This window comes from Polypterus senegalus, chromosome 4 (genome assembly GCF_016835505.1).
Source record: "Polypterus senegalus isolate Bchr_013 chromosome 4, ASM1683550v1, whole genome shotgun sequence".
Classification (NCBI taxonomy): domain Eukaryota; kingdom Metazoa; phylum Chordata; class Cladistia; order Polypteriformes; family Polypteridae; genus Polypterus; species Polypterus senegalus.
In genome coordinates, this window is record NC_053157.1 from 63,616,588 (window position 1) to 63,760,766 (window position 144,179).

The 144,179-nt window shown below is 37.6% G+C and overlaps 2 protein-coding genes and 1 pseudogene across 4 annotated transcripts; all 3 read right to left on the minus strand.

Annotated features, from left to right (window-relative positions):
• Positions 1-1,582: 1,582 nt before the first annotated feature.
• On the minus strand, positions 1,583-43,257 carry LOC120527406 (N-acylethanolamine-hydrolyzing acid amidase-like). 2 transcript variants are annotated; one of them, XM_039750785.1, is made up of 11 exons: positions 42,902-43,257; positions 32,343-32,507; positions 23,782-23,908; positions 19,086-19,176; positions 13,854-13,930; positions 11,110-11,282; positions 10,307-10,369; positions 10,029-10,095; positions 8,607-8,635; positions 6,185-6,282; positions 1,583-1,622 (listed from the first exon to the last, which is right to left on the minus strand). In XM_039750785.1, exons 1-10 carry the CDS (start codon positions 43,081-43,083, stop codon positions 6,207-6,209), a joined length of 1,050 nt encoding a protein of 349 aa, XP_039606719.1. In that variant the 5' UTR covers positions 43,084-43,257; the 3' UTR covers positions 1,583-1,622; positions 6,185-6,206. The 2 variants fall into 2 exon arrangements, with proteins under 2 accessions (XP_039606719.1, XP_039606718.1); XM_039750784.1 differs by lacking the exon at positions 1,583-1,622 and adding an exon at positions 3,509-4,637.
• An 8,260-nt stretch (positions 43,258-51,517) lies between these two features.
• On the minus strand, positions 51,518-113,071 carry sdad1 (SDA1 domain containing 1). 2 transcript variants are annotated; one of them, XM_039750786.1, is made up of 22 exons: positions 112,884-113,071; positions 109,251-109,355; positions 107,646-107,744; positions 92,126-92,236; positions 91,972-92,043; positions 90,842-90,942; positions 88,402-88,459; positions 86,824-86,898; positions 86,631-86,732; positions 85,394-85,463; positions 84,834-84,937; positions 83,117-83,174; positions 82,697-82,755; positions 82,203-82,279; positions 75,049-75,146; positions 74,346-74,422; positions 69,295-69,415; positions 66,452-66,546; positions 58,102-58,286; positions 57,167-57,251; positions 56,897-57,058; positions 51,518-51,931 (listed from the first exon to the last, which is right to left on the minus strand). In XM_039750786.1, the coding sequence occupies exons 1-22, from the start codon at positions 112,971-112,973 to the stop codon at positions 51,881-51,883; spliced, it is 2,055 nt and encodes a 684-aa protein (XP_039606720.1). In that variant the 5' UTR covers positions 112,974-113,071; the 3' UTR covers positions 51,518-51,880. The 2 variants fall into 2 exon arrangements, with proteins under 2 accessions (XP_039606720.1, XP_039606722.1); XM_039750788.1 differs by lacking the exon at positions 112,884-113,071 and adding an exon at positions 112,798-112,877.
• Positions 113,072-114,276: 1,205 nt separating this feature from the next.
• On the minus strand, positions 114,277-117,995 carry LOC120528715 (annotated as a pseudogene).
• Positions 117,996-144,179: the final 26,184 nt, after the last annotated feature.

A 144,179-nucleotide genomic window follows, 5' to 3' on the forward strand; every position in this document is an offset into this window, starting at 1 on the left:
GATAAGTGTTCAGAAATACTTCTCACTCATGGCCTGTTTATAAATCACAAATCTTAAAAAGCTTAAAATTCTGCACACATGAACAAGTATGTTGTCTCCACACAATGAACAACTTTTATTTGGAAAGGCATAAAGCCAAACAAGTCTGTCATGTAGGTGGGACAACAGTGAGCAAGCAGTAGCCCACCAGTGTACATGCTCAAAGAGATTTTTGTACAGACAATTTTCAGTGGTACTTAAAAGAAATTTTTCATGTCAACTTCAGGTTTTATTAAGTCAATTTTGTCCAAAAGGTTTCACTTAATCTGAAGTATGCTTGTACAGTCATTTTAGAAGTGAGTCCACAGGTCTCTTATAGACCAAAGTGAATTTTCTACCAGTATTTTGCTGTCTGTCATCTTCATGTTGTTTATGGTCCAAGGCATATCCTAAGGTATGATCTCCGTAGCATTAATCCTTCAGTGCAGAGATGGTGTGCAGGTGTTGCACTAAACAGAACACTTACCTTTGAAGCACAATGGCCAACTTTGGGCTCATTGGATCACAGACTCTTCTTTTTTTGCCCATTTCTGGAATTGTAACCTCTGGCTACAGAGTCACTGCAAGTGAAAATAGCACAAGGCAGACCACTCCATTTGAATCAGTGAGTGTAAAGCCACCGATAAAACAGGAGGTCATTGGAGCTACAAGCAAACTGAAGCATTTTGTTATGATAATATTTTCTTTCTTTGCTAGATTTGACATATATCTATTGTTTTTACAGTGTTAGTTCAGTTTTTAATGTAAATTATGTTTAATATTTTCACCACCATTTTGTTTTAGAACCATGTATTACCAGAGTTACAGTATGTGTCATTTGTTATTGGTAATGGTGCTTCAGATGCCATTACTTGATTCATTAAAACAAAGCATGTGACACCACCCTGCTTTGGATGTAAAACACGGCACCAGTCAATAGTCCATGTACAAGTTGCTAGATTGTGGTAAAAAAAAAAAACACCAAGATATTTTTCTTTGATGCTGACTTGTTTAGCATACTGGGCTTCAGTAGTTCATTCTATGATCTCCTACTTTTGTCCACATTGCCAGTTAAGACTTTCAAGTTCTGTTTTTTTTTCTCTCATCTCCCAGTCCTTTGTTTTGTGTCCTGATGATTCAACTATGACACTAAGCACTTTGGAAACTTTAAGGTTATCACTGTGTTTTATCTTGGTAGAGTAATATATAAATTGCTCTACTTTCCCCTATTGTATTAGGTAGCCTTAGAATGCCTAATCTCACAGACTTACCACTGTATATAACTTATCCCCACCTTCCCTTCTATATCTATAACCTCAGGCAATTAGATGTAGTAAAAAGACAAGCAGGAGTTAAGTTACACATAAAATAATGTATTACTGATAATATTCATAAATAATAACAAAATGCAAAGTACATTTGAATATTGCCAACCATACAACCTGATAAAATGGTGATGTGTAATTCAGGTGGCACACAGACTTGTAGTTACTTAATGTCTCTAGTTAAGGCATCATTGGTGCTCAGCTTTTAGCCACATGTCTGTTCAAAATGGCTGAAACTGTGCTCCTCATTGTGTTGTCTTCAGTTCATGGTGTGATGGTCTTCATCAGTTGTTAAAAAGAGAAAGATACTTTACATCATCACAGGTTAGCAAGAGAAAGGTAGTTCTTCATCATATGTTGGTTAGTAAGAGAGAGAGAGAATGTGGTTGAGCAAGAAAATTTATAGGTTTTCTGTCCAACCCCTCCAGCCAATCCAGACAGCCATACCTCAGACCAATTGGGGAAATAGTACATCTTAACACCTGCAACCCCCCAAGACCATATGTTAAGCTAACCTGGCTTTGTGTGGGGGATGAGAGAAAGACTTTAGCAAAGAAACACTCGCCAAACTGTTAAGACACATCCCCAAATCCTGTCGTAAAATTACAAAGAGACAGTCGTAAAAGGGGGGGCAAATTACAAATGCCTCTCATCAAAGTAACACTAAATTACATTGCTTCACCTAAATTACAAATAAAGACATACAAAACATTTATCAAGTTATATGCAAATTCTTACATCACAACACACTGCCCTGTTGATGGAATTGCTGGTGTCCATCCTACCCAGATGCTCAATTTTGGAGGACACATTTTTCTGCACAGTTCCACATTGGTGCCATATTTTTTTCTACCTCTCTATAATAGCCATGGAAATATTCTTACACCCTTATATTTTTCGTTAGTACTTTTACACTAATTTGCTAGGAAAGCTAATAAACTGAGGGACTTCCCAGAGGTGGTGTGTGAAACAAGAACTCACTGCACAGGTGGATTCTATTTACCAACGTACATTACTTCTGATTGGTCACACCAGAGCTTACCTGTGTTAAAACAGCAAGCAGGTGGAGTGGAGGTGCAATAATTAGTGGTGTTGCCTTATAACTCTCTGATACTGGGCTTGAACCCTGCCCTGGTCACGGCCTGCTGTGATAAGTGGTCCATGGCTTTGGGAAAATTTTAAATAAATAATTTCACCCTGTAAAGTGCAGGCTCCAATCGGGCACGGGATTGTGCGAATGCCCTTTGTTTCGGGTACAGACTGATTGCATGTGTATGTGTGAATGCAAGCAACAGTAAAGTGCCACATTATTGCCTCAGAAGACATTACAGTACTATTGTGAATACATTAATATAACACAACTTTAACTGCTGTCATCTCCTTTTAAAATGAAGTAAATAAACAGAGATTTATCCAAGCTTTTTCCTTTACAGTGTCAGGGTATGCAAGAACCTATCCTGGTAGCTCTTGGCACATAGCCCACCCAGGGCAGGATGCAATAATGAAATCAGAGTTAGAGTCTACTCCAGTAGCATTAGACACAAGGTAGAGATGTGTGGATGAATGGGACCTTAGCAAGGCCCACTCGTGCACACACACCTATCCTTGAATGTGGCAATTTAGAATCACCAGTTAACCTAACAAACAAATTGGAAAGAACACTGGATAACCCAAAGAAGAGTTCAAACAGACAGAGGCAGAAGATACAAATTCCTTACTGTCTGCAGCCCAGCTTAGCATTTAAGCCCAGGACCCACTCTTCCTCCTAGTTCTGTATTTACCCAATCAAAAAGAAAAATTTTACAAAAAAATTTATTTGTCCCAAAAATACAAATTACAAAAGATATGTTATAATAAGACAATCAAAAACACGTTTTAGTTAAATGAAATTAAGAAATTTCAAGTCAGTTAAATCAGAAAAACAAATCCTATTTGTCACAGGACAAATTAAGATTTGTAATCATAAAACACACTAAATAAATTACCTAATTAGTAATAAAAAGAAGCCTATGGTGTTATACAACCTTATATTGGTTAAAATATTAGTTTAGAAGAGACAAAAGCAGAAGTCAAGCGACGTCTTTTAAAATAAAATGAAAAAATTCTTGCCAAATTCTAAAGAAGCTGTGCATAGTTCGGCGGTTCTGGTTTTATATAAAATACAATTTATCCATTGCGTTAAGGAGGTGCATTAGGATTCTTCCAATTAAGCATAATAAGTTGTAAACTGACAATGTAAAGTAGGAAATAAGGGTCAGTTTATCACCAGATAGTCAAAGCTCATCTAGAATAACTAAAAACTGCTGTAAGAGGATTTGCAGTGATCATAAATGCTGCCTTATCAGATGAATAAAAAAAAAATCTTGTCCAAAAAGGCTTTAATTTTGGATAGTCTCAAAACATATGCCTTAGCGAGGTCGAGATACCTGACATCAAACACAGTCCAATCTTGATGTATTTACATATTTCCAATTTGGAAAGGTGTATCAGGTGTACATTTTTCAGCTGAAATACAGCATGTTTTGCACAAATTGAAGAATGTTCTGAATTACCAAATTCTACTCTTTGCCTGAGATAAATGATAAAACCTGGAAATGCTGCCGCTATTCTTCACATTACTAGATTTTGTTTTTCTTTTAATAAGTTAGGAACTTTGTAAAAATGTATCTTAACTTTCATAATCATCCGCCAACGTTCAAATTAAAAAGATTATTTTAATTAATGTAAAATTATTATGTACTGTTACTATCTGCTAGTTAAAAATATTACACAGGAGCCTGCTGCATGACAGTGGTTAGGCTAGAACAATACGAAAATGACTTTGGTGTCAAATCTTGTGAGAATGCTAAGTGCTAAGTGGCCAGGACATTCTCCGAATGAAGTTATTCTGCAAATTAACAGCTGTCAGCCGAAAACTTTTTGCTGTTCTATGCATATTACCATGTTCACAGGAAATGGCAAGCCTAATATATGGAAAGAAAGCAGATTCTTTGTAATTCATAATAAATGTCAGAAATCTGACAGAAACGGACTACTGTGCGATCTAGAGCTGGCCTGTCCTCGCTAATGCTGTTGAGATGGCAGCTCTGATTTTCTGCTGTCCCGAAAAGGAAGAAAGACTGAAAAAGCAAATTGATAGAATGATAATAGGATGGGAAAAAAATCTAAATCATATGGTTTTATCATACAATACTAAAATCATCTGTGATACATTGAAAAACAGTTATTTAAAACTTTTTTCTTTTGTTCTTCGGCTCTTTTGAAAGTTCATTTGCCTTCACTTTTCAATTTTACCTGTAAAAAACAATTTAAGACTAGTCACTGTATCCTCTCTACCATTTTACAAAAAAAATGGTTATATTGCCAGATGTAGAAAACAGATATGATATTAACATGGATTCACATTGCAATATGGAACCAGAAGTAGCACTTAATATTAGTTTACATTGCAAAACAAAACTTACAATTTTCTGCTCCACATACTGTATCAAATGTCTGAGCCGTAATCCTCTCAATTTACCAGTCGATCTATGTTCCTATCCTCACCTATGGTCATGAGCTATGGGTAGTGACCGAAAGAACGAGATCGCGAATACAAGCGGCTGAAATGAGTTTCCTCCGCAGGGTGTCTGGGCTTTCCCTTAAAGATAGGGTGAGAAGCTCAGTCATCCGGGAGGGGCTCAGAGTAGAGCCGCTGCTCCTCCGCATCAAGAGGAGTCAGATGAGGTGGCTCAGGCATCTGATCAGGATGCCTCCTGGACACCTCCCTGGCGAAGTGTTCCGGGCACGTCCAACTGGGAGGAGGCCCAGGGGAAGACCCAGGACACGCTGGAGGGACTATGTCTCCCGGCTGGCCTGGGAACGCCTTGGGATTCCCCCGGAAGAGCTAGTAGAAATGGACGGGGAGATTGAAGTCTGGGCATCTCTGCTCAAGCTACATATGCTGCCCCCGTGACCCGACCTTGGATAAGCAGAAGAGGATGGATGGATGGACATATCAAATGATCCTCTTATTGGCAAACTGTAGGAATAGTAATATTATGCCTCATTATTGTGAACTAGAAATAATTTATTATCTAATATGTAACCTCACCCTATTACTGGCCAGAACACCATCAGGAATGAGTTATTCATAATGGGTTCTATAATGCTTACATTCCTAAATTATACCTGTAAACATAGGTACTGTTTACTAATTACTATAAATATCCAAATAAATGACCAAAAACATCAGATAACTAGATAAAATCCAGTACGTACTATGTCTGCATTGTTTACCACTATGAGGTCTACACTTTTTGAAGGTGCTCATATTTATCATATGGTATTTCAGTATTACATAGTCTCTTTCAGTTTATTTAAAAAAAAAAAAACCTTAGATAAGATCAAAAATGCACGTTGATTATTTTTGTTTCAGCAATTGAGTGAATTCTAAGCCTCATGTCTAGCACACATAAGAAAATCAGCTCTGATTAGTATACAGTAAGTGAATAACAGTCACAATTATAATTTATGTACCCATGACCTAATATTTTCACAACACATACACAATGGTATGTAATGCATATTAGACATGTTTCCAGTCATTTTTATGAAAAAAGTGAGGGTATAAATGCCATAAATTTGCCTGTTATGAAATTATTATGAGAAACATGTACTCACCTGTCCCATAACTCTATTCACACTTTAAAAACACACTAAACACAAAAGTGATGTGCTTATACTAGAGAGTAAATAATGTTTAAATCTAGTGACAATAGTGAGAACTGAGTATTTGTTCAGTGTTCCACAATAAAAAAGTAACCAAAACTATTGAAGTATTTAAATATTAAAAAACTTACCTTTGCACAACAATCCACCGTGTTATGTGACTTCTCTCACCTGGGTTTGGTACATGTCTGGCATTGCAGCGCTCATTGTCGTTGTGTAAACAGTGATACTAAAATGTAAAATATACACAAAGGCCTTCATCACGCATTACAAATTATTAGTGCAGCTCAGATTAGAATGCAATGACCCATGGGGACAGCAAGTTTTACAGTAATAACCAACAGGTTTGAATCTATGACAAATATTTGTTATTTTAAGTTTTATTAATAGCACATCCTTGAAAGAAGCAGATAATTTATTTAAAACTGCACCTACTGTATGTGCTCTTGAGTCAGAAAAATTAATTCTTGAACCTCACAAACACAAGCAGGATAAGAAGGGCAAAGAAAAAAGTCCACAGATTAACCAATATATGTATTGGTCTCCGTGCAATAAAATAGGTATGTTCTGCAGACACAGGATTTTTAAAAGACATGTAACAGGATTCCACTTGATAGATTACTAATTAACAGACACATCTGTGAAGAATTTACAAACATAGTCATTATTGGCTAAAAAGGCAGCGCATTGTGTCCTGTTCTGGGGAATATTTCCTTTTGACAAAGCATTTTTGGCATTATATTTTAACTTAACTGAATTAACTTCCTTTATTGTAGGAATACTGATCATAGCATACAATGGAATTAGATGTGAATGTGTTAAAATCTTGGGTACCCAAGAAAATATTTTACCAGTGGCTTTTATGCTGAACAGTGTCTATAAAGATTATACATACATTACACAATGCAACGTTCACCAACATAAAGATTATCAAAATGCTTCTTTGGATTGGACGAAGCCAAATATTTAGGCTACCTGGTTGGTCGAGGTACCATGAAGCCACAGTGCTCCAAAGTTGATGTCATATTAAAATGGCCCTATCTAAGAACCAAGTGGTAAGTCCAAGTGTTTCTCGGCTTAGTGTGTTACTACCATCAGTTTGTATCCTAAATTTCTGAGAGTAGCTCCCTTGACTGATTTGACAAAGAAGAGGGCCCCGAACACTGTGGTATGGACTGATAATGCAGACGCTGCATTTTGTGACTTCAAACAGGCCCTTAAGTCAGCACCAAGCTTTAAAGCTTCTAACTATTTATTAGCTCTCATTCTCCAGATGGACCCTTGGTCATAGGTCTTGGTGCTGTGCTGAGCCAGAGCATCTATGGTGTTGAACAACCTGGCACATTTCTGAGTCGGAAACTGCTGGAACGAGAAACTAGGTATGTGGCAGTGGAGTGAGAGGCTTTAGCGATCAAATGGGTGATTATGCAGCTGAGGTACTACCTCTTAGGCAGCAAGTTCACCCTTATTATGGATCATGCCCCTTTACAGTGGATGGCCCTATGCAAGGAATCAAATCCACGGGTCACCATGTGGTTTCTTGACCCACAGCCTTACAAGTTTTCACTTGTTCATTGACAAGGATCCCTCAACGCCAATGCCGATGCCCTTTCTCAGGTTCACAACCTCTCAGTCGGGAACAACCAACCTGATGGGTCTGGGCTGAGGGGGAGGCCTTGTCACATACATGTGCATGGGAGGCAGCTAAAGGGCTCAAATGAGGATAATTCCAGGCCACACCAGGGGGATGGCGGAGTGTGCTGATCCTTTCTCTCTTTCCATTGCAGTCTAGCTATGGGAAATTCAGCCTGGCCCTGATGACGCTATTTTTGGTCCCGGCCTCGATGACGCCACTTCCAGTCTCAGCCCCGATTACATCATTTCCACTACCTTGCTTTAAAACCACCATCTTTACCTCACCCAGTCAGTTCTGTTTTGGACTCCAATTTGTACGCAACTGTAAAATCAATTTATCAAATTTTGTATCTGGGGTCATGTATACAGGAGGCTGCCCCAAACCTTTTTATGGCTCTTTTGTCTTTCTTTGACACATTTAAAGCACCTAATGCTTCCTGCTGATCAGGGACAAACTAAAATCAATGAAAACCTGCAGGGTCCAAATGGTGTTCATCACCTTCATCTTTCTAATGTTCTATAAACAGTATTCTTACAGTATAATCTATTAAAATAGCCTTTTGTGAAATTAACAAAATACCACTGATTTTGATTTTTGATTTTGTTGGGAACACATCTCCCTTCTTCTTGTGAATATAATTATTGGTATGGTAAGAAATTACAGGAGGTTCAAAAGCCTTCAGAGTTCCTGACTGTCCCAACCAAAGTAATGATTGTGTGTATATTATGTCCACGTATGTCTTACATTTTAATACACATTTTAATGAGGCTCAAATATTAATTTATTTTAAGACCAAAAAAACTGACATTATGCTTCATGTGAACTACTTCTTTACCTACTAAAATAAACTGAAAAACAAACTTGGAGAAACAATATGTCAACAATGATCACTTCATGTACCATTTTCAAATTATTACCTGTTCAGAGTTGGTTTCACAGACAGCGCCTGTAGATACAAGGGGAAATAGACTGAGGCAAATTCCAACAAAAATATTACTAAAAAATAAATGAGGTTATTTAAAAATCACCAGATTTTAATGTTAGTGAGTTAGGAGTATCATCTATACATCAATCGTTCTTTTCATGTATGGTGTTGATGCTCTCTATTAACATTAATAAACCTTTTCACAGTAAAAAGAAATTGTGAACCCCAGTACAAGGTTCTATGATTCCAATAAGCAAGCACAGGGTCCTCTTAACTCTACTCCTAGACAGGTGCATGGATGGCACAGCAGTAGGACACACTAGTTCAAAAGCATCCATTTGCATGTTTCTGTGAAATGCCTTCACATACATTATTGTCAAATGGCTAAATAGCAGTGCAAAATGTTGGGCACTTGACATGAACAATACTTGGTCTAGCAATTAGTCACTTCTTTGTTAAGAACTAGCTGCAAGGTAAACTGGCACTACAGTTAATTTGGCCTTTTCACTATCAAATTCAAAATAATACTGAAGTAGGATTGCCCAGGCAATGACTGTTCAACTAGAGCAGACTGTGCGAGCTTCAAATTACCAAATGATGCATCACAGGGTTAAGGACATGTATTCCAAACAAGTGGTAGCATTAGTGCAGCAATTATCCCACTATAAGTTATTTCTCCTCCTGATCCCTAATATCAGTATTATTCTTCACATAATATAATATGAATAATGCAAAGACAACTCTTAGAAATAAAAATAAATGTGCTATAAACCACATCCATTTATTTGGCTCCCATTTGAAGAAAAAAAAGAAACAAAAAAATAAAATCATGGGGAGGGAAAAATGGCACTAACCTATATATCTGCATTATGTCTACATGTGGCCCTGTTTAAGTTACCTGCACACATTCACAACATAGTGATACACTCTAATACTGCTTGCCTATAGAGTCCACAAAAATAGACTCATGCACATACTACAAAACATCCATTTAGCAGTTGCATCAGCGTAACATCATAGTATTCAAATTTACATTTGGAAGTTTTATATTGGTTTCTTTCTCTGAAAGTGAAGTTCTTGATCAGTTTGTATACAGTAGAACTCCTATGTGACTAGCGCATATTTATGAAATTTAAAGCTGTTTGGCCTGTATAAAATAAACCCCTACACAGACGATGCCACATGATAGGAACTGAAGAAAAAATAAATAATCTTGTCAAAATAGTCCTGTGATATCTTCATATTTATGTCTGGATTGATGGACTATAGGGTCACAGGTAACATTAATGTTATTGGCAAAAGCAAGATAGCCTCAAGTCTAATTAAGGAAAAAGCTTCTCAACTTAAAAAGTAAATCAAGATTAAAATTCTGCCACCTTAGAGCACACAATAATAAAGAAAAAAAAATTGTTACCTGATAAAGTGTATCAAAATTAATGTTACTTTGTCCTGTGATGTTAAGCTGTTTCATGGCGGGTGTCCTAGGAAATATCACAAAATCATGTTAACATATTCTGTAAATTACCCCTTCAAATTTTCATTAGTTGCACCAAGATAATCTGTGACAAATAACCATAATAAAATAAATACAAAAACTGCAAAACTGTCAGGTTCGTCTTTTTATTATTTTGCATTTTCTATGATGCTTTCTCACCAAATCCATTTTAAATAATGCTTCATAAAAATAAATACCTTCTGTCATCATGTGGAGGAGGCTTTTTCCAGTGGTCATAATTTGTCTCAACTAAGTACCACCTACATCAAAATAAAATACACAAAATGTTAAAATATATTAATACATCTGCGTTGGGCTAGCGCCCGGCCCGAAGTTTGTTTCCTGCCTTGCGCCCTGTGTTGGCTGAGATTGGCTCCAGCAGACCCTGTAGTTAGGATATAGCGGGTTGGATAATGGATGGATATTAATACATCTGCATATTTGCTGTTAAGGAAAACATCAATTCTTTCAGTATTCAAAACTGATAGAAATCGAGAAACATGTTGCTTTAAATAGCTCTAATTAGACACTCAAAACTTCTATGGATTAGTTAATTTGTCCTGATGATTGGATTTTAGGTATGACTCATTTCATTTGGATATAACATATCTGATTACTTTCAATAAGGCTTTCTAGAGTATAGAGCATAAAACGTCTCCTAACTGAGCATCAAATGATCTGCTTAAATCAAAACGGACAGTCATAAGCAGACAAAGATATTGAGGAAGTGGACAAAATCATTGATAAGCCTGATGCTATGGTAGCAGAGGAGATCTGAGAAACACACATATCACATTCAATTCCTACCAAGATATCAATGTTCCTTAGCAAGTGAACTGAATTATTTAACTTTTCATGACTTGGTCGATATGCACTTCATATTTAAAGATTTACGTGAATCTAAACTAAGGAAGAAATAAACATATTAATGCTTTGGTTTCTGTGTGAGTTTTTTCTTCAGGGTTTCCAGTCTTGGGTAAACATTTTAATAAATACTTACACACCAGCTAAGGGATTCATAAACCAAATATCTGCAGCAGATTCCCGGTTTCTGGTCACAACGACCCCTTCTTTTGGATGGACTCCAGCCACAATGTAGTACACGTCAGCTATTATAGGGATTTTGGAAAGTTTAACCACAGCATCCTGAAAGTCCACAGCTTCTTCAAGAGTCTACAATAGAAATATAGTAAGTTTAGTTGGCTTCTAGACATAACTAGTTATGCTACCTATTCTTAGAAATCTAAGTAATCAACGTAGATCTCAGCATTAATGTTTTCAGTGCACCATGCAATGCATATGCCTCTATTATATGTGATTTGTAAAAGTAGTGTTAATGTCAAGGTTGCCAGATGTGCAGTTTTACACCAAATTGGGCTTTTTTTTAATGTTGTACAGAGAAAAAATTTGATTTAGCATTGTGCTGTTTTTTTGAGTGATTTTCAAAGTATACATGCAGCCACCCAAACCCCTAAACCTAAGGAGGCTGCCATTATCTGAACTCCAAGGGGGAACCCCATCCCCCTAGATGTCAACAATGCCAAAATTTCAAGTGGGACAAGTTGACAGCATCATTCATTTGGCTGGTCCACAGTGCCATTAGGTGTGTTTTCAGCTACTACTGGGCTGGAAATATTTCCAAGACCTGGAAACCCACATTGATGTTTGTGATGTGCCATCATTTTTATTGACAGAGACATAACAACCAGACTGACACTCAGACACTTATCCTTTAATTAAGATGCAATACGGCAAGAAAAATGATCCCCTTCTAAAGCACAGGGACCAAGGTCCAGGGTTACAGCAGCATAGTAAAGAAATGCAACAGTGACAGACACATGTATGACAAAGACTCTGATATGTTAGCATTTTTTGAACAATAGAATTTTTTCCTGATGATCTGCAAAATTTTGGAGAAATCAAATTTATTTTTGTTTTTGGATAATATATTTTTTTGAGCTTTGTTGATTTTACTATCATTATATTTTGAGTTCTATTTCAGCACCATTTTGTTTTTTAGCAGGTGCCACTATTTCATCAAAGCCATTGCTGTGATGCTGTGATGCATTGCTAGGGGGCAATAGAGAATGATCACTGGAGTCAAGAGTTCTGTCATTAGCATTATAATTTATATGTTGGTTTTATGTGGAGCCCATTGTTCAAAACTGTGGATTACACTTCCTCAATTTTTAGCAATTTAGTTTCTGCTTTTCAGATTAAGCTGGTGAGCATTTAGCTTTTCTGGAGATGATGTTGGAAGAGGTTAGATCTTCTGGCTTTTGACTGCTTCTTGCTCTTTGGCTTGTTTGAAATCCACCCGATGCCTTAAAAAACGTTTCTGAATTGTTTGGTTAGGAGTCTTTTGGATTTTTAAAATTTCACATTCCTTTCAATTGATTGGTTAAAGCAAGGGTATACTGACTTCTTGGGATAGGGAAGAAAGAGCTTTTCAATGCTTTGTCCAAAACTGAAACCATTAAAATTGAAGTATTAGTACATTTTGGGAATAAAGAAGAAAAAGCTTACAGCAGAATAGTTAACTCAAAAATATAATTAGTTTTAACCTGCTTCACAAATTCAAAGCTAAATACAGAGGTAATAACAGAGAAAAATAATAGGTAGTTGGTATAGTAGTAGGGAGGCAATCCCATATCTTACCTTTTATTCCAGGGTTTAAGCCTGGGATGGGGCGATTTGCTGTATTTGTAGAGTTTTTATTTTATGTATGGGTTTCTCCCACAGTAGTCGCCAATATTCTCTCTCTCAGACGTACTGTTAAACAGATTGTGTGAATTCTTATGCATTGGAATTGAGTCCATGCTGGAATAAAGCTTTAGCCATACTGTCACTGAAGCAAACTACTACTCTGACAAGGGCAAAACGTATGAAGATGGATGCAAGGACAGAGCATCAGTTGGCCCTAGCACTGAATAGTTAAAGTAAATGAAAATGTAGAAAATAAAAGCATACCAATTTACTTAAATTTGAACATTTAATTTGCAAGTTGTGTACAGTAAACTTTGACGATAATGGCAGAGTGATATCAAAATTGTGATTTGTTGAAAACTGAAAGTTTCAAAGAAAGAAGACTAGATAGTTTCAGTTTTTTTTTTTTAGAAATGTTTGTGTCTGGCTAACATTATCAGCAGTTATTTCAAAATCTAGAATGATATCAATTTGTAATATCTCTGTATATGGTCTCTTTTATAAATTGTACCTTCATTTCTGTGGAAACTGCTGGTGGTTTCTGCAACAGAGGGTTTAGGATTTTCCTTACAGCTCAGATAACTGCTTTGGTTTTCCTTAGCCAGTTTCCAAGGACAACAATAGTTTCTGTCTTTCTCAAGATATTTCCAAATTAATGATTTTACACTTTTTAACTTCCATGCTATGGCTATTATTTAGTTATTCTTTTCTTTCACTATTCAAAAACGTATACTCATCTGAAGAGGTAGCGGAAAACACAAGTTGCTTTGGTATTTGAAAAGTTTAAGGCATACAGCACAACACAGAAACAAACATGTAATAATATGTAGTTTTGCATCATGTTCATATTTTAATCTGTTCTGCCTTGCTTGTGTTCCACCAATTACAAAGCACAGTGAATGACAGCAAAACGATTGTGCTATAAAAAAGGATATCTCTTGTTATATCTAGTTATATTTTACTTTGTTTTGCATTCATCATTAGTGTACTACTGGATGCACCCAAAGCAATCATGTATTACTAAATATTGTTACTCACTTGCCTCAGGAGCCAACTGACAGGAAAATTTCTTAACAAAAAGGCAGCAATTGCATTCTCCCACCAATGGCCATGAGCTGCAAACAGAACAAAGACAAATAGTGCATTCAGAACTATCTACTCTTCAAAAACAAAGCCATCAGATGAAATATTCTGGAAATCAGTTTTTCTCTCCTAGACCATGCTAGACAGTTTGACAATTGACAATCAAGCCTCAGACTTTACTTCAATTTCTTTTTGTAAATTCTTTTATTCTTTTCTGTTGCCTTCCATCATTTCCTATAACCTTCTATGAAACTTTTGTACTTTAAGCTTTCAAATCCAAACTTATTTTTCTGGCATGTATTATCTCCCCACCCCCATTATCTGTCCAATGCTTCTTTTAACTACAGTAAAGATGACTTTATTTAATCTCTGTGTTATATGTTAATCAAGTTGATTTTTTTGAGTTAACATACTGTAATGATGTTTGATATGTAAAGGAATTTTAGATAGTACTCATTATGAAACCTATCAAAATCTAAATTTATTAAATATATTTTAAAAATGTAAAAATGTACAAATTTATATGGCAGGGTGTTTGAAAAAAAGCTAACCACTAGCTAACTTATAAAGTTTTTCTTTTATTGTATGTACTTTTTTATCCTTAGTGCTTTATGTTCCTCCTTTTGAGGTTTAGTCTATCACAATGTATGCCTGAGGTGAGATCCAATACAATCTGGCAATAACCTTAAATCAATAAGGAAAAAGATCACCAATTTAACAAAGAATTAAGTTAAACCCAAGAAATTAAGAAACAGGACAGAATAAAAAACAGCGATTAATAAAATCGAATAAGGCTAATGTTGAGAATCCTCGTGAGAACATAACGATTTTCAAACTCACTTATGCAGGGTGACACATAAGTTTTGTTCCCAATGCTGTCAGGAAAAGTTAGCCATTTATGGGAAAAGGAACAAAAGCCAAAGGCTTCTAAAAAGATTAGAAGATGTAAATCAGTGCAATGGCTGAGCCAAGAAACGTTGATCAAAAATCAAAGCAAAAAGTCAACAACCCATCACCAAAAATGGTTGCTCAAGCCACTTGCAAAGTGACCACAGAAATTAAAATGATCTTAGCAAAATGGAGTCAAAAACTATGGGAGTTTATTCCTGTCACTTTTGTTATTTCAAAAATGAATTGCATTATTTTGCAAAGATATTGCCCACTGCCAGCAGAATCATTGTGCATCCACAACCTTCAGTCATCTAGTGATGGTAGTGAGGGAGAGATTAAGCATATGTGTCACATGCAATCAAGTGATAAGAACTGAAAAAAGTTATAGGTATATATTTAATTTTAACCAGGTTAAAATTTAGCAAATTTAGTACAGATATTTTAACGTATAGGCAGAGAGGTAGCAAAGAGCTAAATTTCCTGCTTCAAAGTATAGACGTCTGCATGGAGTTTGCATATTTCCTCTCCACAGTTATGGATAGATTGGTATCAGTGAGTGTGGTCAATGCCAAATGATTACTGGTTTTAACACTGAATATTGGCAACCTGTCAGCAGTACTTCTCAATTATCATAAATCCTTCATGTGCTGTAAAATAAACAACATTTATCTCCTTTTTTCATCCCTAATCTGTACCTTCTACGTTTTGAGGTGTGTAATCTGGCTGCTGTATCACCAGATCAGCCTGTTTTACAACAGTATCTGTAAAAATAACTGGATATAACTAAAATGATACTTAATTAATTGTTTTCTGTTACTGAATTGTGTGCTGCACACTCTTTTCTGCTTGGGTGTGGGTCCGAGCCCTGCAAAGGATCAGTGTATCGTTGCCTTACACCCAATGCTGCTGGAATAATCACTGGCTCGAAGTGACCCTTAAAAGACAAATGAAATTTGCCATTCAGCTCATTTAGGATTAAATGTACAGTACATGCCTATAATGTCTGTTCTGGTCTAGCGAATTGCTTGTACGCCTATGCTTGTGCTTCAGCTCTCCATCACTAACTGTCACTAGATGACCAGAGACAACCCATTCATGATGACACTGACGACATAATATTTTTGAAAAATAATGCAATAATTACTTCCATTTAAATGGAAGTTTGATATTGGGGTAAAAAATTCAGAATCTGATTCAACGATGTTCAAAATCCATCCATTTTCCAACCCGGTGAATCCAAACACAGGGTCATGGGGAGCCAATCCCAGCCAACACAGGGCACAAGGCAGGAACCAATCCTGGGCAGGGTGCCAACCCACCGCATACGATGTTCAAAATGTCTATGGAAATCATTTTTCACATCTTTGTTTTGTTTTTCACATCTTAACATTATAGTTTTCACCAGACAATTATACATATTTTGTGTTGTGTAGAACTTCTAGATGACTATTTCCCAGGTAGGTTAGAACATTTTATAACAAGTGGTTTCCAAGAAGGGCGGCACGGTGGTGCAGTGGTAGCACTGCTGCCTCGCAGTTAGGAGACCTGGGTTCGCTTCCTGGGTCCTCGCTGCGTGGAGTTTGCATGTTCTCCCTGTGTCTACGTGGGTTTCCTCCCACAGTCCAAAGATATGCAGGTTAGGTGGATTGGTGATTCTAAATTGGCCTGGGTGTGTTTGTGTGTGTCCTGCGGTGGGTTGGCACCCTGCCCAGGATTGGTTCCTGCCTTGTGCCCTGTGTTGGCTGGGATTGGCTCCAGCAGACCCCCGTGACCCTGTGTTCGGATTCAGCGGGTTGGAAAATGGATGGATGGATGGATGGTTTCCAAGATATTCATCCTGAACAGTAAGGCATGCATACAATGATAACTTCCAAAAATCTTTACCTGTCTTCTTCAAACAAGATGTATTCTGCCTGCCTTATTACAGGCTCTAGGACTATTGTTTTTGGTCCAGTTTGACCTATGTCCAATGATAACTGCTGTAGGATTTTTTAAATTTAACCAGAATTTATAGCTGTGGGACCATGCACATTGATTTGCTATATTTTGCAGTAGTTTTTGAGATACATACTTTATTTAAATATACATGTGCACAGGCACAGAAGCACACACAAGCATGTGCACACATGCACATATATACACAATTAAAGAGATTTATGAGTTAAGATAACTGGCAGCTTGTTTGCTGTGGAGTCACCAGTTAAAAACCTTCACAATGTGTTTAGGGATGTAGAAAGAACACTGGAGTACTTAAAGGAACACACACCACTTTGACACAGTCGGCATATGTTGGAGCCATTAGCAGCATTTTGCTGACCCCTTGTGGTAGCATCCCAATATAATTTTCAGACTTCTTATTTTATCTAATGTAGTAAATAAATCTTGCAGTCCTTCTATGGTCAATTGTCTTAGTACACTGTTAACACATAAATCCACCTCATGTAATTTGCAAATGCTCCAAAACATTTTCACATTTTATTACAAAGAAATAATTCAATTTTGCATTTCCAGTATTTTACTTTTGTTTATGTACATGTGGAATGAAATAAGGAATGGGAAAATTGCTTAAAGTAATTTCAAAGATAATCCTATAGTCTTAAAATATATTACTTTATAAATGCATTTATATTATTAATAACACAATTTAATGTATTTAATTTTACAAGAAAATAAAAGGAACTGTGTAGTATAGACTGTGACTTTTGAAATTTCATTCTTAAGCCTCTGCATTGTAGTATTGGTTTTAAATAACCCTGTTGACATACTATGAAAAGCTATATTCCAAACATGTCAAGAAATGTGCCAAAGCAAGAATTTTAAAGCATCCAACTATGTATATTTGACCTCAATAATAAGACAATTGCCAATTATTCAAAATTAATGGAAACAGAGAGAGACAAATATTGTAATGAACACCATGTGCTACAGTGACGTTAGCTATACAGATTACAAACCTTCTTTTGATTTGCTATGGCACATTGGGAAATCACAAGTAATGAGTAATACTTGGATGATGGAGAACAGATTGATATAAGCAATATATGTCTAAATAATGTTAAACAGCCAGGAATGTGAACAGCTCAAAACTAAAGTCAAAACAAGGTAGGCTTGCAGACTATCCCTGACCTTTTTCCAAATATTACTGGATGGAGGCAGTGTCTAAGCTGGCATGTGAATCTCAAGCAACATGAGTACAATGTGCTGGGGAAAGACTGAATAAATTGACCTTTGCTTAAAAAGTGCAACTAAAAGTGAACAGTGCATACTAAATTTCAGATATACATTTAATAAGTAAAACCTAAAAACTGAATACAAATAACAATCATACTCAGGTTCTATTTAAGAGTAAGGAAGGAAAACAGGTAGACAGAGCAGCATTATATCAGTTAGATATTGGATATTGATTACAAGCAAAAGGAATCACCATCTCTCATCTGAGTACATTTTAGACAGTAGAGGAGACGCTAAAGTCTAATTCATCCCAAGAAGATATTAAAATATATAAAAATAAATAAGATAAAAAAATCATATCACATTACAGAAACTGGAAGAAAATACTAAAGTATAGATCCATAGCAATGAAGTCTGAAATGAAAACAACTATATATATATATATATATATATATATATATATATATATATATATATATATATATATATATATAAAGATTAATGGAGATAGAAAGATCTTAGCAGCAAATTAAATGCAAGGAACACGGGCATCCTAATAAAGAAAACTGTTATTGAAAAAACCTGAGGGAAAGTTTGATATGTTGTAGGTTCAAAACTAAGTAATCACAGAAGGAGAACAAAACTGAAGATGAAGAACTGCCATTTATTAACTAGTAACAGTTGTGTCCGCCACTGATCACAATAGATATTATATATAAAAGTCTGGTCTTGCTTCTTAGGATTGTGACCAAAAAGTTCATGTGCTCTTATAACGTTATTGATGCATACTATGTATGGTCTTGTAATCTATTCTTTTTATTGAAGGATTGTGAAGGATGCAGGAAAATGCATGAACATGAAGGTGATTTAGAACCACTGGAGGAATTAAGATTACTCTTTGAAGAGATCTTCAGGACCAGCCTCAAATATGTCTGAATAGCACACCTCTTCTTAAATAAACTGAAAAATTTCAGTCTCTTAAAAAGGAGACAGTAAAGCAACTAGACGGCTATACATGTGACAGGTGAAGTAGTTAGGATTCTTGTCATCTAGCAATACTATAAACCACTGCTTGCATTTTTTATTTGTAAGGAAAATAGATTTAAAAAATTGAAAAATACATACCACGTTCATTTCCAGAAACTGTAAATTTTTTAGCACTCTGCCCAGTCCAAAGGCCTATGAAGCCAGCAAATGTTGTTCCCTTATAGGCAACCTAGTCCAAAAAAAAAAAAAAAGTTTGATTGGGTGTTATGCATAACAAAGATCATAACAGTATAGGTCAAGAGCTTTAGACCATACATGTATTTAATGTATTTTAATTAAGATACTGTAGGCTTCAAATTCAGAAAATAGTTTGTGATTTTCATTAAAAAAAATCCTTTCAGATATATTAGGATTTCACTATCTTTGCGTTTTAAACAATCAACTTTAATAATAATGGCTAAAACTCCAGTGTTAGTGATCTCTATAACCAATAACACTAAATTCAATGAACACTTGATAAATATTGAGCAGTATTTTGAAACAAATTCAACAACATCTTTAAAGAGATTGAACCCATTTTATACAGTGGGATGCAAAAGTTTGGGCAACCTTGTTAATATTCATTATTTTCCTGTATAAATCGTTGGTTGTTACAATAAAAAATGTCAGTTAAATATATCATATAGGAGACACACACAGTGATATTTGAGAAGTGAAATGAAGTTTATTGGATTTACAGAAAGTGTGCAATAATTGTTCAAACAAAATCAGGCAGGTGCATAAATTTGGGCACCACGAAAAAGAAATTAAATCAATATTTAGTAGATCCGCCTTTTGCAGAAATTACAGCCTCTAAACGCTTCCTGTAGGTTCCAATGAGAGTCTGGATTGTGGTTGAAGGTATTTTGGACCATTCCTCTTTACAAAACATCTCTAGTTTATTCAGGTTTGATGGCTTCCGAGCATGGACAGCTCTCTTTAACTCACACCACAGATTTTCAATTATATTCAGGTCTGGGGACTGAGATGGCCATTCCAGAACGTTGTACTTGTTCCTCTGCATGAATGCCTTAGTGGATTTTGAGCAGTGTTTCGGGTCGTTGTCTTGTTGAAAGATCCAGCCCCAGCGCAGCTTCAGCTTTATCACTGATTCCTGGACATTGGTCTCCAAAATCTGCTGATACTGAGTGGAATCCATGCGTCCCTCAACGTTGACAAGATTCCCAGTCCCTGCACTGGCCACACAGCCCCACAGCATGATGGAACCACCACCATATTTTACTGTAGGTAGTAGGTGTTTTTCTTGGAATGCTGTGTTCTTTTTCCTCCATGCATAACGCCCTTGTTATGCCCAAATAACTCAATTTTAGTTTCATCAGTCCACAGCACCTTATTCCAAAATGAAGCTGGCTTGTCCAAATGTGCTTGAGCATACCTCAAGCGGCTCTTTTTGTGCTGTGGGCGGAGAAAAGGCTTCCTCTGCATCACTCTCGCATACAGCATCTCCTTGTGTAAAGTGCGCCAAATGGTTGAACGATGCACAGTGACTTCATCTGCTGCAAGATGATGTTGTAGGTCTTTGGTGCTGGTCTGTGGGTTGACTCTGACCGTTCTCACCATTCGTCACTTCTGTCTATCCGAAATCTTTCTTGGTCTGCCACTTCGAGCCTTAACTTGAACTGAGCCTGTGGTCTTCCATTTCCTCAATATGTTCCTAACTGTGGAAACAGACAGCTTAAATCTCTGGGACAGCTTTCTGTATCCTTCCCCTAAACCATGATGGTGAACAATCTTTGTCTTCAGGTAATTTGAGAGTTGTTTTGTGACCCCCATGTTGCTACTCTTCAGAGAACATTAAAGGAGGAGGGAAACTTACAATTGACCCCCTTAAATACTCTTTCTCATTATGGGATTCACCTGTGTATTTAGGTCAGGGGTCACTGAGCTTACCAAGCTAATTTGAGTTCCATAATTAGTTCTAAAAGTTTTGGAATCAATAAAATGACAACGGTGCCCAAATTTATGCACCTGCCTGATTTTGTCTGAACAATTATTGCACACTTTCTGTAAATCCAATAAACTTCATTTCACTTCTCAAATATCACTGTGTGTGTCTCCTATATGATATATTTAACTGACATTTTTTATCGTAACAACCAACGATTTATACAGGAAAATAATGACTATTAACAAGGTTGCCCAAACTTTTGCATCCCACTGTATTATAAGACTCCACGGAATAATAATTTGTAGTTTGCAATGCTCAATTGGGGAGTGGGAATTTAAATTTCATATGCTTTTGTTTTTCACTCAATTCAAATAAGCTCTAAACATAAGCATATCAGATATACAGTTTGGCCTGCTCAAAGCTAAATCACCTGATAATTATGATAAGGCCTTCATTTTGATATTACTATTGTGATGCACTTTACTTGTTCTGGTGGATTATTTGCCTATGTAATTATTTACATTATTTCTTTAAATGTTATTTTTTCATTGATCTTTCCAGTTCTGTTCACCCAATTTGATTCTGGATGTTGTCACTGTGGAAGAATTCACAGAGGAAGACTGGAGCTTCATCAATCAGTCAGTAATCTTTTATTAGCAACAGGTGAGTAGCTGTGAGTTCTCTGCTTGCAAGCCAGAGAGAAGCCCCCCTTACAGTATCTAAAAAGCTCCTTATATTGTGAGCTTGTTTACTTCTTAAAGAGTAGATCCTCTTTTATCTAGCATAAGTCATAAGTCACAAGTCATACGGCTATTTTAACACAAAAACAGAAGTTCTTAAAAAAGCAGTTTGCACTTTAAGCACAGAGTACGTTCTTACTTAACAGTCCAGCATATCACAGACCATATGTTAACCCTTAGATAGAAAGGGGGATATGTAATTTTTATTCCACATCATCTATATATATAGCATTTGTTATTTGATTCTCCTTAGTGGTAGTAAATGTAAGGTTTGATTTGTATTTTTTTTTAATTCCATGTGGTTTTCTTTAGTTGTTTGTCCTAGGATTTTAGATGTGAACTGTATGCAAAATTACATACATAAGAAAGATGAAAACCAATCCTGGATTTTAAGAACTAGAGTACCAAAAGAGCATCTGACAGGCAGAGAACATAAAAAATCTACTGAATTTGAATGGCATGGGTTTCAAACACAGATCCTTAGAGCTGTGAGATGGTAAAACTAACCACCATGCCACCATTCTGTACACATTTCAGATAAAAACAATTCTTTTTTTTATATATAAAAGTGTCAGAAATGCAGTGAAACCTTCCTGACATTTCTTGCTATGCGCCACTCAATTAACAAAATTTTTTTCTGAAATACTTTATAAATAATTTGATTTAAACTTTAAAAACAAATTTAGGTTTATTAAGGGTGAAAAAATAAGCAAAATTATATATTGATCTAATGACTAATTATGACTAATTATCACATATTAGATTGGTTTACATATTTGTTGTATTAATGCTGCATTGCAAATAACCTTATTTTTCAAAATGTTTTTGATATGGTGCCTCGTGAATGGCTATAAAAAGCAGGGATTAAGATCACGGTTGGCAGATGGGATTAGATTTGACTTTTTCAGAATATGAGTCATAGAATCTTATCAATTAATTTATATTTATGATTTAATTCAAAATGTAAAAAACAATGTGGAAGATTTGTAGTTGGCACCGTATTAATTAATAATATTCACACAAAAGATTCATATTCTCAAAATCCAGGGACACAGTATGGGTGATGAAAGATACAGCACTATACAAAGTTAATAAATGCAGATAACAAAACAACATTATCCCAAATTAGCTGGAAGAAGCACAGAACTGAAAAATTGCACAGACCTGCTAAACCGAACTTCCTGCCTAAATGTAATGTAACAAAAATTGGGTGCTCTTCTTTGAAGTCAGGAAACAAAATGTCCAACAGAGGGCACCAAAACACTTAATTATTAAAAGTCTTCATTGCCTGCACTACAACAAATGAGGAGCTACAAAGACAGACTGAAGGAGTAGAATGTCATGATCAATTCATATAAAAAGCATTTTATTTTCTGTGCTTACGTTATGAAACAAACATTTCTTCTTCTTAAATAATACAATAAATAATTGTACTGCAATTCTTGTAGTAGCTATTAACTAAATTAATTCATTGTTTGTTTCCTTTATGGTGAGAAGGTGGAAAGGTTTTTTTGAAAATGGAGAAGACCCCATACACACTACATACAGTTTAATGATGCTTATTTAAAACAGACTGTGACCTAAAAACACATCAATGGGTACAGCAAAAATCTCTCTCTTTGTCTCCCCCTTCAATTAATGGAAATACCTGACCTCTCTAAAACATGTAAAATTCTCCAATGAAGTAGTGAAAAGGTGTCAGTGATATATATATATGACATGCATTTCTAACCTAAGACGTGACACCTGGCTGTTAATCCATTTAACAGCTTGATTAGTTAATTGGTAATCCAAAATAGTTCATTCTTTTGTACTTTGTATTGTTATAATTTTTGATAAACCTTTCCCTTGAGCAGAGCTGTTAAGATACTCAAATCACAAGAAGAAATAAGGAGGTGGCAGAAACGCATCTGCTCCCTTGATGTTTTATTAATGTAATACTGGAACAGTGAGATTGTATTTAAATTGGGACTATCAGTAAAAACAAAAATCAAATAATCCTCAAATAATTGTCTGTATAACCCATATTTTACAAATATCCATCAATAAATTACATGATATAGCTTCAAAGGGAAATTGGTCAGTACAATATAATTAACAAAGAAACTACAAAAAAGGGACTCTGAAAATGATCCTATAGAAATACCTGTCCATTTTTTAAGAATTGCACGTCAACTGTGAAGTTTCTAAGAATATCAACATGTGGATAATCCAAGTTCCTGCCATGGTAAAGATTCCCTTTTGTGTCCTGTGCAACAATACTGGTACAAAACCTATAGTGAGAGAAAAAGTGCAAATAATATATAAAAAACAATATTTATAGTACTTTATTCAGAAATCCTTTCATTAGGTCAACTTTATCAGAATTAGTATAAAGGGTCAAATCTACAGCAACAATAATTGCAATAGTCCATCATTCCATATTATCTTCCAACTGCTACCAAATTGCTTATCTAAACCTGTAATACCCACAGGCAGCAAGTACAGTTAGTAAGGCATCACTATGATATATCTGACATGACTATTAACACCTTAAGTCATCTAAATACCATTATTAAATTGCATTTTAAAGATTATATTTCATTTGACAGCACTATCAGCTAAATGCTTGGGCTAGAAATGTATATGTTTTGACAGTGAAGATTAATATTATAAAAGCTTTGGTGTTTGTAACCAAGGTCTATATGAATTAAGGATGGACAGGGTTGGTTGGTTGGTTGGTTGGTTGGGGAGCGGTTAACTGTCTGTGCAAATAAAGATCAAACACAGTATTTTATTTTCACTGCTTCAGGATGTTTGAAGTCTGAATTTTAAGTATTATTAATATGCACTATATTGAAGTAAAACTGTTAAGTAATAACAGTTAATAAACCACATCTTTAAGAATACCAACTAAATCAATCTAAACTTAAAATACAAAATAAACAAAAAGTAGGTGCACACCAATATGCCCTTTCTCTCAGCAGGAACTTATTCTCAGCACTTCCAGCATGAGCACTTACAAAGGCTGTAGTTGTAATGGATTACAGTACCCAAAGGGAAGCAACATGGCACTTTGGTTAGCAAAGATGTCTCAAACATCCAGCAATCCATGTCTTTTTGTACAGCCTTTGTGGAGTTCACTTTTTTTTTTGCATGTCTGTAGAAGCCTTCATCCCCTGTCCCTAAAGATGTATGGGTTGAGTTGAATGGCAATTCCAAATTGGTCCCATGTGAATGTCTTTACATTAACTACCTCTCTGTCCATATGGTTTATAGAATACTGTCAAAAAATGTTTACCCATGTCCAATTTTCCATATTCCATGTTTTTAATAATAAATTGTGTCATACTTTTGTAACTGGTAGTATAATATAGGGAAAATGTTTAGAGAGGAAAAGACAAAATGAAGTACTGTATAAGTATACTGTATAGCAAGGAGCTTGTTTTGATTTGTTTCATTTGGAGAGAAATCAAACTTGAAATCTTCAGAGGTGGAAAAGATATTTATCCCTATTAAACTCAAAAATGTAAATGGATAATTAGAATGAAATATTTAACATATTAGCATTTCAGTCCTATTTAGAGCACCCTGATAAGTCTATTTTTGACCAATACAATCTGAGTGAAGCTGACATCATACATGTTCTTGAGATGTATTATTTAATTAAAAGGGAAATTTATTAGAATATCAGAGCAATTTTCTCCATTCAGCCAACAAGCCTACCAATCCTACACATCTACCTCAGATTCTTCAAAACACCAAGATTTGAAGGTTCCTAAAACCCTAATACCCAACACACTACTTAGTAATTTATCTATTTTGTCTGTGGTTATTTGTGGGAAGAAAATATTCTAACATTTACCTGAAATTTGCCTTTAACAAGTTTCCAGCTGTATACCTGTGTTCCTGTTTCTAAGAATTACTGTAAACTGAAATACTTTTAAATTCATGAACACATCTAGAAATAAAAATGCTACTGGTGATGTGTCAAAACCAGTAATTGTGTAATTGAGTCCAAGTGGGCAGCTATATTTTTACTTTGAGCAATAAGCACTGCACAGCTTTAATATGTTAATGACTGTATCAAAATAATATGCTATTTCTTCACTTTGGGTTCGTTTTATCTAAAAGTTGGTGCTGTATAAATACCTAAAAACATTTACTATTGTGAAGTACATGTGGAAAAATATATAAAGCAAAAGTAGTAAACATGGGAAAGTATCCATTTCAGGAAGATGAAAAAAGGAACTACTGGCTTAACTGCTTTTAGGATGACTAATTCACAGGGAAAATATTAATCAGTGCACTTTATGTGGTTCTGCAAACAACAGACCTAAAGGATCGTGGGAAGGTAAAGCCTGTCCCAGTGGCTGAAACCTACATGACAGAACACCAGTCGCTGTCTACTACTGTATTCCATCCAGTGCTATTTTACCTTACTGTTTAAATTTAATGATTGCATAAAGTTTTTTTTTTATTTAAATGTTCCAGGAGATTAAAAGGTATACATTAATTACTAAAGGGCTGCACTGTTTTGCTGTCCAAAATACTTTTTACATTTGTAACGTAGCCATCAATATGGTTCATTGAAATGTTAATAGGTCTACTATAAGAGACACAGACACTATTAGAATATCCATATGAGAATAAACTATTACAGTATATTACAAGATGTAATCATTATGCTTAAAAATGTGTATTTGTTATGTCACTGCCATAAAACATACATTATGGTTCAGCCAATTCAAAAGAACACAACACCTGAAATTCCCACGAAGACCCTGTCAAAGTAAAACTATCCTGATTTACAAGAAAAGTAGAAAACTCATGAAGGTGTAATGACATTGTCTTAACATGCGTAAGACGCCAGTCAAGAGGACTGATTGTATTAAATTTCATAGAGGAAAAGGCAGGTCTTTCATGAGGCCTACTCATCGACCAGATCAATCTGTCTATGCATTAGAAGACAAGGAGGAGAGATGGACAAGAGATCTAGACCACCCCACAGCATCATGCATACTTGGTGACTGAAAGGTTTAGGCCTTGTTCACACGGCCGTTAAAATCGAGTGTTTTTGCGTTCGTAGCGTCCGGTGAGCGCGGATCAAGCGCCGAGTGTTTTCTACACGTAGGAGTCAATGAGAGTGTTCACACGCGGAAGGAAGGAAACCGCTTCTAGTTCGTTTTCTGCGCGTTTATGTAACGCTTCGGAGGAGCGGGGGGTGGGGTGGGGGTGGGGGCATTTCAGTGCATAACACCGGTGTAAGCGCACACTCGACTACTGTTTCCTTACCTCAAAGTGACAAGTAGTCTCTCTTTGGGGCTAACACCAAGTCGCATATTGGTTGATCAGCGTACAATGTGGCATTGCACCAGCTGCAGCAGACAATCAAAAGTGGAAACCAACATCCGACAGTAATTAAAAAACTTGAGCGGAAATTTTCGCATTTCTTCATAAAGCACAAAAAAACTTCCTTTAACCCGACGTTGTGCAGTCAGAGGATGAACCAAGTAGCGGCGATTTTTTCTCCCTATGTCGCCGTATTACGAGTATTTTTAAAACAAGAAGATTAATATCTAACATAGCAAAATGGTCCATATTGAAAGGAGGCACCTCAAATAAAACGACAAGGGCTTTCATATCCAGTTCCCGACACTGCCTCCACAGGTTAACACACAAACTACAATTTGGGCTGCAGGCTGGCGTTAGACAGAGACAAACGAACGCCGGTGTAGAAGTCAATCGATCGCCACCACAAAATGCAACATAAACGTTTAGGACGTTCAGAGCAAGTTCGTTTATCCAAAAACTTAACGCCCGTGTGAACAAGGCCTGCCTGTAGTTTGTGAGTTTTATAATTGGAAAACTATAGCTGAAGCTAACTGTGCAATTTTTCGTAGCTAAAATCAAAATTGAGTATTTTTGTGATTTAAGTTCTCCAGTTATACACCAAACAGTTAGCACCAAGTATTTACTCTGAGGATGGGTTGTTAAAAATCATTAAACTATAAAATAATTATTCAGTTTGCCTGTTGTATTAATTTTACACTCACCTTTACATTATTACTAGCCAAGACAATAGCATGCATAAAGTGTGCTGATTCTAGAGCTTATTGCAAAAGTGTCAACTAGTTCCAAAGAATTACTAAATGCAGGGGACATGGTCCAAAAATAGTGGAGATATTATTTTGAGGGGGAAAAAAAACTATTGCTTCTTCCTAAATATACTGTTGGGTTGTAATTGTTACTGACAACTGATTGACTGTTGTGAACCATTTAACTCAAATGAATTTTTCTGCACTGATGTTCATTTATTGCACACACATGTATAATGCATCCCACTGTACAGAGCTTGCTCTATATGAATACATCCAATGAGGCAGGATGCAAGGTGCAATATCAGTAATGCACACAAAGCAGTAGAACTTATGTAGTATCTGATTGATACAGAGGTGTCTGACATACTTACTGATTTAGTAAAACTCTTGCATAAAGGAATTGAACGATTTTTCTTTTTGCTAGTTTTTTCCTCACAGATAATGTTGGAGTTGGGTTCAAAAGTACTCTCTAAACTCCATAACTGACATATGTAGTATCTAATTGATACGGAGATGTCGGACATACTTACTGAACTACCCAGTATGAGCTCACACTAGACTGATCTCAAAGAGGGAATTACAGACCAGTCTCTCTCTTCTTGTTTCTATTCAAAACACTTGAATGTGCTGTCTTTAACCAAGTCTCTTCCTTCCTTCTACAAAACAGACTGCTTGATCCTAATCAGTCAAAAGGGGCCATCACACAGAAATGGCTCTACTTACTGTTGCCAACATACAGTATTACGACTGGCTAGAACTACCAAGATGTCCTCTGTCCTCATTCTTGAAGAGTTTTCCCCTGGCCATCAACAAAGTCAAGCTATCACATCCTAATTGACAACCTCTCTCTGACCTTGGTATCAATAAGAATGCTCACAAGTGTTTTGAGGTCTACTTTTTAGGCAAATTCTACTGTGCATCCTGGTGAGAAGAGATGCCAAGGGGCACCACACAAGCATGGGGGTTCCCTATGGATCGGTGCTGGGTCATCTTCTCTCTATACACCTCCTTACTAGGCCCTATCATTCAGTCCCATGATTTATCATTATCAGTGTTAGGCCAGTGATACACAGTTTTACCTTTCGTTCGGTCCACGGTATCAGCTAGAATATCTGAATGTCTCACTGATATTGCAACCTGGGTAAAGAAGCACCTCCAACTTATCCTGGCATTGACTGACTTTCTCTTTACCCCAGCTCTTGTTATCCCTTGTCTCATTATTGCTAACACCGACCTAGTCTGTATATAACTTTCAGGTGAAGATCAATAACCAGCTGTCCTTCAAAGACCTTGTTACAACTTTCTCCTGGTCTTGCAGATTCACTCTGTACAACATCTGCAAGATGCAAATGTATCTGACGGGGTATGCTGTGCGGCCCAGCTCCAGGTAAAGCCTTTGGTCTTGTCATGTCTAGATTACTGCAACTCTCTGCTGGCAAGAGTACTGGTATTTGACACCAGGTCTCTGCAGATGATTAAAATGCAGGCATACATCTGGTGTCAACCAGCGAAGACGTGCACATGTCACTTTTCTTTCCCGCTGACTACACTGGCTTCCTGTAGCAGCATGTACTAAGTTCAAAACCTTGTTGCTTGTCTACAAAGCAGTTAGTAGATTAATATTTGTGTATATGGAGACACTTGTGAACTCCTTCTCACCTACTCAGGATTGCTGATGAACAGTGTCTGGCAATACCATCTCTGTGTGGCACCAATTCTCAATCCAGACCCTTTTCATGTGTAACTCATTGCTGATAGAATGAGCAGCCTCCTTAATTCGAGCTGCTGACTCCATCAGTGTGTTTAAGAAGTGTTTGAAGACTTTACTGCTCTGTGAATATCTGTTCAATTGATAATGCCTTTGATAGGTTCTTGTAACTAACTTATTGTAACTAGCTTGCATTTTGTTCTGAGATCTTCACTTGCAGTGATCAATATGGTGATCTTGTCCTGTAACAATTGGTCTTAAACAGTCCCTCAGACTGACGTTTACTTGATTATATTGACCTCTGTTGTAAATCGCTTTAGATTAAAGCATCTAAGCAAACAAATGAAAATGTAGCATAACTCTTGCGTAAATCAATGGATTTTTGTTTTAGAAATTTCGATAACGGTAACATTGATGGGTAAAGACTTGGGTTATTACATCTGCACATTGCATCCTTGGGTTTGCATCAAAAATGAACCATAGGATGACAAATTATAACAAACTAATTGTGGTAAGTGGGACCTCAGCCAGCAGGGAATTGCAACCGTGAAGAAGAGGTACAGGACAAGTACAGGACCAGACATTGCCCTTATCGAGAGACTAAAACATTCAGTTACATTGATATCACACATCTGTATTCTAATATAAGATGTGTACCACCAGAAGAAGACAGTATGTCCTCTGAATGTTCTGACCATTATTTAAGGAGAAGGGCAAGGTGTAGCAGGTTCTACAGGAGACATAAGCAGCAGGAAAGTAGCAAACAATGTTCCACCAGCGTGCTAGATGGCAGGTGACCCAGTTATTGTCAGAGTTACTGGACTTTCTATTAATAGAGAGATGAAAAGAAAAGCTGCCACTCCAACATACTCCCATACGGTACATGCAAAATGGAAGTTTGTTTTTTCATACTGTTTAAGTCTATAGTTGCTGCACAGTTTGCACAGGAGTGTTTCTGTTTGTTTGTATGTGTGGGGTGTTTGCAGTTAGTCAATGCAGACATCTGCAAGCACACACAAAAATATGTAAGTGGGCAGTGTAATTTTTCAACAAAAATTAAATATTAAAGTTCTCAATTAAAATCACTTCTACTTAAATATCAGTTTAATATAAACAGATTCATTCATATTTGAAAGCTGTCTAAACTTGGATATGGAGAATATACATTGATGAAGTTTTATTAATAAAATTACATTTTTATGTTTAAGGACACAGTTTTTTTAAATACCAAACAACTAGGTTTTAGAAAGCCTGCAGATGTAATACTACTCAAAGTAAGCCATAAAAGTACCTTGAGTAACTTCCGAGTCAGCTTAAATGATCTTACAAACCACTGGATGGTGGAAGATAAAGGCAGTTCCCATTACATATGTTGTCCCACATAAATCTGCCTACATTTCATTTTGTGCCTTTCTCACAGGAGATCCAGATTGGGCTCTAAAGCACTCATCATCAACCTAGCTGTAAATCCGTAAAGTGGGAATATGCCAAAGTTAAAAGGGTCAGCCAGGGTTCATGCTGTTTCATATCTGACTGTGCCTCAATCTGGTTAGACGATGGAAAGAACAGTCTATTCCGAACTCATGTCCTTTCAACTATTAGTTGTTTTTATTGTGTACTTCATAATATCAAATTCAACATGAAAACTGACTGCAACAAAATCACATTAGTTATACTATCAAAAAAATTAAAGTTAACACAAATACATTAAGAAGTACCATGTGGAAATAGGAAATTTCTTCCTACATTTCTGTCTGATTCTTCCAGTTAATCTTATATTCTTCCACAGTCTAAAACATATAGTTAGTTCCACTGGCAACTACATGGCATATTTATATACACTTGCTTGTGAAAAATGCTCTATGATAAATTGTTCTAAGGAGGGTTGGTTCCCAACTTGAGCCTTCTCTTCCACAAAGTAGCAATATACCAAATACAAAAAATAGACACATGGAAGAAAATTCCAAGTAATTATCATAACTGAAGTTCATTCTCTCCTTATTAACCTGGGTGCCACTTAAAACCAATATTCAAACAACTTAACCTGCATTTCAAACATTTGGGCAATTTTGATGAGCACAGGCCCTTTAGCCCATTAAAGCCCAGCAATCCTGTTACCCTAAGTTTTCCAAAATAACACTCAAGTTAAATTTTTAAAGTTCCTAATACGCCAGTCTCTACCACGTATGTGGTAATTTATTCTGTGTCTATGGTTCTCTGTGACAAGATAGACTTTGTAACACTTGTGTGGCGTGTCCCTGTGTTAGTAAAGAACTTAACTGTGATGCACTGTATGGATTTCTTTCATAATTTTAAAAACACAAATCAGGTCACCTTGTATTCCCCATTTGCTTACTGTAAAATGTTCAGCTTTTTAAATCTATCCTCATAGCTTACACTAGTTTGGTATTACCTTCAAACTTCAAGTATGTAAGCAACACACTAGTTATTATAATCATTTATATACTGTATATTAAAGAGAGCAGTGGACCCAGCAATGATCCATGAGGGACAACACTTAACATCTCCTAATGCTGAAAAGTTCCTCTGGACTGTGGATAGTGACCAATACAACATAAGCCTTGTTAAAATAATGCTCAGTGTTAAATCTTCTTGTCCAATAAATTATTGTTAGTTTAAGACACGTCTTCATCTTCAAAGGAGAGACTGAAACATGGGAGCAGACAAGCACAGTGATAACAACTATGACAGCCCAACAACTGGAGACTCTACTTTATGAAAACTACCTTTAAAACATACACAAATAATCAATGTTTTGCAAGGAACTAAAGCAGAACAACCTCACAGGCAAATTTAACTTCACAAATCTGCTATAACTGAGTCCAAGCAGGATCTGAGCTGTTTCAGATATCATAAAACAAAAGTAAAAAACAACATGCTTTCTTTGTGCATACGTACGCAGTTATTTCATAGGCGAGGTTCAGTAAGATGACATCCCCTATGTTAACCTCAAAAATTTTAGACAGTCCGAGTATTTCCCCAGCGTAGGGCTGTGGAATGTACTTTTCCAAAGCAGCTGCAATTGGGATCACTGCATGGTGAACAAACTTTGGTACTGTAGTACTGGAAAAAGAAAAAGAAAAAAAAAAAGATTTAGTAAAACAGGTAACAGTATATAATGTTAACTGACTCAATACTATATCTAGCTTAGCAAAAATATGCAGCATATAAAATTACACCATTAGAACCTAATTCAATTTGAATCACAATGAGGTTAAACAAGCAGGCAAATAATGGGAGACAGAAAATTTGAATTCTTAAAAATTTGAATTGCATATATTTAGTATGTGAAAAATGCATATTATAAAAGCACAGCTTCCGAATATTTTGTTCAGGAGTAGTTCAGTTTACATAATATTGATTTAGTGTATACTTTTATTCAAATATAATATATCAGATTTCAACAACTGGCAAATTCAGCCGTTCCTTTGGCAAACAGTAGTTGTGACTGAATGCGACACTTTGAGCTTTAAAGTTATCCTCTTCTCACAAGGTCTAAAGGTAATATTTTTCCATTAAACAGCAACTTGGAATATTTTGGATGTCTACATATTTCCTTTGTTGAACCTGAATTCTCTTCCTTAATACAAACTTAGAATTATTTGCACACAAGAAATTAAAATACTGTGGTGATGAAGTTTCCCTGTTGTTCTGTCCAACAGCATTTATTCAACAACTACTGTATAATTTTACTACCCGATATGAGAAAAGATTAAATTATTGCCTAAGAATCCTTCCATCTTTGAAACTGCTTAATGCAAATCAACACCAGGGTGTGCCAGAGCCTGCTTCAGGAAAACAACAGTAAAAGGTGTTTGTATATCATGACATATCAATATATTTTTCATATCCATGCTGGTACTTGTATAGTACTGTACATACATTTATCCTAAAATTTGCTGGAATGAGGGCAAATCATTTTTATTACCTCAGGAAGGTATAGAAATTGTGAGAAGAAACCCAGTTAAACTCAAAACATTCTAAAGGTTGTTCAACGATTTGTTGAACTACCTTTAGACTGGCCAGAATTGACCTCCTCATGAAGCACGGATGTACCATAGTTTTTGGCTACTGAAAGTAATGGTCCAAAAAAGTAAAAAATGGCTAAATCAGTATTTGGCTGACTTGAGTAAAATGCTGAACTTTTTTGACCGAATTTGTGATGCCATTTCCATTGCTATCCTGTGCTGGTTATGGATAGCACTTTCAAACAACCACCTGTTGTTCTTATAGAAGTAAATGATATAACACATCACATCACATTGTGGGATACGGACACCATTTTTAGAAAATTGTACTGGTTTATTTAAAACGAGAAATTACTAGTAGTAGTGACATACATGCAGCTACTGGGCTCTACGCATTTGCAAAGTGCCTCTGTGTGCTTTAATATCTTTCTGTCATTTAACTATTGCATTATTATATGGCATAACAACAGAAAACAGAATTTAGATAGGCATTGTGGTCTATGGATCATTAACATGTTAAAATGCCGAGCTATATTTACATTTTCAATTAGTTAGCAATGTTACATTTATTGAGTTATTCGTTTAGACGTGCACTCAGGAGGAGGATGTTGTGCAGCCTTGCTCCTATTTTATTGGTGTAATTGACAGACTTGTTGATTCAGGAGTTTTGATTCCTGAAATATGCATATCATGTTGCTCTTTGTTATCAGCTCTTAACGGCACTCCTTTTGACATAGTGTGGCAGAACTTTTCACTTTAAATGCATTTTTGCAGTTCCTATTGTCATGAAGATTGCTGACCAATAGAGAGCACACACTGCCTATGCGACTGTATTGTTTACGTTTACTGTTTGTCCATTGATGCCACTGAATGTCAATGTATAACCTGATGCTACAAAAAGGGTTTTCCATCGCATCAGATGTTTATTTTTAAAGCATGCAATGTGCTCTCTTACGTGACACATAGTTAAATTTCAGATAGTTTTTTTTTTTTAGGAAACCTTTCAACTGTAGTCAGTTCATTGTAAACAGAAGCTTGCTATCTGTTGGACTAGGTTAATAAGAGCACCTCTAATCTGTGCAGTTTAAAATCACTGCCTTACTTTGAGCACAGCCTTCATGAGGAGTTGGATTGGTTTAGAATTGTGAAACTCAGTAAACATTTAATTGTTCCCACCCAGTTTTAAGCAAAATCCACTAATGGTTGTCTCCAAATGTACTGTATATATTATGTTTGGCTTCAGCAAGACTACATGACTACAAACTACAGTAAGTCTCATTACATAAGGCAGCACTATATTTAGACATATTGATGTGTATATGTTAAGTGCCATAATGGATTATTCCAAATGTTATCGTAAACACTGTTGAGATACAGTAATTCTAAACAATTAATGATTTGTTTGGGAGGAACGGATCTATGAGTTCATTTTTTTACTAAAGTAGATCAACATAATGTCCATAAGGATATATCATTTCAACTTTAAATCAGTCAAATAAAAAGGAATTGAACTGAAATACGTAATATACAGTATATTGTAACAAGAAGAGACTCGAGGCAGGGCAAAGTTTGGGGCAGCCACCCGTTTAATGCGGTTTCCTGGCTGCAAAAGCAAATAATTCATGTAGTCAATTTTACATGACAGAGTCCAAAACAGAACTGCCTCCCAGAGCAAAGGCGGGAGGCTTTATAGGACGTTGGGCGCAAGTGACGTCGTCCTCGGGGCCGGGACCAGTAGTGATGTGTCCTGCTTCGAGGTGGTGGCTCTTGGTGGGATTTCCCGGGAAAGACCTGCAGGGAACTTAGAAAGAGCGTCAGTGTAACCCCCCGGGCAGATGTAAATTCAGTCCTTTCTAAGCCCTTCAGCTGCATCCTATGCACACGTGTGTGACAAGATCTAAAATTGCACAAGGTGAAATAAAGAACAAAAAAAAGAGAAAGACTTCTACAGCTATGAGTCAGCAGCAGTACTGTTAGTGTTTGTGATTTTACAAATTTAACTTTTACAATTTGGCATTTTAATGTTGCTGACCTGGATTTGACACACAATGTTTTTTTTTTTTATCATACATTCAGTATAATGACTGTGCTTTCTTTATGGACTTAAATGAAAATACAAATAAGGATGAAATTAAATAAACAATATACATAATCACTTCCATAAATAGTTCAAACGTATTTCCAGTACAATACTCTGCTTTTTATACTATTACTAAAAATGACCCAATTGATAATGTAACAAATTTAAAGTAATAGTCAGTTTCAGTTGCCATTGCCATCTTTGCAGTAGAGCAAGGGTGTCCAACTCTCATCCTGAAGGGCTATAAGTTTTCATTTTAGCCACTTTGTTAATTAGTAACCAACTGCCAGTTAACTGAGGGGCCTCATGTTGCACACACCCGTTTCCACGTTCATATCGAGATGTAAAAAAACTAAACTTGGTGTACCGCTACACACATTTTCATGGCAGCCTCAGACACAAATTTCTGTTTGGTTTCGTAAACAGGCAGCATCCAGCATCAAAGCAGTGCTACTGTTTCTGTGTGGTTTCCCTTTCTTTTTTAGATTTACATCCATGACACAGGCAAACAATTCCATCTACCACGGCTGCTTTACTGTTTTTAGAAAACATCGCAAATGGAAGAAATAGAAGAGTGCGTGCATTTCTTGTCCCATGAAGATGACAGGCTTCTAAGTTGGTTTAGATTTCCAGAAGCTGTCCTCTTGAACTGGGGCCAGATTTACAAAGGCAGACTTTGAGGAATTTTGCTCTACCTGTTCCTTTGAAAGTTCTGTCCACCTTTGGGTTTTTAGCCAAAGGAGCTTTTCAAAGTGAACAGGTTGATTAATCAGGTATTTCTCAGTCATCACCGAGTTATGCCATACCAGCTGTATGGGATGGCATTATTCGCTTGTCATCCAGATATATAAGTTTTCCCTACACTATGGTTGAACAGGCAAACTCTATTAATGTGAAAAATATCTGTGATGTGAAAATGCGTCTCATGTTGTCGTGAGACAGCCTGGCTCAACTCACGATTCATTCAGTCTGAGAAATAGTAGTGTTGGGAACTAACTTGAAAATGGTGTTGTGTGTGATGGCTGGTTTCTCAGTAAGATAAGACATTTGAAATTGCCCCTTCAGTCAAAATTGTAAGTTATCTGTAGGATGTACCCATATAACACAATTACTTAGGTGACAGCAGATACCTGCTGAAGACATGGCTTGTCACCCTGCTCGCCAACCCACGGACTGAACAAGAGCGACATTATAATGATTATAGTGGTAGAACATACTATGGGGCAGCTTATGGGCCATTGGCACGGCATGGATAAGACTGGTGGAGTGCTGCACTGAAGTCAACAGAAAGCGTGTCGTATTGTGCAAGCATGAAGCATGCTGCATAATCGTGTCTTACCCAAACCTGTAGAGATGCGGTATGATGAACTTGATCCTGGCCCACCAAATGATCAGCCAAATTGGACAGCATTTGTCTGAATGTAATTAGCAGAATATAAAATACTAGTGGTAAGTAAAATGGTGGTTATATATGTCTTGTCAACAATTGCAACAGCTTGCTGCTCAAATGTTGTGAGCCCTAGGGTTCTGCTACCTCCTCCAGTGGTGTTGACACTCAAGACGATGGGCAGCAACTTGCCTTTTCATGTCGACTATGATATCTGAACATTTCTTTTTTTATTTCAGGCACCATGAGCCATTTTGAACTTGAATTTTTGAGTGCCTCTGCCACGTAATGCCACTGCTTAATCCACCAAATGTTTTTCCCTGTCTCCACTTCACTGGGCAGAACTCCATTTAGCATTTGCTGAAGTTCTTCTTTTTTACATGTGCTTTTTCCACTGTCTTTTAACAAAACACTGAATGGAAGGGGCTATTTATATTGATTTGCATATTCAAACCGGGTGGAGCTGTAGGCTTGTGCATGTGCGTTAAAATTCCCTATAATTGGTATTTATAAAGAGAAAGTCCGTAGAACTTTACTTACTCAGATTTTTAGTTTCGTCAGTATACCATGTTTTAGTGCGAATTCTACACAAGGAGTTATAAATGAGGCCCCACAAAACCACCATTTTTGCTCCAAGCAATTTCTTAATTTGAAATCAATTTGGCATATTTTTGTGAAACCTACTGCATAATTTAAGACTTTTTTAGTGCTCTAATTCTGACAAACCTGTTGACTTTGTTTTAATTTTAATGTGCACCATCAAATGTATTCAAGAACTGAGCGGACTAACATTTCTTAAAACATCTTTTTCTTTTCAAATATTTAATTAAAACAGATAATGTATGATGAACACATACTGTAGATGCCAATAGAATCAACTTAGCTGGTCATCTTTTGGCTCAATTTGCACCTTCATTTTGCTTGGTTGAAATAGTTAAAGGTTCTGAATTTAAAAAAAACAAGTCAAGTCTGAATATGCCAAACATTAGAGATTTGACACAGAGAATGGACTCACAGGTGCCTCATTTATAAAGCTCACATACGCAAAAAAGAGGCTTGAAAAGTGTGTGTGCAAATTCCCACAGAAATGTTTGGATTTATAAAAGAAAACCTGATGTAAGAACTTGCGTATATTTACAGCAATTCTGAACCTAAGCATACACAACATTCCAGACAAACTAGGTAATGACGACACCCTTTATAAAGTAAGGAAATGCAGCCAAATCATCTAATAATTCATATCATTGAGTTGTTATTATAATGTGTGTTGACGTGACAAACTATTACATCTCAAAAACAACAAATATGATGCACAGACTGTATGTTAGTTCCCAGTCAAGTTTATACCATCATGCATGCTGTGCTGGAAGCCATTAACTGAATGGTGAGGTGCTACATCCAGTTTTAATATGGTGTGAGTGCATATACAGAAAACACAATGTTTTTCTCAACATTGAAAGTCAGTTTGCAGCAGTGTTTAATTCTCCTAAAATAATTGGATCACTTTACTGCACTCATACTGAAATAAGGGCACCTAACGAGTTGCACTTCATTAATGCACAAGTCATCCCTGATGGACAGGCAAACATATATCTCAGTGGTCTCGTTCAACCAGTGATTCATTTATTTTGAGGCAACGTAGCTTTGACAGATGTGATGGTGCTGTATGTGGTGGGTGGCACGTAGGTGAGGTAGCTGGCTGAACACTCAAGTGTTTCAGAAGGCCTTTACTATTCATTGTAACAGCAATCATACCATGACAGGAGTCTGGTGATAGTGACTACCAGCTCAGATGCTGGCACCTTATGCCTTTCTTGAAACCCCAGAGTTTAGAGGAGAGGTGCTATAATGCTACATAAGACCTTGTGCTGTCAGTTGCACAGCACAGCCAGAAACTCTTGAATGCAAGTCACAGGGCCTTGATGCATATGAAGGGACAGAGTGCTCTATCAGCCAATGAAGTTCCGCAACATCATAACTGCATATGTATGAAGTTGATTAGTATGCCCCATATATGGATGTTTCAGATTGCCATTTGAAGCAATCTGATCAGGTACACAAATTCACAAGGCAACCACAATTAACGGTAAATTGTGTGTACACCAGGTTTTATAAATCTGATATTTTTGGTGCGTGCACATATTTTCACTCTTGAATCCAGGCAAAGTTTTCAAAACATTCACAGGTTGGAAAGGCTGCTGCTAAGGAGCTTGACAGTGTGAAATGGGGTGAATGTTGCCTTCTTCAATGTACATAGGTTCTGACTTTTAATTACATTACACAAGAATTAGTCTCAATATTTGATGTAGGAGAACAGAATCACCAGCCTGGCCTCCTACCCATGATAACTGGTTTCAAGGATACTATTTCAGATGCTGCTCTGGGTGGCCACTTCTAGATTTTTTTTCAATCTCTTAATGCTTATTTCTTTTATTACCCATCCATCTACTTCTGAATCATTTTAATCCATTTAAGGCCGTGGGCATTCAGAGAATTTGAGCTCCCACATATATGCCCTCAGATCCAAACAGGGAAGGCACATGTACTGAAAGAAAAAAAAGATCAACATGTACGTTGATCCTGCTGCACTGAATAAGCTCATGCGCTCTAACTCAGCAGGATCAACGCACATGTTGATGTGTACATGTGCCTTCCCTGTTTACTTATATATCTAGTGACTTCTCTGCCTCTCTATTATGCAGTGCTCTGTCTGTCTGTGTGTTATAGATCCCAGAAATAACAGTTATAAGGACACTTGTTCATGTTAATTGCAGTCTCAACTGTTAAAAAATATTTTAAAAGGAGCATCCCACATGAAAGTATAACAATCTCATTAACTGACAGTGCATACCATTTTATAAATTTTATGTCTGTTTGAGGTCAAAAAGAAAAAACACTTTCTCCACAACTGGGAATCAAACTCAGATCTCTGAGACATGGCAAGCCCGCTAAGCTAAGGAAGCTATTGTATTGTTCTTAAACCTTTAGTAAAAGTGTTTATTTGATGTTTGGACTTCATGTTTCACACATTCTATAGTTTATGCCTACATTTTGTAACATTTATTACTAAAATATGAAAAAGTTTCTGTTTTAACAATGTGTTTACACAGATTACTGTAGAAACGGAACACACCTGAAATGCGTGTGTTCCAAATAACGATCTATCATTTCCACTCTAAAACTCCACTTCACTTCCAGATAATCAATCAAGGCATGAGCTTGGAGAAGTCTGTGCACGTTCTAAGTCAGTGGGGGGATGGAATAGCCGGCTGCTTGCAGCTTGTCAGCACATATACACAACAAAGTATGCTGGTGGAGAGGTGTGATGGTATTTAAGGTGGGCTGGATCTACTGTACGAGTTTTTTCATAGGCTCTGGTAATTCTAGTGTTAAAAGCCCAAACAGCTCTATTGATTTTTGATTGTTTGCTTTTCTCTCTCTCTCTCTCTCTGACATTCTCTGCTCCTGACACGCACTCCTTTAAAGAGGAAGATATGTTTGCATTCTTTTAATTGTGAGACGGAACTGTCATCTCTGTCTTGTCATGGAGCACAGTTTAAACTTTTGAAAAAGAGACAAATGTTTGTTTGCAGTGTTTTGAAGTCCCTGTCTCTACAACCTCCTGTGTTTCTGTGCAAATCTGTGACCCAAGCATGACAATACAAAAATAATATAAATATATGGTTTTTACTTCGCAGATTTTCACCTTTCGCGGGGAGTTCTGGAACGCAACCCCCACAATTGAAGAGGGATCACTGTAACCTAAAAATGCACAAAAGGAGGAAAACAAGGGTGCCCAAAAAACATGCAGACACAGGTAGAAAACGGGCACCTGACATATTCTGTTAGCTTGTGACCCTACACTGGATGCAAAAATATACTGGTAAGCCCTTATTTATACTTTATAATAAATAAGCATGACACCTAGTGCCATACTAAAGGACCAGGATTGCATGGAAGATTGCAAGATGACAATTACACACACATCCTGTTTACACTTTGACATAAGTTCCAATAAAGTAAATAATATTAGTTATGTGTGAGTCCAATTCAGCCAAAACAAAAATCTGAGGCCTTCCAAGACTGCTCAATATGCAAGATAAAAGAGCCCATTTTAAGTTAACTATAATTCCTAGAATCATCATAAATATGAAAGCAAGCTTGATTTTTAAAACAATATTTTTTTTACTTAAGGAATTGGCGGTTGAATGTATTTCATCCACTTGAATCTATCAAATTTGACAGGTGTGCTATACAAGCCTTATTCGGTAGCCCAGTGGTCCAACCAACTTTCATTTTTCATTGGACTCCTAGCCTAAATAAACGACTCATTATATCCCAGTTTCTATATTTTTGAGTCAATGTAGAAATTACAAAACTAAGTTTGGTAAATTTTAAAAAAAATCTACCAAGCAGCTGTTAACAGTACTTTCAACCTAATTTTCATTCTGCTTTTCCAGGTATTATTTAATTGATTATTTACTAATTAGTGGGTATGATTCCCCGTGTCTACGTGGGTTTCCTCCGGGTACTCCGTTTCCTCCCACAGTCCAAAAACATACAGGTTAGGAGGTTAGGTGCACTGGCGATTCTAAATTGTCCCTAGTGTGTGCTTGGTGTGTGTGCCCTGTGGTGGGCTGGCACTCTGCCCAGGGTTTGTTTCCTGCCTTGCACCTTGTGTTGGCTGGGATTGGCTCCAGCAGACCCCCCATGACCCTGTAGTTATGATATAGCGGGTTGGATAATGGATGGAAGGATGGACTCTGAAGTTGATGCAGTTTGTCACCCCAGGTGTCTTCTATGCGTGTTAATTGTCTCTATTAGGGTTAAATGAAGGAACCAAACTACAGAAGAAAAGGGCAAAATAAGTGGGAAACAACAACAAAATAAGTTATGCATTTATAGCTTTATAAAAACAGAATTGTTTCTAAATGTCTTACAAAAGTAAAAAACGGACTGTTGTGTTTTTCTGAATGCAGAATAAGAGAAAAAAGACCAGCCAATTAAAGGAGATTAGTTGTTATCGATTATTATCACCAATTGTAAATCTAGTTGGAACAAAAACCTACAGCCACAGGAGGTCCCCTGGACTGAGGTTGGGAACGACTGCGGTGGCCTGTACCTGGCCATCCGACACACCCAGGTGAAGAGACTGCTTTAACTTTCTAACTAATTCCGTAATTTAAAAAACGTCAGAGCATGTCAAATTAAATCGTTACTTAACCTAAACATAACATCGTCAAACCCAACGCATCAGATTTACGATCGTAACTTGACCGGGGTTTGACACTAGACTGTAATACGAGGTTCTGAAGAAATGCATTCGAGTTCCGTTTTGCCAAAGTATTGGAAAATTCGGTGAACTAAAATGCCGTGGCAAAGAAGTCGGCGCTCTGTCGTTTACTTAACGCCTTACGCACACCGGACGAGTTTACCGGCTCTCCGGGCTGTTGTTTACGCGGCCATCGACACGGAACCTGCACAAAAACATTCGATTGTCACTTAAGTGCTTTTACATCAAACCGTTAACCTTTCCATATTTTTTGTGCTTATTGAAATACGAACTGTTTTTTTTTTCCCTCTAAACGTACTAACGAAGTGAACACAGGACCGTACCGAACACGACCAACGCACTTGAATCATTGTTTTTGAATCCGGAATACGCACGTTGCTAGGCGGGGCTTGTTAAATTCCTGTCTAAACGAATCTGCTGATTGGACAGATGACATGAAATTTCTCCTGTCAGTCCACAAAACTTCTTAGTGGCCGGTCACGGGGTGTGCCCGTATGACAGATCACAAAACAGATTTGTTACTAGGTCACGAACTACTTAAAATTGTTTTAAATAGATCCAGAAATCAACCAGCGAGTTATACCGAACTTTGTAACCTTACGTTAGGGGTCGGTAAAAGCAAGTACTCTTGAATGGAAATTACTTCTAAAAAGTGTTAAATAGGTCAAACTAAACAACCCGTCATCCAAATGTTGCATTGTAAAATTTAAGTTTTCAGTCGAAACTTACTCGATGATGTTGGATATCAAAGACTGATAATCAGTGTCGTTAAAATGGTTTCGCAGCGGCAGCCACCTATCCTCTGGTGGTTCGTCCAATGAAATATTGATTAAAGGAGGCGCAAAGTCTGATCTGCCAAGGGTGAGCAGCGCCAGAGACACCGTGAGTTGCAGCGCCGTTGCAGTCCGCATCTTTGCCCAGCTGGTAAGAACAAAATGAGCCTTAATATCCACCTTCTGAAGCTCACGCCCTCATGTTGACCGCGGTTTCTTGAACTCGATTTACTGAGATGGTCTGCCTGAAGGAGCTCTACCACCCAGACCTTAAGTTATATGTGAACCATAACGCTTAAAGCAGAATGTTTCTATTGGATAATCAGGCAAGGCCCGTAAGACAGTGGGCGTTGTAAAAATGGCAGACCCTGCGGGTACCCAATCAAGAGTATTCGACTGATCAAAACAAACAAAACTCGCTTACGCTAACAAGTAATGAACTGCTAAATTAACATTAAATCAAATGTACTACTGCTCAGTTAGTAACTAAAGACGGCATTAATGCCGTAAATCAAGGCACGGATTCGTCAAAAAACTTGATTAGCAGTTTAGCATTTTTATAGATGTATGTTTTAAATACAAAACTAAATTCGTAATAGTAAAAACAAAGCTACATCGGCGCAGCAATTCTGCGACCTCAGAGCATCAGGACACAAAGTTTGAATTCTGTGTTCAGTCACACTGTGTGGACTTTGCATACTCCCTCCTGCCATATATTTGAGAGATGGATGGACTTTATTTGTCCTCAGGGAAAATTTTAGCTTTTTAAAAAAGCTCTTCAAATAAATAAATAAATAGGTAGATAAATATATATACACAAATTGTCATGTTATAATCTTTACTCCAAGTAATGGATGTTCACTAGTTTATTAACTATCCATTCATTTACCTAAGAGCCAAAGCCTGCAGCATATCAGTGAATACATGACAGTAATGACAGCACTAGTATGCTTCAGAGGTGTCAATCCACTTAATTGTGCCAAGCCCCTGATCTTAGTGTCCGTTATATTACTTAGACTCTGTTCAACTTTATCTCATTTTTTGAACGCATATGAAACCCCAAGGGTTGCGCCAACCAAACACTTTTGGTTGGATTTAAAATATTTTTAAGTCTATGCACAAAATCCTTGCTTCCCTTTTAGATTGTATATTATGTGCAACACCATGATATCTGCAAATCCTAGAAACACCCCTGAATGGAATAACAATATGTGCCAAGGGATAGTCAGGTGCACAATAGTTACCATGTAGTGACCATTTATTACTTGGATTGTGCAAAGCCATTAGTCTCTATAGCAGTGCCATTTACAGTATGATAATTTTACTGAGGCCACATATTTTCCTTTATGTGTGTAGTGTTCTCTAATGTAAACAATTACTTAAATAATATGTTCCTCTTTTGCTAATGACAAGTGAGACTTGGAGGTTCACGTACCTTTCATGAGATCAGCTTTCTCTATACAATATTCAGCAATTCAGCTGTATTTCTTTATTTTGGGACTCAAACATGGATGTCTATAGCCTTAAACAGCAATGCAAACCAAGTGCAACTGTGTAGACTACAAGTAAGATGGTGGTTTGATTTTTATGGTGACTTTTATTAAATGTACATATGGCTTTTAATTAAGTGGGGAGTATGTCTAGAGGGGTGAAAGATAATCGTATCCACTGCACCTCAGTGCACTTTACACATTAAACGCTGGCTTGATTTTATGGTGTGACTTTTGTGCTTTTCAGTGGCATCTGATATTCTCAGATTCCACTTTTTCTTGGGAACTCTTGGAACATAAACCTGCAAAGAACTAGGGATGACGTGATAACAAAAATAAAAAATTAATGGTTTATTCCTCCATACCACATAGCTAACATTGTTTTCAAAGAATGATATCGTCTTAGGAATTAACATATTCTAATATGCAATAGTCTGTTAAAATTATGTATTAAACAAAACTATCCCTTTGATAAAACAGGAATAAACTTTGTGTGTCTCATTAGAATATTGTATTGAAAGAATTGTTATACTTTTCTAAAAATAAATAAATCACTCAGTACTGAAACTAACATTTCATATCACGTCCACAATAATCTATTTCTTAAATATTAATGTTACAGCCAATTAAAGACCAAGGGATACATAAATAAGCCACACATATATGAGACAGAGAGAGACGCACGCACACACAAAAAACTAAACAGACACCATTTACTTAAGAAAAAAAACTAACAAGAAAGTAGGCAGTTGCACACAAAAACAGAAACAAGGTGGAAAGACAGCACTAACTTGGCTAGCTAGCTGAACAGAATTTACACGTTTAGATGCACTCCTCAATTCAAGTAATTTAAAGACTAATTATCACCAGAATGGCTAGCTTAAAAACAGTTATATTTCTTTACACGGCCAAAAGAAACTCCCAAAACCAGACCATCCAACCCATCTCTCCAAACTTAACATTTCGTACCATGTCCACAATAATCTATTCATTTCTAATATATTATAATGTGCTTTTCTCAACACATTATCTGAATATGTTTAGCCATCACATTACATGGCAGAAGTGTCAAAAAGCACTACTGGGGGTCATCCATACCTAAGGTGATGTGCTTTTATTATGCCTCTTTGTGACTAGTTATTTTTTATTGAGTAAACCCAGCTGTAGAATTTGCTTAAGAATTTTCATTCTATTGTGTGCCCCAGGGTGGTTGGTGTTTCTGGAGAAGTTACTCTTTTGTTGTAAAAACTTTGAGCTCCATCTCTTGGTATCTCTTCCATGCTCCACAGCAAACCTTCTTGTGACAACATGTATACAATAGATTACCATCCTGAAGGAGCTGAACTACCTGTGCAACCTGAATTGGCTGCAGGTACCTCCTCATGCTACTAGTATTGACAAGAACACTAGCAAAACACAAAACTAGGGAAGAATCAGTCAGGAAGGAAACAGAGAAACTGTCTGTGGGCACCACCTGCAAAACCATTACCTTTTTCAGGGTTGTCTTATTGTTGCCTATACACACACATATATAATGTACATATATAATGTACATATATAATCCCCTGAAAGAAAGGGATTGTGTTAAAAATGCTTTAGTTGCCTCACATTTTTATGCAATCGTTTTGTTCACCCCACTGAATTAAAGCTGAAAGTCTGCACTTCAACTGCATCTGAGTTGTTTCATTTAAAATTCATTGTGGTACAGAACCAAAATTAGAAAAAAGTTGTCTCTGTCCAAATATTTATGGGCCTAACTGTGTATATATAACAAACCTCAAGAAAAACTGATAGTCATTTCTCAATATAGTCTCCACCCTTCTCAATATACTTGCACCTGGATTCCAGCAGAATACAAGGTTGTGCCTTGTGGCAATACCTCAAACCAGTTTCTCCAGACGAGCCTTGGTGTTCTTAGCAGTGTGTTGGCAGGCACTGCCTTGCAGCAAAAGGACTCCTTGAGACAGCAGTCCTCACTACTTGGATCAAACAGCAGGCTTCACATTGGTCTCTAGCAAGTCACAGTTCTTTGCCCTAGTGACTGTAGTACCCCATAGCATGTAGTGTTTGAAAGTAACTTGGATGCTCGAGTGATCATGAGGACAAGACAATCCTTTTATTCTGCTGGAATACAGGCACTTCGAGGCAGGTGGTGCAAATGCATTGAGAGGGGTGGAGACTACATTGAGAAATGACATAATTTCTGTTAAGGTTCATTGCATTTTCTAACTTCAGCTTGACTCCCCCTCATGTATATATACACAGTGTGTGTATAGAGGTATGCTGTATATATATATATATATGTAGCCCATCCAAGCAAGCATAGAGTGCATTGCAGAAAGGGTGCCATTTCATCAAGATATATATATATATATATATATGTATATGGTTAAATACACTACTGCATACATTTGTTTATTGTATTTGAAATGAGGAGTTTAAATTAAAATGTTCCCAAGTGAAAGGAGAGGTACAGAGGGAGAGTAATACAGTATATTTATATTTTATACAAATGGTATTGTGCATAAACAATACTCTTTCTTTTCTGTGGAATAATGTCACATTTGGTTGTACAGTGATCCCTCGCTATATCGCGCTTCGACTTTCGCGGCTTCACTCCATCGCGGATTTTAAATGTAAGCATATCTAAATATATATCACAGATTTTTCGCTGGTTCGCGGATTTCTGCGGACAGTGGGTCTTTTAATTTATGGTACATGCTTCCTCAGTTTGTTTGCCCAGTTGATTTCATACAAGGAGCGCTATTGGCAGATGGCTGAGAAGCTACCCATTCAGAGCACATATTACGTATTAAATAAAACTCCTCAATGATATACGATATAGCTTCCCACGTGCTGCTTCAGCACACTTCAAAGCTCTAACAGCCCGTATTGATTTTTGATTGTTTGCTTTTCTCTGTCTCTATCACTCTCTCTGACATTCTCTGCTCCTGACGGAGGGGTGTGAGCAGAGAGGCTGTTTGTACAGTGGCTTTTGCTTAGAAGATACGGACGCTCCTCTAAAAATGATGAAAGACTACCTTCACATTGATCCCTTCATTGCCGCCGCTTTATCGCGGTGCTTCGATACTTAAAAGCCCAACAGCCCTATTGATTTTGATTGTTTACATTTCTCTCTCTCTGACATTCTCTGCTCCTGATGCGCACTTCTTTGAAGAGGAAGATATGTTTGCATTCTTTTAATTGTGAGAAAGAACTGTCATTTCTGTCTTGTCATGAAGCATGGTTTAAACTTTTGACTAAAGGGTGTTACTTAATGTCTAGAGGGCTCTAATAATGTTAAAAACGTATTTAGAAGGTCGTAAACAGGTTTTCTATGCTCTAACTACGAAAATATTAGATTTATAAATAAAGAATACTACTTCATTGAAATTCATTTATCTGTCTGGAGCGGATTAACCGCATAAACAAGGGTTTACTGTATAACTGTGCGGAGAATATTTATAAACAGTGTGGGAGAGTTTCTAATGGCTTAAAATATATAAAACTAGTAGAATACCAAGGCTTGCAGCGGAGAAGTAGTGTGTTAAAGAAGGTACAAAAAGAAAAGGAAAAATTTAAAAATAACGTAACATGGTTGTTAATGTAATTGTTTTGTCATTGATATGAGTGTTGTTCTCATATCTATCTATATATATATATATATATATATATATATATATATATATATATATATATATATATATCTATCTATCTATCTATATATATACCCGCGCTTGGCAGCGGAGAAGTAGTGTGTTAAAGAAGGAAAGAGAAAGAAAAGGAAACATTTTGAAAATAATGTAACATGATTATCAATGTAATTGTTTTGTCACTGTTATGAGTGTCGCTGTGATATATATATATATATAGAAAAATACCCGTGCTTCGCAGCGATGTCATGTGTTAAAGAAGTTATGAAAAGAAAAGAAACATTTTAAAAATAATGTAACATGATTGTCAAAGTAATTGTTTTGTGTATTTGGCGGCAGCATCACAAAGTTGTTTTCGTAGCTGCATCAGAAAATGTACCACAACGCCTGACACGCCTCCTTTTTACTGTTTTCTCACAGCTTGGATTGCTGCTGTCATATATACACACAGACACATATATATATATATATATATATATATATATATATATACATATCTTCATATCTATATACATATCTACATATACACATACATACATACACACACACAAATTATATATATGTGTGTATGTATGTATGTGTGTATATATATATATATATATATATATATATATATATATATATATATATATATATATACACATACATATACTTGTGTGTATGTTTGTATGTGTCTATATGTGTGTGTATAGGTTTGGTCACTGAGTGCAAGGGAAAAATAATAAATTATAGTCTATAAGTTATTAAACAGTAAAACATTAACGTTTTAAGAAGTACAGGTACATTGAAATTACATTTTCTATGTGAACGCTCAAATTTGTGCCTCTGGTAATGTGCCTTACCGCATTTAAAGAAAATTAGTTTTGTGTCCTCTGCAGTGTTAAGAGAGAAAGGCTTTGGTTTGGGATAAAAGGAAAAAGGTGTAAAGAAAGGAAAGTTGCCTTTTTCTTTTATATAGTATAGAGAGATGTGTTCGCTGACGCTATGATCGCCTTTTGGGACAGTCGCGTGGGTCTTGTGTAGACTGGTGAGACGCCCCGCCATTAATCGGCTGTGATGGCACTGTCAGTCCTCCACTCCTGTGCGTGTCTTCATAATCCGAGCTGAGGACCTCATAATCGATAATGCAAAAGAAAGTGTGAATCGCCTTAATATTATTTTGCCGTGGTGTAGAAAAGGGGTCCCGTGTTTGCACTTGTCTGGGCTATAGCGCAGGGGAGGATGAAAAATTAAAAGTGCTCACTTTGACTTAAGGCAGAAGCGCAGTCAGCGCCTCAAAGGCCGGCACAGCTATGCACGCGCGCTGGCTGCTCGACTTTTGCTGGGCAGGAGACCCCAGTTTTGCAGACACGCTCATGATATCAAAAGTCTCAGCGCTTTGGAGGTCATTCATATATATATATATATATATATATATATAGCAAAATACCCAGGAGAAGTAGTGTGTTAAAGAAGTAATGAAAAGAAAAGGAAACATTTTAATAATAACGTAACATGATTGACATTGTCATGAGTGTTGCTGTCATATATATGCCTGCCTAAATAAGTCACCCTCGCTTTGCTCTTACTTTTTACCGCTCATTTAATCATGGCTAGTGGGGAAAAATTATAAAATGGAAGGAGGATGGCTTTACCAAAACAATTATTGATGGCTTAATCGATTATTCATAAAGCTTGAATTGGTGATCTGTTTTTCTGTGTTAACCTCATATTTTTCATACTTCTTCTCAAACTAAGGTGGTGCGAGGGTAAAATGAATCGGGATGCGCTTGATCAATGTAATCGGTGTACCAGGAAATCATGCATTGACAAAAGCTCCCTTTGCTTGTAATGCAAAGTGTGATTAAATGCATTATTTTTAACGCTTATGGAGCACATGCATCAAGCTTCTCAGCTGTGCTTGTGCTAAGAAAAGGAAAGATTTTAAAAATAACGTAACACGATTGTCAATGTGACCTTTTGTAAGTAGTGCCTGGAGGATTCAGTGTGGAGAAACTCTAGAGACAGCGTGTATTAACTTGTGGATTTTTCTGTGAGTATTTGGTGGCAGTCTGACGGTTGCTTCGAAGACGGCGTAGCTGGAGCTCAGCTCAGAGTGAAATGAGGTGAATGGGAGGGAGATGATGACGGACTCCCCACCCGCCTTTAACTGTCAATCCCCACAAACACAGTCTCTCGAATTTGCATAAGCACACCCTTCACCTACAATTTTAACTTAGTTACAAAGTGATCAAAACTCTGCTTATATCCCGCGCCCTCTCATTAAACTTGTATCCCGCATTACCTGTGGGCATGTGAAACGCCAGCGTAGCCTGTCTATGAACTTAATTTAAAGTTTAGGTTTACACCTTGCTTTCTTTCCAGGTAGCAGCACTCATGAATATGGTAGTATATGTCACTCCGCTTCTTATTGTTTCGCTGCCTTCTCAATTATATAATGCATGTTTTCTTAAGCGCTTTTGGAGGTCTTCCTGGTTTTCTACGCACTGCGCTGACAGTCAGTTCACGGATTACGGGAGGCGTGATGATGTCACACGAAACTCCGCCCCCACGTCTTTCCAGCTCAACTCCATTACAGTTAATGGAGAAAAATACCTTCCAGTTATGACCATTAGGCGAGAATTTCAAATGAAACCTGCCCAACTTTTGTAAGTAAGCTGTAAGGAATGAGCCTGCCAAATTTCAGCCTTCTACCTACACGGAGGTTGGAGAATTAGTGATGAGTCAGTGAGTGAGTGAGTGAGTGAGTGAGTGAGGGCTTTGCCTTTTATTAGTATAGATAACCATACAATCATATGGTTTCTACTTCACGGATTTTCACCTATCGTGGGGGGTTCTGGAACGCAAACCCCTGCGATCAAGGAGGGATTACTGTATATTACTTTCATACCATGCATGGTACTATGTAAAGCTTAACTTACCAACAGAATTTGGTGATGAAGTGAAATCTATTATAGGAACAAGTAAATTAAGTAGCTTTTATTAGGACAAGTTAAATTAATTTACCTCTGAATAAGCAATTTGGATGTCTTCCTTAACAGAAAAGTCACCAAATTATTACAATAGTTACAGTAATTTTTATGCACAAACACCATTTCACCCATTTTTGGAAAATGCATTTCTTGGTAAACTGTCAGTAGCAATGCACGAAGAGGTGGAGGCAGCCCTCAATGATTGAGAAGTTCGCTACAGTGTAGACTCCTGCATAATAATCTATCGATTTTTTTGATGTTGACTCCTCAGCTGAAAGTTACATTAAGAAACACAAGATAACAAACCGGGGAGTAAACTGAGTTACTGGTGCTATAGAGAAGTAATGCTGCTTGCTGTGATATTAATGTTTCCCTACTGAGATTTTAAAATCAATCTGTAGATATAAGCACTTCAGTTAGCACAATTTGTTAAAACAAATAAAGCCAAACCTGGAAGAACTTGATAATAATACATTTTATTTTCTGACACTGATTTATAACTGATATACTGTTATTTAGCTAAACTGTATACTAAGCAAACCTTTATAGAATAGTATGTATAAATATGAATTAAGAAAATATTGCCTTTTCAATTTGAAAATATTACAGTAGTCTGAGATAATTTCCCAGCAAATATTGTACACAGTTGTACAGCATTAGGATCTCTTTATAATAATTACACACAACATATATGTTAGAAGTGTAAGCATACCCTGTTACCAGGGTAAGTATGAGGGCTCCTTAATTGAAAGTTTTAAAAATGACATTTTCCTCAATGTTTTGGAGTTGAAGAAGAAAGTTGTTCCTAAACATGTACACTTTATTTCATCATCATCTTTTTCTTTTTCAGAAGAGCATCACGGAGAGCAACCTAAGAGTGGGAAAAAAAAAGAAGAAGAATGAAATTAATAGAAAACCTTACTAAAACACTACAGGGACAGATGAGGGCTTAACTACAGTGCATCCAAAAAGTATTCACAGCGCATCACTTTTTCCACATTTTGTTATGTTACAGCCTTATTCCAAATTGGATTAAATTCATTTTACTCCTCAGAATTCTACACACAACACCCCATAATGAAAACGTGAAAAAAGTTTACTTGAGATTTTTGCAAATTTATTAAAATAAAAAATTGAGAAAGCACATGTACATAAGTATTCACAGCCTTTGCCATGAAGCTCAAAATTGAGCTCAGGTGCATCCTGTTTCACCTGATCATCCTTGAGATGTTTCTGCAGCTTAATTGAAGTCAACCTGTGGTAAATTTAGTTGATTGGACATGATTTGGAAAGGCAAACACCTGTATATATAAGGTCCCACAGTTGACAGTTCATGTCAGAGCACAAACCAAGCATGAAGTCAAAGGAATTGTCTGTAGACCTCTGAGACAGGATTGTCTCGAGGCACAAATCTGGGGAAGGTTACAGAAAAAGTTTGCTGCTTTGAAGGTCCCAATGAGCACAGTGGCCTCCATCATCCGTAAGTGGAAGAAGTTCGAAACCACCAGGACTTTCCTAGAGCCGCCATCTAAACTGAGCGATCGGGGTAGAAGGGCCTTAGTCAGGGAGGTGACCAAGAACCCAATGGTCACTCTGTCAGAGCTCCAGAGGTCCTCTGTGGAAAGAGGATAACCTTCCAGAAGGACAACCATCTCTGCAACAATCCACTAATCAGGCCTGTATGGTACAGTGGTCAGACAGAAGCCACTCCTTAGTAAATGGCACATGGCAGCCAACCTGGAGTTTGCCAAAAGGCACCTGAAGGACTCTCAGACCATGAGAAACAAAATGCTCTGGTCTAATGAGACAAAGATTGAACTCTTTGCTGTGAATGCCAGGCGTCACATTTGGACCAGGCCAATACCATTCCTACAGTGAAGCATGGTGGTGGCAGCATCATGCTGTGGGGATGTTTTTCAGCGGCAGGAACTGGGAGACTAGTCAGGATAAAGGGAAAAATGACTGCAGCAATGTACAGAGACATCCTGGATGAAAACCTGCTCCAGAGCGCTCTTGACCTCAGACTGGGGCAACAGTTCATCTTTCAGCAGGACAACAACCCTAAGCACACAGCCAAGATATCAAAGGAGTGGCTTCAGGACAACTCTGTGAATGTCCTTGAGTGGCCCAGCCAGAGCCCAGACTTAAATCCGATTGAATATCTCTGGAGAGATCTTAAAATGGCTGTGCACCGACGCTTCCCATCCGGCCTGATGGAGCTTGAGAGGTGCTGCAAAGAGGAATGGGCGAAACTGGCCAAGGATAGGTGTGTCAAGCTTGTGGCATCATATTCAAAAAGAATTGAGGCTGTAATTGCTGCCAAAGATGCATAGACAAACTGTTGAGCAAAGGCTGTGAATACTTATGTACATGTGATTTCTCAGTTTTTTTTTTTTAATAAATTTGTAAAACTCTCAAGTAAACCTTTTTCACATTGTCATTATGGGGTGATGAGTGTAGAATTCTGAGGAAAAAAATTAATTTAATCCATTTCGGAATAAGGCTGTAACATAACAAAATGTGGAAAAAGTGATGCGCTGTGAATACTTTCTGGATGCACTGTAAATTGACTTGGACTTGATGTAGCATTGGATGACTTACTGATTTGTAATTTACTCATTGTAATACAATACTAAAAATATAAAAATATTAAAAAGCAAACTTTAGCTCCTTTATATTTTGTGTTCTAAAAATATCACCTTAGTATTGTACAGAATGAAAGCTTTAAATCACATTTTTTTAAATATTTTATTCAGCTCAGCTTTTTAGTGTATCCTAAGGTCAGGTTAAGGGCAGGATAAGAAACCACAACATTTTGTCACAAGACACTAACGTGTGAAGTTTCAAGTGGCCTGTCACGTAATATGTATGTCTTTAAATTCTTTTAAGAAGTGAGAACAGGAAGCATTAGAGAAAAAACAAAAACACAGTAAAACCTGCAATCTCCAGAAAGATTTTACTACAGTTCAGAATTATCTTATGAAATATATAAAGGAAGCATTCAACAAGTCACATGGTTTAAAATGAAATGCAACTATCTCTAGGTATTGTTGTCCTAAGGGCGAACAGTCCAAAAAGAAACCACAAGGTTTTTGTGTCAGCTGGTTACCACTAACTGGCTGACTCCTGAGCAAATCACGTTATCTTTTCTTTCTTAATCAATAGACATATCAATTTATTCCAATTACTTCTTGTAGACTTTCTATTTTTCAAACATACCCCAAACTCAATTACTTTGTAACGACAATAGACAAATACTTACAACTGAAGCTTTAGTTTTGTGAGGTTTTGTTTTACAATTGCTTTTGTTTTTTTATGGAAAACTCGTATACTACAACAAGCTAGTCAAGGTAGACTGGGCACATTAAAAAGTAAAAACATTGAAAATGAGGAACTTTTAAAATATACTGTATATACCTGTGTATACTGAACAGTAGATTTTTGAACATTTTTATTCAAGAAAAATGCTATATTCTATAAAGACTGCTATAAAATTTTCCTGCTTCCCTCTAACTATACTGGGGGGACTTCATATTGGAAAAATAAATGCTACAAAATATGCAAAAGACAAAACATATCTTTTTTTCTATTGGCCAAAGAATGCATAGTAATAGTTAAGTTGAAATTCACTTCACTTTTGATCCTCTTGTCCTCATGACAATTATGGTGGCAAAATGCCAAGTTTGGCAGAGCAAACTAACCTGTCTTCAGCAACACTTTTCTGCTACAGTTGGGGAATAATTACTAACATGGCCAGGTCAGCCAAAAGATGTAATCTTTTCAATTTGGATGGGCTCATTTCCTGCCACTGTGCTGTACTTGCTACTAATAGTGGTGCCTAAGGGCATTGTAACTACATGTCCGAGCCACCAGTAGGGCTATTCGATATAACGATATATATCGGATGACAATATGAAAACGCCTATCGCTGCACATTACGCTATTGTTTGTTTCGTGGTGTCGCAAAATAATGAAAAAAATATTGCCGTAAACAGTTTGTTTTGATGGCCACCACGTGGATGCAGACACACTAGCATGGCTGATGAAGACGAGGCAACACCAGGTAGCTCCACACAGAAGGACCTTGTTCCTAAACGAGGGGCTACCTCTGTAGTATGGAGATGGTTTGGATTTGAAGAGTCTGACACGGACCAGAAAACAGTACTGTGCAAATTATGCTGCAAACCGATCGCTACCACAGACTCCAACACGACAAACCTTTTCTGCCACCTCAGCAAAAGCACGTGAGCGAGCATGCAGAGAGTTTACAACTGAGAGGCAGGCCACGTGGGATATTACAGTTGTAAAGGTACTATTTAAACGAGCATGTTAAAAGCTTGGAAGATTAATTGCTACCAAAACAATTTGCTTAAGGCAGAATTTTCCCTGCAGCGCTTGCTGTCAGCGTTAATCTTGTTAAAATTACGCTTACGCCACAACTGATATCGACGCAAATCTCCGTTAACGAGTTAGCGATCGCCCGCTTGGGGCTGGACGGCATCAACACGCTAGCGCCGCTCAGTCCCACGCACGGGCGATCAGCTGTAACTCATTAATGGAGATTTGCCACACTACGATGTGCAAGTTAACATTTTACTAGAATGTAGCCTAAAAATATTATATTTAATATTATATATTTAATATATTTTTGTCGTAAGCCTTATTGCTGCTACAGTTTGAAGTACAATGTTTACATTTGGTTTTGACAGTTAATGTTAGACTTGTATTTATTTTGTTTAAAGGGTTTATTGGCCTTATATATTTTAGTTGTTAGTGCTTTGATCCTTTTATATTTAATATATGTTGTGAGAGTTATTGCTGCTACAGTTCACATTTTGTTTATGTCAGGCATTTTATATAGCAGTATTTTATATTGGGCCTTTAGTAATTTGTTTTGAAAAGTCTTTTATATTTGATACATTAACATTTTATGTTTACATTCTAAGTCAAACATTTGCTCAAATGTTCTAAATAAAAGAACAGAAATAATTACAAGTTGAGTACTTCTCATTTTTGATTTTTTAATTTAAATGAAAAAAGGAGTGGTGATTATATAAGCTATTCACTGAATACAAAGAAAATGTACTATATCGTGATATCGGGATATGAAATGAAATATCGGGATATAAGATTTTGGTCATATCGCACAGCCCTAGCCACCAGGGAAGAATTCTCTCAATTCACTAAGCACCAGTTGTTCTTTAAGGTTGCTCTGTACTGCTGAGCTCCTCATCCCATCATGGACAGCGAGACCAAAAACCCTGAGCAAGAAGCTCTCTTATGATGTGCATATGATAGGTTTAACACTGTTACCTCCTGTTATCTTTGTATGTTTGCTACTACCTCTGTACTTTATTACTATTTGATTTTATTGTTCTCTTTGTTGTTATTTTATTAATTTTGTTTAATTTCATTGTAAGGTGACCTTGAGTATTAAGAAAGGCGCCTATTAAATAAAATGTATTATTATTATTATTATTAACCATAGTCAGATGACATGACCTGAGAAAATTCAAAAATCACTGGCAAATGCATGCAGGTTGGGTGATAACAGCGGCCTAACCAGATTCAGCCAGAAAAAGCTGCCTGGAACCACCATGTAGGATCAGCACATCAAATGACGAAAATGGTGACTGGGTGTAGTGCCAGTTTGATGACAAACAAGAGTGGATTAAAATGAATTAAAAACCAGAATAAAAATAGGCGAGGGTGTTTGTTAAATTTAAAAAGGTTTAATTAACTGTAATCTTTATATTTACTAATATAAAGTTATTCAAACACTCCATGCTTAATAGGATAAAAACATATAATAAGATACGATTAAAACTGAGTTTACCTGTTTTTCTCTAAATGACCTTTTGTTTTTACTTCTAATATTTTGGCTATATCTCATCATCATAAAATTCTTTTTCTTTTTCTTCTCTTTGTTGGTGGTGCTAGCAAATGGATTCAATCTATTGTGCTTTTTAGCAAACTCTTTCCGGTCACTTCTTCCAGACTAAACAAACAAACAAAGAGAATCAAATGTAGACATTAAAATTCTGGTATTTAATAATGGCACATTAACAGTAAAATTAAAAAACAATAGTTACAATAAAGCAGTTACCATGGCTGTCGCTAAGCGGGTTTCCTTGTCACTTTTAGGTTTCTTAGACAGATGCTCTATGTTTCTTAGACTAAGCAGTTCCCCCCTGGGGTTTAAATGGAAAAAAAAAACAAATAGTTAATATGTACAAACTTATGATTATAACAAGACACATTATTAAAGATGCACACAACTTTTATTTATACAAATGTCCTTATATAAAAAGTAAATGTATTACCCGCAGGGTTCCAAGGGAGATGGAGTTCTCCACAACCCTGTGGGGACCTGGGGAGGCCGCCAGGGGGCACGGCATGGATCGCTGAGCCCAGCTGGTCTAATCTTCGGCCCCACCTGGGAGTGCGATTGCAAACAGGTGAGCAAGCACCAGGAGCACTTCCGGGAGGGCCATAAAAGGAACCAGCAACCACCACTCAGGGCCAGAATTGGGAGGAAGAGGACGAGGTTGCCTGGGAGGAGTGGTGGTGCCAGAGGAAGGATTTATTTGTGCTGTGTTTAAGTGCTTTGGGACTGTGTATTGCCTGTGGAGTTCACGGGGAAGACGTGCCCCACAGGTGAAGAAAAGTAAAAAACCTTGTTATTTGCACACGTGCCTCAGTGTGAATCTGTGCCGGGTCCCCTGGCTGCCACCCCAGGTCCCCACAGGGTTGTGGAAAACTCCATCTCCCATGGAACCCCACAGGAAACTGAGGCACCATCGTCAAACAGGGAGGCTGCCACCAAGCATCCCGGGGGAGGTACTGAGAAGCCCATGGCTGCTCCCCCAAAACATAAGCAGAAAGGGCGTCCTGGCCGGGCATGGGACCCGGCCGCTCGCCACAACGGATTAATTTAAAATGCAGTACAAAAAAAATAAAAACATTTAAGTATTTAACAAAAATTGAAATATTTCTATAATATTTTCCAATATTTTAAATATTATTAAATGAGCAAATTACCTGCTCTCATCATCATTGTCCGCATTCTTGCGTTTCTGTGCTTTTCCTGGGGCAGAATTAAAGTCTTTGGCCATCTGGGCAAGGCGAATTTTCTTGAAATCCTCCTGGGTTAGTAGCCTGCTAGCACTGACCACAGCTGCTTTAGCTTTCTTCTCCTCTGCTGGCATTGAATTTAGGTTTTCACTCTGAAACATATAATTGGCTAAGACTGAAACAAATGAATATGGAAAATAAGCTAAGCATATATTTGATTATACATTTTAAAGATGAGAACTGATTAATAATGATAATGATGAGCACTGTAAGTAATGAATAAGACTGGAAAATGACACTGGAGAATAGGTAAAACTTAATTATCTGATTATGTAGTTACATGTATTTTTTATATTTATTACTGGAGCGGTTTTCCCCCTGCTCGCTTCCTTCTGCTCCTTAGGGACAAGCTGACAGAGATGGGCGTAGATTCATACCTGGTGGCACGGATCGTGGACTACTATCTTACAGACAGACCTCAGTATGTGCGTCTTGTGAATTGCAGGTCTGACATTGTGGTCAGCAACACAGGAGCGCCGCAGGGAACTGTACTTTCTCCGGTCCTGTTCAGCCTATATATATCGGACTTCCAATACAACTCGGAGTCCTGCCACGTGCAAAGGTTCGCTGTCGACACTGCTATCGTGGGCTGCATCGGGAGTGGGCAGGAGGAGGAGTATAGGAACCTAATCAAGGACTTTGTTAAATGGTGTGACTCAAACAACTTATACCTGAACACCAGCAAAACCAAGGAACTGGTGGTGGATTTTAGGAGACCCAGGCCCCTCATGGACCCTGTGATCATCGGGAGTGTGCAGAGGTTACAGACCTATAAATACCTGGGAGTGCAGCTGGATGATAAATTGGACTGGTCTGCCAATACTGATGTTCTGTGTAAGAAAGCACATAGCCGACTATTCTTCCTTAGAAGACTGGCGTCCTTCAATATCTGCAATAAGATGCTGCAGATGTTCTATCAGACGGTTGTGGCGAGTGCCCTCTTCTACGTGGTGGTGTGCTGGGGAGGCAACATAAAGAAGAGGGACACCTCGCGCCTGGACAAACTGGTGAGGAAGGCAGGCTCTATTGTAGGCATGGAGCTGGACAGTTTGACATACGTGGCAGAGCGACGGGCTCTCAGCAGGTTCCTATCAATTATGGAGAATCCACTGCATCCACTGAACAGGATCATCTCCAGACAGAGGAGCAGCTTCAGCGACAGACTGCTGTCACTGTCCTGCTACACTGACAGACTGAGGAAATCGTTCCTCCCCCACACTATACGATTCTTCAATTCCACCCCCGTGGGGGGGTAAACGTTAACATTATTCAAAGTTATTGTCTATTCATTTTATTACTCTTTAATTTAATATTGTTTTTGTATCAGTATGCTGCTACTGGAGTATGTGAATTCCCCTTTGGGATGAATAAAGTATCTATCTATTAATTTTAATATTATGCAGTTTAATGATGGTAATGTAGTTTAAAAAGTCACTTTCTTTAACGTGTCAGTGGACAGAGATTGTTAACATTACCAGAAAGTGTAGTTGGTTTACAAAAAATATTTACCATTTATTCCTTTTCTAAGACATGCAATACGACTTTTGAGAAGCACCTTTGGATATTTTACTGAGTCTAAATGCCTCTTTGGATGGTTGAAAATATGTTGTCAAAATTTTAGTTTGTTGTTTGCAAAATTTGTTCAATAAAAAAGTTCTATATTTTGACTGCAATTGTCATGCAATGTGATTCCTTCTCTTCATTAGTGCCACCCTCTTGAAAACTATCACTTTATGGGGCCATGCAAACTTGTATTAATACTTGTGTGCACATTAAAATGTTTTTTTGTACAATGTACAATTCTCATGACAGTGGAATAGGTTATTCTTAGCCAGTCTACTGCAGTAATTGCAGTGGAAAATGTGGTTAACATCCAATCATGCATGGGGAAAAAAATACTGTAGAATGCTGTGAAACCGGTATAATTTTGAAAAAAAACCGTGATATAGGATTTTGGTCATACCGCCCAGCACTAGCTCCAGCCACTTCGCATCTCTACCGCTCCTTGCTGAACGCACGCTGAGGAGATCAGTCTGATCAGCTGTTGTCTTTTTGCTGCTGCTGCCTTTTCTGTGTGTTCTGCTTGTCACGCTGCGCAATCAATCCTTTAAAAGCCTGTACAGCAGTTGTCCTTTTGTCTCACTACCTTGTCTCGTGTGCCGTTAAAGTGTCTTCCCGAGAAGATCACGCATCGTCTCCTTCCAAGCCTTCCAAGATTTTTTTTTACAATAGAGAGCTATATATTTTTATACTTATTACAAATATTTTTACACTTAAATGTATAATTTTGTATGATACTTTTGATGCACCTACGGAGCATTTAACTTTACACTCTTGAACACTTATGTTTTTTTAAAAAAAGGGAACCTACTGGGTTTACCCACCAATATAGCAAAGCCCATAGAATCTGGCAGCACTAGAGTTAACATTCTGAAATATCCCAGAGTACTGGGCAAAGGATTAACAATAAGGGGACATGATTGGAAAAGACAGGAAAACAAGAAGACAAAATGTCAAAAATGTTTTGTGCATTAGCAAAATGAATAATGGATGCAGATGGACATGAACTAATGTAAAGTGGTTTTGAATAAAACTTACCAAACAAAAAGGGGTGAAAAACTGTTGTCCATTAGCATAAGTAGGATTATCTAAGTATTTTATCTATGTTAAGTTTTGCATAAAGATGTCTCTGTGTCTAGGAACAGCAGCTTTCTTAGTGGACCAAGCACAACTTTATCTAAAAAAGTCTGAATGGGACCGGAATTCTTTGGACTCTGTGTGATTTCCCGTTTTGGGATTATGTTATGCAGCATGAACATCTACAGTTATCAATAGCTTACCTTCAAATACCTATTTATTTAATGAACAAAAATATCATAAAGTGTTTCATAAAAGGAAATAAGTAAATCACCCTTATCATTGATCTAATCTTAAAATGTCCTCAGGTCAAAGTTAAAACTTTTCTCATTTTAATAATTTAAATTAAGGCAAATGTTTGATCAATGACTCTCAATGCACAGTCATGTGAATTTTAGAATCATGAAGCATAGAAATCAAGATGTCTACTTATTCTTTTAAATGTACCTATGCATATAGTCTTGTGAAAAATAAAGTACACCTTTTTACAGTGCTACGGTTTTACATATCAGGACATAAAATTATATATATATATATATATATATATATATATATATATATATATATATATATATATATATATATATATATAAAAAAACACACAGCAAGCCCTTATCAGGTTTTAAAATTAATTAAATCTAACCTCAGGTGTAAAACAACACAGAACAGATTCCACTGTGTCATTATTTATTTAACAAAAAATGAAGTCAAAATGGAGAAATCATGTGTGAAAAATTAAGCACACTCCATGACTTAATAGCTTGTAGAACCACATTTACCAACAATAACTTGAAGTAATCGATTCCTGTATAACTTTATCAGTCTCTCACATCGTTGTGGAGGAATTTTGGCCCACTCTTCTTTACAATGTTGCATCAGTTTACAGAGGTTTGTAGGCATGCTTTTATGCACAGCTCTCTTAACGTCCTACCACAGACTTTCAGTTGGGTTGAGGTCTGGACTTTGACTAGGCCAATGCAACACCTTGATTCTTGTCTTTTTAAAATCTGTTGTAGATTTGCTGGTGTGCTGGGATCATATTCTGTTGCATGACCCAATTTCGCCAAGCTTTAGCTGTCGGACAGATGGCCTCACATTTGACTCTAGAATACTTTGGTATACAGAGGAGTTCATGGACAATTAGATGACCAGGTCCTATGGCTGCAAAATAACCCCAAATCATCACCCCTTCACCACAGTGCTTGACAGTTGTTATGAGGTGTTTGTGCTGATATGCTGTCTTTGGTTTTTGCCAAATGTAGCGCTGTACATTTTGGCCAAACATCTCCATTTTGGCCTCATCTGTTTAAAGGATGTTGTTCCAGAAATCTTGTAGTTAGTTCAGATGCAACTTTGCAAACCTACACCATGCTGCCATGTTCTTTTAAGAGAGAAGAGGCTTTCTCCTGGCAACCCTTCCAAACAATCCATACTTGTTGAGTCCGTTGCTAATTGTACTGTCATGAACATTAAAATTTAAAATGCTGAGGCATGTAGATTCTGAGATGTAGCTCTTGGGTTTTTTGTAATTTATCTTAGCACTGCACAGGCTGTCCTTGGCACTGCACAGGCTGTCCTTGGAGTCCTGGAAAGACTGGCAACTATCTTGAATATTTTCCACTTATGAATAATCTTGCTCACTGTAGAATGAAGGACTTCAAATTGTTTGGAAAAGGCCTTATAACCCTGCCCAAATTGATGGGCAGCAACAATTGCTTCTCTGAGATCACTGATGAGGTCTTTCATCCTTGTGTTAACACATGCCTGAATGATCCAGACCAGCAAACTGCCAGACTTTCTGCTTTTATAGAGGTGGTCATACTTCCTGATGATCAATTAATGAAGTGCATTTCGTTAGTAGCATCTGGCTGCTACTTACCTTATTAATTCCTATGGAAGCAGTTAAAGATGTGCTTAATTTTTCACACACTGCTTCTGCATTTTGGCTTAGTTTTTGTCAAATAAATAATGACATGGTGTAATTGTTGTTCATCTGAGATGGTATTTACCTAATTTTAAGACCTACTAAGGATCAGATGATTTTTATTATGTCCTAATATGTACATTTAAAACAGTAAGTAGACATCTTGATTTCTATGCTTAAGGATTATAAAATTTAGGTCTATCTTGTGATTGTTATTTCCTGATTGCCTCTGAGCTACCAGAATCCTATACTATAATAAGCCAGTAACAAAAATCGATGTTGTGTTTTTATTTATAACAATACAACAGTAATGTAATTATTATCTGTATTTTTTTCTATTAAACCAAAATGCTTAGTAAAGATATATGCTAGGATGAACTAATGGTTGCATCCATTCATGCCCAACGAAAACAACAAGAAGATCTGAAAATAATGAGAATACAAGAAAAGTGGGGGCCTCCTGTTTGAGCTACCATTAAGCAGGCATAAAATGAAAATTTGGACAAGGTCTTAAATTTTTGGTTTTGTCAAGAACAAGTGCAAGTGGTTCCTTTCTCAGGTCCAGTTCTTCAATCAAAGGCAGTTAGTCTTAATGAAAAGGTAGGAGGTGACCTGTCTTTTACTGGAAGTTTGAGGAGGTCATTAAGGTCAAAGAAGCGTCATGGAAAGAATGACATTGTTTTTGTGCAGTAATATGTCTGGAAATTTATAATTACTACTGTTAGTAATAGGGAAAACTGCTAAGCCCTGTTCTCTTCAAAATGTAAACTTAAACATCCTCCCAGCTAAGCGCACATCATAAAAATGAGCTTGGATGAGCTCAGAACGTTTTAAGGAATATTCTTTCAGCTCATTTGTTTGCATAGTTACAACATATTTAATGTTCAAGGACTATAAACAAAAGTGGTTTTATTCATTGCTAAATCTTCAAACTACCTAGTAGAAAAACAAATGAGATTAGGGAACATCTTTGAACATTTTTTGCCACCCAACATTGCTGCAGTACAACAGCCAATGGATCAAGGAGTTACAGTGACTGTGAAGCAATGGTACAGAAAGAGGTTGATACACACTATTTTAACAAAAGGGGCTTGAAGAAAAATCAAACTTTATAACCCTTCTTAAAATGTTAACACAAAGGCTTCTTTGTAACTTTCAAGCGTCTGCAAGATTGTGTTGCCCAGAAGCGAGTTTTATAATTAAAGAAAAAACTAACAAGGATTATTTGAAGTAAACTTCTACAAAGTAGTTACTTAGTTTGTGTTTCATTTTTCTGCTGCAGCTTACCCTTACTAAATGCTGGAAAAACTTTGGCCTGATGTTCCAATACAAAGATTTCAAGTGAAAATGGGCATTATTTTGGGTCCTGATGGTAACAAGTATGATTATGATTTTGTTCAGGTAGTTCAATATTTAGAGGTTTATTCAGATGTTAAAAATGAACACATTGCCTTATTGTTATAGGATAATGAAGACCACAGCTCTGATGAGGAAGTGTTTAAGGAAACATCTGGCCTGATTTACACGAATACTGAAAAAGGTACTAGTTTATTCTGAGAGACAGGATGACACATCAACTGGTGTGTTTCTGACTTTCAAACGCCTGCAAGATTGTTTGGCCCAGAAGCGAGTTTTAAAATTAAAGCACAAAATATTTAGGATTATTTGAAGTAAACTTCAACAAAGTAGTTATTTATTTTGTATTTTAATATTTTTGTGTTTAATTTTGTGTGATTTAGTTCTTTTTTATTAAGTAGTTTAATCTCCTTCACATAACCAAAATATACAGTGCATCCAGAAAGTATTCAAAGCGCATCACTTTTTCCACATTTTGTTATGTTATAGCCTTATTCCAAAATAGATTACATTTTTTTTCTCAAAATTCTACACACAACACCCCATAATGACAACGTTAAAAAAGTTTACTTTGAGGTTTTGCAAATTTATTAAAAATAAAAACTGACAAATCACATGTACATAAGTATTCACAGCCTTTGCTCAATACCTTTGGCAGCAATTACAGCCTCAAGTCTTTTGAATATGATGCCACAAGCTTGACACACCTATCCTTGGCCAGTTTCGCTCATTCCTCTTTGCAGCACCTCTCAAGCTCCATTAGGCTAGATAGGAAGCGTCGGTGCACAGCCATTTTAGAATCTCTCCAGAGATTTTCAATCGGATTCAAGTCTGGGCTCTGGCTGAGCCACTCAAAGACATTCACAGAGTTGTCCTGAAGCCAATCCTTTGATATCTTGGCTGTGTGCTTAGGGTCATTGTCCTGCTGAAAGATGAACCGTCGCCCCAGTCTGAGGTCAAGAGCGCTCTGGAGCAGGTTTTCATCCAGGATGTCTCTGTACTTTGCTGCAGTCATCCTTCCCTTTTTCCTGACTAGTCTCCCAGTTCCTGCCGCTGAAAAACATCCCCAACAGCATGATGCTGCCACCACCATGCTTCACTGTAGGGATGGTATTGGCCTGGCAATGAGCGGTGCCTGGTTTCCTCCAAATGTGACGCCTGGCATTCACACCAAAGAGTTCAATCTTTGTCTCATCAGACCAGAGAATTTTGTTTCTCATGGTCTGAGAGTCCTTCAGGTGCCTTTTGGCAAACTCCAGGCAGGCTGCCATGTGCTTTTACTAATGAGTGGCTTCCGTCTGGCCACTCTACCATACAGGCTTGATTGGTGGATTGCTGCAGAGATGGTTGTCCTTCTGGAAGGTTCTCCTCTCTCCACAGAGGACCTCTGGAACTTTGACAGAGTGACCATCTGGTCCTTGGTCACCTCCCTGACTAAGGCCCTTCTCCCCCGATCGCTCAGTTTAGATGGCTGGACAGCTCTAGGAAGATTCCTGGTGGTTTGAACTTCTTCCACTTACGGATGATGGAGGCCACTGTGCTCATTGGGACCTTCAAAGCAGCAGAAATTTTTCTGTAACCTTCCCCAGATGTGTGCTCCGAGACAATCCTGTCTCAGAGGTCTACAGACAATTCCTTTGACTTCATGCTTGGTTTGTGCTCTGACATGAACTGTCAACTGTGGGACCTTATATAGACAGGTTTGTGCCTTTCCAAATCATGTCCAATCAACTGAATTTACCACAGGTGGGCTCCAATTAAGCTGCAGAAACATCTCAAGGATGATCAGGGGAAACAGGATACACCTGAGCTCAATTTTGAGCTTCATGGCAAAGGCTGTGAATACTTATGTACATTTGCTTTCTCAATTTTTTTATTTTTAATAAATTTGCAAAAATCTCAAACTTTTTTCACGTTGTCATTATGGGGTGTTGTGTGTAGAATTCTGAGGAAAAAAACTGAATTTAATCAATTTTGGAATAGGCTGTAACATAACAAAATGTGGAAAAAGTGATGCGTTGTGAATACTTTCAGGATGCACTGTAACATTCTTCATTAAAACTGTATTGCTTTGTACAGTATATTATTTTGTTTACATACCATATTCTTTTATTTCTTATATTTTCACTTTAAAACTCTATTTCATTACTTTAATATAAAAACTATTTGGTTAAACGTTTGTTTTTGGTGACTTTAAATAAAAACTGTTAAGTTAAAAACAGCTACCGATTAATCTAGACTTTCACTGATTCTGACAGAATGCAGTCCCTTCAAATACAAAAAAATGGACTTCTACTATAAATTGTTCTACAGTATACAGAATATGAGATAGTCACTAACCACTTCCTGTTGCTCTTCATCTGATGAATGATGTACATCAATCCACTCTCCATCACTGTCTTCTTGTTCAGTAACACTGGCACTCTCCCATCCATCTACAAACAAAGTTTGAAGTAAATAAACGGGGAAGAAATGTAAAAAATATACTTAAATACATCATCATCCTACTACTTTATTAATATATTAGAGCAATAATCATTAACATGTACAATAAAAAATCAATGTGCTCTTGTTCAAATTTACATTTATATCACCCACCAAGAAAAGCTTAAGAAAAAAAACCTTCGATATTATTGCCATCCATCCTCTTCCGCTTATCCGAGGTTGGGTCGTGGGGACAGCAGTTTGAGCAGAGATGCCCAGACTTCCCTCTCCCCGGCTACTTCTTCTAGCTCTTCCAGGAGAATCCTGAGGTGTTCCCAGGCCAGCCGGGAGACATAGTCCCTCCAGCGTGTCCTGGGTCTTCCCTGGGGCCTCCTCCCGGTTGGACGTGCCGGAACACCTCACCAGGGAGGCATCCTGATCAGATGCCCGAGCCACCTCATCTGACTCCTCTCGATGTGGAGGAGCAGCGGCTCTACTCTGAGCCCCTCCCGGATGACTGAGCTTCTCGCCCTATCTTTAAGGGAAAGCCCAGACACCCTGCGGAGGAAACTCATTTCAGCCGCTTGTATTCACAATCTCGTTCTTTCGGTTACTACCCATAGCTCATGACCATAGGTGAGGGTAGGAACATAGATCGACTGGTAAGTTGAGAGCTTTGCCTTACGGCTCAGCTCCTTTTTCACCACGATAGACCGATGCATAGCCCAAATCACCGCGGCCGCTGCACCAATCTGCCTGTCGATCTCACACTCCATTCTTCCCTCATTTGTGAACAAGACCCTGAGATACTTGAACTCCTCCACTTGGGGCAGGATCTTGCCTCCAACCCTGAGAGGGCACTCCAACCTTTTCCGACTGAGGACCATGGTATCGGATTTGGAGTTGCCGATTCAGAGAGAGTTGAAGGTAAAGGCCTGATGAAGCAAACAGGACAACATCATCTGCAAAAAGCAGTGACCCAATCCTGAGTCCACCAAACCGGACCCCTTCAATGCCTTGGCTGCACCTAGAAATTCTGTCCATGAAAGTTATGAACAGAATCGGTGACAAAGGGCAGCCCTGGCGAAGTCCAACTCTCACTGGAAAAGGGTTTGACTTACTGCCGGCAATGCGGACCAAGCTCTGACACCGGTTGTACAGGGACCGAACAAGCCCTTATCAGGGGGTCCAGTACCCCATACTCCCGGAGCACCCCCCACAGGATTCCCTGAGGGACACAGTTGAACGCCTTTTCCAAGTCCACAAAACACATGTAGACTGGTTGGGCAAACTCCAATGCACCCTCCAGGACTCTGCTAAGGGTGTAGAGCTGGTCCACTGTTCCGCGACCAGGACTAAAACCACACTGTCCCTCCTGAATCTGAGGTTCGACTATCCACGGACCCTCCTTTCCAGAACCCCCGAATAGACTTTTCCAGGAAGGATGAGGAGTGTGATCCATCTGTAGTTGGAACACACTCTCCGGTCCCCCTTCTTAAAGAGGGGGACCACCACCCTGGTCTGCCAATCCAGAGGCAGTGTCCCTGATGTCCATGCGATGTTGCAGAGACGTGTCAAGCAAGACAGTCCTACCACATCCAGAGCCTTGAGGAACTCCGGGCGTATCTCATCCATCCCTGGGGCCCTGCCACCAAGGAGTTTTTTGACCACTTCGGTGACCTCAGTCCCATAGATGGGAGAGCCCACTTCCGAGTCCCCAGGCTCTGCTTCCTCATTGGAAGGCATGTTAGTGAGATTGAGGAGTTCTTCGAAGTACTCCCCCCACCGACCCACAACGTCCCGAGTCGAGGTCAGCAGCGCACCATCCCCACCATATACAGTGTTGACACTGCATTGCTTCCCCCTTCTGAGACGCCGGACAGTGGACCAGAATCTCCTCGAAGCCATCCAAGAGTCATTCTCCATGGCCTCCCCAAACTCCTCCCATGCCCAAGTTTTTGCCTCAGCAACCACCAAAGCCGCATTCTGCTTGGCCTGCCGGTACCTATTAGCTGCCTCCAGAGTCCCACAGGACAAAAAGGTCCAATAGGACTCCTTCTTCAGCTTGATGGCATCCCTTACTGCTGGTATCCACCAACAGGTTTGGGGATTGCCGCCACGACAGGTACCGACCACCTTACGGCCACAGCTCCAGTCAGCCGCCTGACTCAACCATTTGGACTCAATATCCCCCACCTCCCTCGGGATGTGGTCAAATTCTGCCGGAGGTGGGAGTTGAAGCTACTTCTGACAGGGGACTCTGCCAGATGTTCCAAGCAGACCCTCACAACACGTTTGGGCCTACCAGGCCTGACCGGCATCCTCCCCCACCATCAAAGTTAACTCACCACCAGGTGGTGATCAGTTGACAGCTCCGCCCCTCTCTTCACCCAAGTGTCCAAGACATGTGGCCGCAAGTCCGACAACACAACCACAAAGTCGATCATTGAACTGAGGCCTAGGGTGTTCTGGTGCCAAGTGCATATATGAACACCCCTATGCTTGAACACGGTATTCGTTATGGACAATCCGTGACAAGCACAGAAGTCCAATAACAAAACACCGCTCGTTTTTTCAATATCATTGCCTTACTGAAAACATTTATAGATATGTCTTTGCTATTTTGTATGTTTTAGTGGGTCAATGGCATTCCTGCTATCCTTTGAACCTTAGTAATATGAAACTTCAAAAACATATTGCTATTTAAACCTTCCTATTTAAAGTTATTTTTCCTTCCAACACAGTAAGTCAATATTTACCTTCATCCTCCATTTCTTCCTGATTAATCTCAAGAACTTCTGCTCCAGGAACATAGTCTTTGGCATCTACCTCCCCATAACCACGGATCCTGGCTTCTTTTGTAAATTCAGTGGGTTTGCCCTATATGGCGAGAATCATCAGAAAAAATAGATTTATGTAAATGGTAAACTATAGTCCTGTGCCTAATAAATTCCTCACATACAACAAAAACTTGTGTAAAGCAGAGTGCTGTACTTAATTCTTGCGAAAGAAATTTCATCTTCTAAATAAAAGATGCACTTTTTGATTCAATGGTGACATTAAACAAAAAATAATTTTCCACTGAAGGGTGATAATGTTGCAATTATGTTTCCTAGTGTACTCACAAGTAACTGATGGAAACACACTGAATTATATAATAAAGAAAACAAAATGCTCTGCTAATGCAGTGACAAAACAAACAGCATAAAATAAAGAAGAAATAATTTAAATCTTCATTTTTAAAACTAGTAGATCTAAACAATAGCACATCGTAATACAGAAATCTGCTATCTTATATAACCATAACACATAAACTACCCATTGGCTTTTGCTCTACTCTTTGTCAGACTCTGATTATTCTTCAAATAAAGATGATACTTGATAATTTCAGGGGCTTATACACAGTACTCTTAATGCCCCACCACAGCATTTCAGTGGTGGTCTGGACTTTGACTGGGCCATTGCGATACCTTGATTCTTGTCTTTTTCAGCCATTCTTTTGTAGATTTGCTGGTTTGTTTGAAATCACTGCCTTGCTGCATGACATGATTTCAGCCAAGCTTTAGCTGTCAGATAGATGGCCTCACATTTGATTCTAGAATACTTTAGTATTCATAGAAGAGTTCATGGTCGACTCAATGACAGCAAGGTGCCCAGGTCCTGTGGCTGCTAAACAAGTTCAAATCATCACATCACATAATTTTCACATACTGAAACTGTATTTTGGCTTAGTTTTTGTTAAATAAATAATGACATGGTGTAATATGTCATGTGTTGTTCACCTAAGGTTGTATTTACCTAAATTTTAGACCTGCTATGGACCAGATGATTTTTTATTATGTACTGATACTCAAAACCTTTAAATTGAAAGAGGGTGTACTTTCATTTACACATGACTGTACATAGTGCTTTTTGGGATTAATAAAGCATCTATCTACAGAGACTGAACCCTACACAGAATGCACAATGACAAGTTGCTATAATAAAATTATGAGAGGACACTCTGATTTAATTAAATGATCATAACACCCCCCCCCCCCAACATACACTCCACTCCATCCTCTCATTTATTAAAAACCTTAAGGTACCACTGATAAATTAAACAGTAACATTTAAAAAACAGCAGATAAATACCAAATGTACAGCACAACATACCAACGTAATATACATTTTAATTTAACACAGCTTCCACAGGTAGCACAAATATATTCAACTAGTAGTAAGCAGCTTATGTACAGTAAATGAAGATACACAACATAGCAACAATGTTGGTTGAGGGCCTGTAAACCAAGTGCTATAGTAAATGCAAAGCTCAGGATGACAACTTCTAGACTATTCACTATCTGCATGGAGTCTGTGGGGACTACCCTTCACTATGTGTTTTTCTCCGAGTTTGGATTTTTTCTGTATCCCAATTTCATATTATTATGAGTGGTAATTTAAACGCATTATAAATGAAACACAACTAAACACTAAAAAGAAACTATTATTATAGGTGTAGGTGCTTTTCAAATAAAGTTCTCTGAGATTCAAGTGCCACGAGTTTTAACCTCACACAGTAAACATTTCAGAATTACAAAAATGGCTCTTTACTCCCCCTATTGGATGTAAACAAAATTGCAATGCCTCAAGCAAGCATTCTTGAATGAATGGCAGGAGGCTTCTTGCATCTATGTGGATCATGCTGTTCCAAAAGCGCAGTAATTTATAAGCAATTTAAACTGCCCCCATATTCAACTGTAAACTAGTTTAAGGAATCCTAAACTTGACTAATACACAATCTTAATTGTGTCCTAATTAGAAGTCCAGACTGCATGTTTCACTAATTGAGAGCAAGTGTACAAAAATAACTGAAATAATAATGGTTGCAGTTGAAGTACCTTTGTGCCTTGTTAACACGTGAGGATAGAAATGATTCAGGGTATGGGAAATGAGAACAAACAACAAATTGATGTAGCCAATGCAATTTGTACTAGACTGTAGTGATGAAAGGAAACCTAAATCTTCAGGAAAAGTTTCTGATTAACCATTCAGTCTATATTTTTATTTACACCTGTATTCACAAGCTCTGGTTAGCAACTAAAAAAATAAGATTATGAGTACAATTCGGCAGGACTGCAGCACAGAACTGCCTCACCTGATATTTGATTCCGCTTGTTCTCTTTGTTCCGTCTGTTGGCACGTTGTGGCATAAAATGCTTCTTAATAAATCAGGAGATGTGTACATTTTCGAGAAAACAGTACAAAAACAGTTTCCAAAAACCACAGAATTATTATCAAAAACAAAATAGGCCAGGAGCTGTTATCAAAATTATAAAAATATTACAAAAACCAAAATGGTATGACTATTAACCCAAATGCAGAATTGATAAAACTATGAGTCGTTATCCAGAAAACCTAACACTATGTGCTCATGTGCTATGTGACACTGTTAGATTAAATCCATAATCTTGGACTGAGAGATAAAGCATTGAGCTGGGCTTTATAGGAGACATTCCTTAGGGAAATGCTTGCAACTGTACAAAATACTTGAACTGTAAACGTGTGTGAGTTGCTAGGACTCTAGAAATATAGTGTGGAGCATTTAAAATGTAATAAAAATAATAAATTTAGCATACTAAAGAATTCGTCCAACACACACATATGGTCATGTTCCTTGAAAAGAAAACTAAGAAACTTTACAATACATGAACAAAAAAAATTATCTTGGACAAAACACATTTTTAGTGAAATGCTGGAGGTTTACTCTGCAAGACCTGGCCTCTGCAAGAACTTTGCCTTTTGCACACTCAGAGAAAAGCCAGCTTATATGATCTAAGCATGCAGACAGCATTCTCTCCTGGATGCCTCCTGAAGGGAGTATAGTAAGCACAGGCCATGGAAGAATACATAAGGCAAACTTTAGGGATCACATCTCTTGGATACACTAGGAATGTGCCAGTGGGAGCAGGGAGATGGTGCAGAGAATAATAATATATTATCAACAGGAAAGATGCAACCCTTACAGAGAACTCAGTTTGGCAATTTAAGTCAATGCTGTGCTTCGGCACATTACAACCAGGTATATCAGATTGAATGTCACTATTCAAATATCATTTGAATGTTAAAAAAAAATCAAACAATTGAAAATGTTTTCAAAGGTAAAAACTGAAGTTTGAATGTAACTAATCTGTTGTTTGTGTTTACCTCACACTAATTTCAGCATCATTGAAGTACTGTGGAATATTGCTATATTTTATGTATGTATCACTTTTTACACATCGTTCCAAGGTCCATTCCGCCTATGCCTATTAGCAATTCTGAATGGACATCTTTTAATCATCATTGTTAAAAATGACAGGCTTCTGTTCCTTAAATACACCCTACAATAATGCATTTTTGGGAAATTGTTCTACCCCACTCTGTGCTCTTGGATATAAAGTTGTTCTAAGAGCAGATTTTTAAATATTTCACAGTCACTCTTAAACTAATGGTCAGATCGTGATCCAGTTTTGGGTTTACTCTTTACTTAAGATCTCTGACTTAATGCTGCCTTATGCTAGAGCAGTTAACCATCCTTTGCTGCAACTAGAAACTGAACTTCTCTCTAATTAAAGACAACGGAAAACAACTACCATATATCAGATTTTATTTTTGTTATGAATAAAGTCTTAAAATCAATTTCACATAAAGTATGTGTCTTAGGTTCTGCTGACGTCTGAACACAAGAACCAATACAATAAATACACAATAAAAAAACTTTTAACTGAAAAGAGGAAAGAAAACAAACTAGGGTTAGTTTAGCCTTGTATGCTATTCATTGATAGCTTGCTCCATTTGCACACAATCACTTATCATGTATCGCAAAATATTAAGCCAAGGTCTTGAACATCTAGTCTATAATTCACCAACTACACATTTTAGAGTACAAGTAAAAAAAAAAAAATCAAATAATGTGTTTAATAGGTTAAAGAAATCACAAGTGATTTTGTCTGGATTTTTATATGCTTTACATGAAGAAAGAGGCATTGTGCCCCATTGGACTTTCTCTTTGATTACATCACTTTGAACCTGCAGAAAATCCCATTAACCCAGTAACCTAATTTGTTCAGGTAACTGTGTTCTAGGCAAAGCAAATTCAAAGCAGTCTGACTTCACTGCCATGAATGTCATTTGCTTATCAAGTGAAAAGGTCTACTATTATGGGAATAATCTAGTAATACTTTACACATTACAACACATGGAGAAACTCAGCACCAATTTAATTCATCCTATCACAGATTTTAACTCAATACAATTTCTCAGGATATCAACTGGAATAGTTAACACAAGCAAACAAAAATGTCATTCTCTGGCAAGAAGTAATTGTAATTCACTGGGTTTTATACTGTAATAAGATTATTTGTTTTTACAAATCTACTCTTGCTCAAGAAAGCCATAAAGTTATGCATGCTGATCATACCACCATATATGGTTTAATTTTAGACAATAAAAAGATGCAATACTGCTTAGAAATGATTCTGGCACAAGTTACATGGTTTTGGGACAATGTCTGACACCTCAGAATTGTAAAATCAACACAAGACCTTTAGAAATGAACCAAATCCAAATGCTAATGAATGTTCACACAAATCAATGACGCATTCTCTATAGCCATCATTCAGTATACCAGCAAATTTCCTAACAGTATAGTATATCTGACCTCAATAATATTATAGATAAATCACATTATTTTAAAATGAATAATTACATTTTTTTTGGGAATCCCCATCAATAAATAACAGAACATTTATTGTTATTAAAGTTTTATAATGTAAAGTAGCATTCTTACCCTGTCTTTTCTATGCAACATTTGAGGATCCAAGTTTCTAAAAAGTTGTATCAAGCCTCTAGCAGACATCATTACATCTACAAAAATACAATTGAAGCAAACTTTGAGAATATCTCTTAAAAGAATGTTAGCTTAACAATGGCAGTTGGACAATATGGACAAAAAAGTCGAAGAACAATGTGAACCTACATCTAAAAATACATTCAAATGTAGCAGCAATGTACAGTATTTATCCTTCACTGCTGGCTAGAAACTAGCCATCATTGTTGTTATTTATACAATAATTTAAGTACTGACAGCTAAAATGAGTTAATACTGTATAAGACCAATATAATAAAGATGGAAAGGAACAGAAAAACATCACACTAAAATAAACTGAAATTAGGATTACTAGGAAACACACTCAGGGAAGTTAGTATAAACTTCACAGTAATAATTAACATAACCGAAACTGAGTAAAGTGCCACTTGCAGTACATGATAAAGGCTGAGTCAATTATGTTTTGAAGCCTGCATGTTACAGTATTTACAGTGAAAAACTAAGTACATAAGTACACTCTATACAGCCCTGTCATAAAGTATTCACTACTCAAAGGATCATAATAATATTGGAGTCATGTACATATAAAAAACTGTACATGGAATATGTTTTACTGCAAAGCATGAACTCAATATTGAAAGCAAGTAAGACATACTGTACTTACTTTTGTCTTTGTGTGTTTTGTACTGTGCAAGGTCATGAAGAAGGTCTTCGGTCATGGCAAGGGGACACCTGGCTGCTATCTCTCTAATAGCATTGATACTGTAAGCAAAAACACAAAAGAAATCCATAAAGTATGTACACTTTCATACTATGTCTAAATGTTCACTCTTCCTTTCCCATTTGACTGCTTTTCTAACATAAATATCCAGGTGGAAAAATGTCAGGAGAGTAAACCGGTTTGTCTTCCTTCAGCAAGAATCTACATCTAGGAAGAAATACCTCAAATAATGGGCAATTAAATTTATATTAACTTTTTTTTTTTTATTAATCAATGGTCTTAAAAATCATTACGTGCAAGTATGTCAAGCTAAAATGATGAAGGATGATAAATAATTCATAATAATGAATGCAGCATGTACATCTTCAATGTTAAAATTTTTGGAACTGTATAAAAATTATTTTTAATGTTCCTTTTTAATTCTATTTTTTTATTGATTCTGACTCAGAATATTTAATGAACAGTATTTTACATGAACACAAATGCCCATCAGAGGTTATGTATCTAATACAGTAAATACTCTTTTTTAAATTCCATATTTATTTTGTAGATAATAATTAAAGCAATCAATGTTAAATGCTGTATTAATCTTTAAAAGCTAATATATCTATAAACATGGCTGTCATGTCCGGGCCTCCTGTGTTCTATTTTACTGTATATTTAGGTGTACACAGTACAGTGTAGTTCTTACTTGCATCTGTTAATAAACATGAAACACGTATAAAGTGATACTTTAGGCTTGACTTAATACCATGTCATATTTTCAAGCAGAACTGTTCTGTTCTGCTATACTAATGGTCAAAGGTTTTAGAACACCCGAATTCAATTTTTTCTCCAAATTTAATCAGTTCAAAAGCAAGGAGTATGGGGTGAGGGTTGATTTGTTTTCAATCCTAGTTTTTGTAAAAGTTGAACTATTTGTATGGAATGATCACAATAAAATAAAAAATAGCAATGAGTGACCTGAAATGGTGAAAACATAAGCAGTAAACATCTAGAGGTTTAAATGTAAAGTTTAGGTTAGCAAAAACTGAAAAAAGAAATATTAGAATACTAGCAGAATACCAGCGCTTGAGCGGAGAAGTAGTGTGTTAAAGAAGGTACGAAAAGAAAAGGAAAAATTAAAAAATAACGTAACATGGTTGTTAATGTAATTGTTTTGTCATTGATATGAGTGTTGTTCTCATATCTATCTATATCTATATATATATATATATATATATATATATATATGTTGTTCTCATATCTATCTATATATATATATATATCTCTATCAATATATATATATATATATATATATATATATATATACCAGCTTGGCAGGAGAAGTAGTGTGTTAAAGAAGGAAAGAGAAAGAAAAGGAAACATTTTGAAAATAACGTAACATGATTGTCAATGTAATTGTTTTGTCACTGTTATGAGTGTCGCTGTGAGATATATATATATATATATATATATATATATATATATATATATATAGCAAAATACCAGCTTCACAGCGATGTCATGTGTTAAAGAAGTTATGAAAAGAAAAGGAAACATTTTAAAAATAATGTAACGTGATTGTCAAAGTAATTATTTTGTGTATTTGGCAGCTTGGATTGCTGCTGTCATATATACACACACACACACACACACACACACACACACACATACACATACATATCTTCATATCTACAAATCTATATACATATCTACATATACACATATATATATATATATATATATATATATATATATATATATATATATATATACATACATACTATCTACATCATATATACACACATACATACACACACACAAATTATATATATGTGTGTATGTATGTGTGTGTGTATATATATATACACATACATATACTTGTGTGTATGTTTGTATGTGTCTATATGTGTGTGTATAGGTTTGGTCACTGAGTGCAAGGGAAAAATAATAAATTATAGTCTATAAGTTATTAAACAGTAAAACATTAACGTTTTAAGAAGTACAGGTACATTGAAATTACATTTTCTATGTGAACGTTCAAATTTGTGCCTCTGGTAATGTGCCTTACCGCATTTAAAGAAAATTAGTTTTTCTTTTACATAGTATAGAGAGATGTGTTCGCTGGCGTTATGATCGCCTTTTGGAGACAGTCGCGGTGGGTCTTGTGTAGACTGGTGAGACGTCCGCCATTAATCGGCTGTGATAGCACTGTCAGTCCTCCACTCGTGTGCGTGTCTTCATAATTCGAGGTGAGGACCTGATAATCGATCGTGCAAAAGAAAGTGTGAATCGCCTTAATATTATTTTGCCGTGGTGTAGAAAAGGGGTCCCGTGTTTGCACTTGTCTGGGCTATAGCGCGGGGAGGATGGAAAACAATTAAAAGTGCTCACTTTGACTTAAGGCAGAAGCGCAGTCAGCGTCTCAAAGACCGGCACAGCTATGCACGCGTGCTGGCTGCTCGACTTTTGCTGGGCAGGAGACCCCAGTTTTTGCAGACACGTTCATGATATCAAAAGTCTCAGCTCTTTGGAGGTCATTCATATATATATATAGCAAAATACCGCGCCTACGCGGAGAAGTAGTGTGTTAAAGAAGTAATGAAAAGAAAAGGAAACATTTTAATAGTAGCGTAACATGATTGACATTGTCATGAGTGTTGCTGTCATATATATGCCTGCCTAAATAAGTCACCCTCGCTTTGCTCTTACTTTTTACCGTTCATTTAATCATGGCTAGTGGCGGAAAAATTATAAAATGGAAGGAGGATGGCTTTACCAAAACAATTATTGATGGCGAATCGATTATTCATAAAGCTTGAATTGGTGATCTGTTTTTCTGTGTTAACCTCATATTTTTCATACTTCTTCTCAAACTAAGGTGGTGCGAGGGTAAAATGAATCGTGATGCGCTGATCAATGTAATCCGTGTACCAGGAAATCATGCATTGACAAAGCTCCCTTTGCTTGTAATGCAATGCAATGGTGGGAGGGAGATGATGACGTGACTCCCCACCCGCCTTAACTGTCAATCCCACACAAACACAGTCTCTCAGAATTTGCATAAGCACACCCCTTCACCTACAATTTTAACTTAGTTACAAAGTGATCAAAACTCGTTTATATCCTGCGTCCTCTCATTAAACTTGTATCCCGCATTACCTGTGGGCATGTGAAACGCCAGCGGTAGCCTGTCTATGAACTTAATTTAAAGTTTAGGTTTACACCTTGCTTTCTTTCCGAGCTGGCAGCACTCATGAATATGGTAGTATATGTCACTCGCTCACTTCTTATTGTTTAGCTGCCTTCTCAATTATAAAATGCATGTTTTCTTAAAGCGCTTTTTGGAGGTCTTCCTGGTTTTCTACGCACGCGTTGACAGTCAGTTCACGTGATTACGTGGGAGGCGTGATGATGTCACACAAAACTCCGCCCGACGTCATTCCAGCTCAACTCAGGCTCAGTTAATGGAGAAAAATACCTTCCAGTTATGACCATTAGGCTTAGAATTTGAAATGAAACCTGCCCAACTTTTGTAAGTAAGCTGTAAGGAATGAGCCTGCCAAATTTCAGCCTTCTACCTACATGGGAAGTTGGAGAATTAGTGATGAGTCAGTGAGTGAGTGAGTGAGTGAGTGAGTGAATGAGTGAGTGAGTGAATGAGTGAGGGCTTTGCCTTTATTAGTATATATTACAAATGGGCCTTCTTCAGGGAACAACTAATATGTTATAAGGTATAGATGTTCTGAAGCAATTAAACAAAATTAAGCCTTGCAAGTTGAAGCAAACAATTTGCACAGGTGTCCCAACTTCTTTTGATCACTTAAAAAACCCCTGTTTGTCTTAAAGCACCATTGGAAAGACTGTGTTACTACACCCTCTGAGGTACCACTTGGACAATATTCTAGTGATAATGGCAAGAAAACGGCAATTAACAAATGAAATGAGACAGGGCACTATTACTCTTTGATGTGTATATCTTTCATTTAGAGAAATTGCAAAACAAAATCAAAGTGCAGCAAATTTGAAAGGGAATAAGAAAGTCATTCCTTAAAAGATAAAACAGGGCCTTGAAGTGCAAGCTGTGGACTATTGCAGACTATAAGAAAGGTTTATGGACCAATGAATCAAAATTTAAAAGCTTTGGTTCGTCATGCAGGGTGTTTGTGCGCAGTTAAGTTGGTGATAGGGTCGTTCCTCTAATGTGTGTGACACCAGCTGTTAAACATGAATTTGGAAGTGTGATAATCTGGGCTATTATTGTTTTTGCTGTAGGCAGAGATGGTGACTTGCACAGAGTGACTGGCATTCTGAATCACAAGGGTTACCACAGTATGTTACAGCACCACGCAATATCATCTACTCTGCGTCTAGTAGGTCGGGGGGTTCATCCTATAGCAAGACCATGACCCAAAACATACCTCCAGGCTATGTCAGAAGTAGACATTAAACTGCACGCATTTCCATAAAAAATTAAAAACTGAGGTGTTCTAAAACTTTTGACTGATAGTGTAAGTATACAATAAAAACTATTTTTAGAATGTGCTTTTCTCAACATTAAACACTAGGGTAGTATGTTGGAAGCAGATATATAAATACTTCAATCAAGCAATGTTTATGTACATCCTTCAATAACAAAATCACAAAGTGTTTAAGAAAGCCAACAATTTCCAGGAGCTCTCAATTTGTTAGAAAATAACAATTACTGAATGTGTTTCATAGCCTCAATATCATGGATTATTTTAAAAGTAGCATTTTTATATTTTATTATTAATCAATTACTAATAAAAAAGGAAACATGTTTGATAATTTGAGGACAAATCTCTATCCATATTCTTTTCCAGGTTTTATGGGGTTGCAAAAAGAATCTAACAGAAGGCAAAGTCAGTGTTTATCTGTATTTATCTTATCTTATTTTACAACTAAGCCTAAGTGTTATGATGTTTATCATTTTGTTAATTTACTCAAATACATTTTCTTTTATATACCTGAAGCCACTTTCCAACATATTTCTGTGACCTTAAATATTAATTAATACTGCATTATTTCATGCTACTGCAGAAACTTCATTATTTCTTGCTACTTCAAATATATTTTTGTTGTGTTTTAAATTAAACTGTCAAGGTATTTTTGTAAAACATGCTGTGTAAAAAAAATCCTGACTAATTAGATGGGAGGTTTTTTAGTTCAATGAACACTATTGTATAGACAACTGATGAAAAGCATGTTTTGCAAATTTCTTTATCCGCACAACACATTTATTTTCGTGTAGGTCCAAACATGATGAAATGCTTTGGTAAAATATTCCAGGTAATCACAGACACATTTTCTCTCTCTCTCTCTCTCTCACGCACACACACAGACACGCATACACACAATAATAAACAGCACCAGATAAATCTATCAATCTATACATTTTTTGAACTCACTTAAAGATATTAAGATGTCTTATTGGTTCTTAAAGTTTTTAATCTGAGGACTGGAACAAATGATGAGTATTATTATAATGACAGCAGAGTCGTAAAGAGAAAATAACAATATCCTTATAATTAAAAAAGAAAATGTTTTACTTTCCTTTCAAGCATATTTATCACATGAATATCACTAAAAGTGAGAAACAAACGTATTGTTAAAACAATGCTCCATTTATCCATTATCCAACCCTGTTCATCCTAAACAGGGGCGCTGGGGCCTATCCCAGCAAGAACTGGGTGTAAGTCAGGAACAATGCCTGGACATGGCAGCAGTCTATCACATAGCGAAAACACACACACACACACACACACACACACACACACACACTAGAGTAAATTTAACAAAGCTAATCCACCTAACCTGAATGTCTTTCGACTGTGGAAGGAAACTCATATGCACAGCGGGGTAACATGCAAACTCCACACAGGGAGCACCTTGGCCTTGAACTTAAAACAATTATTATTCAGAACAAGAATAGATTGCTATCGTATACCACGGCCAGCGACAATGCTACACATTAACAATACATTTTTCTAAATGAATTTATAAATAGTTTAACATACCCTGGTTTCAATTTAATAGTTAAAAAAAGAGAAAAGAAAAAGCTAAATTACTCCTAAAAATGTATGTACCATTTGAATTTTATATGGGCGAGAGGATAAATGCAGCTAAATAAATCTGCAAACTGTGCAGTTTGAAATGTTTAAATTTTACTGACTGGCATCACTAAATGTTTACTGCTTGCCTCATCCTTTTATAACACAATTTATGTTCTTGCAGTTCTCAGTGGGCTAATAAACCTGTCCTTCATACCTCCAGTAGTTGGACTTTAATCAAACCACTACAAAGAATGTTACAAGAGGGAAATCTTCCTTTCCAAGGCATGTATAACTTAACGCAAAATCTTCCTTGCACTTACAGAATAAAATTCAATAAATAAAGCCTAATTTAAATTCAATATATCTCATAAGGGCCTATAAACATTGTTCATCACCACTGGAAAGTGCAATTAGTATATAACACTGCCACGATACTATACTGTATACAGTATATTTTCAACTACAACACCCTGAACATCATTACACCCTTGCTTGTTATTTTCATTTTGACACTTCAGTCCAGTGCCAGCCATTTCAGTTTGACTGATTAAAAGGTTGTTAGTTGGAAGGTGAGGAATACTTACTATATATTCGTGCTAGAGGAACCAAAGCTCTTTGCGATATGTCAACAGCATTGTTTCATATACTGCCACAATAAATAATACACTAAATAGTGGGGGCATATCATACAACATAAAATTCGCACTTGTCATTACTTTACTGTGCAATCATGCAGTGACCCATCGCAGACAAGTCAGCGACCCAATTTGGTTCATGACCCATAGATACACTGGACTAAAGCCTATCTCAGCTGCACTGGATGAAAGGTTAGAACCAACCTTGAAGGTTGTGGTAGTCAACTTCTAGGCATAGTCAACCATTACTAGGAGTTGGAATTGTCAGGGACACAACAATACAAAGCAACTAAGCATGCAAGTTTGTAAGTCAGGTCAAATATTTTACTTATCTACTTTAATGTCAAAGTAAATAAAAAAAAACATTTTTTTTTGAAAAAGGAAACATCTTAAAAAATATACTTACCCCACTGTCATAACTTCACCAGAGTTTCGATCTGTTACAAAATTATTTGCTATTGTCATAACAAGTGGTTGTATAGTCTGGAAAGAAATGCAACTAGGTTTTACTTTACTGATTTTTTTCTAACATTTATACTTATCAGTTTTATATTTGACACATAACAGCTGGTCGGAGCTTAAATATCATACCTATTTTAGCATGCATTTGAAGAAATAAGTGTACAAGTAAGTTTTTGATATATAATTAAATTGTGGAAAAAGGAAATGTAATAGTTTTTATTCTCAATATACACTTACATATTTTTTTGTGATGAAAAATGCATATTTACATAGAAAGGAATGCTTTTGACCACTGAATATATGGCTATATGCTAGCTAAGTTATTTTGAAAATATACTATGCAATTTTTAAATTACTGTGCAAATATTATGTAAAATTTGTGATGAATCACAACTACAAAAAAACTAAAGTCTACAATATTTATCATAATATTCTTACCTCAGGAGGTACCAGCTGATGTGCAGCTTGAGCAGCACAAAGAAGGATTTTTGTAACCTCTAATAAGTACAAAAGAAAAAGTTAATTGATAGATTTTGTAACAAACCTTTAGAATATGCAACAATAAAACACACACACACACACACGCACGCACACACACACACACACACACACCAGTAGAACAGTTTGGAGCGAAGACCGCCTTTAATAATAGCAAGTTAGCTTCTGAACATAAGCAAGATGTTAATCTCTTTGTCACTTACATGCCTGCAATTAATCACATTGATGTCCATAGGACAGCAGCTACATTACATTGGTACATTTAATTATTTCTTCAGGAACTGCTAATATTAAAGGAATGGATTACAACAAAACGTCTACTTACTGTTGATGTGAATCTAAGCAAAAAAGGCACAATACCTCTTTGATGAGGTTGAAGAAATCTTTGCACAAATGGGTAAAAATTCAACAGGAAAAGCTGTCAAAAATAAAAGCAAATTTGTTGAAACATAAACCCTCACAATAAAAAAAAAGAAAAAGTTTAATGAATTACCCAAACCCACAATTTTGTTCTAATGTTCCTTAAATAAATTGGTGTTTCAAGAAAGTACTGTAATTTATAAATTGCAAATTAATTTTACTATGAGCTGTTAAAAATATTGAAACTTTACTTCAAAGCTCATATACAGATACAAAAATAATATCACACCAATTACATTGTTTTCTACAAATGCCTTTGTAAACTAACTGCAATACTTTACTATAAGTAGATTTATGTGACCTACAGTAGGCTCAAGATGTACTGACAACTTTGGTAAAAGATGAACAAAAAAAAATATATATAATAAAGCAACAAAAGTAATGGTTTAAATCTTATTTCCCCAAAATGCAAACTACACGTTTTGTTTTAATATGATTATCTCAGAAAAATAGTAATACTTCATGAACATATACATTAGAATTTCTGTACAGACATTTTTATATATGGAATGAAAAAAATCCCAAGATATGTTTTTGTTTCACCAAGGTTTAAAAATTTAAAATCAAAAATTAAAAGCCAACTTTCTGCTTTCCAGTCAGGTATTTGTTTACAATGGCACACAAACAAGGTTTCTTACTTATGACTTACTGCAAGCTAAAACTTTAGCATATGCCAGTAAATAAAACAGCATATGGTCCAAATATCAAAGAGCACTGACAATTACTGCCATATGCCGGATTTTACTTTTTATTTTAATGGACTTAAAATTGTAATTCTGTCAGTATTTGTAACATTATGAGAACTTTTTAGATGCCTTATGCAATTCACACTTCTCCCAAAATCAGGTAGGTACAGCTTGCAGCATGTCTAACTGACTTAATTCACAATGACTAAAGTGTTAGCAAAGTCTGACCCAAATAGTGAACTGTAATTTAAAAACAAAGTGTTCAATATTATGAGGAAAAAAAAATTGAATTACTTTAATCTGAAATTTATTCCTCAGGCATTTTGGCAGTGTTCAAAATACCATTAGAAACTTAAAACTAAGATCAGGAAATGTATATAAATATTAATAGTAATTATCAATATCAAATGAAATGTAATAAATAAATAACCTGCAAAAGACACAACCAGATAGCAGCCTTTTCTCTTATTTAAACAATACTTCATCCATCAACTTCTTCAGGGTGAATTCAATTTGTTAAACTTCTAATTTACTGCCTAATGTTGATGAATGAAAATCTTTTTTTGCACAAACTATACAATTGCAACGTGTTATTGAATTGTATTACTTTTCAAAAGCTCTGTTAATGGATTATAATGGCATATTGTGACTGTTTTAGGGAAGAAGACTGTATTTTTCCTAGTTTATGGACAAAAAAATAAATAATCTGTGTTGCTCCTTTCACACAGCTTTTTTGCTCATATTAATCACAAGTGCCAATACTTTGAGCCTGCTGGATTTACAGATATATAAGCAACAACAACAAAAAAAACAAAAACTAAGGGTTTTTTTGTTATTGTAGGTAATCATTTTTGTATATAGAAAAAGAAAACCACCATAGTCATACACTGTATAATGCTGTAAGATTAAAATAATTTTCACTTTCAGTAACATACTTTCTAAATTCAGCAAAAAAAAAACAAAAGTATAACCTCATGAATTCCAACTAATCTTGAAATGAGCTCCATCATCATTATTTTCACTTCAAACCGTTCTTTGGAATTTTCCAGCTGCTTTAAAAGTTTTTCTGCAAAATCTGAAAAATATTTATAGGAACAATTATACTTTGAGAAGTCATTATCATCCAAACATTTTTTTGGTTTTCAAATTGTAAAGAGAAATAGATTTTTATAAACTAATATTTGCAATTTCCTTATTTACAGTTGTTCAAATTAGTTTAAAGGGTAATTTCATGAAAACGTATTATAAATAATCCTATAAAAAATGGACATGAAAATTAATTTTAGAGTAAATGAAATACTTGAAGAGTTCATATGAAAACCAATCCCATACACAGGTTTGTCAGTATGACAAGTGAGTCTCTGTTATAGTTTAAGCGACACCTTTAAAATAAATCAAAATGTATTAAAAGGAAGTCGCCCATTTATGAAATTTCATGTATGCATACCAGTTTTATACAGAATAAATAAAAATAATTTACTAAAATAAACTCAGGTTTAGTAGATATGTAAAAAAATCAAAAGGATTATACCTTGTGGATCATGAACCAAATGAATTGCAGAAAAATTAAAAGTCTCTGGACGTTTCTTTTTTTTATGTTTCTGAAATTAAAATTTATAAGTATTAATTAATTTCATTAAGCAATAAAAAATTAATAGAAATTATTATTAAAACAGCTTGATCAATGAAAAAAAGAAGACACCTGCAGCTGTTTAACCTTCTCAGAGAAAATGTAAACATTAACTTATTTTCCAAAAGGGAACGTTTCATGCAGTTTCAGAGTGTGGCATTGCTACAGCATCACTAGTGTAAAATATGTGCTCAATTAGCATTATCATTAAGTGAAGGAGACATATTCTAGTTTAAAGGAAAACTCCACCCAAAATTACCTTTCTTAGTATGCTACTTACCCCATGCAGTTTGTAGAGATAGCCAATTTGTCAATTTCTTCATGTCAAATGGACACAACATTTACGGTTTAACAGGGTTCTACAGTGACCAATACTGGACAACAGCAAAACTGTCAGGTTACATAATCAACATCAAGTGTTCCAATTGTATGCTCACAATGCCCCAAAATCATGTATTTTTACTAAAATACTGTTAAATAAACCACCTCCCGATAACACTGTTGTAAGCAAAAATATGAACAAGGTAACATTTTTGGGTGGAGTAATACTTTAAGGCAATTCCTTTTTCAACAATGGGCTTAAGCTGCAGCACAGAACGGTTGTTTAGCTCTACCCCTAAAACTCATGTGTGGCTTTAAACTCAGAGTACTGATGATAGAAAAATATGATTTAAAAACAGTTTGGTCTTACTCCCAAAATAATCTACAGCATGCCTAAAAAACATTTAAATATCACTAACATCTCAGTTGATTTTAAGTTGGTAATAATAAATATATGCTAAAAGCCAAACAGAGCTACACTGGTATAACACAAAAGATTTAAAGTATTCAAAATTGTCTTTCTTGGGGCAAAAGGCACATTTTAATTGTTACAATTTTTCTTTCCATGAATTACCAACCTGAAAAATACAGTTTTTTGACTAAGCATTTAGAAAATTTCAAAATACAAAAAGCACGTTTTAAATTACCCAATACTTAAAAGTATTAAACCTCCACTAAGAAGCATTTTTAAAACAATCTTGCCAGTATTATTCTCTTCTGTTTTACATTACATTTAGAACAGCAATAATGTTCGGCCTAATGTACTGAAGGTAATGAGGCAAGCTTACAATGTCACAAAAACAGGTAAAAATCTTACTTTGAGAACTTTCATTGCTTTTTCCATTTTCTTTTTGTTTTTTGATGTTTTTTTCCCAGTATTGTATTTAATAAGTAGGTCTCTAGCAGATGGGCCATCATTCTGTAACAATAATAAAGTTGGTAGTAAAATAAAGATTATATAAACACTGAAACTGATGTACAGTATAGTCAGCCCACATGTCAATACATACCTCAGACTCAGAATCACTATCCTTTTTTTCATCTTCGTCTTTACCCAAGAAGAATTTCAAAGCAGCCACAAGAATCTTAAACAGAAAATGAAAAAAAAATACAGCAAACCTAATTTAAGCTAAATGCATCGACATAATTTCTATTATTGTACCTTAAATATTTAAAATAATTTTGAATTTCATTTATGCAAAATGTTCTCCTGTGCAGACTGTTAACACATAGTCCTCTCCTCCAACCTCTCAAGTTACTTTATAGCAAGCAAAGTCAAAATTGTTCTTTTCCCAAAGATTCTCTAGTTTAACACGTCAACTTGTAGAAAGCCTGAAGACAATTTTGTAATGATAAAGTGACTAGCATTGTTTACAATAGACAAAAAAAATAATTGGCTTACTAATCTAATTAACTATGTGAAATTTTTTTTTCTTTGTTTGTCCATTTCATATCCTTATTATAACCCAAGATAAGCACTTCACTCAAGTGCACCTTAGATCTCATAATGATGGTTCCATTATAGCAGAACTGATAAAATAAATTGGACAAATAAGTTTAGTAAGAGAGCTGTAACTGTATTGTATTCTGATACAGTAAGGCTTGAAATATCCATAGTCACTAAATTAAAAACCTGAACCTGTGTATTGTATACCCTCCCAGGCTGTGCAGCTAATTCAAAAGCTTTTGGTCTTGTTGCTACATGGTGGGCTTAAGAATTGTTGGTAAACTTAAAAGCAAGCGAATGAAAAATACATAAATAAACCCTGCAGTTTTGTCCATTTTGACCATAAAATGCAGCTCATTATAAGCATAAGAGATGTCACCCATTTATAATTATAAGCATTGCACTGTTGTGTTTAAAGATATGGGTGTGGGAATTTTAGGTTTATAGTTTGAAAAAATAAATTCAAAAAATATACAAAACCACCAAATTAACTGCATGCCAGGGAGAAAAATATTTAAAAAAACAATCAAAAATTGTTATTTATTAACCAAAACAAAAACAATAGTAATTAAAAGAAGAAAACAAAATATCAGACTTATGCCAGAGCACAGAAAAGGTCTTGTTGCCCAACTAGGCCTGATTGTAACAATTCTTCTGTACTTTACTTCAACTAATGAGAGTGACTTGGAGCTCGAGAATACATTTCACATTCCTTATCATGATGGGCTTTCCTTTATTCTGGCCACACTATCTTCATGCCAGCCAAGTTCCAAATCACAACCCAACTACATATTCAAAAGGCTTTAGTCAGGAAGTGAGCTTTATAAATCTCACATCAGTAAGTCTCCAATATCAAAAGATAACCCTTTGAAGTTCTGGCTCCTTAAAGGGGATTTTTTTTTTTATTTTTTTAATAGTAGAAAGTATTCTTTCATATGGGTGCCTTAAAATAAATAGCAGAATGAATAGTGCATGTGTAGTATAGTGCTGTTGAACAAACCGAAAATCTCAAAAAATCAATTCTTCTTCCTTATATAACAATATTGTACAAAATACATGTTGTAATACAATTATGTGACTAGAAAGCATACAAAAAAAGAAAACAGAAAATGCACTTTACTATAAGTGAAACAGGTCTTACCTTGGTAACTTTAGAAAAGCAAGCAGTTGTAATGACATTTACAGTTTTGGCATCATTCCTAAATAAAATATATTAATATATAATGAAAAATATATATTTTCACCTCAAGTCACATAATTTGAGATTTATATAGTATTTAATGTTGACTGGACAACCAAAATACGAACTGAAGGACATGCATCTTACAAAAGACTGAAGATCTCAATCTAACAAGCAGATTGACTTTCCACTTGTTTGCTCATTTTCCAAAATAACATGACATTATGGTACTATGATAAGAGATACTGCACAATGAGGAAGAGAAAACATTATTATTTAACTCACAGATATCAAGGACTGTGTTTTGAGTTGATCATGCTGCAGAGAGCTATATGATTTGTTCCTGATTTATGCAGAAAAGGAGTTGGGCTGTGTGCACAGCATTAAGGGACTAACTTTTATCATTTATAGGAAAGGCTGACCTCTGATACTATCAGAAGACCCCTGAAGAATGTAAGATCTTTATGGACTATAAGAATGTTTAAATTGATTCTAAGTGGGTGCAAATACAAGGGTGTATTCCTTAGGAATGCAAATGGCTGTTTATTTCATGTTTTAGGACATTCCAGTATGTCATAAATTAAGATTTATGTATAACCTCAGAATGAACTGCTAGGGGTTTTTTTCCTTTTCTAGGATATAAAAGAGAGAACGTTTTTACTTTAGGTATTCTGCTAAAACCCAAACCAGTCGACTGAGTTGGGAAGCGGCAGTCTCACATTCTCTCTACTCACCAAGAATTAAGAATAAAGAAATTATTTTTACTTTAATTGGGTTTAAGTTCTTCCGTTGTTTTTCGACTTCAGCGCTCACAACAATTAAACTTCTTAACATGCACGTAAACACACACGTTTTGGCATGTGGCAAAAAAGGGACTGTGTTCTCTTTATAAACTCTGCAAAACTACTAGCCAATTACAAAAAAACACATAAAATGTTGTTTTACAAGGTATGTTTCATAGATGGAATTTTCTTTAAAACCTTCATAGCCCATATTGGTTCCCACATATAATTAAATTTTTTTTGTTCCTTAAATATTATATCTGTGCTTTCCTTTTCTTGGAAACTGCTCTCTCTTTTTTAACTCAGAACATTCTTTGGCTTACTTAAATTCAGCTGCTGTATAACAGGGCAGCAAAAGACTCATGGCCGGAACTAACTCTGGATGAGGTGACAGTTCATTATTGGACCATTCATACGGGGTTAACTTACAATGTACAGTACATCTTACCTGGGGGTAAAAAAACATACAGACTAGCAAACATCTCCACAGAGATAGCAACCAGATGTGGAAACTGAGCCTGGGACAGTTGACCCATGAGGTAAAAGCAGTGATCACTGCCAACATACCGACCCTTTTTTTTTTTTTTTTAAAAGACTTAATCTATATTGTGATGAATTATGAACAAAATTAAATTCTTTTAGGGGCTGGATATTACCTAAATGAGTAAAAAAAATCAGTTATTTACAGGATCATATTGTGCATTTTTCCATTATTTGCCTCTTTACATCTCACAAGCCCTTTCCACTTCAAAAATATTCACTCATTCATTTGTTTTCCATTTTCACTTTCAAACGTAAGGCCATTTGAATTCTGCCATATTTAACTGACATTGAGAAAAAAGTGTGACTCAGCTTTGAAGAGTGTACCATTCCTTCATGGGAACACACAGGTATATGTGCATGTACACATGCATAATAGGATAATTTGCAGTTGTCACTCAATCCATTCAAACAAATCATGAACTAGTGTGCCAAATCCTCACATACAGTTGACTAAGTGGTGAATCAAAACAAGGCCCCTCAAGCTGTAAGGCAGCAACAATTTACTACTGTTACACCAAGTGTAAAACATTTTCCAACATAATTAAAAATAAATTTATTCTTTAAACATAGGTTTCTTGCTGTGGATATGTGCTGAATCTCTTGCTCATTGTCATTTGTAGACAAAATTGAATGCATGCAAGCAATTATTTGCTTTAAAACCTCCTGTAAATAACACAATATGTAAAATAAAATGACCATATATGCAAATTAAAACAACTTACAGTATACATCTAGAAAATATCAATATTTTTTGTGAAATGTAAACAAACGTTCTCAGAATTAATATTTAATGGAGAAAGCACCATGCATGCCAAAGAAGCAAAACTCCAAGTTACCTGTGAAGGTACTACTGATACAGACACACAGATGTCAAAAAAACAGGTAAACAGCTACAGTAAGTTACGCAAATTATACAAAGACAAGAATAAATACAAGAATACTGCAAAAACTGAAGCTGAGAATATGGAGTACTGCTGATGCAAACAAAATTATCCTTTCTTTTAATGATGACAAATTGTGGTTCATAAGAATGTTGCAAATATTTTGAAAGGGTGGCAAAATTCTACTTTACTTACCAAATGTTTCTTGTGTAAAGTTCAATCATTACATCAAGTGAAATCTTTGCTGCAACTGAATTGCTGTCTCTGAGCATTGAGTACATAAAGTTCTGCAAAGTCTAGAAGAAACAGTAATAAGAAATGTATTTTGTTCTTTACCACTATCCTTCAAGACACATTTGTCAAAAGTACACAATTACAAAAGACAGCAAAACCTATAGGGACTGTATATTTGACAATAATATAGAGTGCTAATAAAAAGATATAAATAAATGCCATTATACACACCAATGTATTGATGTTTCAAATCTAAAAGAGAATTGGAGCTATAAATTTTGAAATGGTGGATTCCAATCCATGCATATTTGGTGGAACACCCCTACCACAGAACAGCTATTGCTACACCAACATGAGGACTTCAATCTTTTTAAAAAGCCTTTAGCTGTGGCACATTGCTGTTATAAGTCACAACGTCTTTGTACTGTATGCTTTACCTCTTTTCTATCAGAACTACTGTATATAAACACGAAGATGGTAGAACAAAATAAACTTTACACTACTTAATTTGTTCAATGCCAATGATAAATGTGCATATACCAAATAATGTAAAAGTAATGTGCCATGCAGAAGACAACATACATTGTGTTTTCCATCACACTGCTCAAAAATCTTCATATCCCTTGAATGTTCACCCAATACTCATGATAGTTCCATAATTAGAAACATCTTTCAATTGCTCAGCATAACTCTTTCCTTGAACTGGCACATAATATTCTACAGGTTTCAAACCTGACTAAAAACAGAAACATGTAGACAGGGTATTAAGAAGAAAATTTCTTGGGTTCTAAATAAAAAGTAAAAAACTATAATATTTAGACTTATTTTTGTATTTACATTCTTCATTTTATTTATGACTCTTCTAAAAAACTTATCTTGTCTAATTATCACAGTTTAAGCTGACTTTAGGGCAGGCACAATAGGCCAGTAACTGATATAACCTATATCCTTAACCAGCTCAATATAACTATAATTGAAATACTTGAATAATTGATTTTTAAGTGAAAATCACTTTGGAGTGATAATTACATTTAGAATTGTAGTTTAAAATAAGCATTATTTGTTTAAGAATTATAAAATAATGCACTTACTGTGTTAAGTTTGTTGTTTTTGTGCTTTGCATTAATATTCTTGATGTCATTCACAATATGAGTATATAATGTCTGAAACAAAAGAACTGAGAAGTGAGTTTTATTGCAGAGCAATTAAACACCTTACTTAAAATTTAATACCAAGCCAGCTAACCTTTCTCAGAAGCTTGTCACGGCACCTTAGAAGTTCAAAGAAAAGTTCCAGCAAGGATGTGGGATTTATAAGGTCTTTGTTTCTTAGTAGAATTAGGGCTTTACAAAATGTCTACAGGTGGATGGAAAAAAAAATAAACAAAAACTGTTAAAATATATCATAAAGGCAAATAAAAAGTCATAAGGCAGACCATTAAAAAACAATTCCAACTGGAAAGTTGACTCCAGATGTCAGAAGAGAATGTGGGAAAGTACAAGTTTTTACAATGTAATTACTTTTTAAAACAAAAATGTGATATTGGGTGCAGAACACAACAAAACAATAACATACAATTTGATGAGACTTGAGCAGCAAACATATCCTCCTCCTCCCTGATTAGCACCCCCGACAGATCTCTACCAAGTATCTGCCTAGTCATTATTATATTAACTAAATAAAAACCGAATATGACCTTTTTTCTTTGTCATAAAATGAGTGGTCAGGAAAGATGGAGATGTTTCAACATCTTGTTTGGGATCCTCATCTAATATTTTGCTTATACCAACAAAATTTAACAATGTAACCTGCTTATGAGAAAAGGAGTTATGCATATTAAAGATTGCTTAATATTTCAAATTACATTTTTGGTGCTAAAACTTCAATTTTTTTAATATATTTTGCAGACAGAGATGACAAAAATATCCTCACCTCTTCCACAGTATTACTACATAAAACAATGTAAAGCACATTTATAACAATTGTTACAAATAATTTGATTTACTTCTTCATCTACTGTCATATATAAGTAATACCTCTTGTCTCATATTTTAAAAACGGTTTTCTTGCCAAATGGGTTGTTGAGGCAAAACAATATGAAAATACTCCAGCAGGACCAAGGTATACCTTAAAGTCTCTTCCCATCCTAATATGTGGCTTAAGCAGCTTTCTAATTATCTTGTCTTTGGCTGCTAGCACTAACAGTGTATTATTTTAGAAATGTCTATAGAAAATGCTTTTATCCTGTGTCCTGAATGTCTATCTGTTTAAAGGGGCAACAGTGATCCCTAGCATCCACAACTTTTAGCACCTATTGATGCAGAACTACTCCACTTTTGCATTCTGGGTTTCTGATGTTGTTTGGCTGAAAATCGATATAAAATTCTTCACTGATGAGAATCCTTTTGACCCTTTTTTGTCTATCAAACTCATTTTCATTTTAAATTCTTTAAGCTGTTCCAGTCAGTCTTTTTGTACAAATACAAATTAAACCAGCAATGGTCCAATATTTAGTTTGAAAATTTAATACTAGAAAAAAATGTTTGCCTTGATAAAACAATACAAATACACATGTGATGTTGCCAAAAATGCAAACAAAAGGTAATTGAATGGAAATATATCCTGAAAGCAAACACAAAAGAGTAGGCTGTGAGTACACTTTCAAAACAGTTAATACAAAGCTGTGGCCCACAACGGCTTTCTGTTTATTTTAAGTGGCCCAGGTTCTTGTCAACTTGGGTGTCCCTGTCTCAAGTCTCAAAGTTTACAATAAAAGCTGTGTGCAGCTGTGCAGACTGTTTCTAATGAATTTGCACGCAGTTTGTGTGAGGAACTTTCAGATTTGGATATGACTGCCGATCCTACTGTGATGTGGAAGACCTTCTGTGACAAGACCCTGAAGATTGCTGAGGGCTGTGTTGGTGCTACCGGTGTTCCCAGAAGGAGCCGTTTCATCTCGCAAGGTACCCTGGATATCATCGAGAGGAGTCGCAGCGCACAGCTCAACGGCAACTGAGAAGGTCGGCTTCGAGGGCTGTGAGGGCAGATAAAGAGGTGTTTGTTAGAGGAATCTGTGAGCAAGTGACATACCATCTGTGGTCTAGTGATCCATGTCCTGCTTACAGAGAACTGAAGCATTATGCACATCTGAATCTGTTCCTCCGGGAGTCACAGTCAGGGCGGCTGATGGAACAGTCCTTATGGATGACACTGCAGTTGTGACCCGCTGGGCTGGCTACTTTGAGCAGCTGTTCAAAACTGATCCTCCAGCTAGGACGTTGGATATCTCTGGGTCCACAGTTCTTGAGGCTGATCCTCCGATTAGCTGTGAACCACCCAATCTCACTGAGATTGCACAGGTGGTGAACCAGCTGAGGGGGGGAAAGGCTGCAGGGATCTGTGGTATCCGGGGTGAACTTCTCCAGGCTGGTGGTAAGGCTGTACTCCTGGTATTGCAAGCAATCTTTGCTTCCATTTGGGAGACTGGCATCATCCCAACTGACTGGAAAACGGGACTTGTCTTCCCTATCTGGAAAGGGAAGGCTGATCGCCTGGATTGCAGCAACTACAGGGGGATAACATTGCTCTCGGTGCCGGGTAAGGCCCTTGCTAGGGGCGTCCTCAATAGGATCAGTGATCACTTGCTCACCTACCAGCAACCGAAACAGTCTGGTTTTACACCTAAGAAGTCTACCATCAACCGCATCCTGGCACTGAGGGCTGTTCATGGAGCGCAAACGCGAATATCGGCAGAGTTTCTTTGCAGCCTTTGTCGATTTTTGCAAAGTGTTCGACTCAGTTGATCGACTGGGTGTTGGGCAAGGTCATGGGGTCCAGCGGCTGTGGGACATCTGTTGGTGAAGAAAGATTCACGGATCTTGACTTTGCTGACAATGCTGTGATCTTCGCGGAGTCAAAGGAGACTCTGATCATGGCGCTCGAGAGACTGAGTGAGGAGTCTGAGTGTCTGGGCTTCCGAGTGTCCTGGATAAAAACCAAGATCCAGGCCTTTAATGACATCTTGGGCACAGCCATCAGCAGTGTGTCTGTTTGTGGAGAGAGTGATGACCTTGTTGTGGGGTTTACTTACTTTGGCAGTGACATTTATGTCTCAGGTGACTCCTGCTATGAACTCAGTAGACGGATTGGGAGAGCATGGGGGGTCACAAGGTCGCTGGAAAGGGGTGTGTGGCACTCCCGATATCTATGCAAAAGGACAAAGGTCCAAGTCTTTTGAGTTCTGGTGGTTCCTGTCTTGCTAGATGGTTGCAAGACATGGATGCTATCCAGTGACCTGAGACGAAAACTGGACTCTTTTGGTACTGTGTCTCTCCGGAAAATCCTTGGGTACCGTTGGTTTGACTTTGTGTCGAGTGAGCGGTTGCTCATGGAGTCCCAAATGAGGCACATTACCTGCATTGTGAGGGAGCATCAGGTAATGTAGGTAGAAGGCTGAAATTTGGCAGGCTCATTCCTTACAGCTTACTTACAAAAATTCTACGCGTAATGGTCATAACTGGAACGTATTTTCGTCCATATACTGTAATAGACTGCAGCTCAATAGCCGTGGGAGGCAGAGTTTCGCATTAAAGCATTTAACCAATCACATTTCAGCCATCATTTGTTGCCAGGCAGAGAGAATAGATTGCAGCTCGATAGCCGTGGGAGGCGGAGTTTCATATTAAAGCATTTAACCAATCACATTTCAGCCATCATTTGCTGCCAGGCAGAGAGGCTTTCACAATCCATTGTGCAGGCACTCTAACACAGAATAAATGTTGATTAACCTGTTGCTTCAACCAATCAGATTTTAAGTTGGTGTCAGTAGGGCCCTCTAGCAGGTGTACGGCAACGTCACCGTATTCAGACCCACTGACTGGATAGAAGCCGATATGAGGAACTCTACGAGGCCACTGAACGCACCGCAAACGCTCGGAGCGAAAGATCGTCGCGCACACTACGGCCAACTTCATGGCAGGATTCTGGACAATATTATTTGCCAGACACAGACCGGGAATACAGTAATCCCTCCTCGATCGCGGGGGTTGCATTCCAGAACCCCCCGTGATAGATGAAAGTCCGTGAAGTAGAAACCATATGTTGGTATGGTTATTTTTATATAATTTAAGCCCTTATAAACTCTCCCACACTGTTAACATTATTAGAGCCCCCTAGACCCATTAGTCAAAAGTTTAAACTGTGCTCTATGACCAGACACAGATGAAGTTTCTTTCTCACAATTAAAAGAATGCATACATATCTTCCTCTTCAAAGAAGTAAACGTCAGGGGCAGAGAATGTCAGAGTGAGAGCGCGAGAGAGAGAGCGCGAGAGTAAAGCAAAGAATCAAAAAATCAATATGTGCTTTTTTTAAGTATGCCGAAGCACCACAATAAAGCAGCATTTTGTTGAGGAGCGTCCGTATCCTTTAGGCAAACGGCCTCTGTGCAAACAGCCCCTCTGCTCACACACACACCCCCCTGCCCCCCCTGTCAGGCAGAGAGAGTGAGAGGGACAGAAAAAAGCAAACAATCAATCACCGCGCGGGAAGCAAATCGTATATCGAAGAGGAGTTTTATTTAATATGTAATACATGCTCTGATTGGGTAGCTTCCAAGTCATCCGCCAATAGCGTCCCTTGTATGAAATCAACTGGGCAAACAAACTGAGGAATCATGTACCATAAATTAAAAGACCCATTGTCCGCAGAAATCCGCGAACCAGCGAAAAATCCGTGATATATATTTAGATATGCTTACATTTAAAATCATGATGGAGTGAAGCCGCGAAAGTCGAAGCGCAATATAGCGAGGGATCACTGTACAAGAAAAATTTCACGCATGCAGCCTTCTCCAGTTTAACACAAGAGCCACGGAGCGCTTTTTGATCTGTCTCGGCTAAAAACAGAACTGACTGTAAAGTACTGTATGCCATGGATGATTTTGCAGGAAAATCTCCCACTGATCTCCTTGACTTCCTTCATCACAAAAATCTGAATGAGAGCATGGGGCAGCTGTTCACATTGGTATATTTGGCGGTGAACATTCCCGTGTACACTGCTTCTGTTGAGTGGACATTTTCTGCCCTAAAACGAATACAAACTTATGCCAGAAATACCATAGGGCGGGTTTGCCTTTCAGGATTAGCTTCGATGGTGATAGAAAGGGATGTTTTGATGGAACTGAAACGCATGGTAATCCGTACGACAGAGTGATTGAACTGTTTTTGAGGAAAGAGAGGAGGATGGATTTTGTTTACAAATAATCTGAATTTTTGGTGAGTAAAATGTTGCGATTTTCCTAAATAATATTGCAAGTTTCTGAGTTATTATTGATGTTTTTTATGTGTGTCGCAGCTGTGGCTGCAGTAGAAAGTAACTTGTTGACCCCTGGTTTGTCTATTGTCATTGCGAAGCAGAGCCTTACTGGAAATTTGAGGCATTTGAATTGAAATGGGAGATCAGAGGGTATAACAGTGATGCGAGGAATACATTCAGAGTGTGGCGCTCTGCTGTTTTTTTGTGTAGCTGCCTTCACACAGCTTCTCCGCTGCCTTATAAACAAACGCCATATAAGGACGTCGTTTCTCCTTGCTTCGCGGTTCTGTACTGTTTTATTGTTCGTTTATTACAATTGTTATAGTTATTGTGTAGCTATTCGAGACTTACTTTACTGTTCAGGTACCCATTTTCTTTATTTAATCCGCGGCTTGTAGGCTATTTTTTGTTCGTTTATTAAGATTATAGATATTTATTGATTCCCTTCTTTAGCTGACTGCCTGCTCATATAAGGCGCTCTGCTGTTTTTTTGTGAAGCAGCCTTTACACAGCTTCTCCACTGTTTTATAAACGAACGACATATAAGGCCATCCTTTTTCCTTGCGTTGCCAAGGAAGCTGCCTTTTTATTTAATCCACGGGTTCTCCACTGTTTTATTGTTTGTTTATTACGATTGTTATAGTTCTCTTTATCTCCTCCTTGAACCGTCACCTTATCGTGGTGGAGGGGTTTGCGTGTCCCAATGATCCTAGGAGCTATGTTGTCCGGGGCTTTATGCCCCTGGTAGGGCCACCAAAGGCAAACTGGTCCTAGGTGAGGGATGAGACAAAGAGCGGTTCAATAAACCTCCAATGAAAATAAAACTGGGACAACGTTTTCCCTTGCCCGACGCTGGTCACCGGGCCCCCTCTGGAGCCAGGCCTGGAGGTGGGGCTCGATGGCGGCGCCTGGTGGCCGGGCCTGCACCCATGGGGCTCGGCCGGGCACAGCCCGAAGAGGTAACGTGGGTCCTCCTCCCCATGGGCTCACCACCTATGGGAGGGGCCAAGGAGGTTGGGTGCAGTGTGAGTTGGGTGGTGGCGGGCGGGACCTTGGCGGTCTGATCCTCGGCTACAGTAAACTGGCTCTTGGGGCGTGGAATGTCCCCTCTCTGAAGGGGAAGGAGCCTGAGCTAGTGCGCGAGGTCGAGAGGTTCCGGCTAGATATAGTCGGACTCACCTCGACGCACAGCTTGGACTCTGGAACCAATCTCCTTGAGAGGGGCTGGACTCTCTACCACTCTGGAGTTGCCCCGGTGAGAGGCCGAGCAGGTGTGGGCATACTTATTGCCCCCACTGGAGCCTGTGCATTGGGGTTTACCCGGTGGACGAGAGGGTGGCCTCCCTCCGCCGGGTGGGGAAGGGTCCTGACTGTTGTTTGTGCGTATCGCCAACAGCAGTTTGGAGTATCCACCCTTTTGGAGTCTCTGGAGGGTTGCTAGAGGGCATACCTTCTGGGGATTCCCTCGTTTTGCTGGGAGACTTCAATGCTCACGTGGGCAATGACAGTGAGACCTGGAAGGGCGTGATTGGGAGGAATGGCCCCCCCGATCTGAACCCGAGCGGTGTTTTGTTATTGGACTTCTGTGCTCGTCACGGATTGTCCATAACGAACACCATGTTCAAGCATAAGGGTGTTCATATGTGCACTTGGCACCAGGACACCCTAGGCCTCAGGTCGATGATCGACTTTGTGGTGTGTCGTGGACTTGCGGCCGTATGTCTTGGACACTCGGGTGAAGAGAGGGGCGGGGCTGTCAACTGATCACCACCTGGTGGTGAGTTGGCTTCGATGGTGGGGAAGATGCGGTCAGACCTGGTAGGCCCAAACGTGTTGTGAGGGTCTGCTGGGAACGGCTGGCAGAGTCCCCTGTCAGAAGTAGCTTCAACTCCCACCTCCGCAGAACTTCAACCACGCCCCGAGGGAGGTGGGGACATTGAGTCGAATGGGCCATGTTCCGTGCCTCTGTTGTTGAGGCGGCTGACCGGAGGTGTGGCCGCAAGGTGGTCGGTGCCTGTCGTGGCGGCAATCCCGAACCCGTTGGTGGACACCGCGTGAGGGATGCCGTCAAGCTGAAGAAGGAGTCCTATAGGACTTTTTTGTCCTGTGGGTCTCTGGAGGCAGCTGATAGGTACCGGCAGGCCAAGCGAACGCTGCTTCGTTGTTGCTGAGGCAAAACTCGGGCATGGGAGGAGTTTGAGAGGCCATGGAGAACGACTTTGGACGGCTTCGAGGAGATTCTGGTCCACCGTCCGGCGTCTCAGGAGGGGGAAGCAGTGCAGTGTCAACACCGTATATGGTGGGGATGGTGCGCTGCTGACCTCACTTCGACGTTAGGGTCGGTGGGAGGAGTACTTCAAGACCTCCTCAATCCCACTAACATGCCTTCCAATGAGGAAGCAGAGCCTGGGGACTCTGAGGTGGGCTCTCCCATCTCTGGGACTGAAGTCACCGAGGTGGTCAAAAAACTCCTTGGTGGCAGGGCCCCGGGGGTGGATGAGATACGCCCGGAGTTCCTTAAGGCTCTGGATGTTGTAGGACTGTCTTGGTTGACACGCCTCTGCAACATCGCATGGACATCGGGACAGTGCCTCTGGATTGGCAGACCGGGGTGGTGGTCCCCCTCTTTAAAAAGGGGGACCGGAGGGTGTGTTCCAACTATAGAGGGATCACACTCCTCAGCCTCCCTGGAAAAGTCTATTCGGGGTTCTGGAGAGGAGGGTCCGTCGGATAGTGAACCTCGGATTCAGGAGGAACAGTGTGGTTTTCGTCCTGGTCGCGGAACAGTGGACCAGCTCTTCACCCTTAGCAGAGTCCTGGAGGGTGCATGGGAGTTTGCCCGACCGGTCTACATGTGTTTTGTGGACTTGGAAAAGGCATTCGACCGTGTCCCTCGGGAATCCTGTGGGGGTGCTCGGGAGTATGGGGTACGGACCCCTGATAAGAGCTGTTCGGTCTCTGTACAACCGGTGTCAGAGCTTGGTCCGCATTGCCGGCAGTAAGTCGAGCCCGTTTCCAGTGAGAGTTGGACTCCGCCAGGGCTGCCCTTTGTCACCGATTCTGTTCATAACTTTTATGGACAGAATTTCTAGGCGCAGCCAGGGTGTTGAAGGGGTCCGGTTTGGTGGACTCAGGATTGGGTCACTGCTTTTGCAGATGATGTTGTCCTGTTTGCTTCATCAGGCCGTGATCTTCAGCTCTCTGGATCGGTTCGCAGCTGAGTGTGAAGCGGCTGGGATGAGAATCAGCACCTCCAAATCCGAGCATGGTCCTCAGCGGAAAAGGGTGGAGTGCCCTCTCAGGGTTGGGGGAGAGATCCTGCCCCAAGTGGAGGAGTTCAAGTATCTCGGGGTCTTGTTCACGAGTGAGGGAAGAATGGAGCGTGAGATCGACAGGCGGATCGGTGCGGCATCCGCAGTGATGCGGCTCTGCATCGGTCTGTCGTGGTGAAAAGGAGCTGAGCCGTAAGGCAAAGCTCTCAATTTACCAGTCGATCTACCTCCTACCCTCACCTATGGTCATGAGCTATGGGTAGTGACCGAAAGAACGAGATCGCGAATACAAGCGGCTGAAATGAGTTTCCTCCGCAGGGTGTCTGGGCTTTCCCTTAAAGATAGGGTGAGAAGCTCAGTCATCCGGGAGGGGCTCAGAGTAGAGCCGCTGCTCCTCCGCATCGAGAGGAGTCAGATGAGGTGGCTCGGGCATCTGATCAGGATGCCTCCTGGACGCCTCCCTGGTGAGGTGTTCCGGCACGTCCAACTGGGAGGAGGCCCCGGGGAAGACCCAGGACACGCTGGAGGGACTATGTCTCCCGGCTGGCCTGGGAACGCATTTGGGATTCTCCCGAAGAGCTGGAAGAAGTGGCCGGGAGAGGGAAGTCTGGGCCTCTCTGCTTGCTGCTGCCCCGCGACCCGACCTCGGATAAGCGGAAGAATGGATGGATGGATGGATAGTTCTCTTTATATATCACGTTGTCAGTTCAGCACTCAGGTTGTAATATGATGAAGCTGCGCGAGCTCATTCTTGAGAATGCAACATATAGTTGTCCAGGAGAAAAGCAATCTTGCCTGAAATCAATGGCAACCTTTTGTAGGGTCCGTCCCCGAGACTTATTACTTGTCATCGCGAAGCAGAGCCTTACTGGAAATTGCAGGCCTCTGAATTGAAATGGGAGATCAGAGGGTATAACAGGGATGCGAGGAATACATTGAGTGTGGAGAAACTCTAGAGACAGTGTGTGTGAGTATTTGGTGGCAGCGTGACGAAGTTGCTTCCGCAAGACCGCGTTAGCTGTGGAGCTCAGCTCACAGCATATTCTTTTCCTACCTTGTCATTTGTGTAATGCTTTTTTTGAACAGGTTTGATGCATGGAAGTGATCACTCGTACTGCGTTCAGTCAGTTCACGTGAGCTGCTCTCGTGTGATGTTGCGATGTCCACGGCTTTATTTAATGTTAGCTAAGACCCAGCACTTAAAAGTTTCTCGCTACAGCAATTTTAACTCCGTTACAAAGTGATCCAAACTCTCATTTATACCTCGTGTCTTCTCATTAAACTTGTATCTCGTGAATAAAGTATTCGACGAAGGTATGACAAACGGCAGCCGGAGCGTGTCCATAAACTTAATTTAAACTTACGGTTTACACTGTGCTTTGTTTCCGCAGTAGCTGCACTTATGAATAAGCTTGTATGCGTTTTTCTTCAGCGCTCTTTGGGAGCTCTTCCTTCTTTTCTACGTACTGCGTTCACAGTCAGTTCATGTGATTACGTGGAAGGCGATCGGCCATCGAGCTTAAGTCCATTACAGTATATGGAGAAAAATAGGTTCCAGTTATGACCATTACGCGTAGAATTTCGAAATGAAACCTGCCCAACTTTTGTAAGTAAGCTGTAAGGAATGAGCCTGCCAAATTTCAGCCTTCTACCTACACGGGAAGTTGGAGAATTAGTGATGAGTGAGTGAGTGAGGGCTTTGCCTTTTATTAGTATAGATATAGATATACATATATATATATATATATATATATATATTATACCCCGATTTACATACTGTCAAATAAACGAACCACACTCCGTGACGCAACACGAGAGGCTTCACCTCTAGCGCTGATGTCCAAGGTTTAATTCCCGAGAGGGGGTGCAGTGAGTGTGTACGTCTGATGAGCCCAGAATTAGGGTCGCGTACTGTTTGCATTATTTGACAGTAAAACTATTTCAACATATTCAATATATATATATATCAGCGCTTCCCGATTCATTTTACCCTCGCACCCCCTTGGTTTGAGAAGATGTATGAAAAAATATGAGGTTAAGGCAGAAAAACAGATCACCAATTGAAGCTTTATGAATAATGGATACTTTATTCGCCATCAATAATTGTTTTGGTAAAGCCATACTCAGTGTAATCCTCCTTCCATTTTCTAATTTTTTTGCGACTAGCCATGATTAAATGAACGGTAAAAAGGTAAGAACGAAGCGAGGGACACTTATTGAGGTAGGCAGGCGACAGCTCAATAGCTCGCAGGCTCGATGTAGTGCGCGTCAAGTCTATCTAAAATGTGCGACCAGATTCGAAAAAATATATCTTTTCAAGTCCTATTTGGATATAAGTAGGTTCTATTAAGTCGACAGAAATATCTTTGGTAGGAATGTAAGTTGAATTTAGTCTTTAAATTTCTATGGTGAAGTAAAATGTATGCAAAGATGACTAAATTTAATTTACATTCCTACCAAAGATATTTCTGTCGACTAAATAAAAATTACTTATATTTAAAATTTAAATAGAACTTGAACAGATATGATAGTTCATAATACCCACGCAGCACTAAGTGCACGTAAGAGCAGGAGTCATCCGTTTTAACAAGCAGCGTATTGCACTGATACGAAACAGCCTGCCCATTTAATTATTTAGAAATGGATAGATAAATTAAGATTTTGTACAAATGTTTTTCATTTTTCTTCCTCAATGGATTCTGGCACCCCCAGCAACAGCTGCTCGCACCCTAAAGGGTGTATGTATATATATATATATATATATATATATACACACAGTGATCCCTCGCTATATCACGCTTCAACTTTCGCGGCTTCACTCTATCGCGATTTTTTTCTCATACACGCTTACGTCACTACGCATGCGCTTTCTGAAAACTTTATCTAAGCCCTACGATGGCTCCTAAACGTGCTGCTTTTCTAAGCCTTCTGACAATAAAACTAAGCTGGAGGAAGATGCTTACTATCCAGGAGAAGGTGAAACTCTTGGATATGATTAAAGATGGCAATACCCTACAAAAGCCTCCTCACACATATGAAGAGACAGCGCCAGCAACTGCCTATCAAGATGTTCTTCAGCCGCGCACCCAGACACCCACTGCCTAGTAGCCTACTTCTTCACTGAAGACAACAACGCACCTGCTGAAGATACTGCACCACCTCTGAAGACTCTCCTACTGAGGTCGTACCTTCATAGGTTAGTGGTTGTGTGCAATTAAATGTACAGTACAATAATCTACTATAAAAAAGCGTTCGGGATTGTCCTTTCGTCCCGTGAGTACAAAGCGTAGCGGTATTCCGCTTATTACAGACTTACTACTTGCGGCTTGGGGTGCACGGCGCGATGTGTGCAGAGTTCTGGTGCTGTCATCGTTCCCTTGCTTTTGTGCGCGATGCGCTGGAAAAATAGACAAAATTATGTCTCTGAAAATAATTAATGTTGATAGAGTACAAATGCCTCACTGCGTAGTAAATATCAGGGGAGGTGGTGCTTGCTTATTCTCATCTATAGCTTATTTAGTGCCTGAAACTCCGTCTTTAGCGGTACAGATTCGGCTGACATTGTATGCAATTTGGACAGGTACTTGAGGGGATAAAAAAAAACGTAGGTTTTCGGGAGATGTTATGAATGGGCACTTTGATGTTCTCATTCCCTACACTTACATGCCTGATGTACACATGGAGCACAAAAATTGAGGATAAAAGTCGGTCGCTTTAAAAGGCGAGTGCGCCTAGTAATATGATATTTGTAACGTCTAATATGCCTTATTTTCTCTGATTTTGTCTAATATATTGGGTAATATGAGTGTAATGGTGACTAAAGGGTGTTATTTCATGTCTAGAGGGCTCTAATAATGTTAAAAAACATATTTAGAAGGTCGTAAACAGGTTTTCTATACTCTAACTGCGAAAATATTCGAATTATAAATAAAGAATCCTACTTCGCGAAAATTCATTTATCACGGTAGAGTCTGGAACGGATTAACCGTGATAAACGAGGGTTCACTGTATATGTGTGTGTGTGTATATACATTGGGATGCAAACGTTTGGGCAACCTTCCTAATAGTCATTATTTTCCTGTATAAATCTTTGGTTGTTACGATAAAAAATGTCAGTTAAATATATCATATAGGAGACACACACAGTGATATTTGAGAAGTGAAATGAAGTTTATTGGATTTACAGAAAGTGTGCAATAATTGTTCAAACAAAATCAGGCAGGTGCATGAATTTGGGCACCACAAAAAAGAAATGAAATCAATATTTAGTAGATCCGCCTTTTGCAGAAATTACAGCCTCTAAACGCTTCCTGTAGGTTCCAATGAGAGTCTGGATTGTGGTTGAAGGTATTTTGGACCATTCCTCTTTACAAAACATCTCTAGTTCATTCAGGTTTGATGGCTTCCGAGCATAAACAGCTCTCTTTAACTCACACCACAGATTTTCAATTATATTCAGGTCTGGGGACTGAGATGGCCATTCCAGAACGTTGTACTTGTTCCTCTGCATGAATGCCTTAGTGGATTTTGAGCAGTGTTTCGGTCGTTGTCTTGTTGAAAGATCCAGCCCGGGCGCAGCTTCAGCTTTGTCACTGATTCCTGGACATTGGTCTCCAGAATCTGCTGATACTGAGTGGAATACATGCGCCCTCAACTTTGACAAGATTCCCAGTCCCTGCACTGGCCACACAGCCCCACAGCATGATGGAACCACCACCATATTTTACTGTAGGTAGCAGGTGTTTTTCTTGGAATGCTTTGTTCTTTTTCCTCCATGCATAACGCCCTTGTTATGCCCAAATAACTCAATTTTAGTTTCATCAGTCCACAGCACCTTATTCCAAAATGAAGCTGGCTTGTCCAAATGTCCTTGAGCATACCTCAAGTGGCTCTGTTTGTGCTGTGGGCGGAGAAAAGGCTTCCTCTGCATCACTCTGCATACAGCATCTCCTTGTGTAAAGTGCTAAATTGTTGAACGATGCACAGTGACTCCATCTGCTGCAAGATGATGTTGTAGGTCTTTGGTGCTGGTCTGTGGTTGACTCTGACTGTTCTCACCATTCGTCGCTTCTGTCTATCCGAAATCTTTCTTGGTCTGTCACTTTGAGCCTTAACTTGAACTGAGCCTGTGGTCTTCCATTTCCTCAATATGTTCCTAACTGTGGAAACAGACAGCTTAAATCTCTGGGACAGCTTTCTTTATCCTTCCCCTAAACCATGATGGTGAACAATCTTTGTCTTCAGGTCATTTGAGAGTTGTTTTGTGACCCCCATGTTGCTACTCTTCAGAGAAAATTAAAGAAGGAGGGAAACTTACAATTGACCCCCTTAAATACTCTTTCTCATTATAGGATTCACCTGTGTATGTAGGTCAGGGGTCACTGAGCTTACCAAGCCAATTTGAGTTCCAATAATTAGTTCTAAAAGTTTTGGAATCAATAAAATGACAACGGTGCCCAAATTTATGCACCTGCCTGATTTTGTTTGAACAATTATTGCACATTTTCTGTAAATCCAATGAACTTCATTTCACTTCTCAAATATCACTGTGTGTGTCTCCTATATGATATATTTAACTGACATTTTTTATCGTAACAACCAACGATTTACTGTATACAGGAAAATAATGACTATTAGGAAGGTTGCCCAAACTTTTGCATCCCACTGTATGTATATCCTTCTAAATAAAAGTGGTCAGGTGTCCTTTCCTCCCATGAGTGCTACGCAGGCGGAGTTTCACACACGCCCCCGTCCATTTTGCAATGCGATGGGATTTGTAGTTTTGTTTTTCCAGGTAAAAGATGATTTTCTACTCCAGACTGTGCGATATCTTCTTCTTCTTTCTTACTATATAAAAGCGGTCGGGATTGTCCTTCCATCCTGTGAGTGGAAAGCGTAGCGGTATTCCGCTTATCACAGACTTACTACTTGCAGCTTGCAGTCGGGCGACATGATGTGAGCAGAGTTCTGGTGCTCCCATTGTTCCGTTGCTTTTGTGCGATGCGCTGGAAAAATAGACAAAATTATGTCTCTGGAAATAATTAATGTTGATGGAGTACAAATGCCTCACCGCGTAGTAAATATCAGGGGGTTCAAAAGGGTGACCTCAATATAGAAAAAAAAAATCACAAAAATAACAGAAACTACAAGTATTAAAGTAATACTGCTCAAATGCAATATAACAAAATTAATGAGTTTGTATAAAATATCAAATTGATATACATATTGAATTGCCTTAAGAAGTGGTCAACTTAAAAGTCGGTCGCCTTAAAAGGCGGGTTAGCCTAGTATATACTGTGTATATATATATATATATATATATATATATATATATATATGTGTGTGCATATATATATGTGTGTGTGTGTGTATATATATATATATATATATATATATATACAGTATATATGTATATTTATGTATGTGTGTGTATATATATATATATATATACATACACTATATGTGTGTATATATGTATATAAATATATATATATATATAATATATGACAGCAACACTCATAACAGTGACAAAACAATTACATTGACAATCAATTGCATTATTTTCAAAATGTTTCCTTTTCTTTTTCATTACTTCTTTAACAAACTACTTTTAAAATGAATCAGTTTTTCTTTTTTTCCAAAATGCACAATGGCCATAACAACCTACTGTTATACTATTTTATTAACTATGAAATTTAATGTACTAAAATGCAATGCAGTTTAAAATCTTTTACTAATTGCAATGTGGTTTATCTTTAAAACTTTCAATATTAATATAATATTCTCAACCCCACTTAATCTAAACCAAGGTAATGTTTGAGGGGGATGGTTGATGAGCCTGTCTGCCAGCATCACTTGGAAAAACAGGAAGCAAGCCAGAACAAGGTGCTGGGCAATCACAAAGCATACACTTACAAACCTCTCTCACACAGGAGGAAACCTAAAATTGTCTATTAATTCGACATGCAGGGATGTGCGAGGGAAATCCAGAGGAAAAAAACAAGAGTTTGAGACAAATGTGCAAAAATGTAGATAATAGCCAGGTGAGGAATTTGAACGCATGACACTGGATCCATTACCAAATACAGTACAGACCTGAAATAAAAAATAATATATGTGCCTGCATTCAACAGTGCAAAACAGCTAAAAGTGCATACTATTGGCAGAATTTGCTTTACCATTCGCAAGTCATGGTCCAAAACTGTGTGATGGCATAAAATTAAATCCTTGAGTTCTTGAGGGTAGTTAGCAAGCTGCTCTGGATAGCAGTGTGCAACCTAAAAACAAGGCAGATAAATACTGTTAATAGACCGAAGAATCACATTTACCACAAAATAAGATTTTATACGATAAACTACAAAAGGCAATGACGGCATTGCAAATAATGTGCAGAACAAAATCTAGAATGAAATAGTACCCCGATTGATAGAAATTTAACCGTTATTTTTTTTAAGAGGTTAAAAATACACTCAAATATGGAAAATATTTACTATACATATTGTTCAAAGTATATGCATTGTCAAAATGAACATCACTTAATATCAAACAAGTACACCAGAAACTCCTAAACATAAAAATGGAGAAGCTCCAAAGCCCACACATACATCTGTCAAACCATAAATAAGACAACAACATATTAAAATTTCAAGTAAAAGCAAAGAAACAAAGCAGTACCCTGAGCCCAGAATGTGAGTTTTAATTAACAATAATTACTCATAAGCAGCAATCAGATGAGAAAACACACACCCAACAGGCCAAAGAATATTTATGTGTTATTTAATAAATAGTAAATGTTGATTGTATTTTACCTTTAAAATAAGTTTTTGATAGGGAAAATAGCTACATATCCCATGGCATTAAAAACAGGAACCATCAAAGGACAATGCTTATTTGGAGCGGTAAGGACTATTTAGATAAAGATGGTGTCTCTACAAAAACATCCAGAAGAAGGCAATGAGAGACCTCTCAAGTATTTTCCCTAGCAAAATCATGGAAATAGTTACTAAGGGCAGTGGGGCCTCCAAGGTCATGAACGTGCAAAAGCCCTACAATAAAATATTTAGGATTGGTACACGGAATGTTAGAAACGTATTACAAACAATAAAGCTGGAAAGCAGCAAAATAAAATTAGAGAGAAATTAGTGTGAACTTGCAATAACAACCTCTTCAGTATTTACAATACCTGCAGTCACGTTTCATCTAGCGACAAAAATATGGCCAGAGAAGACAACTTAAAATGCAATGTAAGAAAGTATTTGGTACTGATTGCACCAGAGGTTAGGAGCATGCACTGATACAGTGCATTGCCGCACTCACCACATGACAAAGCAACTCAGGATCCAGGACTTGAGTGCAGCCATGCAACGGGTGACACCTCAGCACCACACTAGTTCAGATCGAGTGGAACAGTGTGAGGTTTTTTTTGGTGGCTGGAGTGCCAATTCTGCCACCAACCCCCAAGTTTTTCCCTGCAGGCTGGAGGGTTTACATGCAGGGTTAGATGCAGATTAATACCCAGGACGGATCAATTGCAGGTTAAGGGCCTTGCTCAAAGACCCAACAGAGCAGAGTCCCTTTTTGGCATTTACGGGATTCGAACTGGCAACCTTCCGATTGCCAGTGCAGATTCTTAGCCTCAGAGCCACTACTCCGCCCATTTCATTTTAAAGGAGTCAAAATCTAAAGTTGGTGAAAAAACAGGCAGAATGTTGTTAAATGTAAAAACTAGAGTGGAAGGAAAAGACTTCCACTATACTGAAAGAAAACCACAATATTATAATTACCTGGGCCAAAAACATCACTAGGTCAGCCAATGCCTTATGTGGCTTATCCGATTGAAGTTTGAAGATCTCTACATTGGACTTGTAATGTCGATACTGCTGCAAAAACTGGAAAATGAACAATAATTATAAAATAGTTAAAGGAATGCAATAAAGTCACACTATACCTTAAGTATATATGTTTTGACAAACCTTAATAAACAATTTTATTTCCAGGAACCCAATGGTGCAATCAATATCCGTTATAAATCTTACGTGAACAATATATTTGGTGCTTAATGAAGTTTTTTAATGCTTATAGCTTTACAAAAAATATATATATTATGAAAAGAAAGCAAATCATTAAGAGGAAGCCTAGCCTACCTTAGATACTCTTATGATTGTTAAAAAGTAACCCTGTAAACTCTTTTCCCAATAGGACCTTTACTGAGCTAGGCATATAGTGGATTCCAAAAGTATTCAAACCCCTTCATTTACTGCCCATGTTATTGCATTTTAGATTTAATTTTAAATGGATAAATATGTCATTTTTTCCCATCACTCCATATTCAAAATCCCAAAATGACAAAGTGAAAACATGTTTTTATAAACGTTTACAAATTTATTAAAAACCAAAATATGAAATCTCTCACAAATATGAAGTATTCATACCATTAACTCACCACATTGTAGAAGCCCCTTTGGCAGCAATTACAGCTTTAAATTTTATTGGGTAAGTTTCTGCAAGCTTTGCACACCTGCATTTGGGCAGTTTATCCCATTCTTCCTGGCGGATACTCTCAAGCTCCATTAGACTAGATGGGATGACTCTGTAAACAGCCATCTTCAGTTCTCTCTACAAATTTTCTATTGGGTTTAAGCCTGGACTTTGACTGGACCACTCAAGGACAGTCAGATATCTGTCCTGATGTCCACCAGCATTGAGTTAGCTGTATGCTTAGGGTTACAGTCATGCTGAAAGGTGAACTGTTGCCCAAGTCTGAGGTCTCATGCACTCTGGAGTAGGGTTTCTTCAAGGACCTCTCTGTATTTGGCTACATTCATCCTTCCCTCAATTCTGATCAGTCTCTTTGTTACTTCCCTGACAAAGGCCTTTCTTACCTGGTTACTCGGTTTGGCCAAACAGTCAACACTAGGAAGGGTCCTAGTGGTCCCAGACTTCTTCCTTTTCACAATTATTGAGGCCACTGTGCTCTTGGGAACACCCAAAGCTTTAGAAATGGTTTTATACTCTTAACTACAATTTGGTCACAGAGGTCTACAGAGAGTTCCTTTGACTTCATGGCTCGGTTTTTATCTTGATAAGAATTGTGAATTGCAGGCCCTTATATACGCAGGTTCAGTATATGTTTGCCTTTCTAAATGAGACCCACTCAATTCAGTTTGCCACAGGTAGATTCCAATCATGTTCTAGACACATCTCAAGGATAATTAAAACAAACAGGATGCACTTCACCACTGTTTGGAGTGCCACGGCAATGTACTGTATCGGAAAACTTCTATAAATGAGAGATTTCAGTTTATAATTTTTTAAATTATTTTGTAAAGCTTTTTGAAAACTCATGGGATAAAGAGTAAAGACTGAGGGGCAAAATGGCAAATTTATCTATTTAAATTAAATCTACAACACAATAAAGTATGCAGAAAGTGAAGGGGTTTGAATACCTTCTGAATCCACTGCACAAACCCAGTCCCCTGGATTTGGAATCTAGACATAATACGCAGTTTATTAATAGTGGAACTGCAAATGGATACATTAATTCATAAAGAATGCTTGCTTAAAAAAAAAAAACTTTTCAATGAAATGTATTGCTTTCTTTTTAACTATGTTAGTGTGTTACCTTAATTTAAACTGAATTAATCAGAAATAAACACTGAAAAAGAAGACAAATGCTTAGAGCTGTTGTGAATCTATTCTGGTTAGTTGCAGAACAGAAAGCAGCAAAAATTTGCATTTCTGCCAATAGATCCCAGTATGTAAAAGTCCAAAAACACAGTATTCACTCTCTGTAAATGTTTTACTGGGCTTTTAAACAAATGCAGTCACAGCAGACCACTCAGTAATAATAATATCAAATACATGGATGAATGTTTGACTATGAAGAAAAAAAAAACAGAATTCATAACAGCATGTTGGATGAAAAAGGGTAATGATTACCCAGGGCCAACTGGGTGGGGGGCCCACGAAGCCTGGAATGAAAAGGATGTGTGACAGACATGGATCGAAAGGAAGGGACCCACAAAGACTGCTTATGTATATAAGTTTTGTGCTACATTCCTGCATGCCAGCCCCATATTTGGTCCAGTTACTAAAGCTAGGACAATCAGTCAGCTGTCCTCAGACCCAAAGCATTTAGGATTTTGGTGGACAATGATGTACTTGGCAAAATCTACAAGTAAACAGGGATTAACTTGGAAATTCCCAATAGCTAGGGACTGGACAGTGAAAATAAAGTGCTTAACACTACAGAATGGTGCCACTCAGAGCCAGTAACCATATTGTGTTGATTGAACTATAAAACTATCCATTCATCTTCTAAGCCCTGTCATCTGGATTAGGGTCATGTGGATGTTGGAGCCTACATACTTTATCTATTTGATATCCACTGGATTCACATATGCCCGTTTAGGAGCTCTGTGATATATCCAATCTAATCTACAATTGATCTAATATTTAAAGATGAATGCATGTTTGTATGTTATTTAAATTCACAACACAGAACTTCTCTCACAAGTGCTGATTTTCCATTTGCACATCTGAAGACAGTAGGTTATGAACTGTTTGAAACTTTTATTGCTGCCCCTATCCTGGGTAACACAGAGTACTCCCTGCTTATGTTTATCCAGGATGCAAATCTACACCTTTGAACAATCTCCACCACATTTTGCACAGATTCCCAATATGAACATTGGAACCACACAGGCTTTGTTTCACTCCAATTTTGTTGGTGCCCTATAACCAAGCAGAACTGGGTACTCTTTCCAGGAATGAATACAGTTTGACTGATGACTCTGGATATAGCTTTGTAAAGTTTTATTAAATATTAAAACTGTAATCAGCTTAGAGTTGTATATGTTAATAAAGGAGGAGAGAGGAGAGGTTAGGAGCACACACTGATGCAGATTTTGCCTTCAAGACTTACATTTAATGTACAGTATCAAAAGAACTATGTACACTAATTCCATGTGCATTTTCTCATTCTAGTTTTCCCATCTACTTTTTGAACTTGTTCTCTGCGCAGAATAGGCTAAGGTACATCTACTTTTTTTATCTAAAAAGTTACATCACTAGTAAGCAGAAGGCAACGCTAAACAAAAATAGGGCTTCATAGACTTGATTGAGCAGCTGTATCTATTATCAATACTGTCTATAATGAAATCTAGCTTATACTCGAATATGATCAAAAGTAAATGTCAGAAAATATTTTATCTAAAGTTACATAACTAGTAAGCAGAAGGCAACGATAAACATAAATCGGGGAAGCAGCCCCTTCATAGACATAATTGAGTAGCTGTATCTATTATCAATACTGTCTATAAAGAAATTTACCTTATACTCGAATATAATCAAAAGTGTGATCGCAACTACGTAGACAGCCAGCTTTACCACGTCGAAAATAAAGAAGCAAATCCTACCTCTTCTGTATACGAATGAGGGTCTCTTTTAATTAAATTCTGCAGCTGTGACAGGTTAGTCGGAAGCTTGTTATTGTGTCTTCCCGACATTTCTGTGAATTGTGTGTCTGTATGCCGTGATCAAAACGTGCTTTCAGTAGATCGTCATGAACCTATTCGTCACGTTTCCAATACTACGGGAAGCCATGAGGTACAAACTACAGCACGTCATTTAGGACGAAAAGTGCGGAGTACGAGCGCAGAAATGACTCATTCTGTAAATTGGAAGATGTACGGCGTTTAACGGCATGTCATTTAAGTAAAATAAATTGTTAGGAAGCATTTTCCATAAATGTGTTGTAATTCGTTTTACATTGTAGGCTCAATTTAAAGCAAAGTAATTTTTAGTAATGGAGCTGAACTGCGTTAAACTTGTGCACCTTTCAGGTCCGTAAGTCTTTCACAGTGCTTTCATGGGTTGCCATCCATATCTTTATTTAAGATGCACTTTAGGCCAATCGGAGACTTTTTTTTTTGAGTCTCTCCAAAACTTATTTCTGTTTTGCTGTAGGTGTTGGACGGCCATAATTATCTCAGGAACACCATGAAATCTGTGACATCAATTTGAAGAACTGCTTTGGTACCTTCCTTTTTAAGAGTGCAGTACACCACTCTATTGCGAAGCAAAGGCAGTGCCATGAAAATAGTGATTTTTTTTCATTTACTTGTAAGACGTTTAGTGTACACTGCAATTAGCTTTATTGTTAATGCTCAGTATAAGTCAAGTTTATTTAAGTTGCATGTCAGAACAGTTTGTCAAAAATACAATATAAAAGTGAATAAATAAATAGCTTCCCAGTAAGCGTTTCCAACACCACAAACACAGTCGTAGTAGCAAGCTCAGTACACAGCAATGCTTCTATTATGTATTGAAGTGAATTCCACTCTGATATATATATCCTGGAAAATAATCGGTTTATTCTTCTGAACTCTACATATTATAAAAACTGCGCCAAACATGCATTAATCAACAAGAACATAAAACAAGAGAAACAAGAGAAACAAACCTATTGGAATTATTCATGAAACAAACAGCACCATCTACTGGCATGAACTAATACTAGGCAATATATCACATTCCTCCCCCCTAGATAACATAATCCTTTAGATAAGCTGGCTGGCGAGTTATTCTTTTAGGACGCTCAAGTTCAACATCTGACAGGCCCTCATTTGGGGTAACTTCAGTGGGCTCCTGAATCTGATCAGGTGTCATGGAATTATCATCATCTGATTGTTGGGGCGTAGCTGGCTGTGTGTTATTGCGCTCCTCATGATTTTCCAAGTGGCTTTCAGTCTCCTGAGGCATTGAGTTAATTACTCGCCCTCTAAGTTGGTCGATGTGTCTCATAAATATTCAGCCATCATCTGTCTTAACCTCGTAAGATACTGACCCCATAACTCTCACAACCATTGCTGGCATCCACCGAGGCCCTGTTGCATAGTTTCTTGCAAACACACTATCCCCTGCTTTAAACTGCCTTGTTGGACTGTGTGTAACTTTACAAAACTGCGACTCCTTCTTTCTTTGCAAATCTGACACTAGATCTGGGTGGAGACGATCTAAGCATGTTTTAAGTTTCCTGTTCATCAATAGTTCTGCTGGACTATATCCTGTACTGGAACAAGGAGTTACATGCTGTTGCAGCAGGAACTTTGATAGTCTAAGATGCCAGTCTCCGATCACAATTCTTTTAAGTGCGTCTTTAGTAGTTTGCACCATATGTTCAGCTTGGCCATTTGACGATGGGTGAAATGGAGCTGTCTTGATATGATTTATGAGGTTACCCAAGAATGCCTGGAACTCATCCAAAGTAAACTGTGCACCATTATCAGACACAATTGTATCTGGAAGTCCATGTGTGGCAAACAACTTTCTCAATATTTGTATGACTGCAGTTGTTGTTGCAGCAAAAACAGGGCTGACCTCTAACCACTTTGAGAAGGAATCAACAATGAGGAAAAAGGTTTGTCCTTGATAAGGTTCAGCAAAATCAATGTGCAGTTGAGACCATGGGTTCTTGGTTACCTCCATGGCTGACTAACAGTTTTGGCTGGAGCATGCCGTGTAGTTTGACATGAAGTACAGCTAGCTACCCAATGTTCTATTTGTTCATCCATTTTAGGCCACCACACATAGCTTCTGGCAAGTGCCTTCATATTTACCATACCAGGATGACCTTCATGTAGAGCAGCGAGCACTAAAGTTTGTGCCTTCTGTGGAATTATTACTCTGTTTCCCCAAAGAAGACATCCCCTGTATGAAGACAGCTCATGCTGACGCCTTTCAAATGGCTTGAAGTCCTCCCCTAATTTTTCTTTCGGCCACCCCTTCCACACCCAGTTCAGTACACGGGCTAACACTGGATCCGCTGTCGTCATGCATGCAATATCAGATGCCTGCAAAGGGGGTCTGGAGATAGATTCTAGCATAAGAACTTCCGATACTGGAGGAATTTCAAATTCTGGGGTCCTGAGGGGTAAACGGCTTAATGCATCCGCATTATTAATTTCTTTTCCTGGGCGATACTGAAGTTCATAGTCATATGCATTTAACAGTAATGACCACCTGAGCATGCGAGGTGAAATTATTTGTGGCGTAAGCCCATTTCCTTAAACAGCCCCAAAAATGGTTTGTGGTCTGTGATGATTGTAAAACTCCTACCATACAGGTACTCATGAATATTTTTTACTCCTGCAATGATACCCAGTGCTTCTTTATCAATTTGTGAATAATTTCTTTCTGTATTGGTCATAGTCCTCGAGTAATATGCAATTGGAGCTTCATGACCACCACTTACTGTGTGGCTCAGAACAGCTCCTACTCCATAGGGGGAAGCATCACAGGTGAGATTAAGTGGTTTCTCCAAGTCATAATGCACTAAAATACTGTCTGATGATAGCAACTTTTTTACTTCATTGAAAGCTCTCTCATGGGTGTCGGACCATTTCCAAACGGTATTTTTATCCAACAGTCTGTGAAGTGGCTCTGCCACAGTGGCCTTATCTTTTAGAAATGAATGATAAAAGTTTAGCAGTCCCAGAAATGCTTGCAGCTCCTGTTTATTACTTGGTGTTGGAGCCTCATGGATCGCTTTAACTTTTGTGGTAGTTGGATGAATTCCTTCAGCATCAACTCTGAACCCTAGGAACTCTACACTTGGTACACCAAATACACATTTGTCTTTTTTTAGCCTCAAGCCTGCATCTGCAAATCGTTGTAGTACTAAACACAGCTTTTCAGCTAAGGCTTGCACAGTCTCTGCTCAAATTTAAAATATCATCAAAATAAGGAACTACTTCTGACAGACCTGAAAGAAGGTTATCCATCAATTTCTGAAAAATCCCAGGAGCAATACAAACCCCATACTGCAGGCGAGTAACTCTGAATGCACCTTTGTGAGTAATTATGGTCTGTGCATCTGCAGCTGCATCATCCACTGGCAATTGTTGATATGCTTGTGCCAGGTCTAGTTTTGCAAAAACTCTTCCTTTGCTAATGTAGTAAGTATCTGATTGATGGATGGAATCTGGTATGGGTCCTCCTGTAATGCCTTATTAATTGTGGATTTGTAGTCAGCACATATTCGAACCTCACCATTTGGTTTTAATACAGGAACAATAGGAGTGGCCCAAATGGGATGAGTTACTGAAACTAATGCACCCTGCTTCACTAGACGGTCGAGCTCTATTTCTATTTTGGGGTGGAGAGCAAAAGCAACAGGTCTTGGTTTTAAACGTATGGGTGCTACATTGGGGTCCAACTGAAAAACAACTGGTGCACCCTTAAATTTGCCCAAACCCTCTTCAAACACACAACTAAAATCGTTCAGGACTGACTGTATTGGGTCTGGGGCAAGGCTGTGTATTCCTGTTAACTGAATACCTAAGGGATTAAACCACTCTGCGCCAAGTAGACTGGCCTTTTGTCCCTTAACAATAATAAGGCGTAAATAACCCTGTCCTTCCTATAATGTACTTTGACTGAGCAGGCACCCAACACGGTAACATTTTGTTTGTTATAATCCACAAGTTGAATATCATAGGGTACAATAGGAGCAGCATTCCTTGGCCATAATGTGTGGTAGGTCTCCTCTGAGATTAAGGAATACTCACATCCTGAGTCCACTTCCATCCTGCATGGCACTCCTTGTAATGTGACAAGAGTATATGTCTTATGTCTGGTTTTACAATCTCCCACACTGTTGATGATTTCTGCAGAATAGACACTTGTATCACATCCATCTTCAAAACTCTCTGCAGCTGCACTGCCTCTTTGTTCTACTTTGTGAGATGAACTTGCACTTGCTGGCTTGCCTTTCACTGGATAAGCCCCCTGGCGACATACTCTCTGTAGATGCCCACGGCGCTTACATTTATGACACACAGCTTCTCTGAAACGACAAACGTCACGTCTGTGATTCCCCCCACAACTATTGCAATTTCCTTGAGTGGAGTCCAAAATGTCTGAGTGTAAGAAATAAGACTTTGCTTTTGAGTTTTTATTTTGCAACTGATGGGTGTCTGATGTGCACAATTTAATAGATGATTCCTGTTTTTCTTTTGAATGAACTGATGCAGCCTCATATGCAAGTGCTTCTTCCTGAGCTAAGGCAAAGGTTAAATTTAATTTTGCTAAGAGCCGCCTCTGAAGAGCCTCATCTCTGACCCCGCATACAAGTCTGTCTCTCAGCAAGGAATCCAAACTGTTACCAAAATTGCAGTTTTCAGACAGCCTTCAAGTTCTGCAATGTAAGCTGCAATACTTTCATCTGGTTTTTGGTTCCTCCTATTAAAATGAAAACGCTGAACTGTTTCTGAAGGGGTGGGTGCAAAATGATTTTTTAACAATGTTACAATTTCCTGATACGACCTGTCACTGGGTTTAGCAGGGGAGATGAGCGACCTAACAATTTCAAACGTTTTACCTCCAATCACACTCAGCAGCACTGCACGCTTCTGGGCAGCGTCTGTTACTTTGTTAGCTTCTAGAAAAAAGTTCAGTCTCTCTGCATACGAATCCCATGAGGCCGGATTTGAAATGTCAAACTCCTCAACGTGGCCTAATAATGCCATTCCGTATATATATTATTTATTTTTCCGAATTTAAGTTATGATTCTTTTTGCAGTAAGTAGCACGCCGGATTACTCACTGAAATCCCATCCTCGTCGCCACTATTATGTATTGAAGTGAATTCCACTCTGATATATATATCCTGGAAAATAATCGGTTTATTCTTCTGAACTCTACATATTATAAAAACTGCGCCAAACATGCATTAATCAACAAGAACATAAAACAAGAGAAACAAGAGAAACAAACCTATTGGAATTATTCATGAAACAAACAGCACCATCTACTGGCATGAACTAATACTAGGCAATATATCACAGCTTCTTGTTCAGTTCTTCTTCTTCTTCCTCCTCTCTCTCTCTCTCTCTCTCTCTCCGTTAATGCCTCCTCCGCTCCTCTCCACTACCTCTGTCCACTTCCACCCGATTCTGGCTTCTTGAGTTGAGGTAGGCAGCACCTTTTATATAAAAACCGGGAGTGCTTCCGTGTCGCAGAGGTTTGGACCAAGAGAACACAGACATAGAATTACTAGACGCCGAATGACCAGCAGCATCGTACGTCAACGTCGTCGCCATATTGCGAGTGGCACTGCTGTGGAGTGAAGTAATGAATAAAGATGCCTCACGCCCCAAACCAGATCCCGAAAGGGATTATATTTCATAGGTAAACCTGAACAATTGTTTTGGTTATATTTGGCCATTAGAAAATCCCGTTTTATAATCTTAGCACTCAAGGTCACTTTACAATACAATTAAACAACATTAGTAAAATTAAAACAAGAGAATGTTAATGAAAAAGCAATAATTAGCAAACAAACAAAGATAACTGGCAGTAACAGTGCAAAATTCACAATTGGTATGCCAGTTTGAAAAGATAAGTTTTGAGGGCAGTTTTAAAATGTATTATTGAATCGAGCTGACGTATATGAGAGGGAAGAGAATTCCCGAGTTGAGGAGCACTATGAGAGACGCTCGAGCTCCCATAGCACAGAGTCTGACGTGTGGTACAGAAAGTAGAGCTGCAGATGAGGATCTGAATGAGCGAGAGGAGTGTAAGTCTGTAGGAGATCAGTGAGGTTGTGGAGAGCTTTAAATGTTAAGAACAGTATTTTATATTGTATTCTGTAGTTAACAGGGAGCCAGTGAAGTTGAGAGAGAATAGGTGTAATATGTTCAGTGGATTTAGAACAGGTTATTATCCTGGCAGCAGAATTTTGAAGAAGCTGTAAGCGATGGATAAGTTTTGTGGCATGCCAGATAAAATAGCATTACAGTAATCTATACGTTAGGTGACTCGGGCATTAACCAATACTTCAGTACTGTGTTGCGTAAGAACAGGACGTCTAGAAATGTTTCGGGAGATGGAAGAAGGTAGTCCACGAAATGTTACTTTTATGGGAGGAATTATTTAATAATAAAAGTGATTATTATTATTATTTAATAATTGCCATTATTTGTGTATAAATGGATATAAATAATTGTATTTAAACGATCCACCAAAATCTGTTGTATGTAAACGTTACTGTTTTAAACGTTATTGTTTTTCATCAGAAAACCCGGTTTCCATGTCTATCTGTATTAGTTTAAATGGCACTTTGCCACTCACAATATGGCGGATGCGCTGAAGTATCGTGTCAACTGGGCAACACTGTGAATGCAGTGTCTATCTATATATGTCTGTGCAAAAGCATGTCTAGGTATGGCTGGAGTCCAACAAAGTAGGGCGTGTCGCTACCCTGGTGGCGAACATGGGACCCAACAGGGCTGAGCCAAGGAACTCCAGTTCCCATGATGTCTTGTAGGAATTCAGGGCACTGCTGCTATCTAGCGCTCTGGGGAGAAAATGCTCTGTGCATGCTGTCCCCCCCCCCCTGCCCATTGAAGCTGAGGGCATCCCAGCCAGGCAAGGCTCCTGGTTATTCCCTCACTTTACTATACATATACAGTGCATCCGGAAAGTATTCACAGCGCATCACTTTTTCCACATTTTGTAATGTTACAGCCTTATTCCAAAATGGATTAAATTCATATTTTTCCTCAGAATTCTACACACAACAACCCATAATGACAACGTGAAAAAAGTTTACTTGAGGTTTTTGCAAATTTATTAAAAATAAAAAAGCTGAGAAATCACATGTACATAAGTATTCACAGCCTTTGCCATGAAGCTCAAAATTGAGCTTGGGTGCATCCTGTTTCCCCGATCATCCTTGAGATGTTTCTGCAGCTTAATTGGAGTCCACCTGTGGTAAATTCAGTTGATTGGACATGATTTGGAAAGGCACACACCTGTCTATATAAGCTCCCACAGTTGACAGTTCATGTCAGAGCACAAACCAAGCATGAAGTCAAAAGAATTGTCTGTAGTCCTCTGAGGCAGGACTGTCTCGAGGCACAAATCTAGGGAAAGTTACAGAAAAATTTCTGCTGCTTTGAAGGTCCCAATGAGCACAGTGGCCTCCATTATCCGTAAGTGAAAGAAGTTCAAAACCACCAGGACTCTTCCTAGAGCTGGCCTGCCATCTAAACTGAGCGATTGGGGGAGAAGGGCCTTAGACAGGGAGGTGACCAAGAACCCGATGGTCACTCTGTCAGAGCTCCAGAGGTCCTCTGTGGAGAGAGGAGAACCTTCCAGAAGGACAACCATCTCTGCAGCCATCCACCAATCAGGACTGCATGGTAGAGTGGCCAGACGGAAGCCTCTCTCCTTAGTAAAAGGCAAATGGCAGCCCGCCTGGAGTTTCCCAAAAGGCACCTGAAGGACTCTAGGACTATGAGAAACAAAATTCTCTGGTCTGATGAGACAAAGATTGAACTCTTTGGTGTGAATGCCAGGCGTCATGTTTGGAGGAAACCAGGCACCGCTCATCACCAGGCCAATACCATACCTACAGTGAAGCATGGTGGTGGCAACATCATGCTGTGGGAATATTTTTTAGCGGCAGGAACTGGGAGACTAGTCAGGATAAAGGGAAAGATGACTGCAGCAATGTACAGAAACATCCTGGATGAAAACCTGCTCCAGAGCGCTCTTGACTTCAGACTGAGGTGACGGTTCATCTTTCAGCAGGACAACAACCCTAAGCACACAGCCAAGGTATCAAAGGAGTGGCTTCAGGACAACTCTGTGAATGTTCTTGAGTGGCCCAGCCAGAGCCCAGACTTGAATCCGATTGAACGTCTATGGAAAGATCTTAAAATGGCTGTGCACCGACACTTCCCATCCAACCTGATGGAGCTTGAGAGGTGCTGCAAAGAGGAATGGGTGAAACTGGCCAAGGATAGGTGTGCCAAGCTTGTGGCATCATATTCAAAAAGACTTGAGGCTGTAATTGCTGCCAAAGGTGCATCGACAAAGTATTGAGAAAAGGCTGTGAATACTTATGTACATGTGATTTCTCAGTTTTTTTGTTTGTAATAAATTAGCAAAAACCTCAAGCAAACTTTTTTCACATTGTCATTATGGGGTGTTGTGTGTAGAATTCTGAGGAAAAAAATGAATTTAATCAATTTTGGAATAAAGCTGTAACATAACAAAATGTGTAAAAAGTGATGCGCTGTGAATACTTTCCGGATGCACTGTATATATATATATATATATATGTATACTGTATATGTACAAACAGTTATTCTACAAAAATGCTATACAATAATGTAAGTTTCTTTATGACACAAGAAGGGGTATACAAAATTGATTTTTTTCACTGTGTTTTAAAAAGGATGTCTTCAAGGTGGTGGCCATCATTCTGAACGCTCGCATGACGCATTTGGCCATTTCAAGGGGAATAGTGTCCTTGAGGGCTTCAAGGTTTTGAGGTCAGTGTGTGTATACCTTCAACTTGAGATTGTCCCACAAGAACAAATCACACAAAGCGAGATCAGGCGAAAATGAAGGCCACCTGACATCGCCGCACAGGGAGATCAGGTTTCCTATTAAAAATCAACCAACCATCATCCAACCCGCTCTATTCTAACACAGGGTCACAGGGGTCTGCTGGAGCCAATCCCAGCCAACACAGGGCGCAAGGCAGGAACAAATCCCAGGCAGGGTGCCCACACAACCACACACACCAAGCACACACTAGGGATAATTTAGGATCACCAATGCACCTAACCTGCATGTCTTTGGAAGTATTCTGCAACGGCACACCAAACTGTAACACGCTCACTGTGCCGGGGTGTCTGATGAAGTTCACGAGGGTTGGTTTTCAGCCCAATAGCGAAAGTTTTGCTTATTTACGCAACCATTCAAATGGAAATGTGCCTTGTTGCTGCACATGACGATGGCATCTCAATGAACGGTTTGCAGAATGTTCACGCACATCTTTCTACGGCTCTCCCAGTCTCTCTCAGTGAGTTCCTGCACTACCATCATTTTGTATGGATGGAAATTAAGGTCCTCATGCAAAATCCTCCTCAAAGACCTGCTGGAAATTCCTAAGGCAAAAGCATGTACTGTATGTGCACTGAACGTCTAGGAGACTGCAAAATTGATGCCTCCAGGAAGGCCTGGAGATTTTCTGTTCAATGTTGCACCCGTCTGTCTAAATTTAGCCACTCACTGAAGAATTTGATTTTTGACATCACCATTAGGAGGAATGCAGAAGTGCGTTCGGAAGGCGTGTTGTGTAGTGATGATGGATTCATTGTTTTTGAAGAACGTTTCAACAGCGAAAGCGTGGTGCACACCAGACCAAGGCCTGTTGCCGACTGATAACTGATAAGGGATCGCCTTTCAAAGGAACCCCACCCCAACCCACTCGGCTGCCTCTACCTCACGCAATGACCTTGACAAAATGGTATTTCATTTTGGCTCACACTACATATACAGGTGCCAGTCATAAAATTAGAATATCATGACAAAGTTCATTTATTTCAGTAATTCCATTCAAAAAGTGAAACTTGTACATTAGATTCATTCATTGCACACAGACTGATGTATTTCAAATGTTTTTTTCTTTTAATTTTGATGATTATAACTGACAACTACTGAAAGTCCCAAATTCAGTATCTCGGAAAATTAGAATATTGTGAAAAGGTTCAATATTGAAGACACCTGGTGCCACACTCTAATCAGCTAATTAACTCAAAACACCTGCAAAAGCCTTTAAATTGTCTCTCGGTCTAGTTCTGTAGGCTACACAATCACGGGGAAGACTGCTGACTTGACAGTTGTCCAAAAGACAACCATGACACCTTGCACAAGGAGGGCAAGACACAAAAGGTCATTGCTAAAGAGGCTGGCTGTTCACAGAGCTCTGTGTCCATGCACATTAATAGAGAGGGGAAGGGAAGGACAAGACGTGGTAAAAAAAGTGTACAAGCAATAGGGATAACCGCACCCTGAAGAGGATTGTGAAACAAAACCCATTCAAAACAGTGGGGGAGATTCACAAAGAGTGGACTGCAGCTGGAGTCAGTGCTTCAAGAACCACCACGCACAGACGTATGCAAGACATGGGTTTCAGCTGTCGCATTCCTTGTGTCAAGCCACTCTTGAACAAGGGACAGCGTCAGAAGCGTCTCGCCTGGGCTAAAGACAAAACTGCTGCTGAGTGGTTCAAAGTTATGTTCTCTGATGAAAGTAAATTTTGCATTTCCTTTGGAAATCAAGGTCCCAGAGTCTGGAGGAAGAGAGGAGAGGCACAGAATCCACATTGCTTGAGGTCCAGTGTAAAGTTTCCACAGTCAGTGATGGTTTGGGGTGCCATGTCATCTGCTGGTGTTGGTCCATTGTGTTTTCTGAGGTCCAAGGTCAACGCAGCCGTAAACCAGGAAGTTTTAGAGCACTTCATGCTTCCTGCTGCTGATGAACTTTATGGAGATGCAGATTTAATTTTCCAACAGGACCTGGCACCTGCACAAAGTGCCAAAACTACCAGTACCTGGTTTAAGGACCATGGTATCCCTGTTCTTGATTGGCCAGTAAACTCGCCTGACCTTAACCCCATAGAAAATCTATGGGGTATTGTGAAGAGGAAGATGCAATACACCAGACCCAACAATTCAGAAGAGCTGAAGGCCACTATCAGAGCAACATGGGCTCTCATAACACCTGAGCAGTGCCACAGACTGATCGACTCCATGCCACGCCACATTGCTGCAGTAATCCAGGCCAAAGGAGCCCCAACTAAATATTGAGTGCTGTACATGCTCATACTTTTCATGTTCATACCTTTCAGTTGGCCAACATTTCTAAAAATCCTTTTTTTGCAGTGGTCTTAATTGATATTCTAATTTTCCGAGATACTGAATTTGGGACTTTCATTAGTTGTCAGTTATAATCATCAAAATTAAAAGAAATAAACATTTGAAATACATCAGCCTGGGTGTAATGAATGAATCTAATATATAAGTTTCACTTTTTGAATGGAATTACTGAAATAAATCAACTTTGTCATGATATTCTAATTTTATGACTGGCACCTGTATATACATATATACAAACAGTATTCATATGCAGTATTTTTTATTATAACTTGTTAAATAAACAACAAAAATAACAAAACTGTATAATTAAAAAAAACATACAGTACATTTGTCTCTCATGTTAGATCTAACTTACCAGTCCACTTTTAGCACTGTCATTATATTGACCAAAACTGTTTTGAACTAAAGAAAAACTTTAGCAGTATAAGTAGGACTGAGATGGTGATATCTCTACACCAGAATAGGTTTGGATATTTAAACATTGCTACACTCTCTCATATTCTCTGCAAAGAGCACATCTCATTTCTAGCATCATTTACCCATACAAATACATTAAACTAACGGTATATTTTGACAGCAAAATTACCAGTAATATTATCCACAGCTAAAAACGTTTTAGCTGCAAATATAAATTGATTGTTTTAATATGCAAGAATTCTTCTGAATAATTATTGTACTGATCTAGACTCTAACTCTGTGATTACCACACTGAAAAATATAATCTTTTATAACACTGTTAAAAAAATAACCTGTAGAGTTTTTTAGCAAATACCCTAAAAAGAATTTCATTCAAAATGATCTTTGTTGGCTTTATATGGACTAGTCCAATGATATTAATGTAAATCTCTTGAATGCGACATTCACACATTTCATTTATGTTGTCTAAGTCAACAGATTTAATTCCATCACATGGAAGCATGAATGGTTTTGCTACTGTTATGTTTAGTGACCTATCTTTGGGGAATTCATTATTTTTACCCAAAATGAGCATCTTTTCACACTTTTTTCCATTACTGTATACTGTAATGGTGCTGACCCTTGCATCAACCGAGAATAATATTACAATCAAGTTTGCAGGAGTGAGTGCTGGCATTCTATTGCTCAAATATGTAGCTTCAGTGCAGCCATTTGGAGTCCTATTAAAAAGGACAAGACTGCCACAGTCATGATCAGCATTCTAGTCTAGCTAAAGCAAGATGGCTTCCAAGGATAGCAAGCTGCATCAAAGAGCAATAATCCATTTGATAGATATTGGAAAGCACCACACAGCACTACAATACAGTCATATTAAGTTGATTTTATTTAAAATGAACTGGTTTTCATCCCAGGTTCATTATTTGTAAATACCAACAAATAGTGGGTTGCCACATAAAAGGCAATTTTTCAGAACTGTTTCTACATTTTCCAGCATATTTTTCTGGGGTATTTTTCCAAAGTATTCCAGCTATCTGGAAACAGCACTATAATTCTGTAATCCAGACAAATAATTCCACCTCAATTGTTGTAAAATAATTGTAAAATACGTGAAATAGTTGTATCTACAGTAAATCATGTAAGAATTGTATTGCTTAATGCATTAATTGTATTGATATCAACAATGCAGTGGTATGTGTTTTTGATCTTTTTATAGTTAATGGAATGGTAAAATGTTTTACACTGTTAGGTGAAGTTAGATTGAAACACCTTACCACGATTTTTCCACCACTTGTACTGAATCCTGAATTTTAAATTCTCATCTTGACCACTGATCGAGCTCACAGGCCACTTAACCACATGAGCTAAAGAAGATTATCTGTCACCTGCATCATTATCATCACTAATATCTATAGAGGGAAGACCAATCACTGCACCATAAAAGGCTCGTACATCTAACATTGTTATACCACTAGCAATATCAAACTAATGTCATGTGCATTATTGCTTGTAGTGATGGGTGTTGCAGTGGTTATTCCTTTTGACTCCTAACTTCAGGAGTCTAAATGTCTGCCTGATCAGTGCTCATATAAAGTTTGCAGACCTCTCCATTTGTGAGTAAGCTTTCTTGAGGTACTTACTTTTCATTCATATTGTCAAAAGATACAGTATGTAAATTAGGTTTTTAACATATATATTATAAATATCAAACTAATAGTGTTCAGCTGATGCAGGGGCCACAGTCTATCCTAGCAACTTTGTGCATTAGGCAGGAAACATCCCTAGAAAATGCAGTAGTCCATCACAGAGCCAGCTCACACACATAACCACACTAACACAAAGCAAAACTAGAATTGACAATTAATCACCAACATGCACATATTTGGGAATGTAGGTGTAAAGCTGAAATAGATTAAGAAAAAATCAGGTAGACACAGAGAGAGAGTATACAAACGGTACATAAACAGTCAGGGGCAACATACAAGACCAGGATGCCAGATATAAGAGGGATCAGCACTAACCATTGGGCTATTGTGTTTTCCATGTTATGTTTTAAATTAGTCTGGAATGAGTGAATGTGAGTATGCACTACAATGGACTAGCACCCGGTGCAAATCTTGTTTCGACCTTGTGCCCACTCTTGCTGTGAAAGGCTCCAGCCGCTCATAATGGCAGACTACACAGATATTTATGATGTTGTTATAGGTGGAACAAGGTTATACTTCTTCCCATTTAATCCTGACTAATCTGTTGGCAAATCAAAAACATAAAAATGCTTGCAACTTAGCATTCTGTGGTAATTGTTTCTCAAAAATTTCTAACATGACATTACAAACAATGGAAGTGTTTACAGTCTAAGTTTTATTATGATAAAGTCAAACACACAAAAGTAGCATTACCATATAAATAACAATTAGAATAATTTTGCTGTTAAGAAAATTCAGCCTATGTATATACAGGGTTGTCAAGAATTACCCTCATTACAATTTCCTCTATTTTTGACACTGTATCTGAGTCTGAACCCTGCAATGGACTGGTACACTGTCCATAGTTTGTTTCTGGCTTCTGCTTCTGGGATAGAATCTGGCCCCTGCAACCCACAACTAGAGGGTTCATAATGGATGAAGGGATACTCAGTTTGACTGGGCTAAGATGTGCAAGAAGCGCACAAGAAGAGTAACTTACTCTTCTGCGTGTCTGAAATTGTACTTGCATTCAGAACAGGAAGAGCCCCAATGTATCCTTTCATTAAAGAGAGGAAAAGAGCATATAAAATATGTTGTCAAACACACCAGCATGGAGACTGCCTTATGGGGAAAGATTTAAGAGTATATAGCTAGAAAAAAAAGAGCAACACAGCCTCTAGCATAGCTTCCACTTCCACTCTTAGAATGGAAGAAAACACATCTGATGTTGAACAGTGTTAGCAAAGGTGTGGGAGATGGATCATCAGCAGGCAGGAGCAGAGGAAGCTTCTGCTTCTTGGAACTACAACTGCCATGCAGCTCTGCGGATTCAAACATAGGTGGAGCCTTACCCCCGCTGGATCTCCTGTCATGTTGGGGGAGCATATGGCCCCAGGAGGCAGCCTCCTTCCATTATAAATATCTTCCGGCTGCATAAGGAGCCATTCCAGCAAGGATGCCAACCAATCCATGTCCTCTATAACTCTCTGGGTTTAAAATTAATTTGAATAAAAGGCTGCTTTTTTCCAGTTTTACCCACTCGCACACGATATATTTTGAAGTTATATAATCAGTGTCTAATTATGCCTTCTAACTGAATTTCTTTCTTTACTTCTTTAATTTATTTTCATGTTTGCAATTGAGAAATTATATAAAAAAATAACCTGCAGTACCTTGCTTAACCGATGCAGGTTTGTATCTCTTTGTTGCTCCTGTTGATTGTCTGCTACTCCATTTCTGTTTAAATACAACAGTTCTTTAAAAAGTGCCTAGCTTTTTCTCTTACTCAATATTTCAGAAAAGGAGTGGAAAGTAGCAATGCACAGAATTCACTCAAGCTCCATATGCGCAAAGCATAGAATTATTCAACTTAAAACTATATATCAAGCACATCTCGCTCATTTAAAATTGTCCAAAATGTTTCCAGGGCAAGATCCAACCTGCAAATGCTGCAATCAAGCTTCCGGCCTCACTGGGTCACATGTTTTGAACCTGCGCCAAATTAACAACATTTTGGACCAAAATCATTAAATGCCTTTCAGACAGGCTTGGTGTCACATCCCTCCTAATCTACTAACAGCTGTGTTTGATGTACAGTACTTCCAGATGGGCTTAAAGTGGAGAAGGACAAACTGTAATTGTCTTTACTACACATAGACTTATCTTGCTCAGTTGGAAGAATCCTAATTCACCTATTCTAAGTCAGTGGGTAATTGATGTTATGTACTATTTGAAACTGGAAAAAATCAAATTTGCACTTAGAGGATCTGTACAAAACCTTTTCAAAACCTGGCAGGATCTAATCAATAACATTTTAGAATAAGCATTTAAATTGAAGCAGGTTTTCTCCCCTCTTTTACTCCATTTATATTTATTATTTTATCTATTAATTTGTCTTTAATAGCATAAAGTTTTACACTGCTGGCCTAGCTCTCTTTCTCAGGGGTGGGGGGTGATTTGTTTCTAACCTTTTTTTTTTTTTGTAAAACTTGTGTATGGAATGTTATTTGATTTTAATAAATTCAATAAAATTACAAAAAAAGCAACTAGCTATTGATATGCTAACTGCAGTGCATATGAGGACCTGCCTTCACTGGTAAGAATTAAAACGGAAAGATGTGTGCAAATTGCCAGAGTCTTTGAAAGTTTTCACAGTACTACGGTGTTGTACAGTGTTAGCCATTATGAAAGTAGTGAGAGGTCAAGCAAAATGACACCTCGAAGAAGGGGCCTGAGTTACCTCAAAAGCTTGCATATTGTAATCTTTTTAGTTAGCCAATAAAAGGTGTCATTTTGCTTGACTTCTCAGTACAAAGTTTTCACATAAATGCCTAAAAGAACAGTGGATAAATGGTAAAGACTTTATTTGTCCACTTCAGGGTATGAAACTGCACAGTGAAAAGAAACAGACTACTAATAAAAATCATTGACAAGGTAATTCTATTATTTTAGCTATGTAGAATTTTCAGAAGAGGAAAAGGCAGAACTGTGACAAATTATGCAGCATTTCCTTCCTGAATATTTTGTATACAGCTACTAACTTCAGTTATAATTGGAAAGACAGCAATTAGAAAAAACGGTAGGGAAAAATAAATGAATGAGATATAAGATGGATTCACATGCTATTGGAATCCTCAGAACAACAAGGATTCCTGCATAGGTCTGTTCACATGAGTTTCTAGTAGAGGCTTTAGATGAAACACTACATAGCTGTAAATTTGCATATTGATCCAAACAAAATGCAATTCAAAAATAATCTCTTTATTGTGAAAATAAAAATAAAGCAAGGGCATTAAGTGGTTATCACATTGCTCCAGATGCAATGACCACTAAACGTCATGTTTGGCTAAGCATGCTATCATTTTATATATTGAAATCATGTGAGAGAGCTCTGTATTGTCTCACTGGGAGCCACAAGTTTGTAGTGCATTCACAGAAAATTTTCCACTGGGTACCTTGTATCTCCTGTCTGTCCCTTAATATATGAATACACTATTACTACCGTTTCCATTACTTCAATGACTGAAACCAAACATATAACATGGGGAATCATAAACAAATGTTTACATGTCAGGAGCAGCTGAGGAAATTTTGAAAATTAGGCTAGCAAGAAAACTTACCATCCACTAGGGTTTCGGTAAGGACCCTGATGTATTTCTCAGGTCCTTTCAGTATCAACTGGCAACTCCGTGCAAGGCAATTCCTGTCCCATTGGTTTTTTTATGTCATTCTTAAGTGAAAAGCAAGATACACCTCAGCTACCTCCAATACCGCATTAGTTTTATGTTTTATGCAGATGTCATTTGCTTAATGGTTAAAAATATATTTTTTATGAGAGGAATATTTTGGGGTGAAGAGATCTAGGACAGCCAAAACCCTATCCCATAATCAATCATCTGATCTTCTCAAACTGCATACATTTGGAACTATTTTAGTATAGTTTAAGGACACATCTCAAATTAAGAAGCTACTGGACAATGTATATATCCCCATAGACATTTATGATACAATAACCTATTTAAAATGAGGCAAGAATGAAAAGTTGGCAAGCAGTTTCGTGCCTAGAGGCTATAAAAATAAGGACAAAGATATGATTGTAATTAAACCAGCTTTCACATTAGAAAACAAGCTGGAAATCATCAAATTAATGTACAGTCATATAAGATGCTCTTCAGCTTGACCTGGTTTCTGCTAATAAAATTATCTTGTCTTCCTTGATTACAAAGAAAGCTCTTCACGGATAGGGCAAGAAGATAGAGTTCAGTTCTATCTTATAGAATGATCCAAAACAACTCACAGAGTGCCTTGCAAACATATTTAGACCCTTGATTTCTAAAGTTTATAGATTACAAATATTTATTCAATTTCTTATTTCAATCCACTTTTATTGGAAATTTAAATGCTCAAGTATAAAAAATTAAAAGACAGAATTAGTTATTTTGCTGAAGGTATGTAACAATCAAAAACTGAAACATAAATGTTGCTTACAGCCTTGCACCCAAAAATAACCTCTGTGGTTCTGAAATGATATTGGATGGGTTTGAAAAATGCTATTTTAAAAATGCTTTTCAGGTATTGCAGAATTGGCTACAAGTTTCTTCTGTTAGGGGTACTAGCAGATTTTGTGATGTGCTCCAGTCCAATGCCAGTAAGTAAAATGTAGTTTATAGTTTAATGCATTGGTTGGTTGGACACCAATTATAAGGCATTTCTGTGCTTGTGTAAGTTTTTTGTTGGCAGCTATTCCAGTAATATCTCATGTCTCACACATATAGGTTGAACTGACTAGACACACTACATTGACTGGTTCTGAGTGAGTGCTACACCTTAATTATCCTATGCTGTGTTGGTTACTGCCTTGTGTCCAGTACTCCTGACATAGTGGAATATTCCTGGTATTGGAATAATGTAAGGGAAGGAATGAATCAATGAAAAATCTGCAGTGTGTACAAAGTAAAATAAAAATAAAAAACCTTAAAAATACTGAGTTAGGAAAACTCCATTATTCCATTTGTACAGCAGATTCTAAGGAAGTGACTTGTCTACACTGAATGCTGTTCCTCTGCATAATTTTACTACAGGCCATTGTGATATTTTTTTAAATTAATAAATATTGCAAAATAATAATGGCTTAAAAAACAACAACATAATGTATATTCTAATATAGATAAGACTGCATGAAAAATATTATATCTATTGAAAAACTCCAGAGCTGGAAATCCAAATTATCTTTTTTATTTACAAATTTATGAACATTTTCCATTTTTTAAATTAGTCTGCTTACAGATGTTTCTTTCAATGTCAGTCAGTAACATGAAAAGAAGAAGTTTCTATTCTGCACCAATGTAAAAAACATTGTAACATTTTCAGTGATAAATTATGCTTTGAATATGCCAGAGAAATGTTGCCTTCTTCTTCTTCTTCCACAGCTATTTGAATTTTTATATGGAGTTGATATTTGTTTTCACTAAACTTAACCAATAGAGGTTTTGGTGCGATTTTTATGGCCAGTTGCCTTTTCTGGCTCCAGCCCTCCCCATTTAACCAGGGTTGGGACTGGTAAACTGCTATTTACAGTTTTGTAAATGTTTGTTGGAGAACAATGCAGCAGACACACACATATTGTCATCATTTAGAGGTGAAACTGTACATATTTCGATTTTTCACAACTATCGCACTCAATGTTCTACTTTAAAAAGATATTTGCACTTAATGAGAAATAAAGTAAATTAAAATGAAAACATGCAAGAGAAAATAATTAGAAGCTGAAGCCCATATCATTAAGTCCATCGGACAAGGCATGCTGTTTATTAAATACCTATTGTGCTATTCGAAAAGACTTTTTAAAATGGTTAGTCATCTCTGCAAGCTTGGCTTGATCAGGAATGACATGTTTCAAGAGTAGCAACTGTGTCACGGCCTGGCAGAATTCATGAACACAGCAAACTGTTGTCACACTAACAGCAAACAGATTGCCCACAGTTCTGTACTTTGACATGGATGCCAATTTATACAAAGCAATTGCAACACAATATGTTGTGTCTCTCCAATCCAATGCAGGCTTCAATGCAGTGCAGAGGTACAGAAAGGTGTCCCTTGAAACTCAGAAAAATGTAAGCCACTGGTCATCAGTTAACACTGATGCAGTGTTTTCCCACCAGTCACTGGTTCTTATGTAGACCCATACTGCAGATGTCCTCATGTGAGAAAGCAGAAAACAGTAAGGGGAAGGGTTAGAAAGAAAAATGTATTAAGATTTTTATATTAAACTTCTGTTTGGCTAAACCATTAGATGATAAATTCCACTATACATTAGAAAAGTACTAAAAAATAACTCATCGCTACACACAAAGCTACACGCTAACTCTAACTAGTGCAAATCAGCAACTTAAAGGAATTACTTAACTAGAATGTTTTGCACCATAATGATGAAGTCAAGAGTCTGAAAGAAATGACTGAGAAAATGGTCCAAAAACAAAAGAGATGTTATTATTAATGAGAAAACAAACAATAGAATAGTAATCTAATTTTAAAGAGTAATGCTCTCAGCAGTCTTTCTTCACCAATCATACCCTTGTCTCCCTTTCACCCTATTTTATATTTCCAACCTCTGATTGCCACTGTAAGATAAATGATCCCTGTTAGTGTAAAGCTGTAAAAATCCCCTGGCAGCAATTACTTCAAAAGTCATGGCTTACATGCCACAGTGACCTCTGGCAGCCCTTAGCTCAGAATCACAGCTATTTGATTTAGCAGCGCTGCTACAAAGATGTTCAATTGAGATTGTCTTAGAGAGTTGGTTCCTGGTTTTCTGACTTAACAAAGTTTCAGATTTCTTATTTCCTAGTAAACAATAAGTAACAAAACAAATTCCATTGTCTTTGATTTCTGATAAGAGTAGAAACAGAACTTCCAAGCCTGTTGCTGGCTATGAAAACACATGCACACACACCACTTAGAAGTATACAGGTTGCTTGAAAGTCTGGTGATCATTGGTTCTCAGGTTTGGTGTTGATTGACCCCTGTGGTTGACAGTTTTTATACCAACCAATTTCAGAATCAGATTTTAGTTGACTGCATTGTGCAGTAAGGTAGTGAGTTTAGTGAATGTTTAGTGTGCTGCCCTTTTTGTTTTCTTATTCTAGCAATGAGGAGTCAAGCAAAATGACACCTTTTATTGGCTAACTAAAAAGATTACAATATGCAAGCTTTCGAGGCAACTCAGGCCCGTTCTTCAGGCAGTTAAGGGGCCTGAGTTGCCTCAAAAGCTTGCATATTGTAATCTTTTTACTCAATATAGAGAGGAAGATGGAAGAATGCAGAAAGGCTTTGAAAGACAGGACTAGAGATAAATAGGAAGATGATGGAATATGTGAGGCTTACTTAAGAACAAGATTCAGAAGCTGCTCTGCGAAAAGAGCTATTAAAAAGAGTGGATACATTTAAATGCTTAGGATCAGCAGTAGCTCAAGACTGAAAATTTGGATTCAGAGATGTAGTAATACACAGAGTGCAGTGTGGAACAACTGAAAGAAGGAATCAGAGTATTGTGTGATCAAAGAAATAAGGCGAAGTTTAAAGGGTGATAAGACCATCAAAGATGTGTGGAGCTGAGACACGGTGGGAAGCAAAGAAAGTGCAGGAGAAGAAGCTGTAAGTGGCAGAAACGACAATGTCAAGATAAATGAATGGATTAACAAAGAAGGTTAGAATAAGAAATTAGACAATCTTAAGAAATTAAACAATCAAAATAAGGGAAAATATCTAAGAAAGTACTGGAAAGTAGGTTGAAATGGTATGAAATGTAATGAAGACAGACAATGGTTATGGTATTTGGGCAAAAAAAGAGAGATGGAAATGTAAGGGAAGAAAAAGCGAGGGAAGCCAAAGCAGAGGTGGATTGATAAAGTAAAAGGAGATCTGAAGGGAAAGGGTGTGACTGGAGAGGAGGTGCAGGACCGAGTTGTATGGTTAAGGTTGAGCAGGCACATCAACTCCACATAGAAGTGGGAAGATGAAGTAAAAGTAAACTGTTGCTTTATTGTTAGTGATCTTTGATGGGACAAGGAGCACAGAGAATAAACATCTCCTTTGTAGGCCATAGTAAATATTGCATCCTGTGCTCATTTGGTAGATTTACTGTACCATCTTTTGTAACAACTAAGAAAAAAAATATTTTTCTTTGTAAAATTAAATGTAGCCATGTCTCCTCTCTCTGGGGTTTAAGGCAAATATCCCTATCACTATAGCTGCAGGACTACTCTCTCTTTTGCCAGTTTTAACAGAACAATCTCTAGGAACAATGTGGAGCTGTAGTGCCCAGATTTTTGTCCAGGTGGGTCAAGCCGTAGTTTATTGGAAACTGTGCGACTGGTGATCATTTCATATTACTGAAGAAATGAGGCCTTTACAGGGTCATGGATACCTGTCACACTACTCGTGCTGACTACTTGATGTGGTAATATATCCAACATTAAACCCTCTTTCTTAACATGCTTGTAATAGATAATACTGTATATGGGTACCAACAAAAACTGCATAACTAACACGTAAACATTCAAGTGAAAGACCTGTGCTAGATAACTAACAATCCCAAAGCATACAAACCTTTTGCCTCCGTTGGGCATAATAATGGACGAGTTCCCTCTGCTGTTTTCTTTTTCTTCAGTGCCTTGCACACAGCATTTGCTTTTGGCGGATTGACCACTGTCTTACAGTTTCATAGTCTTGGTGTTCTTACGTGGCTTTCCACCAAGTGAAGAAGAGTAGGAATGCACAGATAATAGCCTCTGGATTGGACATTTTTCTTATTATCTTCATTGTTGTTCTTAAACACAAAAAAGAAGAAACAGCTATTTAACAATCATATCAGGCATGTAAATGTAAGGTTTTAACTCTTAATCTGAGCACTTTGAGCAGACATGGTAGGAAATCAGAAAATAAGAATCCCAACAGTGGGAAAATGGCAAAGCTTATATATAGTGCCACATTACTTGCCCAATCAAGCAGTGGATTTGTTTTTCTTTGTACACATTGTTTGTGACATTAATAAGTTTGATTTCAGTCACTGGACAATTGCTGTGACCTCATGATTTAAATGGCTTTAATTTATCCTCGTATTTTAAATGAAATAATCTGTGTTTGACCTGTACGTAATCTCACTTCAATTTGTTTTATGATAAAAACTTCACAGATTTCCAAAACCCTGAGTTACATGATGAAGGAAATAGTTTGCAACCCCTGATCTCTTACATCCATTGATAAGTAGCATTTCTGTCCACATTCATGAAAATACCCTCCTCTGTAGAATAAGCTATTGTATGGTTCTTATTCCGTGTGGCGCTGCAAATTTAAAATTGTTTCCAATCGCAAAAAAAAAGAAAAAATTACTTTTCATGTCCACTGTGTGCCACTGTACTCCCCTGCACCTGCAACAGAATGCCATAATAGTTCTTTGGGGTCACGCTAAATAAAAGATTCAAAGCTATTCTGAATCAACTCGAGTAATTACGACAAAAATAAATTGGTGATGAGAAACATTCATTGGGGTATTTAAAGAACTGCTTTTTCAGATTTGTGCTATATGTAGAGCCAACACTGAGAATTTGGGCAGGGAATATGTTAACATCTTTTTGGAACACACTAATTTCCACATTGCGATTTGCTGCAGTTGCAGGCCACGCCCATTTACAAGTGGAAAGTGGTTTTCAACAACGTCGACATGCTCTGCATTGTTCTTTAAAAAATTAGGGGCAGTTCTTGAGTGTGACCAGGGCTGGAGCAACATATCTATCATTTGTCCGATGCTGCATAAGCTTATTTTTTTTAAGCAGGTTTAGCTTGGATGAATGTTAAAATGTTACAAAATGCGAAAAAGCCAACAAAGATGACTGACTACTACTTAATGACATATTCACCCATGGTTTTTAATTGCAATTAGTACATGCTTTTGGACTGCATGAGAGTCACTCTTAGGATATAGACATGGAGTCTTCACATTGTCCATGTGGTCCAAGAATTATTTCACTGTACTCATTAGTGAAAATCAAAATCAGAAGTGCAAACAGTTCAGGGGTGAGCAAACTTTTTTGGTGGCAGGCCAAACTGTCAATATTGACTGTTGCAGTGGGCTCTATCTTTATATATAATATGCTACCGTGGCTGTCCGGTTGTCTGTCCAGGATTTTAAATCACCTGTAGCTCGCAAACCATTTGACCTATTGACCTGAAATTTGGTACACATATACTACGTGACATCTGCTATCCGCTTTCGGGTGATGATCGACCTCCAAGGTTATTCCTCTTTTTATTTTATTGTAGAATCAACTCTTGGCAACTAATTGCATATGTATGATCCATTAATACTAACTGAGACACTAGACATCACAACAATTCATTACAAAGATTAGTATTTGTGAGTATGCTTCTGCTTTTAGTTTTTTCACTTATGGGAAAAAAACTAATTTCAGCCATATGTTCTACCAAGTAATGATGCTATGTACAGTGGCAGACCTATTTTTTTGGGTCCCTGAAACTCAAACTGCTATGGGGGGCCCTCTGCAACCACAGTAACCACTGCTGTCTTCTTCAATGGGGTTATTCCATGATTTTCATTAAAACTGCTCTGCTAGACTATCTTGCATGTCAAATTCACTGTTGTGAAAAGAAATGTTAGCATTGTGATTGCCTTTTCAATGGCTCCTCTTTTTTGTTACAGTACGTCATCTATTCTTTGTATTTACCAAAGAAGATATTTTTACTAACTTTTAATGTTTACTATATTTTAATTATACATAGGTAAGATTGTGGGCGGCATGGTGGCGCAGTAGTAATGCTGCTGCCTAGCAGCAAGGAGACCTGGGTTCACTTCCCGGGTCCTACCTGCGTGGAGTTTGCATGTTCTCCTCGTGTCTGCGTGGGTTTCCTCCGGGTGCTCCAGTTTCATACCGCAGTCCAAACACATGCAGGTTAGGTGCATTGGCGATCCTAAATTGTCCCTAGTGTGTGCTTGGTGTGTGTGTGTGCCCTACGGTGGGCTGGCACCTTGCCCAGGGTTTGTTTCCTGCCTTGCGCCCTGTGTTGGCTGGTATTGGCTGTAGCAGACCCCGATATAGCTGGATGGATGGATAAGTATGATTGTTAGTTTTAAATGTAATTTTATTATATGTTTAATATATTTTTTGTGTAAAACAAGTTACTGAAATGTTCTTTGCAGTAACTTCAGGCAAGAAAACATGCTTTTATTATTTTCAAGTACTGCTAGCCCAAGATAAAGATTTCTGTCCTAAATGTTATTAGTGTTTTAAATTATTTATAATTATTATTTAATATTAACTATATTTAGAATGAAACATCCATAAATTGATTTTTTTTTTTTATTACGGCCAGTCTACATGATACTATAATAACCTTTCAATTTTAACCATTATTTTGCATTGAATTACACTATAATATTAATGTTTTATTTATTTTACTTAATTATCTTATTAATATTTTTCTCAATATTTTTTAAACCCCCTTTTCATGCAGTAGACACCCACATTTTTAAAGCAGTGTTGACTAAAGTCGCTACTGGGCCCCCTCTAGATTCAGCTTCATTAGTTTCAGAGTAGAATCGCCCCGGCTATATTTAAATCCAACTTGCAAAACATTGGAAACAAATCTTAAGTAATATACAGGTGGTACAAGGCAAGAAAAAAATAGCACAATCTGACTCGTGGCGCTTAACGGCTTGAAAGCGCAATTCAGACTGACCACGTAGGATGACAATCTGAAGTGTTTATCTAGTGCAATCCACGTTTAACATTTGAACACTGTTACTTGAAATTGAGAAAATGGGTTTTGCCTATGGCAACCCACTCAGATTATTGCAAAATTTAAAGAACGGACAAAACTGATCAATTAACCGCTCTAAACCACAACTGAAATGAACTCACCTGGAAACCATAACTACCCTCCCTCTTTTTCCGAGTCTGTGAAGAAGCCACACACAAAGTGCTTGAAAGAACGGCCGGGACGCCGACGCAGGTAAGCGCATTTTACTCCTCGCCTCACAAAACACGCGGGTTGAAGTACAGGACTAGTTCACTTTGGTCGATTTGTTGCCAGAAAATTCTTTCTTCAATTTCCATTTGTTCGTATTTGTAAACGGCGCCCTTTATACCAATTTATGTACCGATCCGGAATCACAGCCGAATTTCCACTGCCAAACAAAATCCATCGCAGATGAAAGTCGCCATGTCCAAAATCATATTACTACAAAACTCACGAGCAAGCTGCTGAAAACATACACACTTATGTGGTAGCGCTACATACTGTCCCTATTCGTGCGGTTATCTTTTGGATGACACCGCATGGCTACTACGCTTACACCAGTTAACTAGCGCGATCTTTTTAGGAGCCCTTTACCTTTTAAACGAATATGGTGATGGCCATAGTTCACCAATCCCTGAACCAGTTACATACACTTGAAGTTTTACTTATTGACAATAAAACTTATTGACAGTGAAGGGTGTTTGATCGCTGTGTTTAGCAAATTATTAAAATCACAGTGTGCGTTGTTTACATAAGAAACCCATATGTTTTCTCGCTGATCTTCATCGGGGGTAGAAGGCAGTGGATCTCATCGTTTTACACGTCGAAGCATTCTATGAGGACTGCACAACAGCACGGGACGATTTGTTGTGGCGTTGGTTGCGCACACATACTTCATTTGAACATTACACAGAAGTAATCTTTCTTAGAAAATAATTTAATTATCGCGACAGCGGGAGATTACCTATTTAATCCTCGAAAAACACTCAGCGCCTCACTTTTGCTCCTGAGAGCATGGGGAGCACATACGTGGCGCTGTGTTGTAGCTGCATGTTCAGCTGCATAGTACAAAAACAAATATTTCATTTTTTTATTGTCAACGGTAAGCAAAATAAAGCAGAGTTTAACTTCCCCTTCAAATCACACATCTCTTTCTGCTATTGATAGATGGCGTAATTGGTTCAAATTATTTTATACAGAAATCTATACATTTAGGGACTTGCATCTGTACCTATTTTTCTGCTGAAGTTGTACATTTTAGAATTATTTGTGTTTATCAGTGGCTGAGACAATGAGCACAATGGTGTTGCCTGCAGTGCTGCTTGCTGGCTAAGCCATTGCTGCAAGGATGACAATCACTGCTAGCTATACTTGAACATCATTTATTCTATCATGGTCTCATAAACATGTACACAGTTCTATACTATCTGAAGATCACTTTGAGATCCATTCAGCTTTCCATTTTCTGAATTCCGACAGCATTCATTACAGTTTAGCAAATATTCCGCTACAGAACACAATTGTGACGGACTAATTAAGTCTTTCGTCAACTTCTGTGGGATGTAGGCATAAACTAGTGTCCCTGAATATTGTTATCCAGCAAAGGCATCGTTAAACCAAAAATCTAAGTTGTGAGGCAGCAGCAGAAACCCCTGTGGCACTTAGTACTGAAAGGTGCCATATAAAATAAAGCTTAATCACAAATAGAACTCAGGACCTAAATGTAATCTTATATAATTTAAACAATCAAATTTGAAACCAAGTTATCTAATAATAATGTAGCCAGACCTAAAAAGGATTGCCTTCAGCAAACAGAAATTAAATGTAATGTTCTTCCCTTATACGGTAAAAAAAGGAATAGCCTGTATTCACTTATATTTACAGTGCTTAGTAATACCACAGCGCATGGACTAACATCCCAAGAAATCGGCAATTAAGACATAATTGTATTACAGATTTGGACAAATTTGTTGGTACCGTTTCACAAAAAATAAGAACCCTCAATTTTCTCTGAAACTGACAAAAGTAATCAACACACATCATTGTTTATTCTGTGTTTAACAAAAATCAGACTTATATTTAGAGTTTTAATTCCACATAATATTTCAAATGACACAAATGAAAATGGCATGGAAAAAAATTATGGGATCCTTAAACTAATATTTTGTTGCACAAGAGGCAATCACTGGAAACAAGCTATTCCTGTAGCTCTCAATGAGACTTCTGCACCTGTCAACATGTAGTTCTTAAGCAAACTGCTCTAACCATGTCAAGTTTGATGGGTGCATTTTCCATGCTGCATGTTTCAGTTCTTTCCATAAATATTCATTAAGATTCAAATCAGGTCTCATAGATGGCCATTTCAGAATAGTCTCTAATGTTTTGATTCTTAGCCATTCTTGGGTGCTTTTAACTGTGTGTTTTGGGTCATTTTCCTGTTGGAGGATTCTTGACTCAGACAGCGCTTTTTGTCACTGGGCAATACATTTCATTCCAGAATGTCTTGATAGCCTTGAGATTTCATTGTTCCCTGCACAGACTCAAGGCACCCCGTGCCAGTCGAAGCAAAGCAGCCCCAAAACATAACCAAGCCTTCTCCATATTTCACAGAAGGTATGTTGTTCTTTTCTTTGAAACGTTCATTTTTTAATAAGCTTCATACAGCTGATGTGACTAGCCAAAAAGCTCCAGTTTTGTCTCATCTGTCCAAAAGACATTCTCCTAGAGCCATTGTGGTTTGTCAATATGCATTTTAGTATTCCAGTCTTGTCTTTATGTTTTTATTTTAACAGTGGAGTCCTCCTGGTTCTTCTTCCATTTAGCCTACTGTCTCTCAAAAAGAGGCAGATGGTGCAACCAGACACTGATGGACGTTGACTTTGGAAGTTGTCCTTGACTTTTTGTCTCCTGTTCTCTCTATCCTTCTGCCCATTCTGGTATTGATTTTCATCTTGCAGCAGTTTCCTGGGAGGTTGGTTACTGTCTCATGGATCTTAAACATCTTAATAATATGTGCAACTTGTCTCAGGAACATCGGGCTTCTTGGAGATTGTCTTACAGCCTTTGCCTTTAACATATTTACCTATAATTTTCTTTCTGATCTCCTCGGACAAATCCCTCCTCTGCTTTCTCTGGTGCATGTTCAGTGTGGGACACAATGATACCAAACAGCAGAGTGACTACTTGTCTCCTTTTAAATAGGCTGAACGACTGATTGCACAATTGGAGACTTGTATTATACTAAATAAAGGAAACGGCTAGTTTGGAAAAACACTCTAATCCAATTATTTATGATGTTTTATAGGGGTACCAACAAATGTGTCCAGGCCATTTTAAATATCTTTGAAGATTAAACAATACTTTTTTCACACTTGCTTTGCTTTTCTTGATGACATATCAAAGGCATGCAGGTATACATGGAATAAGTGTTTTTCATTTAATACATTTTCAGGAGGCATGCACCACTTTTACAATGAGCTGCGAGGATGCCAATATATTTGTCAACACCTGGACAAAGAAAATTATAATATTTAGATTGGTGGTGTTTTGGTCAAGCCTTATAACCATCCATTATCCAACCCGCAATATCCTAACTACAGGGTCACAGAGGGGTCTGCTGGAGCCAATGCCAGCCAACACAGGGTGCAAGGCAGGAAATAAACCCTGGGCAGGGCACCAGCCCACCGCAGCTTATATCCATTCATTTTCTAAAACTTTGTGCAATACACTATTATAGGGAGTGGGGACTGAAGCATCCATAGTAAATAGAAAAGATTGGTCCATGCTAACTAAACACAGAGAAATTTGCCTGTACTGCACCACTCACTGCAACCTGGGTTTTTGAGAAATGTTTATTTTTCACACATAAATCATACATAGTTTCAGCAAAAGACAATACCCAAATATAACATTCCTATTAAGAAGGTAAACTTTAATACAAGTACTAGGAGCCAAATTTGTTGTCATTTTGACCAAATTATGGTACAGACTTGCTCAATACTGTCAGAAGTAGTAAATGTGGATCGATGTCCTGCTCCTTCTTCATGCCTAACATGTGTCTGATCATTTTTGAACTTCTTAATCCATTCGTAAAACATCCTGGTAAAAAATTGTCTCCATATTGTGCAGAAACCCTTCTATTGATTTCAGCCCCAGTACACCTTCAGTCCATAACATGTAGATCACTGCATACTTTGCTTCTTTGGTACAAGAGGGGCCATGTTTATTCCTTGAAAAGAACAGGAGAGACTAACTGATGATCAAAACTTTTCCACAGACCCACCCACCATGCTTCCACATTTGCACAGGGAAAACTGTACAGCCAACTCAAACAGAATTTTTACAAAAGTGCAGATTATCATTGACTAATGCTGAATTTCTTACTGATGCATATGTATATATAATTTATTATTTGAATGTTTCAAGTTCTCTTTACAAACTGAATTATTTTTATAGTTTATCTATAAATCCAATATACAAGGGATGTTCAAAAAGTTTGTGCACTTTTTTAAACTATTAAGAATTTCTAAAACAAATTACATCACTTTTATATGTAGTCACCTTCCTTTGCAGTGCAATTTTCCAAGCATCGTACCAACTTTTTAATGCCCAATTACTACTACTACTCCCACCTTCACAGTTTCCAATAAAAATATAAAATTATGGAAACGTTTTGAAAGTCCCTTGTACAACCACAATAAATAGTCATATATCCAAGTTTTATTTATGACACTGCTGAACATCCACTCTCTTTGTCAGCTATAGGGAAGCACATTTTATTTATTTATTTATTTATTTATTTATTTTTTTTACATTATTTTTTCCTGGATGATGCCACTTGTTTGCACACAGCATAGGATTTCATTATGCAATATTTACAATTCAGAAGATCCACTTTTAACCAAAAGCTTTCTAAATGTCTTGTCAGGTAAGTATTTTGCACCTAGTGGTAGTGCAAACTATGATAAGTGCAATAAAATATTAAGTTGAATTTCTGTTTTGTCTTTTAGTGGAACATTTTTCTTAGTAGGAAGTCAGTGCTCCGTTTAACGTGGATTTGGATTTCAAAAGCCCTGATTACATACATTCCTTCATTTTAGTAGTAATGATAGTAATAGTAGTCAAATCAGTTGTTTTGGTAATTTTAAACTTGTTTAGCTAGGCTGAATGCTGCCTGCAATAAACTCTCAATTAACTTTCTGATTTCACAACTGTTCTTCATTCAGTACTTAAAGTATAATGTTTATTTTAACATTAAGATTAATGTTCTGTTTAAAAATAGCTCTTCCTGCATTCAGTAATTTTACAAGTTCACATAGTTGTAAATATCTCCTCAACATCTGAAAAACTACATAATTAATTTTATGCAATAAGCCTTCTTTATAATTCATGTTTGTGCAGAAGTCAATAAAACGCAAAAATCTATGTAAATATCGATTTTAAGGATTTCATTATCAACTTTGTAATTTGCTGATTATAAATACCAACCAGATTTTAAAGAGCATTTGAACTGTTTGTATTGAAGTGATTTTTTTTTTTTTTTAATTTTAGAAAAAATGTTAGTATGTTTCCCTTTAACAAAAAAATAAGGCAGCATCGTATCTGTCTAGTGTATGTCATTAGAAGAGATTGTTCATTAAGTAGTAGTGTCCCACCAGATGTTGCTCTGAAGAGAGTTATTAGAAGATTAGTGATTATGATCCCAGGCAAAAATTGAATTCCAGTGAAGTCTGAGCAAGGGATAAACCCAAAACACAGTAAAGTGGGTCCCTGACATCAACTAGTACAGTATTTGGCTCTTGACTTGGATTATGCATTTTCTGAAAGATGTGGGTGGTGTTCAGTTTGAGCTGACTTGGAACACATTTCTCACAATTAATACAATTTGTTTGATCATTTGCTGACGTCATTCTTTATTTGAACATCTAATTTTAATGTTCTGTCCCCGCACAATTGGCTGAGGTTTTCTAGAGCTGCACTCTTTTGATCTATATTTATTTCAGAGCTACACAGCATAATTTTTTATGAGTTAGGGAAGATAAGAAAAGTTGGCTTAAGTTGCATT

Bases quoted from the DNA above. Each gene is read 5' to 3' on its own strand.
- LOC120527406 (XM_039750785.1), bottom strand. From the start codon at position 43,083: ATGCGGACTGCAACGGCGCTGCAACTCACGGTGTCTCTGGCGCTGCTC. The intron at 32,508-42,901 runs GTAAGTTTCGAC...TTCTTTTTCCAG, and splicing joins TTGATATCCAACATCATCGA to TACTACAGTACCAAAGTTTG. The intron at 6,283-8,606 runs GTAATAATTTGA...TTTACATTTTAG, and splicing joins GTGAAACCAACTCTGAACAG to TATCACTGTTTACACAACGA.
- sdad1 (XM_039750786.1), bottom strand. From the start codon at position 112,973: ATGTCGGGAAGACACAATAACAAGCTTCCGACTAACCTGTCACAGCTG. The intron at 107,745-109,250 runs GTAATTATAATA...CCTTGTTTTTAG, and splicing joins TAGTGATGTTTTTGGCCCAG to GTTGCACACTGCTATCCAGA. The intron at 69,416-74,345 runs GTAAGAATGCTA...CTCGCCATATAG, and splicing joins TGTTGCATAGAAAAGACAGG to GGCAAACCCACTGAATTTAC.